Source organism: Paramormyrops kingsleyae, chromosome 8 (assembly GCF_048594095.1).
Source record: "Paramormyrops kingsleyae isolate MSU_618 chromosome 8, PKINGS_0.4, whole genome shotgun sequence".
Taxonomy (NCBI): domain Eukaryota; kingdom Metazoa; phylum Chordata; class Actinopteri; order Osteoglossiformes; family Mormyridae; genus Paramormyrops; species Paramormyrops kingsleyae.
The window spans coordinates 30,750,984-30,891,492 of NC_132804.1; the positions used below are offsets into that span (position 1 = coordinate 30,750,984).

General features: G+C 48.1%; 7 protein-coding genes across 16 annotated transcripts; 6 read left to right on the forward strand and 1 right to left on the reverse strand.

The window, feature by feature from the left end:
* The first annotated feature begins 1,446 nt into the window (after positions 1 to 1,446).
* On the forward strand, positions 1,447 to 18,598 carry ncoa6 (nuclear receptor coactivator 6). Of its 2 annotated transcripts, none has more exons than XM_023796731.2 (15): positions 1,447 to 1,729; positions 2,766 to 3,062; positions 3,298 to 3,453; positions 3,653 to 3,769; positions 7,547 to 7,675; positions 7,783 to 8,550; positions 8,856 to 9,002; positions 9,100 to 10,243; positions 10,518 to 10,642; positions 10,753 to 14,562; positions 15,960 to 16,013; positions 16,162 to 16,192; positions 17,365 to 17,403; positions 17,620 to 17,786; positions 18,207 to 18,598. In XM_023796731.2, exons 2-15 carry the CDS (start codon positions 2,816 to 2,818, stop codon positions 18,257 to 18,259), a joined length of 6,987 nt encoding a protein of 2,328 aa, XP_023652499.2. In that variant the 5' UTR covers positions 1,447 to 1,729; positions 2,766 to 2,815; the 3' UTR covers positions 18,260 to 18,598. The 2 variants fall into 2 exon arrangements, with proteins under 2 accessions (XP_023652499.2, XP_023652500.2); XM_023796732.2 differs by having other exon boundaries at positions 2,769 to 3,062.
* A 517-nt stretch (positions 18,599 to 19,115) lies between these two features.
* Positions 19,116 to 27,959, forward strand: cyld2 (cylindromatosis (turban tumor syndrome) 2). Of its 2 annotated transcripts, none has more exons than XM_023796594.2 (14): positions 19,116 to 19,219; positions 20,396 to 20,849; positions 22,087 to 22,216; positions 22,567 to 22,781; positions 22,881 to 23,040; positions 23,369 to 23,498; positions 23,816 to 23,923; positions 24,122 to 24,201; positions 24,279 to 24,345; positions 24,707 to 24,839; positions 24,933 to 25,041; positions 25,296 to 25,414; positions 25,489 to 25,693; positions 25,846 to 27,959. In XM_023796594.2, the coding sequence occupies exons 2-14, from the start codon at positions 20,412 to 20,414 to the stop codon at positions 26,019 to 26,021; spliced, it is 2,070 nt and encodes a 689-aa protein (XP_023652362.2). In that variant the 5' UTR covers positions 19,116 to 19,219; positions 20,396 to 20,411; the 3' UTR covers positions 26,022 to 27,959. The 2 variants fall into 2 exon arrangements, with proteins under 2 accessions (XP_023652362.2, XP_023652363.2); XM_023796595.2 differs by having other exon boundaries at positions 23,411 to 23,498.
* Positions 27,960 to 30,671: 2,712 nt separating this feature from the next.
* Positions 30,672 to 39,215, forward strand: LOC111835937 (DNA topoisomerase 1-like). Its single transcript, XM_072715662.1, has 21 exons — positions 30,672 to 30,846; positions 31,141 to 31,168; positions 31,794 to 31,884; positions 32,326 to 32,410; positions 32,588 to 32,637; positions 32,781 to 32,876; positions 33,691 to 33,766; positions 33,869 to 33,960; positions 34,136 to 34,251; positions 34,850 to 34,971; positions 35,090 to 35,212; positions 35,304 to 35,491; positions 35,616 to 35,760; positions 36,040 to 36,183; positions 36,274 to 36,459; positions 36,566 to 36,634; positions 36,742 to 36,856; positions 37,013 to 37,140; positions 37,385 to 37,479; positions 37,567 to 37,716; positions 38,020 to 39,215. Exons 1-21 carry the CDS (start codon positions 30,814 to 30,816, stop codon positions 38,120 to 38,122), a joined length of 2,235 nt encoding a protein of 744 aa, XP_072571763.1. The 5' UTR covers positions 30,672 to 30,813; the 3' UTR covers positions 38,123 to 39,215.
* Positions 39,216 to 42,074: 2,859 nt separating this feature from the next.
* LOC111835929 (1-phosphatidylinositol 4,5-bisphosphate phosphodiesterase gamma-1-like) lies at positions 42,075 to 74,331 on the forward strand. Of its 6 annotated transcripts, none has more exons than XM_023796733.2 (33): positions 42,076 to 42,227; positions 42,640 to 42,855; positions 52,479 to 52,616; positions 52,775 to 52,868; positions 53,516 to 53,563; positions 54,370 to 54,454; positions 54,606 to 54,689; positions 54,913 to 54,935; positions 55,111 to 55,183; positions 55,356 to 55,457; positions 56,268 to 56,386; positions 56,481 to 56,566; positions 56,983 to 57,103; positions 57,341 to 57,509; positions 57,869 to 57,991; positions 58,273 to 58,374; positions 60,435 to 60,622; positions 61,671 to 61,871; positions 62,385 to 62,504; positions 63,567 to 63,747; positions 63,967 to 64,044; positions 64,211 to 64,314; positions 65,026 to 65,119; positions 65,365 to 65,434; positions 65,691 to 65,854; positions 65,947 to 66,043; positions 66,437 to 66,661; positions 67,311 to 67,459; positions 67,579 to 67,693; positions 68,221 to 68,382; positions 68,618 to 68,706; positions 72,183 to 72,430; positions 73,255 to 74,331. In XM_023796733.2, the coding sequence occupies exons 2-32, from the start codon at positions 42,654 to 42,656 to the stop codon at positions 72,417 to 72,419; spliced, it is 3,843 nt and encodes a 1,280-aa protein (XP_023652501.2). In that variant the 5' UTR covers positions 42,076 to 42,227; positions 42,640 to 42,653; the 3' UTR covers positions 72,420 to 72,430; positions 73,255 to 74,331. The 6 variants fall into 6 exon arrangements, with proteins under 6 accessions (XP_023652504.2, XP_023652501.2, XP_072571766.1 ...); XM_072715664.1 differs by having other exon boundaries at positions 42,096 to 42,116; XM_023796734.2 differs by lacking the exon at positions 42,076 to 42,227 and adding an exon at positions 42,238 to 42,271.
* A 1,223-nt stretch (positions 74,332 to 75,554) lies between these two features.
* On the reverse strand, positions 75,555 to 86,782 carry LOC111835924 (zinc fingers and homeoboxes protein 3-like). Of its 2 annotated transcripts, XM_023796722.2 has the most exons (4): positions 85,117 to 86,305; positions 84,386 to 84,456; positions 77,383 to 80,603; positions 75,555 to 76,696 (listed from the first exon to the last, which is right to left on the reverse strand). In XM_023796722.2, exons 3-4 carry the CDS (start codon positions 80,417 to 80,419, stop codon positions 76,686 to 76,688), a joined length of 3,048 nt encoding a protein of 1,015 aa, XP_023652490.2. In that variant the 5' UTR covers positions 80,420 to 80,603; positions 84,386 to 84,456; positions 85,117 to 86,305; the 3' UTR covers positions 75,555 to 76,685. The 2 variants fall into 2 exon arrangements, with proteins under 2 accessions (XP_023652490.2, XP_023652487.2); XM_023796719.2 differs by lacking the exons at positions 84,386 to 84,456; positions 85,117 to 86,305 and adding an exon at positions 86,326 to 86,782.
* Positions 86,783 to 87,336: 554 nt separating this feature from the next.
* rab5if (RAB5 interacting factor) lies at positions 87,337 to 91,426 on the forward strand. Of its 2 annotated transcripts, none has more exons than XM_023796724.2 (4): positions 87,337 to 87,404; positions 88,798 to 88,901; positions 89,370 to 89,499; positions 90,869 to 91,426. In XM_023796724.2, the coding sequence occupies exons 1-4, from the start codon at positions 87,354 to 87,356 to the stop codon at positions 90,908 to 90,910; spliced, it is 327 nt and encodes a 108-aa protein (XP_023652492.1). In that variant the 5' UTR covers positions 87,337 to 87,353; the 3' UTR covers positions 90,911 to 91,426. The 2 variants fall into 2 exon arrangements, with proteins under 2 accessions (XP_023652492.1, XP_023652491.1); XM_023796723.2 differs by lacking the exon at positions 87,337 to 87,404 and adding an exon at positions 87,803 to 88,194.
* Positions 91,427 to 92,564: 1,138 nt separating this feature from the next.
* Positions 92,565 to 97,237, forward strand: fam83d (family with sequence similarity 83 member D). The gene is made up of 4 exons (XM_023796618.2): positions 92,565 to 93,204; positions 94,323 to 94,490; positions 94,697 to 94,821; positions 94,984 to 97,237. Exons 1-4 carry the CDS (start codon positions 92,731 to 92,733, stop codon positions 95,816 to 95,818), a joined length of 1,602 nt encoding a protein of 533 aa, XP_023652386.1. The 5' UTR covers positions 92,565 to 92,730; the 3' UTR covers positions 95,819 to 97,237.
* Positions 97,238 to 140,509: the final 43,272 nt, after the last annotated feature.

The following is a 140,509-nucleotide window of genomic DNA, read 5'->3' on the forward strand; positions in this document are numbered from 1 at the left end:
CTCTAATGTGAAAGGCTGTCTTCCTTTCACTTCTGACCATTTTAACTTTGTTTTCTTATGCCTACAAAATACATCCAACCAGGCTGGTTTTCATAACTTCATTTTAAAATATGCAAAATACAAAAAGACGAGGGCAAATAGGGATTCTCATTTTATTCTAGACACCAAACAATTCCTACATTCCTCAGTGGCTGTAATTTGTGGCATTAAATCGTGTCAATTTCTATGTAGCTTGAAAAATGGCAGCAAACTTCACTGCATTTAGCATCGCTTTGAGATTATAACAGCATACTGGGTTCGCCATGACAACCGCAGAGCACCTAGCAAGGGGAGAGCTGGGTTTCAATACTCACTAACCCAGCAGCACTGGCTGCAGTTGTCCTCTTGTTTTTGATTGTGCACCAGTGACTGACTGGGTGATCTGACCTCAATATCACATTCTAATTGACCTTTCATAGATTTTCCATTGTGAGGAAATGTAATGTGACTTGTTTCCAGTGTGCCCAAACATCCATTTCCAAAATGAAAAATGTCCTGCATTCATTGTAGTAATAAAAGTGGAGCAAAGATGCTTGAGTGTATTCATGTACATTGAATCTGAAAATTGTATGAAAAATGTATGTAATTTTAGATGTACTGTAATGCATTCTTAAGAGTTAAAGTATTAGCTACTTACTGTGTCATATTAATATTCTGCTTGAGAAAAACGTCAAAATATAATTTCAAAAATAATAAGAATTCAGTGTAGTTGTTTTATTTCCAACTGCCAATCCCTTTGTTTTTACCCTTTATCATAATTTTTTTTCACTGTATTCATAGCCACGTTTTCTTATTAATATTGTCGATGGAACAGTGGCTCAGGGGGTAGCGCTCTTGTCTGCCACCTCCAAGGGCTGGGAATTTAATACTGTGTTTGTTCTGCACGTATGTGGAGTTTGCGTGTCGTATGGGTTTCTTCTGGGTTCTCCAGTTTCCTTCGGCAGTCCAGAGTGTATGTGCAACCTATTGCAGACCGTCCAGGGTACGTCGAATGGAGACGTGAAGGGGTGGGGTCTTCTAGGTACCCAGAGGCCAGTAACTAGATTACCGGAACTGTAATCTTGTATCATTGTGTTAAATAATGGAAAACAAAAATAATAAAAATCATGTTTTAGGAAACTGACTAACCCATGACTAGGTGAATGTCATGTAACGACAAATGCTACATGAAAAATATTCTCCGCGTTATATTAATTTAAATATATTAATTAGAGTTACGATAAAACTGAGCGTAACATACAGTTTTATGAAAAGCAAGTTCAGGGGGAACAGAAAATTTGCAACCTTTTATGCGAACCCTATCTTGAAGGTTCTGCGCGGCTATTGGCTGAGATCTCCTCCAAACAAATCGGCTTTTACTGAATTAAACGAAAACCCGTAACCAATCAAATTCTTCGATGTTTCCGTTCTCACTTCGGTCATACAAAAATAAAGCCGCATTTTTGCGTAAAATACGGAAGATGACTATCGTGGCTTGTAGTTGATTTTAAAAGATTATTGTAAAATTAGGCGCTATTTGTGCTTTTATTTGTAAATCATGCGAATAAACGAAATACTTAGGTAGCCTATAGCACGATATAAGAAAGAGAAGCTCTTCTATCCATTCCCTGTGTTGTGACGGCCGCTCGTTCTGTCTTTCGTTACTGAATAGTGGGATTTGTATCCAGATGGACTGAGTGATCTAATAAAGGTTGGTTTTCAATCAGACTATATATTTTTTGCAATCGATAAAAATGCACAGATGATTAAACGAATCATATGGTTTGAAAAATTGCTTTCTAAACAAACACTTCGAAATGTTGCCATGTTTTTTTTCTTGGCCTGTAATTTTGATATCCAGATAGACAGCAAGTGAATTATTAGTTTGCTATTTCGTTTTCTCTGTGAAACAAGTGCTGCAGACATAGTTATTTATTCCTACGCAATAAAATAAATGATTGCTGCGAATATCGATATGGTGTATATACAGTAAACCGAACTATTTATTATGAAGTTGTAAACAAAACCAACGACATTTGCAACAGATAAACAATGTCAAAACCAAACGTCTAAACTGAAGCAGATGTGATTTTAGAAAATAATGTTTTTCGCGGTTTACGATTTCCTTGATTCGTTTAAGGTATTCGTATATGTCCTGCATTCATTGTAGTAAAGTGGAGCAAAGGCTATAACGCACAGATATATCGTGTCTCTAATTTTGCCTTGCCAACCAATGCAAGAGGTAGTTAAAACACCTAATGGGCGCCTGTTGATGAATTGATTTTTTAAATTAATTTATGTGGCGAGTTAATTGACCAAAATGAGCACCATTCTTTCACATGTTACGTATCTATCGAATCATTATAACCTATTGTACCTGTAATATAACGAATATGTTATGGGACGCTATGAACATCCATTCAGCCAATAAAACGCGCTGGGATTATTTTTTGGGGTAATTACTTGAATCAGGTGTGTTATCGGTATAATACATGGAGTTTTGAGAACCTTAAAAATACAAATTTATAAATATATAAATAAGCAGTATTTGAATTGCTGAAATTATAAATACTGAACTTTTTGGGGGCTGTGGGGGTCCTGATGATTATGTAGCCATTTTTGGTCTTAGAAAAGTGTAAAAACAGATGAAATTTCAGGCTGTCTTGCGCAAGTGTGACATAGCGATCCCGCAGTACAGGCTATGATGTGTTACACAGCTGTGTGGCACTGACTCCTAATGCTTCCAGTAGGACCAAAGTGTGTAAAGACGACGGCCACTTGCCTGCGAGACACTGCGATGGCACACAGGCCCAGTCGGCGACACACGCTGGAATTCAGTGGCCACCCAGACGCGGACCTGGACTCGGGAGTTGAGGAGGATGATGGTGACGAGGGTGGTGGTCACCATGAAACCCTACCCAAGGCTTGGAGTCAGAAGGAAGACTCCACCATCTTCATCGCCTTCAAGGGGAACATGGACGATGAGGACTTCCAGGAAAAACTGGATGGCATCCTACACAGCATGCCAGGCCTCCTGCAACTGGGTAAGCATAGCTGGAGGCCAACTCTGTGTTCTGTAAGCGGCTGAAGACGAGGCGTCACTTTCATCCCATGTTACTTTGAGTAGCTGACAGAGTGATTATTGAGTGTTATATCATTCTGTAAGGAAAGGAAAGTATTGTATGCACTGATTGTTGTGTATGATGACTGTATGATGTGTTGTGAAAATTCGAGATTGCTGTTACTATATTTTGTAAAAGTTTTCAATGTTTCCCCCAGGCCTGGAGAGACTGCAGCCTCGACACGTAGAGCCCTGGAACAGCGTCCGTATCACATTCAACATCCCGCGCGACGCCGCTGACCGCCTGCGCCTCCTGGCACAGAACAACCACCAACAGCTACGCGACCTGGGCATCCTGTCTGTGCAGATAGAGGGTAGGGGCTGGGTATGGAAATGGGGGTGGGCATGGAGCTGGGGATGGGTGTCAGCATGGGGGTCATACTGAAAAATTCATTGTTTTGTCACTTGACAATCCCATGAAAAGGCTGTGGTAGTTATTATTTACACTGCTCTCTATCAGCTGCTGTTTTAAACAATATAATTAACAAAGATTTTGTCACCCCTTCCACGTAGGGGAGGGCGCTATAAACGTTGCAGTGAACAGAGGTCAGGAGGTGCGGCCCAATGGCCCAGTTGGGGCTGGCGGTCAGATGCGAATGGAGGCTGGTTTTCCCATGCAACAGGGTCCTGGTAAGGGCTTGTATTATTACTCTATCGGTCTCTCTGTCTGTCTTTATTACATCTGAGATGTAATTGAATTATTGGTATTGTTTCATGGTCATGGTTATATATATGGTTTAATTTAAGGATTTTTGTTTTCCTGTTATATTTCATCTGGGAATGAATTATGGAAATTTACCGTGAAGTATATTTTTCTGAGGAAATTGTATGTGTGTGATTATATGCAGTGATTCACCTCCTGTGGACTTTTCCGCGTTTTGTAGTCTTTCAACTTTGAGTCGATTTAACTGGGATTTTTGAATTTTGCACTTTGAAGGTGCCAAACGTGACACAAAGGTTAAACAAAAAGGCAGACATTTGTTAGCCGCATAAGAATTTACCCCCCACACTACCTTTAGCTGCAGTTACAGCTTTTTTTTTTTTTTTACAGATTTTTTGGGGTTAGTCTTTTTTAGCTTTGAACATCTGGATCCTGCAATTTTTGATCATCGTATTAAAAAAACTATAGACTTGAATGGGGATCATTGGTGAACAATCATTTGGAAGTCTGTGCACAGATGCAGAGTCGGATTGGGATCTGGGCTATGACTGGGCCATTCATACCACTCCAGTGTAGCGCTGGCTGTGTGCTTAGGGTCGTGAACCTCTGCCCAAACCTTAGGTCTGTTGAGCTCAAGTCTGTTGAGTTGCCCTGTATTTGACTACATTCAGCTTGTCCTCAGTCCTGACCAGCTGAAAATCATTCCCATCACATGATTCTGCCACCACTATGCTTCATCATATTAATGGTGTTTACAGGATAATGAGCATTTTTGCCTTTTTCCACACATGTCGTTTTTCTCTGAACATTGTCATCTGGAGGGTTTTGGATTTTATATTCCTGCCTGGATAGCTGTTGCAGTCTATACAATTTTCTGTTCTGTCATTCTTGAGGTAGTTCTCCCATTGTGAGTGATGTCACGGTATCTGGTGCTGATTGGGTGAATCGGGTTGTTTGTCGGTCCTGCAGTGATTGACCTACCACAGCTCCCCGTAGACCCCATGTCTTTATGATTGCTTGTCTCTGTTGGACGGGCATTAGCTCGTGGGAGAGGTGCAGTACAGGGTGTACCTGGTCTCCGTGATGCTGGAGAGCTCCTAGATCCCGTTCTGGAGTGTCAGACTACAGATGGATGGTTGGGTTTGGAGCACTGGTTCACTCGCGGGCTGCGAACGAGATTTCCGCCACTTAATCCACTGCATCCTGTCGGGTGTCGCTTTTCAGGTCAGGCCTGAAAGAGTAGCCGTTAGGGAACAACCATGAGGCACAAAGCATTGATGATAGCTTGCCAGCCCCTGAAGGTTTGTGTCTGTTTCTTGGAAGTGTGTTGTGAGTAGTTTCAATGCAGGCTTGATATTATTTTCTCGGGGCCGCAGCAAAGGTGGCAGGTACCCAGTGATGATGAAGGGGGGCATCCAGTACTGCCTGTGTTCTCCATGGGCACTAAAGGCTGTTTTTTTTTTCTTTTGCTTCCTGGTTCATAAGCACTTGTCAGTAGCCTGTACGTTAGGTCCAGGGTTGAGCCTAATTGTGGTTTACCCAGACACTCAGCTAGCTGTCAAACTTAGGCACGTCATTCAGGCAAATTCTGAAGTGCCATCTGGCTTGGGGACCGTGATCATTTGCATGATGCCCAGCTGCAGCCTCTTTTGGATTCCCTCCTTTGCAACATGACAGTCAGGTTCAGGGACTGGCTAGGGATGTTGATGGACCACCACCCTAAGGAGGGCATGCAGGTCAAGCCTCCTTTAGGGCAGGTATATCTTGTATATTTATAACATTTTTAACAGTGAAGGGCTGATCATCAAATATGATAAACTGTCATTTTCTGAGTAATATCTTTTGATTTGCACTGTCTGCACTGAATTGAATTTTGTTTTGCAATCAAACACTTACATTACTGACATTATTCGGCAGTACTGCTGCCTTCTTTACTGGAACGGATTTGTTTTTCAGACACACAGAAACACTCTTCACTATCTCCCCTTATAGATAGTTAAATTTGCTGTGTTGAAATGATTAGCAGTAGATACTCCTTGTGAAATTTAAGTAGAGCAATGTTTGCAAAATGCCTTTCTAACGATATTAAACTAATTCCACACAGCTGACATTCTCCTAATTGTTTAGTATGCTGGTGTGCAAAGCCATATGGGTCACTATTTTAAAGGGAATTGTCGGTGGTAAATATTAGCTCTTTTTTTAACCACTGGCCTGTTGTTTCTGTATCAGCCGATGACTGATACAATCGGTGCATCTCTAGTTTATTGTTTTAATCTCTCATCCCTTACTCCTGTGGTTTGGTCTGGCAATACTGTTGTGTGGTTTTATCCCTTGTTGGTCTTTAATTTTCAAATAAAAATTAAAACATTGTACCATGCTTTGATAAAAAAATGTTCGCTTACTTACTTTCTCATGGCTGTGAGCGAACCATGGAAGCATTGATTTTTTTATTTACCTATTCAAGGGGAACCTCAGCTAAAGTTGGGCAGTGACAGTCATAGTGATGTTCACTGGCAGGTGAGGCATAGTTGATAGTAATTCTAGTCTTCGGCACTCAACCCAGGTCAGTACAGCTAGTCCCTCATCCAGGCCCTGGCGATTGATGTCCCAGGTGGCCAGTCATCTGGCGGGATCGGCTGCTGCTAGCCTTGGTCGTTCTAGCTCTGAATGGCAGCATTGCACAGAGCTTCCAACCTTAGCTAATCCTGTCCCAAGACAGTGGCTACTGGGAGGCCAGTGACCACCCCAAGCATGAGGAACCATACCCTTGGAGGCCCACCAACTTGAACAGTGGTGGCATGCTCAATGAGCATGTCCTCGTGTACACTGGCAGTGGGGAGGGTAGACGGACAGGGCCTGTACCAAACAACTCCAATCCTGCATAGTCATGGTGAGTGGCATCCTACTAACTAGGCTTTGAAGATCACCCAGAATCCTAGTCTGTGTCTCTGTCCTGATGCTCTTGTGGTCTTTGAACACCAGCCAAGGCAGGGATTGGTAGGCAGTTTGTGCCTCACCGGACTGCAAGGGGGCTAGTCTCCACGCTCACCAGTGAAGCCACCACTGCCTTCATATCATCTGAGGGCATCAGTTTAGTGAGAAGTTGGTGGGCACTGAACCTGGGCTCCCTGGTGCCACCACCTTCCGGGTATGGAGTTGGTGGCACTCGTAGCTGCTATGAAATGCCGCCCCCGGCCGGCCATGATTTCCTAGTCCCAGTGTAAGGTGACCTGAAGCATCTTGGGAGAAGGAGAACTGTAGTTTGCATCTATTTCATGTCCTGGCTGCATGTAGGGTGGGATGGAAGGATTGCACAGTTTACAGAAATAAAAGCAACACACACAGACACACAGCATAAGAAATGCCACAGCCGCTGGGCAACAAACAAAATGAAATTACCTAAGGCGAGCATTCTCCGAAAGTGTTCCCCCTGGAGTCCCGCTACATGGGGGGGGGGGGGGGTTTGTTTTCTGAAGAAAATACTAGCGAGACTAAGTGTTATACTTTGTAAACATCTCCAAAAATCTGGTATGACGGAGGGTCTCTGATGTCCTTCCTTGTCGATTGCCGGGGTCAGCCTGTGGTAGATGCACTTTTCCTGTGGAGCAGGTCTCCCACAACAGTGGTGCTGGTCAGGGGAAGTGGCTTTTTCACTGTACCAGTGGCAATCGACCCTCCACGATATATCTATATGTGTATTCACGATGTATTTACCACTACCACCCCCCCCCCCCCCGTTACCGCAGGAGGCATACGAATGAACAACCCCGCCATGATGATGGGTGCTTCTGGCCCAGGTATGCCTCCCCAAGGCATGGTACCTGGGGTTAGTGGTCAGATGCAGACCAGACCCCCTCGAGCCCCTTCCCACGCAGGTATGTGGCCCCTTTTTCAGGAGAATAATCCTCCGTAACCCCACATAGCCCCATGTCCTTAGCTGCTACACAGTACTCTGTATACTTTGCTTTTTCCCACTCTTCAGATTCCATGGACCCAATGCTGTCAGGTCTCCAGCAGCACCAGCAGCCTCCAGTGCCAACCCAGCAGACGGCCCACGGCCCGGTGGCCATGCCTCCCCAGGGCCACCCCATGCAGGCTGCCCGTCAGCTGAACCCCACGGCCCTGCAGCAGCAGCAGCACCACCAGGCCCAGCTGGCAGCTTCCCATGCTCCTTTTCATGCCTCCAGCCAAACTGCTGTTCCCACTGGCTGGAACCAGCTCCCATCAGGCATCCTGCAGGCTCCGCCCACCCAAGGACATGCCTGGCGTAAAGGCCCCATGGGAGGGGTGACGCGCCCGTCCTTGCCGCAGATGCCCAGCCACCCGCCACCACCATACCCCTTTGGGAGCCAGCAAGCCGTCCAGGCCTTTGGCCCACCAGGGCAGCAGCAGGCCCAGCCGCCGGGCCAGTTTGCAGCTCCCCAGCCTAAGCCCCCACCAGGAGGGACCCCGGGCATGGCTGTGCCAAGAGGCCCACCGCCGTCCCCTTTGCCGCCCTCCTCTGCCCCACAGGTCCACCTCGCAGGCCGGTCCCCGGGGTCCTCGCCCTCGCCATTCCAGCACGGCTCCCCTGGAACCCCTCCGACCCCGGGCCAGAACCAGGCCCAGATGGGCCCACGCCCACCCACCCCGCAGGGCGGCTTCCCTCAAGCGGTTGGCTCTCCTGGCAGAGCTGCACTGGGGCAGCAAGGCAAGATGCAGCCTGGTTTTATGGGCATGACTCAGCAGGGTGCCCAGCCCGGCATGGGAGGTAGGGGCCTTCTGCACTTCTCACTGGGCATTAATTTGATGAACACTTTCATTTCTTATTCCGGTGCTAAAATGTATCAGTAAGCTAGTTTGTCTGAACTGTCTGATTAAATAGCTGAAACCTCATTGCCATAAAGACTATAAAATGGTGAAACCCAAAAGCACATGTACACGGTCTCAGCATGAGTAGGACCTCCTGAGTTCTTATCCACGAGTCGTGTAGTGCACCTGTTTCCGTACTTGCCGGCTGTTTAATTGATGCACCAGCGATGGCCTGGCCTACTTCACAGTGATGTGTCATCCCAGGCATGCCGAAACGGATGCCAGGGAGCTTCCCAAATGCGCAAGGTGCTCAGAACTTCATCCAGGGACAGCCGACGGCTGGTGTGACAGGCACGCCTGTGCCCAGCAGCAGCCCGCAGGTGCAAGGGAGCCACAGCATGCCGCACGTGGGTACGTACTGCTCACCTGAGGCACGTCAGCGTGGAAGATCTCCGGAGGGGGCAATGGTCAGTGGTGATTTGATTGTGTTTCTGGACTTTGCCCCCAGGAACACAGATGACTTCGCCAGCTGTGAGCCACATGCAGGCAGGTCCCCAGGGCAATATGATGGCTCTCCAGCCCCCACAGGTCACCCAGGCTCAGGGCATGGGCATGCAACATCAGCCTATCTCCTCCACCTCCTCCTCTGCAGCCTCATCGCTGGGGCAGGTGGTTCAGGGCCAGACTGGAGGATCGGCAGTGACCCCCAGGCCCCAGCTTGGGGGCCAGGCACAGATGGTGCTGGGAGCTCAGTCCCCCGGCATGGGCCCACACAGGGGCATGACTCCCCCCAGGCAGGTGGCACCGCAGCAGGGCCAGGTGGTCAGTGGCCAGGTAATCCTGCTGCAGCAGAATGCGAATGCCATGATGGAGCAGATCGCATCTGGGCAGATGCAGGGAAACAAGCAAAGCTTCGGGGTGAAGGGGCAGCCGGGGGCCATGCAAGGTCAAATAATGCGCGGCCCAGCACCCAACATGCAGGCCAACCCAGCCATGTTCCAGGGACAGATTGTCCAGCAGCAGCCGCAGTCTCAGCAGGTCCCGTCCAATGGCGGGCCTGCCCAGACCATGGCCCTGCATGGGCCGCAGATGCGACTTCCAGGAGGCCACCATATGGTGCAGCAACAGCAGCAGCAGCTTCATCAGCTACAGCAGCTTCAACAGCTACAGCAGCAAAAACAGCAGCAGCCGCAGCTAATGACGCCGCAGCAGCCGCAGCACGGGGATGCCAGTGGCAGTGCAAGTGACATGCCTCTGCAGCAGATGGTGCCGGAGATGCAGGCCCAAGCGCAGCAACCTCCGCCTCCGCCGCCGCCTCCACAGCAGGCCGGCATAGCTGTGGGCATGCCCCCCGGCAGCGGCCACTTCCCCGCGACTCATGGGCTGCCCTTCAACCCCCAGTTTGCCGGCCAGATGGCGATGGGTGGCCAATGTGGGCAAGCTGGCGGCTTCCCTGGAAACAAAGATGTGACGCTCACCAGCCCCCTGCTGGTCAACCTGCTTCAGAGCGATATCTCTGCCAGTCAATTTGGGCCCGGTGGGAAGCAGGCTGGTGCCGCCCCAGCTAAACCCAAGAAGAAGAAACCCCCGCGTAAGAAGAAGGGCAGTACCGTTGGAGGAGCGGCAGGGCAGTCGGCCGAGGAAGCTCCTGGGTAAGGATGGCCTCAGCGGCCATGTGGACATGAGCGGGAAGGTTTAGCTTGAGTTTGTCTGCTTCCCTAGACTCATTGGGGTTTGTTTAGATTGTTTAAATTAAGGCAGGTAATCTCCCTGTGAAAGTTAGTGGGAGGTCTGCATCTTCTGAGTTGTTTTTATCTACATTAGGCAAGTGCCCAGAAGAGAGATGGCAACTCTATTGAGCTAAATGTGGAAATACTGAATCTACCCCCTGAATCTCTTCTTTCACTGTCTTGCTCTTGTGTAAAGGGGTATGCCTGAGATTCGGTCCCAGGGGATGGAGGAGCTTGAGGGCCAAAGTGGCGGCACTGAGCAGGGGCCCAATCTGGACCCCGCTGGCCCCAAACACATGGAATTTGGAGGCAGGTCTCAAGGTAACTCATACTTCATATAGATGGATGTTTATTGCAACCTGTTATTCTCAGGCATTTCTTATTAACGTTAACCAGTGCTATCATAATGCTTAATTTATTATCACTTGTAGGATTTCCCGCGCAACCAGGAGACCAAAGGGCAATACAGCAACTTCAGTTCATGCAGCAACAGCAACAGCAACAAATGCAGCAGCAGCAGCAACAAATGCAGAGACCAACCCCAGGCCAGGCAGGGATGATACCACAATCCCAGCAACAGCTACATCTTCACCAGCTTCAGCAGCAGCAGCAACACCACCACCAACAGCAACACCAGCAGCATCTGCAGCAACACCAACAACTACCGCAGCAGCAAATGCAACCACACCAACACCATCAACAACAGCCACCACAAAATCAGTTACAACAGCAACAACAGAACCAGCTGCAGCAGCAAAATCAGCTCCAACAACAGCAGCAGCAGAACCAGTTACAACAACTACAGCAGCAGAACCAGCTGCAGCAGAACCAATTACAACAGCTACAGCAGCAGAACCAACTACAGCAGCTACAGCAGCAGAACCAGCTGCAACAACAGAACCAACTACTACAGCAACAACAGCAGAACCAACTACAACAGCTACAACAGCAGCAGAACCAGATGCAACAGCAGCAACAAAACCCGATGCAACAGCTACAGCAACAACAGAATCAGCTGCAACAGAACCAGATGCAACAATTACAGCAGCAGAACCAACTGCAACAGCAACAGAACCAACTACAGCAACTACAGCAGCAGAACCAGCTGCAACAGCAACAGAACCAGCTACAGCAGTTACAGCAGCAACAGCAGAACCAGCTACAGCAGCAACAGCAGAACCAGCTACAGCAGCAACAGCAGAACCAGCTACAGCAGCAACAGAACCAACTGCAACAGTTACAGCAACAGAATCAGCTGCAACAATTACAGCAGCAACAACAGAATCAGCTGCAACAACAGCAGCAAATGCAGCAGCAGCATCACTCACAACAACAGCAGCAGCAGCTGCAGCAGCAACACCAGCTACACCAACAGCAGCACCACCACCAACAGCAGCCGCAACAGCAACAGCAGCAACAGATGATGATGATGCTCATGATGCAGCAGGAACAGGCTAAGATGAGGATGGCACATCCGCAGCAAGGAAGCCACACGCCCAGGGCTGTGCTTAATCCAGCTGAAGTGCAAAGGCCGCCCGTATCACAGCAGGGCAACATGCCTGCCATGATTAACCTGCAGGGCCATGCTGGAATCCCGCCATCCCCAGACAAGCCGCGGGCTGTCCCCATCATGATAAACCCCCAACTGGCCGGACCTGCAAGGAGGATGCCAGTGCCTGTGACTGAAGTTGGGCAAGGTGGCTTGCCACCAACCTCTGAGGAAATTCCTACAATACCTGCCACCCAGAATCCATCAGCCCATGAGTCTGTGCCACCGGCAAACATTGGGCAGGGTCCGATACTGAAGTCTGGACCATCGCCTGTTCCACAGCACCAAGGCTCAGTTCCACAGCAGCAGCAGCAGCAGCAGCAGCCCCAACAGACGGGCTCCATGCCAGGCTCACATGGCCTCCATTTCCCCAGTGCCCCTACTGCTACAACCCAGAGTTCCAGGCCCAAGACTCCAAACCGAGCTAGCCCTAGGCCCTACCACCACTCACTCACATCCTCAAATCGCCCTCCCAGCACAGAGCCCTCTGAGATTAACCTTTCACCAGAGCGGCTCAATGCTTCCATTGCTGGTCTTTTCCCTCCACAAATTAACATCCCGCTGCCTCCCAGACAGCCTAATATGACCCGTGTGTTTGATCAACAAGGCCTCAATCCCACTACCCTGAAAGCCATTGGACAGGCCCCTCCAAGCCTGACCTCGCCTTCTCCCACTAACAATGGCAACAATCAGCAGTCGTTCCTGGCCGGGAGTGCCACAGCTACACCTGGAAAGGCGGAAAGGCTGCCACCTACTGGTCCAGCAAAGAGAGCCAGTCCAAGCAACAGTCGCCGATCCAGCCCGGCTTCGAGCCGGAAGACGACCCCCAGCCCTGTGAGGCAGAGGGGAGCTAAAATCACCCCGGGCTGCCCCCCACATTCTCAGGCTGCCATCACTGTCCAGAGCGTAGGCCCTGCCCCCCATTCGGTGCTGCACAGCCCCATAGCGATGGCCCCAGCAGCTCTGGAGCCACAGAGCTCCTTCCACAATGTCCATGCCAAGCTTACAGATGTGAGCAAGGACATCCCAGTAACCTCCGCAGAGCAACAGCGAGCGGGAGCTCCGCTTCAGAAAGAGCCATCTGCTTTGGCAGCCAGGAGCCCCGCTGTAGTGGCGGAGCAGAGGGGAATCGCTACCGAGGAGATGGCCAGACAAGATGTCCCTATGGCTAACCGGACGCAGCCACATGTAGGTGTGCAGCAGGAGTTGAAGCCAAGCCCATCCCCTGCACTCCGGGAGGCTCCGACCTCACTGAGCCAGTTGCTGGACAACTCAGGAGTGCTCAACGTGTCCCAGGATACCAAGCAGGAGGGCCTATTGGAAGGCGGCCAGGGGTGGAAAGAAGCAGGGGCTCCCTCTGTAGATAAGGAGATTCAGAACCCGCCCAGTGGCCCTCAGGCCCCCGACACCAGTGGTCCAACTGTCACATCTGAAGGAGAGTCCAAACCCAACCCCTTCCCTGCTCCTTCTCCCATTCCCAGGCTCAACACCACTGTCAGTCCCAGTCCAAATCCAAGTCCCTGTACTGGTTCTAACCCAGACCCCATGCCGAACGTGTCTCTGGTGTTGCAGAAGCCACAGTCCTCTTTATCGACGGCATCATCATCGTCTGGTCCCACAAATATCACTGTCTACGTGACATCCAATGCCGTTAGCTCCCCTGCCAGCACAATGCCTCATGTCAGCCCGGCCCTCGTTTCCACCGTGGTCACCATGCCCAACAAGAACATTAAGCCTCTGGAAGCTCGTCTGACGACCACTGCTGCCATGGCCAATCCCCGTCCTGCATCCTTCATCACGACACCCATGTTAATCAACCCCGTTTTTCAAGTCCCTGCTTCTACTGGGGCTTCGACCACCAGCATCCGGCCTCAAGCTGTCACCATGGTGGGATCGATTCAGATGCCAGCCAGCATACAGCTCTCGCCGTCCCCTAATGTCAGGGCCGTGACCCTGCCGTCCTCTGCCGGGATAGCCAGTGGCCAGCCTGGTCGCCCAGCACCACCACAGATCCAGATGCCTTCTGGCCAAGCCACCAAACCCCCCCAGTCAACACGGCATCCACCCAGCACCCCAAAACAGGAAGGCAGCGCCCCTACTGAGATGTCTGGGGGGCAGCCTTCTCCGCGACCCGGTGCTGCCACCCTGTCCCCCTTCACTCAGCCCCTGGCGTCACCACCTCCTTGCTCGAGCCCGGCAGTTTCTCCGGTTTCTGCCACTACCTTTCGGAGGACCCCACTGTCACCACCACCGACTGTGTCCACGACCAAATCCAGCCAGTCACCCACAACCAAGGCTGGTGCGGCTTCCGCAGACGTCACTCAGAAAGCCGAGCCCCACAAGACTCTGGGCCCCAAAAGGGCCCCTGCGGCCCCTGGCTCCGTGCCTTCCCCAGCTCCCCCTGTAGCCAACACCGCCGGGGAAGCACACCAACCGGCCGCTAAACAGCCGAGCCCAGCCGCTCCTCTCCCCTCCCCCGTCCCTGCCCAGGCCTCTCCCTCTACTCCTTGTACTCCTGCTGCTGCACCTCCAGCTCCGACTCCCCCAACTCTGTCGGGTGGTGCTCCGGCCCCAGCCGTCACTCCCCCTGAGCTCCAGACTCCCCTTGTGGTGATGGAAGCTGGCCAGCCAGCCTCGGCTGCACAGGCGCCGGAAGCCACCCGCAACCCAGGAGAGCAGCCTGGGAGCCAAGGTAACGTGCCTGGCTGCAGAAGGGGAGTGGAGGGGGCGGGGGGAATGACAGTTCATGCCAATGCTATTTTATGCCCTCGCAGCCATTTTTGTGTAGCCTGTAAGGTACCTCATGCCTATTGGCCGTTTCTGCGCAGCCTGTAAGGTACCTCATGCCCTCGCAGCCATTTCTACGCAGTCCCTAGGGTACCTCATACTCCCAAGGCCGTTGCTGCGCAGCCTGTAAGGTACCTCATACTCCCAAGGCCGTTGCTGCGCAGCCTGTAAGGTACCTCATACTCCCAAGGCCGTTGCTGCGCAGCCTGTAAGGTACCTCATACTCCCAAGGCCGTTGCTGCGCAGCCTGTAAGGTACCTCATACTCCCAAGGCCGTTGCTGCGCAGCCTGTAAGGTACCTCATACTCCCAATGCCGTTGCTGCGCAGCCTGTAAGGTACCTCATACTCCCAAGGCCGTTGCTGCGCAGCCTGTAAGGTACCTCATACTCCCAAGGCCGTTGCTGCGCAGCCTGTAAGGTACCTCATACTCCCAAGGCCGTTGCTGCGCAGCCTGTAAGGTACCTCATACTCCCAAGGCCGTTGCTGCGCAGCCTGTAAGGTACCTCATACTCCCAAGGCCGTTGCTGCGCAGCCTGTAAGGTACCTCATGCCTCCAAGGCCGTTGCTGCGCAGCCTGTAAGGTACCTCATACTCCCAAGGCCGTTGCTGCGCAGCCTGTAAGGTACCTCATGCCTCCAAGGCCGTTGCTGCGCAGCCTGTAAGGTACCTCATGCCTCCAAGGCCGTTGCTGCGCAGCCTGTAAGGTACCTCATACTCCCAAGGCCATTGCTGCGCAGCCTGTAAGGTACCTCATACTCCCAAGGCCGTTGCTGCGCAGCCTGTAAGGTACCTCATGCCTCCAAGGCCGTTGCTGCGCAGCCTGTAAGGTACCTCATACTCCCAAGGCCGTTGCTGCGCAGCCTGTAAGGTACCTCATACTCCCAAGGCCGTTGCTGCGCAGCCTGTAAGGTACCTCATACTCCCAAGGCCGTCGCTGCGCAGCCCGTGAGGTACCTCATGCCGTTGTGGCTGTTTCTGTGCAGCCCCAGCATACATCATGCAGTGCCAGGTCAGCGTCACCACATTGGACCTGCAGCCTGATGACAGAGGTGACACATAATTACCCTGCATTTGCTACACAGGATTATTCCATTAGCTGCATCTCTCTAATAATATTATCCGAGTCACTGCAAGAAATTTAGGAAATTAAAAATGCAGAGGCAGTTAAAGACTGTAATTACCTTAATCTGAATGGCTATGGTCGCCATTTCCAGTTTCTGTGTCCTTGTGGATCTCATACACTGCTCCATTCTCCCGATTCCTCATCACATGCTCTCAATGTCCATGTTCATGCTTCACAGTACCGGCTCAACTGGACACACCTGTGACAGAGCAGCCTCCCATCGGTGCTGCAGGTATGTCATGCTGAAAGGCCCAGTTATATTCACATGTCATTGTAATAACTGTAATGCTAATAGCGGTGTGGTGGGTTCTTGCTAATGGAAGCAGTGAGCACTGTATAATGCAGCCATTTATTTTATCTTTCTCTCCCTCCCCAAACAGGAGATGAGACGGCGTCAGTGACTGAACAGGGGTGAGACTTCCAGACATAGATTAGTGGTTAGGGGAAATGAAACTCTGGTGTGTGTCTGTGTGTGTGTGTGTGTGTCTGTGTGTCTGTGGCATTGTGGGGATCAAACGTTCCTGCAATGTGATGAAAACTGGTGATTCTGATGTAGCGGGACATTTTTTGGTCCCCACAAAGGGAAAATCAATTTTATAAAAATCTGTGACTGCAATCAAAAACCTAAAAGTGCCAAAAATCTTGTATTTTGTTATGTTATTTATGGTTAAGGTTACGGCTGGGTAGGGGTTTAGGTTGTCATGTTAAAGGGGATTAAAGTTTTCCCCATAGAAATGAATGGAGAGTCCCCATAAAGATATGCATGAATACAAACACATGTGTGTGCATGTGAGCCCTGTGATGGTCTAGCATCCCATCCAGGGTGTCTCCCGCTTTGTGTCATGTGCTGACTGGGGTATACCGTATTTTCCGCACTATAAGGCGCACTAAAAAGCCTTTGATTTTCTTAAAAAATAACAGTGATTCTTTAAATCCAGTGCGCTTTAAACGTGGATTAATTTCTGTTGTGCATACTGAACTCGAAGCGATTTGAATGTTTTAGTATTGAAAAGTGAGTGTATTGTGTAGTGCTTCACGTGTTATAAATTAACAATTTCAAGAGTTATTATGAATACGCTGACTTTTGATTTAGTGGTATAGGACCATATTATAAGTGTTCAATTTTGAGTTATTGTTAATAGGCTGACTTTTGATTTAGCGGTATAAGACTCTTGTTTTTTTACGTGTTAAAGAGTAGTGAAGACGCTCGTAAACGTTTGAACAATGTTGACAGTAATTGTGAACACGTGATGTAAAATAAATTTTCGTTGACTGGCTTATCTGACTGTTTTGCTTAAAGCGCCTTAAAGTCCGGTGCGCCTTGTATGTGGAAAAAGTTTGAAAATAGACCACTGATTGACGGTGCGCCTTATAATGCAGTGCGCGTTATAGTGCGGGAAATACGGTAGATTTATTATTATTTTTTCAATTATTTCAGGTGAATAACTGGGTCAGCAGTTTACATTTAAAAAAAAAACTGAATTCTATGTGTAGCACATAATGAAATAGGACACTGGTCATGCTGTGGATAGTCTGACAATGTTTATAAGTGTTGATTCACCGTCGATTTTTCACTTCCACAGTGTGAAGAAGAGAGAGACGCCCTCCAGCTTTGTGCCAAGGTACTACAGCACATGTTTTCATTTTTGGGAAGCCAGTGGAAGTGATCTGCTATATTCTCGGGAGGAAACTAACTGGTAACATGGCTTAGCAACAGATAAGGGGGAAGATGTTTATAGAAGACAGAACAGATAGGATCATTCCAGACTGAGACAGGCGGGCACCGGTTACCCAGAATGCCCACTGTTATTAACCGCCCGACCCCTGACCCCTTTTAGGGATCCGAAGGCTGGCCCAGAGAAGCAGAAGGGACCCGGTCGGCGGAGCTCACGAGTGGAGAAGGAGCTGGAGGAGGGGCCCGCGGCCTCGCAGGAGGTCCCCGAGAACGGGCAGAGGAAGCGGGCAGCCAGGCCGGGCTCCGCCTCCAGCACGGCCGCTGCTAAAGGTACGAGGCGCCAAGGGTCCAAGATGGTGGATGGGTAGATACCCGCTGGGTACTTCCCTGGGGAGAGCCTGTGCTGGACTGGGTGGGCAGGGCATATGCAAAGCTCTTACGGAGGGAGGGTCTTTGGGTTTCTGTAGCAGTTTGCCATTTAATTTACATTTTTATTTATTTAGATGCTTTTATTCAAACTGACATACATTTTTGAGAAAGCAAGGTCAGCCAGTCCCTGGAGCAATTGAGGGTGAAGGGCTTTCCTCAGGCGCCCAGTGATGACATCACTTTACTGATCCTGGGATTTGAAGCAACAACCTTTTGCCCACAGAAACCACACTAGGCTGGATTCTTCACTGTGGCATTGCCTCTCTCCATCATTACTGTCCCTAATCTGATGCCCGTGTCCCCGCTGTCCGTTTCTCACAGATGCCAGTGCTGCCGCAGGTCCGGTGCAGGCCAAACGGCGGAAGTCAAAATGAACCTCTCTCACCACCCCCCCCCAAGCCCCCCCGGTGCTGGTGACCTGTAGCATGCAGCTGTCCTTGAATCTCTCGACTGCCACCCACCCCCTGGCCTGCTTCTTTTAAAGATGAAGGAACCTTGTACAGATATTTGTTTTAATAACAGTTAATATTGATGTCGTGTCTCTGTGGCAATGTGTTTTTAAATTAGAATGGTTAAAGTTGTACCTTTTATCTGTGTAGGCTATTTTCCACTCCAGGTGCTGGAATAATGATGTGTTTAGTGTCCTAATCATGAAAATACTACAGTTCCTGTATTTTGTTGCAAAATTAAATAAATTTTTTACCACCTCTCTGGCTTTGCCGTCACCATGGACTTTGATCTCGCCAAATGCGACTAATCCGCTGGATCAGAGTTTGACTTTGGTTCGAAGTGAGCGGTGTGGTGATTTGCACTGTAATGAAACGTAAATTACGACTTGCATTGTTGTCCAAAATTTTCAGGATCATAATCCTGAAAAGGAGTATGATCAGAAGTGAAAGTACGTTAGGGAATGTGAGTGCATGTGTTAGTATATATTTCTCTAACATACTTGCCTTCTTCCGGTTTTTGATTAAATGGCCTTCCAAAATATAAAAAATTACGCACAAACTAAACTGCAGGAAATACCGCTGGAAGTCTTGCATACTATAGATATCCTGTAGTTCCTTCGGTTATGGAGGAAATTGCATGTAATTATATCTTTCTTGGGCGTGCAAGGGGAATAAACGTTTGTTCAAACATAGTGCAGGTACATAAGAATGTGGTCATTTGAGCGAAGGCGACAGCAGCCCGCGGCACATGATTGGATGAGCGGAGACGGCGGCTGCGGACGCGCCCTCGGCCGGTCCCTGCGGGCTTCCTGGAAGCTTCGGGCGGCTTTTACAGCGCAGCGATGCCTGGCGCCGTGTAGCCGCGTATGTGCTCGTCTAGCCGCGGTAAGTCAGCCCGAATGTTTCATTTTCGCGATGGCTTTGGAAGTTTCATAATTAGTTATTAATCTATCTTATATTTGATATAATCCTGGCAAAAGTCTCAGACAAAAAGAAAAAGCAAATAACATCCCGGCCACTTAAACGTGCTTTTGTTCGATATGAATTTATGAAGTGTTCATATTGTTTACTAAGGGTGGTCTATGCAAAAGTATTTTAATATTTAAAAATAAAGTTATATTCTAAAACAAACACACGGAAACAGGCATTTTCCCTTATATGTTTGCTTTCCCTCTTTTTACTAAAGTTATTTTTTTAATTTATTGAGTGACAAACGTAATTATAAAAAACTGAATACTTATTTATTCAGTATTCTGTATGTTAAGTAATTTACATCGTTGTACATAGAATGCGAAAGAAATGAGAAAGAAATTGTCAGACAAGGGTATAAGTTTTATATGAAAGTGTAGTTTTTATTACTTTGATAAAACAGGTGCGTATTTTACTGGTTCAGATATCTCGCTGACTCGCTTTGTGCGACGCCATTGAATTTCTGCTAAACAAGACAAAGGTTAAGAGACTTCGTTAGGAATTAGTGTAAATCCCACATCCGCGCAAAAACAAATGCTTATAATTTTATTGTATTGTTTTATTGTAGTATGTCGAGTATGTAGGTCTGTTTTAAATTTCTCAGTCACAATATAACGAAATGAATATTTGCGTCATTGGCATATGATTTAACTAGTGAACAATTAAACTTTTGTCTCCATTTGGGGATGTAACAGTATCTCACTTTAGACCGAATACTTTCTTGCGAAAGTAATGATTTATGTCAAGGTTATGCTGAGTGTCTCAGCGCGTGCGAGCCTAGGGCGCAGTCTTCTGAGAGGGCGCCGATTTGGTGAAACTGGCCGGTTGAATTTAGCGGGGAGAGGGCTCGCCACATTTGCTTTGACCGGCACTGTCTGCAGGGTTGGAGGTTTGAATCTCGCATCTGCTCCATGTTTGGATTTTGCATGATCTCCCAGGGTAGTTAGGCTAAATGGCGCCTCTGAATTGCCCGTTGAATGTGTATGGGAGTGCTTGTGATTGTGGGCTGCCGAGGTCTATGTATGATGTTTGTATGGAAGTGGTACCGTCCCATGCTGATACCTTGCTGATATGGGCTCTGCTGTCCCACAGGCAGGCGTGGGCACCCATGGATCTGGCAGAGGACTGCAGTGATGGCTACTTCATCATCACTAGGGGGAAGGCACGCAACAGCCTGCGTGGCATCCAGAAGGGCAGTGTGGGGCGCGTGCAGGCCCGCACAGGGGGGGAGCTGTCTGTGTGGCTCCTTGGGGCCTCCTCGCACGCCTTCCCCAGGGGCGAGGTGCTGGTGCGGCGGGATGACGGCCTCTTCCTGTCCCGCCACCAGGCTCAGCTGCTGCTCTTTGTGACCCCAGCCGCTCGCCGGCTGGAGCTGGTGGCCAATCCGCAGCTCTTCCTGGCCATCTGCAGCCTGGCCTGCAACGACCCGGTGCTGGTGAAGCACGCCAAGGCCCACTGGCCGGGCCTGCTGAGGAAGGTGGTCCAGATCCAGAACAAGAGCAGCCTGGAGGATTTCCCCATGCTGGGCTTTGAGGTGGAACTGCTGGTGAGAAACCTGCCCGTCCTGTCTGATGGTGTTGGGGGGGGGAGGGGGGGGGGGCACGTGTGGCGGCTTCTCTGTAGGACAGTCTGAGCATTTTTATGTGTGTAAGCTGATGGCGGCTGATACCGTTTATTATGTGGTTTAGTGTTAGAGGAGCAGAGCTTGGATGTCACTACCAAGAATGCAAAGATCGCACTTGTGGTTTTGGCAAGACCGGTTTTACTAACTTACCTCCCAAGAACGAACTCGGGGAGCAGTGAATCATGGGACTGGGTATTTTTACCCTTGTCTATACTTCTGTATTGGAACTGGTCTTTGCCAGTGGAAGATGATGTAAAACGGGGACACGAGAACACAAGTACAGTGAGAAGCAGCCCTTGGGATACCAGAGCAGGACACTTTACTGACACGGTCTGTGGCTCAGTGGGTTTGGGCTCTGTGCTTGTGGTCTGCAGGTCGTTGCTTCAAATCCCCTGGCTGGCAAAGTGATTTGAACAATGGGCCCTTGAGCAGGGCCATAAAGCCCCAAGTGCTCCTCAGACCGCTTCCTTAATTATATATCACTTTGGATAAATCATTTGCTCAATAAATAAAATGTACATCCATCTTGAATAAGAAGAATTAACTACATAGGCTAATGTACGTACAGGTTTATATGTATGTAATCCCACAAAGCAAGATTACTTTATTTGTCACGTACATAGTAATACAGGTACAGCATGTCGTGAAACGTGTACCTGGTCAATCCGAAGACGGCGCATAAATAGGCATTGGCTTATGAGGCTTTTTATAAATTAGTTGAAGTAATAAGGTAGGAATAATGTTGAAGGCTATGTAATGTAATACGCTCCAAACTGTAAGCTGTGCCTTATCCAGAAGATGAGATTTGGATATAGGTTTTGGGTTTCAAACAGGCACCTCTGAGCATGAGGAAAGCGAGTCACTTTTCGTGTGTCTGTACCACCCATTAATTATCTGGTTTTCCGGGACAAAATTCCAGAAATTCTGGCCTGATTATCCAGCTGCTGCCTTAACTTAGCCATCCAAAGGGAAATTCAGATATTAGCCACTGTGGTGAGTAACTGCTTTCAGCATTGCAGGCTCTAATGAAAAACCACCCATTCACCCGACTGCCACACCACTGCAGGGCTTAGGGTTACATTCACAGCGTTAGGACTCAGTCTGCTTGGTGCACTGTGGCCTGCTTGTCTTCAGCTTTTCTCCCAAATCCTGCCCTCAGGACTCGGACCAGCACTGTCCCGGCCGGAAGTCCGGCCCGCTGCCTTTGTTCAGTGCCGGTGACATCGTTCAGGCCGGCTCGAGCTGCCCGGCTAATGCGCACTGGGCCTGGCCCAACAAGCCCTCAGAAGGTCAGTTGCCAGGGGAGGTGTGGCTGATATGTGGCAAAGGGGATCAGCAACCCTTAACCGTACCCCGAATGAACTGGGAAGACTGGTGAGAATTGATCTGTGTTCCTGGTCGGGGGGGAGGGCAGCAGGTTTGTGTCACGATGAAATGGAAGAGGAGATGGGGTGATTATTATTTTTTTTTGTTAGTTTTTTTGCTGTCGAACTGGAAAAGCAGGCCAAGGCGATTGGGAATGCGGAAGTGTGCCTGGAAGCACACCTACAGGGTGCGCGCTTTTTTCGGGGGGGGGGGGGGTGGTGGTGTGCTAATGGCAGCTCCTGACGGCAGCTCCTGACATCTGTATTGCTTACAGGGCTGGACCTGAAGATCACCTCCTGGTTTGGCTCGCTCCTCAGTTTAGGACCTCCTGAGGGGGGCGGGGATGGCCTTGGACCCCCCGAGGAGCCCCTGCTGGAGGTGGGCTCTATGGTGGAGCTGGTGACCGACAAAGGGGCCCCGGCATATGGGCTGCTGCGGTGGATGGGCACCCTTAAGGGGAAGAAGAAGACCTGGGCAGGCGTGGAGCTGGTGAGGCCCTGCTGGCAGCGCCGTCCTCGGGCCCCATTCTCTCCCTCCTGTCCTCCCCTGGTACCTCTGGTTCATTCATGCTGCCCCAATCCCCCCCAGGACCGCGAGACCACCAACGGCACGGATGGGATGTTCGGATCTCGCCGCTACTTCACATGCCAGAAGAAGCGTGCCGTGTTCGTGCCCCTGGGCTTCTGCCGACCGGACGCCCGCTTCCTGCCGATGCCGGCTCCTCCCCCTCAGCACGGCAAACCAGAGGGTCAGTGCGCCGTTTCAGTCCCGCAGAGGTGGCCATCTTTGTTTATTCATTATAGTTGCTGTTTGCACCGTAAACAGATTATTGTTGCTTAGAAGTGTCTGTCAGTCCCGCTCTGCCGGGCCGGTTTCATTCTGCCCTTTTCAGCCTGAATGAGTCACACAATCTGCTCCGGGACATATAGCCAAGCTCTTCCGTAAACTTTTGGTTTAATTTATTTTTGGCAAGAAATGCTTGTGCCAGGAAGATTTGAACCCGCAGCTAGTAGGTCAGCCTGGCCTTCCTTCCACCCAAGGCAACGTGGCACACTCTCTCGGTCTGTCTGCCTCAGAGTCGCACCTAGGCATCGACACAGATGTTCCTCCCGTCCCAGAGGCAGAGGCTTTGCAGCTGCTAGAGGGCAGGATGAAAGGGATCCAGGGCCACTACAACTCCTGCTATCTGGACTCTGCCCTCTTCAGGTAGGAGGCTGAATCTCTCGGTTGATATGCGGAAGCTTGCTACTCTCATTCAGAGCGTTCTGGTGTCACAGCCTGGCTTCGGACCCCCGGTGGTCTTGGTGGCAGCTGAAAACGTGCTGTTAATTGTGTATCTTATATTTTGTTTTCTTTGCATTTGTCATCAAGAAAATAATTGACAAGTTGAGTAATGAGTATGAGTAAGAATGCGATTAATCATATCAATCTTAAATTTTACCTGAAAGGTGTGAACACAGCCTGGCGTTGCTTCCATTTTTTGACAGCAGCACCTCCCTCACCTACCCGCTGTTTCTCCTCAGCTTGTTCAGCTCCTCCGCGGCCCTGGATGGGGCGTGTCAGGAGGCCGCCAGCACGGGCAGGGAGGCTCCCCGCATCCTCAAGCGGGACATCATCAACAAGCTGCGCAGGTAGGCCCTGCTGTCGTGCTTTCTGCTCGACACGCCCCAAGCTGACATCTCTGCTGTTTCTGCCGCTCTGGGAACCGGCCTGTTAAATATCCGGCTGCATAATCACGAGCGAGGAATGTGTATGTGAGGCACTTGGGAAACCCGCTTATTTTCCACGCGACCAAATGGAAATCGACTGGTTTGGTCTGATTTGTTCAGCCAGGGGTTTGTTCCAGCTGAGAGCGTGATGAACTTCCGGAAGCAGCTGGGCTGTGACTCTTTCCTGACGGAGGAGAAAGGTAGCCGCTTTCCTTAGAGCTAACCTCGTTCTTTCTGAATGTGGAACTGACGTCTGGTTTCTGCCCTACCCTTGCAGACCCTGAGGAGTTCGTCAGCGTCCTCCTTGAGCGAGTGCTTGGCATGAAGCCGTTGCTCAGGATCAGGTCTGAAAGCTCTGCTTTCCCGCTGATGTCTTCATGCCTCCCCCTCCCCTTAAACTCCAGCATATAATGATTTCTTTCACCAAGTGAGGGTGTCTGTTGATGTTAAATAGTAATAAATTCCTTTCCCAATTGATCCACTTATTAACTGCATATTGACAAATGTGACTGTAAAACCTGTAACGTGACACTTGAAAAATGATTCTACCTGAATAATGACTTAGGATCTGAAGTAAACATTAAACTGTTCTCTCTGTAAAGTTTCTTAGTTTGTGTGTCCAATTTCTTACCAGATGCGAGCTGCTTCTTGTATGATGATTACTGTTATGATAATTGTTTTATTCTGGTCTGTTTGGGCTTATAGGTCAGAGAATGGTATGACCCAAGATGCCTACACCTTCCAGATCATCCTGGATAAGGACCAAGTGGGAACAGCTCCCACAGTGCAGGAGCTGTTGGATGCCTCCTTCGTGTCGTGTGGCCTCCAGCTTGAGGAGGTGGGCAGTAGGGGGTACTCGCAGTCCCCGGATCAGCAGGCACTGGGATGCGACCACTAATCCCTCCAAAATGACTTTTTCTTCCCATCCCAGACCCCTTTGTGCTTCATGGTCCAGATGCCGAGGTTTGGGAAGACGTATAAAATGTTCTCCCAAATCATTCCCTCCACTGAGCTGGATGTCACTGACCTCCTACACAACTGTAAGTTTGAATCCGGATGGGGCAGCTTTTATGCTTCAGAGCCTTTTTAAGGGGATATTCTTAGTTTAACTATGGGGACTCTTGTGTGGGGGAGAGTGCAGTGTGATTTAGAACAAGGGGACTGTGAGTCCTGGGCAGTGAACCCTGCCCCCATCACAGAAACCCACCCCCTGGCCCCATTACTGACTCCCTGCCCCCTTTCACCCCACTCTTCCTTGACTCCCATAACCCCCCCCTCCCCATTATCACTGTAGCCCCCCGGGAATGCTTTGTGTGCGGCCGCCTGGCACAGCTGGAGTGTGCCACCTGCCTGAGGGACAGGAAGCTGCAGCCCGGCAGGATCAAGCAGTACTGTTGCCTGTGCAGTGCCCAGGTACTGTAGGGCTGCAGTGCACCGGCCCGTCTCCGTGGTTACGGATCTCATTGCTCTGACCTTCCCTCCCCCAGGTCCATGCTCACCCACTGCGGCAGGACCATACTCTCCGCGCGCTGACTGTGCCGGCAGAAGTGCCCGAGGGCGCCCCCTTGCCGCGGCACCGGCTGCAGCTATACGGCGTGCTGTGCATCCGGACCAGCCACTACGTGGCCTTCGTGAAGCACGGGCCGGGACCCCACTCCTGGCTCTTCTTCGACAGCATGGCCGACCGCTGTGGTGAGACCCTGGGGGGCGGGGCAGGACGGGACGGGGTGGGGGGACACGCCCATGGACTAGCGATGGCGGGGTGTGGAAGGTACTCCCTGCGCTGATAGGGCCTGCTGTCCTCCACCCTGACCATCCAGCTCAATCCTCCTGTCACTTCTCAGGTGATGACAGCAGAGGTTTCAATGTCCCCGAGGTGAGGGGCTGCCCGGAGGTGGGGGACTTCCTGACTCAGCCCGAGGAGACGCAGGCGAGGGCAGACCTGGAGCTGGTCAGTGAGCACGTCAGCAGGCTGCTGTGTGACTCCTACATGTGCTTGTATGAGCGGGCGCCCGTGTGACTGTCCTGACGGCACCACCCCGCACCCTCACATGCCTGCCAGGGCCCCAGCGTGTCCCGCATGGCTCACGCGTGTGCTAACGGGCCGTGCTCCAGCCAGTCAACGCGGGATTGACGTGCTGGGACCTTCCAACACATCGCTATGACACTTTTTGTTCTATCGTTTTGTTTAATCCTTTGATTTCCGGATCGATATTGAAAATATCACAAAAATGTTGATTTTGCTTTATAAACCGTTACTGTGGCCTGTGACATATATTGAAATATTTATACAGAATGACAATGGACGCTTTATATTTTTATATGTGAGTGTTATTATTCAGCTGTTGTTTTCTCTGTTTGGATGCATGATTAAGCAGAATGATTTATGTTCGGGGGAATTTGCGTTGGATTCGAATAATTTTATTTCAGAGTAATACAGGTCTAGGTGACTGTCGCACGTTTTGTATTTTGTTTATAGAGCAAATGCATCTATCCAAAGCGACTCATGTTGTTGAGAACGCAGGGGCAGCCAGTCCCTGGAGTAATTGGGATTAAGGGCTTTGTTCAGGGGCCCTTCGGTGACATCACTCCACTGACCGTGGTATTTGAACCAGCAACCTTCAGTAACGTAGGCACAGGTCCAAACGCACTAAGCCATACAGCGCCGCCCACTTGCCGTTATCTCGCTGTTTATACAATCACATTTTGGGACGGCAGGTCCGTAGCGCTGGTCTGTTTTCTCTTGTTTAGGAAAAGCTGAAAATGGCTGTCCTGCTCTCATTTTTATAGTCAGATCACCTGGAAGCATTCAGTATTGATAATTTTTTCCCACATCACCACCTGTTTTTATTAACAAACAACTTAGATCTCTTCCACTAGAGGGCACTGTGCGCATCTAAATTGTTAATGTACATCATGCTGTTTACTCAGCCTGTGATTTAGGGTTGAAGAATTTTGTCTGTAAACAGACATTTTTTCTGAAAGACATGAAATAGATCTGTTGGCATGTAACCTTGCTTTAGAGTCCACTTGTCACCTTTGCATAGTTTATGCTAGGCTTGCTTAAGCTGTATGTTCTACCATTGTCCTCACCATCTAGGTTTTTGATCTATGTGGTTTTTGCTAACATGATTTATGATCTTTTAGGGGATTTAAGACATGAGCCTTTTTTTTTTACTGATAGCCTTAGAGATCCACTTGATCCAGCTGTAGCCTGATCCCTGGACTTTACTTCCTCTTTATTCCTGTGGTGAGCAGTGGGGCTGATCGGTGGCTTTCACACGCGTCTCCCTGGAAGATGTCTGGTGTTCTGGTAGATGGAGGCAATGACAGCTGCTGATTGCCTTCTCATGTATCTACTTTGTCAGCCAAAACGTGGACTGACTGTGGGTCCTCAAGGACCAGATTCGGAAACGCTTTTAAGGAATGCAGTAGATTTAATGCTTGGCCTGTAATGACCCAAAGGTTTTTGTGCACACGGCCCCTTTGGTGTGTTCATACCTGGACATCGTGGTCAGCGACGCACATATTTCAGGGAGGACCTGTTCAGCTACTTGTGGCTATGACAAGAAAGCTAAATATTTGCAGGGAAGATGTGCTCATTGCTATAGGAGAACAAGTGTAATTTGCTCTGGATGAAAGTATTAGGTAAAATTACAAGTATGTACATGTGGCAGAGTCCTTCCACTGGTGTAGTACATGTTCAGAAACACAGATTCCTTCAGCATTGTCCAGCTCATACAGATCACGCTTGCTACTTTGCCTGTGACTCACTGGTAAAGTGTCAGACTCCTTACTGAGTCTCTGCTCTGTATCCATTCTGATGTTTTTCTTTGTTCTCTCTCTAAAATACAAGAAACATCACATGCTATTGATCTTCTATGCTATACACACAAACCACCTCAGTTTTACCGATTTTATATGCATAAAAAAATAAAGACTTTCCTTCCTTATTGAACACCTTTGAACTTTGGTGCTGGTGAAAACTAAAGAATGCAGTGGACCACAAGGAAAGCTAATTGATTCTTGAACACATCAAATCAGAACTTTCACTTGAAGCAGAAATAACCAGACTAAAATTATTTTGCTGCCTTGTGCCTTGGCAACAGGCTTTGGCCCCCCTGTGAAACCCTGAATGACAAGTGGGTATGGAAAATGAAAGAAAAATATTTTGGACAGTGTGAAAAGACCCCAGAGCATTGGAGAAGATCATAATACCTGTAGAAGGAAGAGGATGACAGCGTCCGTGTGACTGACAGGGCAAAGCAGCCCCTCTGGGTCATCACCAGGAACCAGAGGGCCTCCAGGCCACTGGAGTTGGACCACAGATCCTCAGAAATGGGAGATCCACTTCTTGTAGGAATCCACCGGGGAATTCTGCTTGTTAATGTATATTTGCTTTCATTCAGCCTCACCACTTACAGTATAAGACTGGTTTTGCTCAATGCTTGGCCTGTAATGACCCAAAGGTTTTTTTGCACACTGCCCCTTTGGTGTGTTCATACCCCTCACACTGTGCAGCCCTTAGGGCTCGCTGACCTTGGCCAGGTGATTGGTCTGCAGATCACTCAATCAATTATCTTTGGCCTTGGAAAATAGTTTTATTTTTAAGCCACCTATGTATACTCTTCGCAAAGTGCTCTGACACCCTGCGAGTGTAACCCTCACAAGCTCTGCAGAGCAGGAGCAGCGATTCTCAACCATGGGTCACAACCCAAATTTGGGTGGTGGCAAGTTCTAAAAGGAGTCAGAAATGTAAGCATTTTAAAACCAGCAAGCTCTTATGCTGATCCACAATCAGATTCCCCAACCCCAGTTCTAGAATTAACCTATATAAATGGGTCTTGGGTCTTGGGTCTGGAAAATGCTTCGCGCAAAATTAGTGAACACAACCAATCCATGAAGCCAAACCACAGATGCTTAATTTAAAATTGACTGGTTTATCCAGTGACATTTACACGATAGGCATTGATTGGCACTGTGTGCTTGTTCATGGTGTTAATTTAAAGCTATACTAGATATAGGGCCGCGACTGAGCCGGCATGGTAACATTTGGGTCGTGGTGCGAAAAAAGGTTGAGAACCACTGGCGTGGAGCACCACCTCATCTTAGCTATGATGAACGAAGAAGTTCTAGGTGAAAACTCACAAAAGTCTGAAGTGACAGCATTTCTGCTGAGCTACCCATTGTTGGGCTATGAAGATGGCACCTGTGACAGCGATTTGCATGTGTCTTCACAGTACACGGTTCGCTGGGACTCCAGCTTCCTCAAACGAAAGGCTGTGACTTTGCCCTTTCTGTCATTGTAAGGCTCCCTGGGGATGGCAGTGGTCACACACACAAGCGAGAGAGAGGCATTATGAAACATCTTACCACCTTGTACAACTAATATCCCATTCATTTCAGAAAGATACACACTACAGATCATACGTTCATCTTCTGAAACGGTAAAAATCACCAGCTACGCTGCTCCCTGGCTAATTTAGTCAGGACAGACAGGCAATCGTGCAGGTGTTGAAACGCAGCAGAAGTTTGCTCACACTTCACCTGCTAGGCACGTTGTCTGTCCGGCGCAATAGGCCGTGGGCTGTCAGCAGTGTCCATCCAGCTGTCCCACTGAGATACATTTTGGAGGAGCTGAGGTATAATACTGAATGTGCTGTTTCCAAAGACAGGTAGTTCTGTCACGTAATAGTACAGAAAATTCTGGTCTTCATGACTGTAATTATAAGCTATTTAATTCCCATGATACACTATTTATATGGCATCTGAAATTATGGAAGACTGAACTGATGGCATCCAAGGAAGCGTTTCCCCCATCTGCTACCTCACGCTTCCTGGGATAGAGCCTTGGCTCACTTCTGCCCTCTACTGGATAAGAGGATACCGAAGATGGATGAAAGAAGAATGGCTGGTGCGTGGCTCTTTTTGTTGGGATCGAGTGTAGATACAAGGTGCGTAGGAAACAGTTTGATATTCGGGGCAGGACGCAATTTAATTCTAATACAAAGGTCCGCTTATTGGGGGAGGGGGTTAAAGAAGCCCCCCAGTTCCTACGCCCCTGCACAGAACCTCCCACTGCTCCAATCATTATGACACCTATGGGACCCAACCCCGTCGTCAGAGAGTCAAACCCAGCACGACCGGTACGTACAGCAAGAGGACGCGTGTAGACAACAACCACTAACAATTTATAAATTGTACCATGACCAGCCAATGTACATGTGAGATAAAGTTAAAATGAAAAAATAAATGAATCTAGTATATACGAAATTAATATAACTGCACAATATAATTAACTGACGCATTTACTGTCAGTGCATGTAGCTTATTGGACAAGCAGCTGGAAGCAAATGGTATGACAGTGACGTATGTTTTTCTTTTAGTGCCATAACAGGATACGCAATCGGATATTTCTCAATAAATATATAGGACAAATATCAAACTGTAAATGATGTTTTGTTTTATTTAACACAGCAGTTAGAAACCTACGGAGCCCGGGAGGGGACATGGGAGAAAAAAAGAAGAAACCTGTAACAATCAAATGTTTAAAATTCCAGGTAAAGGGTGTGCGAGTCAGGGCCGATGTTCTTCGACCTCACGTGGCTGCAAGCAGTAAGTACCCAACTGTCGCTGGGGGGCGCCGGCTTGCTCCTTTTTAAAGAGCGCGCACATGCGCAGTATCCAAAAAGCGGGACTGGGTCTCCTGCTGTCCCGACGCTTCCTGGTCCGTTCGATCTGCCGGTAGAATCGGCTCGGCTGAGCTGTGTTCCGGTCCACGCTTCACTTTTAACGGATAAGCAGCCTGTGAAATGAGCGGTGATCACCTGCACAGCGATGCCCGGGTAAATGGCCCGGCATTCCGGCCGGCGTTTCGGAGCCCGGCGTGGCTTTTAAAAGTAACGTGTACAGTGTATGGAGACGGTTCGGATAGGTACCGCCTGCAGTGCCGCTCACTCCACGCGAATCGGTGACGGCACCACTCGCTTGCCTGCGGTTCCGTAGCAGAGATACGTGTAAAAATGCCTTTCTGTGTGTTACTGGGAAGCCGGGGGAAAAGTTTACTGCTCCAGGTAACGGGGTTCTGGGCTCTGTTCGGGTCCGACCCGCTAACCTCCGCCGTCTTTTATGTCTTCCAGGTGGAGTCCGGATCCTGGGCGAACGCTGGTGAGTGTGGCGAGTCTCCGGCCGCCGGTCTCGATGCCGGCCACATATATGGCGTCCCGAAGTCTAAGTCCCGTCTCGGCGGCCGCTATTGTTCGGATCGCGAACCTTTTAATCCGACCCGGGTCGCCTGTAGCTTCTCCTCGCGTATGGGTACCAGTTGGACCGCAAGCGTTTTCTCCCGGCGCGGCCTTCGACGGCCGCCGATCGGAGCCCCGGCCCGTATGTCGTTGCTCAAAGTCGCCTTTTGGGCGTCGGGACTTAGTCTCTGCGCCATTTTCTGCCGGCTTTGCTTCGCCGGCTCCGGTTCCAAGTGGTGATAAAATTTAATAATAAGAGTTGAAGTGTCTAAGGGGCTTAAAGAGATTCGGCCGTGTCTCTTCGAGCCCCTTAGACACTTTATTAAGGTTGTTGTTTTAAATTAATCACTAATAACATCTTCCGTTTGCCGTGAACGCCGCGTCCTTGTGTGGCTGGGAGCGGCGTAGTTAGACACGTTGCCATTTATTTCAGTTTTATGGGGTTTTAAAAATGGCCGAGCTGTATGGCTCGAAGTTGAGCCGATCGGGTACTGATGGACCGATGCGGAGCCAATTACCCGCTTCTTGACCTCACACTCTCTCCGTAGACTCCCACAGACTGAAACAGAAAGACAAGGAGCGCAGGCACAAGGACCACAAGAAAGACAAGGAGCGGCTGAAGTCCAAGCACGCCAACAGGTACTGTCTGAACAACGTCTTCTTTTCGTTTTTCTTTGATCTGCCTTTTTCTGCCCCCAGGAGCTCCGGGCTATTGGGACCATGTTATGTGGGGCTGTATAATGCAGCGCCCTGTCTGGAACTGGGAGGGATTTGATGTTGCTTCAGTGTTTAGTGCTCACCCCCTTTTTTATGCACTTGAGCCCAGACTGGGCCACATCTGCCAGTGTGTGAATGCAGTGGCTAGCATCTTTGAGTGTTGTCACACACCTATATACACACACACACACACACACTCTTACCTAGTGTTGCTGTGTCATCCTGGCCTGCGTGAGCGTGTACACGCTCCTGGACCTGCGTGTGTGGGGGGGGGTGGTGGCCCTGCTCTCAGGCCCATAGAACTTCCCTCTGGTGCCTCGATTTGGCTCCTTCCACAGCTAAAACCTGGCCTTTGCCTTCCAGTGAGCACAGGGAAGCGTCTGACAAGAAACACAGAGATAAAGACAGAGTAAAACACAAGGACAAAGAGAGGAGGAAGGAGGAGAAGGTGAGCTCCGTGGAGGAGGCACGCCCTGGGAGTTACCCTGGAGCGCGTGCTAATTAAAGTCTGGGTATGGGGGGCGGGGTGCCCGGAGTTATCCACCACGCTGGGGTGTGTCTGAGGCTTGGGGCCCTGAGTGTGGCCTCTGCTCACGTCGCTGTCGCTGTGCCCCTGTCTCTGCAGCTGAAGGCGTCTGACCTTGATGTGAAGCCCCAGAAGAACGGTTTTGCCAGGTGGGTGTTTGGCGTGGGTCTGACGTGCGGCCTGTTTGAGATGAGCCGTATCCGTGTGCTGTCTCCAGCGGTCTTTGTGGCTGCACCCCCCCCCCCCCCCCCCATCCTTGTGGTCATCATCACTGTCCTTTGACCCCTCCCAGCCCCCCTCATGTAAAAGAGGAGCTGGATGATGCCTGCTTCTACTCCTCACCCAAACGAGGGAAGCCTGCTGTGAAGCGGCAAAGGAGCGACAATGAGTGAGTACCTCTGCTTAGTGTAGCTCAGATTTCTATAGTTTATTTTTATTTGAAATACAGTTGCTTTAGTTTTCAGTGTTTTATTTTATTACGATGTATATAACTATATAGAAATACATTTTAGAAAAGTTGCAGTTGATTTGTAGAGAATCCTTTGAATTTACACTGCATGCTATGTATTAATATCCTCAAATGGGCAAAACAAGTTCCAAGTATTATTAATGGTAATTAAATGCACTATGCTTGATTGTTTCCTCGAACAATATCCGTTAAGGAGGAAAGAGAAACTAATGATTTCTTTAGCTAAATAGCATTTAAAAAGTGTAATGAATACTGTAACGTGTAAAGTATTTTGGGGTCCATTGCAGCTGGATTCTTGCCGTTTAAATCCCCTTATTGTTTAAATAACCCACTGGGCGCATCACTGCTGTCTTGCCAACAGCGTAGTGCTTCTCGTTAAGTGCATTTATTAATCGGATGGTGTTTCTCTATAACGACGCCTAGGCGTGTCTGGACTATGTGTCGAAAGTTTGATTTCTGCTCCCTGCTAATTAAAGTAGCTGAACTTCACGGTTTCATTTGAATGTTACGTTTTGTGAATGGTGTCTAGCTCTTGGGCGTAATGTGGTTTCTGGCATCACTTGCGGTATTTTCATAGCTTTTCTGCTAGTTCTCTACGGCCAGATGTTGGGCAGCCACTAGCAGACGGATGCTTTCATGTGGGGCGACTCTGTTGGACACGCACAGTGTAGACACACACACACGTGCCCGTGATTAACATGTGGACTGAAGTTGTTGGCTGTTCTCTTCACAGCTCGGAGTTCAAGCCCAAAAAGGTCAAAGTTGAAAATGACAAGAAGTTGAAGAGGAAGCGGGAGGAGGAGGAGGAGGTGAGCGTGAGTCTGTGTGAGGTGTCTTTTAGCTCTGTCTCTCTTGTGCAGACGACGCAAAGCCTGATCACACTGCATCCCTCTGTATCTTGGATTTTGTAGGATGTCAAACCCAAGAAGAAATCCAAAGATAAGAATGCAGTGGGTGATGGCAAGAAGAAGGCAAAGAAGGAGCCAGAGGAGAAATGGAAATGGTGCGACAGGAGGAGAGGCTGCCTGGCCTACCACCTAACCCTAACCCTACCACCTAACCCTAACCCTACCACCTAACCCTAACCTGCCATGTTCAGACTGTGCCATGGCGCACAGCTGCACGTGCAGCTTTCACACGCGTGATGACGTTCCCCTGACCTCCTCTTTCCTGGCCAGGTGGGAAGAGGAGAGGTACACAGACGGCGTGAAGTGGAAGTTTCTGGAACATAAGGGCCCCGTGTTTGCACCACTATACGAGCCCCTCCCTGACCATGTCAAGTTTTATTATGATGGTAGTGATCTTTCTTTCGCTTCCTGGGGGTTTGTTTGGGTGTGTGCTGTTACAATTTTAACATGACTTTAAAGGGCTTTAGTGCGATCTATCCACCTAGGTTGTTTAGCTGGGAGTTGCCTAGTTTTGGCGAGATCGGCTGTAGAATCTTCGGACTTCTCTTTAAATATTATAGGACTTAATGACATTCTGTCTCTGGTTATTAAAGTGCCAAAAATACATTACAAAAATCCAATAGCAGTGTCTTTTACCAGAAATCATTACCGGTTACTCAGGATAATCCACAGATTTTGTAGTGAGCAGTTCAATGTAGGAACGATTTTCTTCTACCGAACTCCACACTCCAGTCGTATCACTGCTCAGAAGATATTGCCGGGGTGCTTATATCTACTGAGCAGTGATACGGTTAGTTTGGCAATAAAAGGCCCTCTAAAATATCTTTTTCAGTTTTGGTGTGAACTGCCCCTTTAAGTGTTTGTCAGGGTAACGTAGTTTCTGTACGTGTGGGAATCCTTAGCAGGGTCGTCTGAGTGATAATTTGCCACGTAAATGCCTGAGACTCTGCTGACCTTTGACCCTCCCTTGGTTCCTTCTCCAAGGAAAACGTATGAAGCTGAGCCCCGATACTGAGGAGGTGGCCACGTTCTTTGCCAAGATGATGGATCATGAGTACACTACCAAAGAGGTCTTCCGGAAGAACTTCTTCAAGGACTGGAGGAAGGTGAGGAGGAATCTGTGCGTGAATGTTAGTCAGGCTATAGCCGTCGTCCCGTATGACGTGCAGAAAGGCGGAGGCTGGAAAGTGAGGCCCAGCATCCATGTTCTTTGACCGCATTTAGGAAATGACCTCAGAGGAGAAGTCGAAAATCATAGACCTGAAGAAGTGTGACTTCACGGAGATGAGCGAGTACTTCAAGGCTCAATCGGAGGCCAAGAAGCAGATGTCCAAAGAGGAGAAGCAGGTGGGCCTGAAGGAACAGGATCCCTACAAGGAAGGAGATGACTGCCCACCTATGGCCTCACTGATTTGGCCTCACTGACATTTTCCTGCAGAAAATCAAGGAGGAGAATGAGCGGGTCCTCCAAGAGTATGGCTTCTGCATGATGGACAAGCACAAAGAGCGCATCGCCAACTTCCGCATCGAGCCGCCCGGCCTGTTCCGCGGTCGCGGTGACCACCCCAAGATGGGCATGCTGAAGCGCCGGGTTCGGCCCGAGGATGTCATCATCAACTGTAGCAAGTGAGCAGCGTGGGGGGCATAGTTGTCATCCTTGATGTTTGGTGCTGGCCTCCTATTGTCTTAGGCCTCCTCAGGGGGTGTTACCCATCTGCGTCGGTGCCTTCACCATCCCCACCTCTCCCAGGGACTCCGCCATTCCCAAACCCCCCCCAGGAACAAAGTGGAAGGAGGTGCGTCACGACAACAAGGTGACGTGGCTGGTGTCATGGACGGAGAACATCCAGGGCTCCATCAAGTACATCATGCTGAACCCCAGCTCGCGCATCAAGGTTTGTGTGTATCTGTCTGTAGTTTCTGGGGACCCACTCAGTCATTTTGGGGCACCTGAAGATGATTCTAAAACTAAATGGCTAGTGAGTGGGCAGAGTCAGAAGGTCATAGCTAACTAGCCGGTTAGCAATGTTGCTTCAGCATCTCATAAGGAATGTGTTTTATTTTAATATTTAGTTTAGTGACTTTTAGTGGCCATTAGGGATTTCCCCAGACCTAAGGGGCCCTGTGCAGATGCATGCTTGCGGTGTTTGTAAACATCACCATTGCTTCCGCAGGGAGAGAAGGACTGGCAGAAGTACGAGATTGCACGGAGGCTCAAGTTGTGTGTGGAGCGCATCCGAAACCAGTACCGTGATGATTGGAAGTCCAAGGAGATGCGGATCCGGCAGCGCTCCGTGGCGCTGTACTTCATCGACAAGGTGAGTCCGGCCCCTGGAGATGAGCCCAGATGCTTCCTCAACCTCCAAGAACTCTGATTGGCTGATTTCTGCCTTTTTTTGCCCCCCTAGCTGGCCTTGAGGGCGGGGAATGAGAAGGAGGAAGGCGAGTCGGCTGACACAGTGGGCTGCTGCTCGCTGCGGGTGGAGCACATCAACCTGCACCCAGAGCTGGACGGCCAAGAGTACATGGTGGAGTTCGACTTCCTGGGAAAGGACTCTATCCGCTATTACAACCAGGTCCCCGTGGAGAAGAGGGTGAGGAGCGACCGGGGGTAGGATTTTGGGCGAAGGAGTGGCTCACCGTAGCATCAGCCAGAGTTCTGGTTTCTGATGGGAAGCCCCACTTTTGCTTATTCACCAGGTCTTCAAGAATCTTCAGCTGTTCAAGGAGAACAAGCAACCAGAAGATGACCTCTTTGACCGCCTCAATGTAAGCGGAGCCTCACACCTCCTGTGTATACGATTCCCAGAGGAAAGAATGGCATGAACTGTGAGTGAGATGACTGACTCGCCTTTTTGAATCTTCCTTTCTGCTAGACCGCCATCCTGAACAAGCACCTCCAGGAGTTGATGGACGGACTGACGGCCAAAGTCTTCCGTACCTACAACGCCTCCATCACCCTGCAGCAGCAGCTGGGGCAGCTCACCAGTCGTGAGTTTGCTTCGATTCTCGGAGGTGGGGGGGAGGGCAGAAATATTGATAGATCTTGATGGAGGGGCTTTACACTGGTGTGAACATCTGGTCCATCAAATCTTGCTAGTGCGAGTACACAATGTTGGGATTAACTGAATGAACTTTGACCTACAGCGGAGGAGAATGTTGCTGCCAAGATCTTGTCCTACAACCGGGCCAACCGGGCTGTAGCGATCCTGTGCAACCACCAGAGGGCGCCACCAAAGACCTTTGAGAAGTCCATGCAAAACCTGCAGACCAAGGTAAATTGAGTGTGAAGAGCGTAACAGTTGGTTGTGATGGCAGGTGGTGCCGTCAGTTAAAATCCCAATAAAAGCCCTGCTGTGAGCTGGAACTGGTTTAGTAATTAAGTGATGGATCTAGGAGAGTTCCAAGTGCTTTTGGATAAAGGTGTCTGCTGACAAACTGGACTCATTTGGAATGAAAAGTGATCAAACTGAGCCATCTTGAGGGTGAATCTGAGCTCTTGTCCATGACGGCCCACAGATCGATGCGAAGAAGCACCAGCTGTTAGATGCGAAGCGGGAGCTGAAGAGCGCCAAGGCGGATGCTAAGGTGCGGCAGGACGATAAGGCTAGGAAGTAAGTGTCTCTGTCGTAGCAGGGGGGGGGGGGGAGGTCACCACCTCTGATTCCACAGCTCTGACCTCCCCCCTCCTCCCTCATCAGAGCTGTTGAGTCCAAGAAGAAAGCTGTCCACAGGATAGAGGAACAGCTGATGAAACTGGAGGTCCAGGCAACGGACCGTGAGGAGAACAAGCAGATCGCTTTGGGCACCTCCAAGCTGAACTACCTAGACCCACGCATCTCAGTGGCATGGTAAGAGGGCTGCTGAGCGGCCCCGTATTGCTGCGTGCCTTCCTGTGGGGGGCGCTGTTCCCATCAGTGTGGGGCTCTGCTTATTAGCTGTCTGTGTAGTGCTTGCTGACACTCTGGCTGTGTTGATATCCTTGGGTGCTGACATGCTCTTCAGGCCACTGGTGTCACTGCAGCCTCCACTGCCATGTCAGCCTGAGACGTCCAATTGGCTGCTTTGTTCTCATGTGCTGTTGCCACTTGTGTTGGGTGGGGTCGGGTATGTAACCCCGCCTTGTTAGAGCTGCCGTGTTTGTCCTCCCCCAGGTGTAAGAAGTGGGGCGTGCCCATCGAGAAGATCTACAACAAGACCCAGCGGGAGAAGTTCGCCTGGGCCCTCGACATGGCCGACGAGGACTACGAGTTTTAGCTTGACTTTCGGATCTCCGTTTTAATGGAATTCAATTTGTTTGTGGCATCATGCAATCTCCCAGGTGACTGGCTGGGAGGCGACCTTAGGGATCATGCTGCGATAACGGGAAGCGTGTCCATTTGAAACTGGAGCCGGCTGCCAATCTTCTGGAGGGGGGAGCTCCCTGATGGCCACGTAAAGTGTCCAGTGTGAAACCGGGAGCAGATGTAAACTTTATTTGACCAAAACTGGCTCCGCCTCACTCCCTTCCTGGCAAGGACCTTCTGCTACCCTTGTGACCTTTGACCTCTGTAGTCGTCTACCTACTGTATTTCAAAAACCATGCTGTTTTTTTAACTCCTGCTTTTATCTTTTTTTGATTTATTGATCTATTTTATATTTTAATAGACAACAGTAAGCCTGAGGTAAGGAAGGGCTTATTTGCCAGTTGGGGGACATGACTGACCCCAGGCTGGGCACTCATCTGTGTGAGAGTGTGATGTTTTAACTTAACTGTATCGGGACAGTGTGAGAAGAAGCAGTTTGTGGCCAGGATGGAAGGAATGAGCAGTGTGAGCGTGATGTTTTATAAGCTTCTAGGAGACAATGTGAACTGCATTACATTTTTGGTCTTACAGTTACTATCAGGGACTCTGAGTGTAGGATTTGAATGGATGGATTTTATGTGCATTGCCTGTGTTATAGGATTGTCAGTCATTGCTATGGAGAAAGACCTTTCGGTTTTTAACTTTTAACGACTTTGGGGGGGATGAAATCCTATCGCTGTTACTTGAAATTATTTTTAATATGCTGTTCTGAAATCTTTCCTCAAAGGGTTTCTGTGGAAACCAGCATGAGGGATATGAACTTTGCCAAAAAATGAGAATCCTATGTTTAATGGTTGTACTTGCTTTTTATTTTGGAGTCAGGTACATCAATGTGAAATCTCCATGAGCTTCATTCTCTGGTTTTAAGATGTGGGGGGGGGGGCCTAGCTTGTTAATCCATCTCTGCAAGTTTTTACCAGCTTGTTCTGTAATGGCCTTCATTTTATATCATTTTCCTTTGCTTATTGTAGGTTATTTAAATAATTAAGCTAAAAACCCTGCAATTTCTCTGGTCCTTGTGTGGTTTATTATTAAGGTCCAAGCACCATAGGTGTGATGTACCTTGTGTAATCGTTAAAAATTCTGGGAGCGCCTAGAACTGTTTTAGTGGAACATTTATTATTATTTTTTTATTTAAACTTGGCACATTGATAGAGGACATCCCATTCAACTCACTCACTTGGTCCATCCATCATTATAGCGCTGTATTTCAAGGTACAGTTACAGTCCTACGGTAGATCTTTTCTTCAATCCTTGGGTCTTCCCAATTTTGAATGCACGCATTTGGTGTTTAAGTCTTCCATATTGGATATTCTGCCAGTTTTTCAAAATTTTGTGCAGTCGTTCTAGGCGTTCATTTTTTCGCCACCAAATTAGGCATGTATCATCTAGCAAGAGCTGGATTCAAAAGTTGTTCAGTTATGCTAAGTCAAATGATATGGCTGCTGTTGTCCAGTAAATTTGATGTGAAAGCCAACAAATGGGAGATGAGGTCATAACTTGGCAACACTTTCAAAATTCAAAACCAAGTTTGTGAGATGGGCTCAGGACCCAATCTTGAGGAAGCCCAACAAAAATGTCATCCCACCACTAGGTGGTGCTGCAATAAGCAAAAATCCATTTTACCTAATAACTGTTGAAGGGGTTGCTGTAGGGAGAGACAAGTGATTTATTTTTTATTTTTTTTGTGGCACACCGTTCAATGGTTATTAGCCAAAATGCGCTTTTGCGTATTGCAGCGCCCCCCAGTGATCAAATAACAAAATTAGGTGCACATATTCAGGACAGGCAATGGTTTTCAAATGACAAATGGCTTTTACAATCAAAAAATCCCTCTAGTGAGGCTAAGTACAATCATCTGTCAAATCTGAAGATTCAACAACATTTAGGGCCCGTGCAAAATTCTCAAATTTTAATTAAAATCTAATATGGTGGCTGCATCAATTAGGTGAACATGAAAATCCCAATGGATCCGACTGGGGGGCCTACAGTGGTGTTAAGGGACAAGTGATTTTTTTTATTTTATTTTTTCCCCCCTAAATCTGCCAGTCCCCTTATGACCCCGATTTGCCAGCAGCAGCCACTGCCCATCCTGCATGCTCCGAAACGGAACTGGCACAAAGCCACCTATAAGGATGCATGACTGTATCAACCATTGATGCAAAACAGTTCTTTGTCATTTTGATTCAAGGCCTCTTCCTGAAGATGAACCTCATTTTGTCATTTGAGCACTGGGGGGTGCTGTAATGAGCAAAGACCTGGTTTTCCTGATGTGTTTTGATAGATTGACCTTATAAAAGTGGTTAAATATACTTTGTTCCACTATTGTCAGAGACATACTCTCATCTTTAACTGGATGATGGACATGGTTTGATATAAAGATGTTTCTGCCGCTATAATAATCGTTGCGGCTTGCTGGTGTTTGGGGTCTTAGCACTGACACTATTAAAGCAGAGCAGCCTGGTTTTATTTCTGCACAACCGTCGCATCTCTCATGCTTCTAGGCACATCCTGCCACGCAAGTGTCAGATAGTATCTGGTGCTCCGTAACATAGTGTCGCACAGCGGAAATCAGTCAGTCGAATTTCTGCCTCTGCTTTGTTTGCTTTGGCTGGCTATGGTAACCTGGAATTTTTAAAACGTATTTAAAATACGTATATTTATACAGGTCATTAGTCAGAAACGATTGTTGGGATGCACTCTGTGAATAGGGAAGCATTTTCCTGTCTGCAGTCAAAGCTGTGAAATTAAACTCCTATTCAAAGTGTTCTTCCAGATTCTGAAGCGAGCGATTCGGATTAAACACTCAAATCACAGGTTTCCTTTTTTTTTTTTTTTTTTTTTTTTTTTTTTTGGAGAAAGGCTTCATTAACCAGTAAAAGTTTATTTCCCTGGGGGGAAGCATCAGTGGCTCGGTGGGTACCTTCAGGGGTGGGGATTCAATCCCACCCAATTCTCTGTGGAATTTGCATATCCCTCTGTTGGTTAGCATGTTGGTAGCAGTTAGTATGGCTGATATTTCTAAATTACCCAGAGTCAGTCAGTCAGTACATCTAATGTGTGCTACAATGGGCTGCCCTCAGATGCAGGGGGTACCCCAACCTTCTGCCCTGTAGTCCCTGGGATAGATTCCTGCTTCTCTATCACCTTGTTTATTACTAGCGGTTAGACTTAACCCTGGGGAACCCAGACCACCTTATTATAGGAAAAATATGTCCATTGGCTAAAATGATCATACATTCCCTCTGTTTTTGTCTGAGGCTGATGTTGAGCACTTAGAACATGATCATCACAGTTGCCAGAAAAGTTTCAAAACATCCAAAACCTAGTTGTACATGTTCTATAACATCTAAACATTATAACTGATGATGCAAAATTTCTGCCACTTACCTATTCACAGCTTGACAGGTGAATCTTTGCAGCATGTACAGCAACAACCTCAAAACGTGTTGGGGTATTTATTGTGAGGAAAAAATGTGGTTAATTCAGTCAGTAATTACTAAATTTCACTGTTAGTGGGTCGTATATGGTACAATGCGCTGTAAAGCAACAAAAAAAATCTTAACTTTGATGAGTGGGTTGAATGTAAGGCAGAAATAAAAGGAAGGGTCGGTATATGACCCAGTGGGTTCCCCAGGGTTAAACGCACGTTCCTATTGGCGAATCAATATGAAACTGACAGATGCGTTGGTGAACAACCGACGTTGTGGTTTTGCAAGTTTTATCGTGTATTTTATCAAGTGTATGTACAGGCAGGCAATCCTGTGTCTTTAATAGTATCTCACTCGGACTTGGGGGGGGGGGTCTGTCGCCACGACTCGTTTCTTGTTTGCGTGGCTTTGGATGTTGAAGTGTCTCAAAGGCAGTGAAAGCTCAGCCGCGCCGATTTATACTACGTCTACCCGGTAAGAGCGGTGACACGCACGGTTCTTCTCAGCCGCCCATTAAGCGGGTTCGCGGAGAGATGCGCGATCCCGCTGTTAGCGCGTCCCCATTTGACAGCCGCATGTGAGGAGGTAAGTGAAGGGAGAAATAAGTGCATATATATCTCGTTGTTCGGGTGAGGAATCCTGTTATTATCCATAGAGATTAATGTAGCTCTCATTTTTGCCGTTTATATTAACATCGATTATGTATTTTGTATGTTTGAAATAATTACAATGGGTTCATTTGTGTGTCTAACCAGTACGATTTCTGAAACATTTTCCGCGATAGGGTGAATATGCAATCAAAATTTTAACGAGTTTAATAAACGCAGATGCGTAAACACTTAGTGACCAATTATACCGTTGTGTCAGAAGACAAAAACTAGTTTATAGTTCCTAACATACGAGGAACCATGTACAAGAGTTAAGACACATGGACTGTATTTTAGATATTGTTAAAAATGTGAAGCCGGAGAGTAAGCGGCGTCTCTCCTCTCCTAAGACTTGCAGCGCACCATGGCGGGGACTGCCGGCTTTCTGCCCCGGGTCCAGAGCGACACCGAGATCAACAACATGTTGCGGGACCTGGAGGTCGGGACGGTCTTGACTTTGCTCAACCCCAAAAAGTCGCAGCGACCAGAGAGAAGGACATTTCAGGTCAAATTGGAGACCAGGCAGGTCATATGGAGTAGAGGCACGGATAAAATCGAGGGCGAAAGTAAGTAGTGAACTTATTTATTTTGTCACGTTTATTTGTCTTGAATTGTAAATTTAATAATAGTGAGTGCAAGTTAAGTATAGACGTATTTTGAACTTGGAAATATGCATTGACATTTTCATGTGTGACTGTCCCTGATCAGATTGGTGCTGCATCAAATTCCGTGGTCAGCCAAGTAATGTTACCATTTTGGGACCATGAGCAAGGCTCAAGCCTTTGTAAAGGGAGGGGGGGGGGGGGGCGTTAGGACAATTCCATTGGTCCTGAGTGACAGGCCCCCTAAAAAATTTGGAACATAATTGGAATTTTCTGGATTGGGAGGCCAAAATAATAAGCTTTTAAAGGGCCCGAAATCTCTAGCTGCACCCCTAATAATAATAATAATAATAATAATAATAAATTTTATTTGTATTGCACTTTATATTTTAGCAATCTCAAAGTGCTAACAGAGTGAAAATAAAGAAATAAAACGGGAGAATCTATAAAATATTTTAAGAAAATGTCTTTCTAAAAAGATGAGTTTTTAGGTTTTGTTTAAAAGCATCAGTCGACTGTGGGGCTCTCAGGTAGTCAGGGAGGGCGTTCCACAGCCTCGGCGCCACAGATGGAAAAAGCCCTATCACCCATGCTGCGGAGCTTGGTTCTGGGGACTTGGAGGATGTGAGTGTGTACAGAGCGGAGGGTGGGTGAGGAGGTATGGGGGATGAGGAGCTCTTGTAAGTAAAGGGGGGCATGTCAATAGATGCACTGATGGGTGAGGAGAGAGACTTTGTACTGTATCCTGAGTGGGACAGGGAGCCAGTGAAGGGTTTTCAGGATGGGGGTGATGTGGTCATGCTTTCGCACCCTCATCAGGATCCTGGCAGCGCTGTTCTGAATATACTGTAGTCTCTGGATATTCTTGCCAGGAATCCCAGTGAGGAGTGCATTACAGTAATCCAGCCTGGAGGAGACAAAGGCATGGACGAGCTTCGCTGCATCTGCCAGGCTGAGTGTTGGGCGGAGTTTGGCGATGTTCTTGAGGTGGTAGAATGATGACTTACGGAGGTGTTTGATGTGGGTGTCAAAGGTGAGTTGAGGGTCCATTTTAACACCCAAATTGGTGACAGATGTGGAAAGGGGGATGCTTTGGCCAGAGAAAGTGATACTGGTGATGGTAGAAGAGCGGAGATGGTTGTGGTGTGCCAACTAAGATGGCTTCTGTTTTGGGTCTGTTCAGATTAAGGAAGTTGAGCATCATCCACGCCTCTATCTCCTCCAGGCAGGTAGTCAGTGTGGATGTTAACAGAGGAGTGTAGAGGAGATGGGGGTAGTCCTGAGGTAAAGCTGAATGTCATCTGCATAACAATGAAAAGTTAAACCATGTCTGCTAATGACATTTCCAAGGGGGAGCATGTAGATGGTGAAAAGGATGGGGCCTAGCACAGAGCCCTGTCGGACACCACAGGTGACGTTGTGGGTGTGAGATTTTACACTGCCCAGGGCGACATGCTCAGTTCTGCCGGTCAGGTATGATGTGAACCAGTTGTGAACATTTCCTGAGAGTCCAATGGTGTACTGCAGGTGGTGAAGGAGGATGTTGTGGTCTATTGTGTCAAAAGCAGCTGTCAGGTCAAGGAGGATGAGTAGAGAAGGGGAACCAGTATCTGTTGTCATTAGAAGGTCATTGGTGACCCTGACCAGGGCTGTTTCAGTGCTATGGCCAGGGCGAAAACCAGACTGAAACTTTTCAAACAGGTTATTTAGTTTGAGGTGATCATGATGTTGTGCTGCAACAGTTTTTTTTCCAGAACTTTAGAGAGAAATGGAAGATTGGAGATGGGCCTATAGTTAGAGAGAACTTCAGGATCCAGGGTTGTTTTTTTCAGTAGAGGTCTGATGGCAGCAGTTTTTAATGCAGAAGGAATATGGCCATCCAGGAGGGAGTGGTTTATGATCCTGGTGATGAGTGGAGAGACAGCAGAGATGTTAGCCTTCAACAGGGCTGAGGGGAAAGGGTCCAGGGAACTGGTTGACGGTTTCATTTTCCTGATGACGTCCTCCACCTCTTCCCGTGTGGTAGCAGAGAAGGAGCAAAGGGGCTGGACAGTCTCAGACAGTGGGTCGATAGTTGGAGGAGGCAGGATATCCGTGGTGGAGAGGTATGAGCGGATGTTATCAACTTTTTGTTTGAAGAAATTGATGTACATGTTGCACCTCTCCTCAGTGGCCTTGGAGTGGGCAGGTGAAGGAGGTTTTAGAAGGTGATTTATAGTTGAAAAAAATTTTTTGGAGTTCCTGGAACTGTTGCTGCTGATGTTGGAATAGAACCTGGACCGTGCAACCTTCAGAGCTTCTTCATACGCCCTCTTGTGTTCCCTGTAAGCCTGTTTGTGGACAGTCAGCCCAGAAGCCTTGAGCCGCCTCTCAAGGACACACCCAGTCCTAGCAAGGTTCTTAATCCCCAATTGCTCCAGAATCTTTCTGAAACTGCTTTTGTGATTATATGTTGTTCTGGAGAAGTCTGCTGAATAAAAAAGGTCAATAGTGTATTTAAAGTATGAGACATCCAAGCTGTCTTTCAGCTGTCGAAGATCAGTGCAGGCATACAACTAGGGTAACTTTTGGGTAGTCCCAGAAGTACAGTACAGTATGTAGGCCTGTTTTTTTTTTTTTTTTTTTTGAATAAACATTCATCCACTTATTCATCCATTTTCTAAGTCTTCATCCTCGGTCAGGGTCACAGACATAAATACTCCATGATGAACTGTAATGCACTACGGTCAACTCCACACATCCAGAAATGTTGTTCCGCTATTCAGCGTTGGTAAAATAAGCCAGTGAGATGTCTAATCGCCGCCACCCAGCCCCACCTGGCCGGCAGATTCTACTGTCACCCTCTAGCCCCAGTCTGCAAATTTAATCGGCAGCACCCAACAGTTGACAAATCTACGGTCTTATCATAATACCACCCAAGCCAAGTCAGCGCCCCCCCACCCCCGGTTGTCCGAAATCAGTGTGCCAAAGGTGGGATGCTGGCAACACCATGGTGAATTCTGATGGACATTTTGATCAAATTGCAATTTTTACTACAGATAAGTTATTGAAAACGTTACCAATATAGTCCCCCCCCTTTTATCAGTCAAAACATTTTACCACAGACATAGACAAGTCTTGCAGTGGACACACTTGATGATTCCTGGTAATGCATTCATGGCCAAGTGTAACTTTCGCTTACAAAAGAACTAAAATGAAGGAGGACCCACAATGAAGTGCCTTTTCTGATCAGATTTGAAATGGTGCCGTTTCTGAGATGCTGCTTCCTGTCATTGGTCCCTTTGATGGTCCATTTAAGAGGCTGAGACGCTTTGCGTCTGTATGAACATCTTCTATTTGCAGCCACCTGTATATGTGTATTTATAAAGTAGCAGAGTCTGTAGCCATCCAGGCTATTGTGTAAATGTTCACTATGTTTTGTTTTTATTTTTTTTTCTTAACAAACGAGTTGTAATTCTGCAGCCCAAAGCGTGATATTAGATAAAATGCTGACTTAGATGTTAATTTGTCACATGATGCACAAGATAAACTCCCTAACCGGATTTGTTCAGTTCTCTCCCTTTTCTCCGAAAAGTGGCTCGTTTTAACATCAGAGTGAAACAGCAGTCGCTCCGTGTGCCGCTGCTCTCCGAGGGATGTAGGAGGCCTCTGACGTTTCCTTTCCGTGACGCGACCAGGGCCAGCGACTTGTATCCCTCACTGACTAAGTCAAGCCGTTTCACCCTACAATTTACCATGTCAGATTTAGCTATTCGGGGATTTTATCAGCTTATAACTTAATTTGGAGGTATCTGCGCTTTTTGAAAATGTTATAATTTCAGTTTATTAATTTGACTGGTTTTCATTCTAATCATCCATCCTTCTCCCATAATATCCATAATAGGTCAAAGAGTTTATCCTTTCTGGAGGGCAGAAGGCAGGGAATACCTGGGTGAAATTCCAGGCCATTTTCAAGCAAACTCGCTCGCATTGAGGGCAATTTTGAGACACTAAGCTGTATGGTGTTTTTTAGCGGTGAGAGGAACCCTGAGAAATCTTCCCAAACACAGGGAGCACTACAATCTTCACATAGAGTGCAGGTGGGGTTCACACCAACTGCTGGGTGATGCTATCGCACTGCCCCTAAACCACGGCCTGCTTAGCTGCTGCCGATGGAACATTGTGGAACGTCCAGCATTTCCATGCACCTATAACATCCAGCAGTATAGCTGACTTGCAGTTGATTTTGAGGTTAAACAGCAGCGAATCTAATACGAGTCATGGTCAAGGCGGTCGGATGGCTTCCTTCCGAGAGCTCGGTGTCTGGGACGCCTCTGCACTGGCTGTTTTCACAGGCAGTGAAGTGATTGGCTGATGCCTTGCAGGAAGTGGGATGACTGCATCTGCGTTTAGCTGCAGCCTTGGTTCTCACGCAGCACTGTCTTTGATCTCTTCAGGTCATGCTCTGATGCTCTTATGAAACATGGTTTTGTGGCTTTGGGTTTTGGGCTGAACTGGGCAGCAGACCAGTCACATGTCACAGCTGCTGTCACTCGGGCACTGCAGAATGGTTTACCTTAGAAGGGACCTGTAGCAGGGGTGTGAAAATGGCAAACAAAGGGAGCAGCCGGATGGCCTAGAACCCTCTGATGTTCTCCAGTCACTTGGGGCAGTGCTGCGGAGCTGCAGAGAGAACCACCAGATTGGGGCTATTGGCGTGAAGAAGAGGCTGTGCAGTGGTGCAGGGAGGTGGGTGGGACTTGGGGGTGCTTGCTGCAGTCAGTGGCACTGGTTTCTGCGGTGCAGTGAGAGCAAGCGGCCCAGCGCCGGAACAGCGTGGGCGTGCCACACATCCTGCCACAGGGATGTTTGCATGCGCGCACACACACACACACACACACACACACACACACACACACACACACACACACACACACACACACACACACACACGGGTGCAATTCCCAGTTCACTTATTGCTGCCATCTCCCTGCCTGCCCCTGTACAGGTGACCGAAGGGCATGGAGACGGAGAAACTCTGTCATGCTGTGCTCCGCTAGCAAGTTTAGGAACATCTTGGATTTTTCTTAATGAAACTGAAAATCTTACTGGGGAAAATTGCAGGGATGTCTACTATACGTAACACAACATAAACATGAAATTTGCAACCCCAATTCCAAAAAAGTTGGGACGTTGTGCAAATTGTAAATAAAAACAGAATGCAATGATGTGGAAATCTCATAAACTGATATTTTATTCAACATATAAAACATGTAAAATGTTTAAAGTGAGACATTTTGCTGTTTAGTGAAAAATATTGGCTCATTTTGAATTACATGACAAAAAGTTGGGACGGGGGCAATAGGAGGCTGGAATAGTTAGTGGTACAAAAACCCAACAGCTAGAGGAACAATTTGCAAATAATTAGGTCAATTGGCAACAGGTCAGTAACATGACTGGGTATAAAAAGAGCGTCTTACGCCTTGTCCACACGTACACGGGTATTTTTTAAAACGTACCTTTTTCTATACGTCTTGGGCTTTTGTCCACACATAAACGGCGTCTTAGGTCACTGAAAACGGAGCTTTTGGAAAACTCCATGCAGGGTGAAGATTTTAAGAAACTCCGTCTTCAGCGTCGACATGTAGACAGGGAAAACAGAGTTTTTGGCTTGAAACGTCAGATTGTGCGCTGTTGTCCACTTTGTTTAACGTCAGAGCGTGCGCTGTTTGCTGTATATATTAGTGGTGTGCGATACTACAAGATTTGGTATCGATCCGATACCAAGTAAATATAGGACAAGTATCACTGATACGATACCGATATCGATACTTTTTAATAATTAAGGTGGATGCATCATTAAATTGCTTAAGCTGAATTAATTTTCATTATCATTAAATGTTTTTGTGATTCTTTTTTGTTTATTAATTGGTTAAAACCCAGGGCAGAATTTGGGCAAAGTTTGAGTAAATAAATACTGTAGCGCGGAGGTACCGGCGGGCAGCGCCACATGTTGGACTGATGTCAGCTTGTGAATAGTTCTCAGTAATCGCTTATGTGATTATAAATGTGCTGTGTATAGCGGTTAATGTTTATTGTTGTACGTAGTGTATGTGCATGTATGCTTGCGCCCGCCGTGTGTATGAGGAGTAAACGGGGCAATGAGCACGGTGGCCAGTGCGAGTGTGTGTGATTGCAGTGGTACGGGTGTAATAAACGGCATATGGTGATTAAACCCCGAACTGTCTTTGCTGTTTAATTATTGCGAGCATGGCTCAGCAACCCACTATTACAATACTTTATTATAAATATTATATTGTGTGTGTGTGTGTGTGTGTGTGTGTGTGTGTGCGCGCGCGTGCAGGTGAGCTTGTCTGCTTGCCTGGCGCCGCTGAGTCACGTGACAGTCGGGAGCGGCAATAGAGCAGCGGCGCATCCAGGAGAGAAACTGAAACTGAAGTATCGATCTCATTAAACTGGTATTGATCAGTATCAATACCAACATTGTTATCGATATTTTCGATACTTGGATCGATCCGCTCACCACTAGTATACATTAGGCGAGTATGAGCAGCGGCGGACTTAGCCGAAATAGTGCTTGTGCTAACCTTGCTGACAGGACTTCTTACATGTGTACAGATAAATATTGAGTCACTTTCGCATTATATTGATCAACACAGGCGGCGGAATGTTCGCCATGGTTTTCCACTTAACAGGACTGGCAATTAGGCTTCTGATTGGCTAACATGGCAGTATGGTTAAAGTTATAATGCCGCATGTTGTTTTGGCATGCTTTTGACAGCTCATTTTAGCGGTTTCATGTGCACGGAAATATTTCAGAAGACAATGTTCGTGTGGACGGGGATTTTTTTTAGAACGGAGGAGGAAAACACTCTTTTAAAAAATACCCGTGTACGTGTGGACAAGGCATTAGAGTTGCAGTGTCTTTCAGAAGTAAAGATTGACAGAGGATCACCAATCCCCCTAATACTGCATCGACAAATAGTGGAGCAATTTCAGGAAAAAATATTGTTACAGTGAACACAATTCGCCATGTCATCCAGGGATGCCAGTTAAAACTCTATCATTCAAAGAAGAAGCTGTATTTGAACATGATCCAGAAGTGCTGATGTCTTCTCTGGGCCAAAGCTCATTTAAAATGGATTGTGGCTAAGTGGAAAACTCTTCTGTGGTCCGACGAAATCTGTGGTCTAAATTTGAAATTCTTTTTGGAAACCAGGGATGCCGTATCATCCAGACTAAAGAGAAGGACCACCCAGCGTGTTATCGGCGCTCAGTTCAAAACCCAGCATCTCTGATGTATGGGAATGCATTAGTACATATGGCATGGGCAGCTTGCATATGTGGAAAGGCACCATCTATGTTGAGAGGTGCTCACCTAAAGGATTATTAGGAACATCTGTTCAATCTCTCATTAATGCAATTATCTAATCAACCAATCACGTGGCAGTTGCTTCAATGCATTTAGGGGTGTGGTCCTGGTCAAGACAATCTCCTGAACTCCAAACTGAATGTCAGAATGGGAAAGAAAGGTGATTTAAGCAATTTTGAGCGTGGCATGGTTGTTGGTGCCAGACGGGCCGGTCTGAGTATTTCATAATCTGCTCAGTTACTGGGATTTTCACGCACAACCATTTCTAGGGTTTACAAAGAATGGTGTGCAAAGGGAAAAACATCCAGTATGCGGCAGTCCTGTGGGCGAAAATGCCTTGTTGATGCTAGAGGTCAGAGGAGAATGGGCTGACTGATTCAAGCTGATAGAAGAGCAACTTTGACTGAAATAACCACTCGTTACAACCGAGGTATGCAGCAAAGCATTTGTGAAGCCACAACAGGCACAACCTTGAGGCGGATGGGCTACAACAGCAGAAGACCCCACCGGGTACCACTCATCTCCACTACAAATAGGAAAAAGAGGCTACAATTTGCACGAGCTCACCAAAATTGGACAGTTGAAGACTGGAAAAATGTTGCCTGGTCTGATGAGTCTCGATTTCTGTTGAGACATTCAAATGGTAGAGTCAGAATTTGGCGTAAACAGAGTGAGAACATGGATCCATCATGCCTTGTTACCACTGTGCAGGCTGGTGGTGGTGGTGTAATGGTGTGGGGGATGTTTTCTTGGCACACTTTAGGCCCCTTAGTGCCAATTGGGCATCGTTTAAATGCCATGGCCTACCTGAGCATTGTTTCTGACCATGTCCATCCCTTTATGACCACCATGTACCCATCCTCTGATGGCTACTTCCAGCAGGATAATGCACCATGTCACAAAGCTTGAATCATTTCAAATTGGTTTCTTGACAATGACAATGAGTTCACTGTACTAAAATGGCCCCCACAGTCACCAGATCTCAACCCAATAGAGCATCTTTGGGATGTGGTGGAACGGGAGCTTCGTGCCCTGGATGTGCATCCCACAAATCTCCATCAACTGCAAGATGCTATCCTATCAATATGGGCCAACATTTCTAAAGAATGCTTTCAGCACCTTGTTGAATCAATGCCACGTAGAATTAAGGCAGTTCTGAAGGCGAAAGGGGGTCAAACGCCGTATTAGTATGGTGTTCCTAATAATCCTTTAGGTGAGTGTATATCCAGGTTCTAGAGAAACATATGCTGCCAACCAGATGACATCTCTTTCAGGGAAGACCTTCCATTTTCCAACATGACAATGCCAAACCACACACTGCATAAATTATTACATAATGGATTCGTAGAAGAAGGGTCCGGGTACTGAACTAGCCTGCCAGTGGTCCAGATCTTTCACTCATTGAGAACATTTGGCACATCATAAAACGAAAATTACGACACAGAAGACCTAGGACAGTTGAGCAACTAGAATCCTGTATCTGACAAGAATGGGACAAAACTCGAGCAACTGATCTTAGTCCCCAGACATTTACAGACTGGTGTTAAAAGAAGAGGGGATGCCACCCAGGGGTAAACACGGCCTTGTCCCAACTTTTTTGAGATGTGTTGTTGCCATGACATTCAAAATGACCTTATCTTTTCCTTAAAATTATACATTTTCTCAGATTAAACATTTGATGTGTTTTCTATGTTTTGTTATGAATAAAATATGGGTTTATGAGATTTCCATATAATTGCATTCTGTTTTTATTTACAATTTGCACAACGTCCCAACTTATTTGGAACTGGGGTTATAGGTTAAAACTATTTTAATTGAATATTAAGTGTGTTTCTTGCTAAAGTGTCCATGGAAATAAGTTTCCCTTTAACAGCACTTTCTTAAGATGGGGTATGTAAATGCTGACTGTTCAAACAGGCATGTAAATTACTGTAGTTCTACTTCTCTGGGGTGGCTCGCTGTGGTCAAGCACATCCCACAGCACACAGAGGGCTTGTGATTTGTGGGTTTCCTGCGGTCACACCATTAGCGTGGGTGTTTGTGGGCTTTTTGGGGGCCCGATGTTGCTGGTCTTCATGTGGTCTTCTGCCTGCACGAAGCAAGCCGTCCGAAGGTTGTGATAATTGTGGAGACGCAGCAGGACTGATCTGACCTGGTGACCCCGCCACTCGGGGAAAAGGCCCCCCACACTCCAACTGCTCTTCTCTACTCTTAGTCGACATCTGGGCAATCAAGGAGATCCGCCCTGGGCAGAGGTCCCGCGATTCGGAGCGCCACCTGGAGGACGAGCAGGTTCACTGCTTCACCATCCTCTATGGCAGAGAGTTTCGCCTGAAGAGCCTGAGCCTGGCAGGTACGCCTCTGAGTTCGCCACCTATGGGCCATGATGGACACACCCCCATGCCACGTGTCATGCACGAACCCCCAGGTCCAGAGCAGCTGAGTAACGTGAGCTAATGTGCTGTTGATCTTTGACCTTAGTAACTTGTGCACTTCCTCCCTGTTCCACAGCGATGTCTGACGAGGAGATGTCCATGTGGGTACAGGGACTGACCTGGCTTGTGGGCCACACCCTGAATTCACCGACGCCTTTACAGATTGAACGGTCAGGTTCCGCTTTCTCTGTTATCCCTTTGCTCATTGGTAGCGATGTGGCAGGTTCCTGATTCCTGAACCAGTACAGTTGTCTTGCATATCCCGAGAGGAACATGTTTAATTAGGCATTCATTCATTTATTTAGCTGAGACTTTTTCTCCAAAGTGATATGAGCTGAGGAGCAGAGAACAGGTCAGCAGTCAAACCCATGACCTTCTGGACACAGGCACAGATCCCAAACTGACACACACGGGCTGACAGGATAGCAGATAAGCCACGTGGGAAATAGACGTCCCCTGTACAGCACATTGCTGGCTGGACCGCTTTAGTGACCGTGACCATAATGTCAGTTAGACATGCTGCTTCTGTCAGTAGGAGAGCAGCAATCATTCCCACAGCTGCCTCGATTTGACCGATTTAATCTTTTTCTAATTGTCTAATTAGATGTAAATGCTCTGCAATTATAGGATCCAGTTACGTAGATCATAGAAAATAAACCTGAGCATTGCTGTCATTTAGCAGAGAGTATCTGCTCATTATTTCTACACACATTTCTGCACTTCTTGTCTTGCTGGTTCCTTTTTGATTGTTTGATAGTTTTTTATGACGGATGGATTTACTGAAGGGTCTGTAAGCCCAGCTTTTTGCTCATCTTAGGTGGCTGCGAAAGCAGTTTTATGCCATCAGCTGCAACCAAGAAGAGAAGTAAGTTACTGCTGTCTGTCTCTGGGGGCTGCTGTCTGTCTGTCCGTCCGTCTCTGGGGGCCGCTGTCTGTCTGTCCGTCCGTCTGTCTCTGGGGGCCGCTGTCTGTCTCTGTCTGTCTGTCTGTCTGTCCGTCCGTCCGTCCGTCTCTGGGGGCCGCTGTCTGTCTGTCCGTCCGTCTGTCTCTGGGGGCCGCTGTCTGTCTGTCTGTCCGTCCGTCTGTCTCTGGGGGCCGCTGTCTGTCTGTCTGTCCGTCCGTCCGTCTCTGGGGGCCGCTGTCTGTCTGTCCGTCCGTCTGTCTCTGGGGGCCGCTGTCTGTCTCTGTCTGTCTGTCTGTCTGTCCGTCCGTCCGTCCGTCTCTGGGGGCCGCTGTCTGTCTGTCCGTCCGTCTGTCTCTGGGGGCCGCTGTCTGTCTGTCTGTCCGTCCGTCTGTCTCTGGGGGCCGCTGTCTGTCTGTCCGTCCGTCCGTCTCTGGGGGCCGCTGTCTGTCTGTCCGTCCGTCTGTCTCTGGGGGCCGCTGTCTGTCTGTCTGTCTGTCTGTCTGTCTGTCCGTCCGTCCGTCCGTCTCTGGGGGCCGCTGTCTGTCTGTCCGTCCGTCCGTCTGTCTCTGGGGGCCGCTGTCCGTTGTGAGTATCACAACGTAACGCATCTTCTTGCTAGTTAAATTCCTGCCTCATTAACAGACAATATTTAAGTTACAGTATACAGATGTCAGTGTATACAGATGTAGGCCGTGTGTGTGTGTGTCCCTTGGGGCCCTTAAGTGTCCTGCATTCACCTGCCGAGTCCCTTATGTTTGCATCCTCAGGATCTCCTGCAAAGACCTCAAGAACATGCTGTCTCAGGTCAACTTCAAAGTGCCCAACATGCGGTTCCTGCGAGAGAAGTTTCCGGTACCATTTTTTTTCACTGAATTAATCCTCGATGTGCCTTACGGTCAGGAAGGCAGGCCTGATTGGCCGGCTGTGCTGGCGGTCCGCCTGTGCCGTTTCGTTGCTACCTGATGGATGCTCATTAGCCGCTTGTTTTGTTTGCTGTTCTCAGGACCTGGAACTTGGCAACGGGGGTGTGACCTACTGCCAGTTTGAGCAGCTGTATCGCAGAGTGATATTTGATGGACAGAAGTCTGTGAGTGCCAGGGGGGAGCCTGGGCCTGGGGGGGGGGGTCACGGGCAGAGGGACTTAGGGCTCAAAATGGGCAGGTCCAGCTTTTCATCAAAAGCAGGACAAATTAGTGACTGAAGTGTTATGGAGGCCCAAGGTGAAACGTAGCGGGGGCATTTCTCTCTCTCTCGTGTGGCCGCCTGGTTCTGTCAGGGGGGTCACATGCCTTCACACTCTCTCTTTACAGATGGAGGTTCCTCTCTTGCAGAAGTACGTGCTGGAGTTCCTCTGCAGAGCGGGTGTACACCCTGCCAGTGCCTGCACTGCTGCACCACGTTTCTCGCCGCACGCATCTTATGTGATAAAACCACAGACAAGCAAACCTCTGAGGGTGATGCTCACTTCTGAAGGTCCCATCCTTGTATCTGCTTGTTTCCTTCTGCAGAGATGCAGCCCGGCCGGACCAGGTGAAAATCACCCTGGAGCAGTTCCGATGCTTCCTGCAGCAGTTCCAGAAGGTACATAAGCCATCCTGGGAGCGTAGGGGGGGTATAGGGTGGTTAAAGCTGGAGCATTCTGATGTAACGCACACCTCCGCTGTGTAATCCATACAATAATTCTCCCGAGGTGGAATAGGGACATGCAGGTGCCCACCCTCTCAGCCCTCTGAACTCTGCCTGTGCCCCACAGGAGCACTGGGCCAACGACCCCCTACAGGTGCTGGAGTATATGCTCAGCTACCTTCGGGATCCGCTCAGGGAGGTGGAGCAGCCCTTCTTCTACCAGGATGAGGTGACTCAGCGGTAACTCCTGTGCACACTGCAGACATTCACTGATGAGGCAGTGAGCAGTAGCCTGTATCGGCAGCTTAACCCCCATTGTCCTGACGGCAGCAGGTCTTTCTCAGATTGATGCTCTCCTAAGTCATATGTCTGCAGTGTCTAGTGACTGTAGTAACTGTAGTCTCTGTATCTGCCATGTCTGCAGTGTCTAGTGTCTGCGATGTCTGTATCTTCAGTATCTAGTTACTGCAGTGTCTGTTGCATCTGCAGTGTCTAGTGTCTGTAGTAACTGTAATGTCTGCAGTGTCTGTAGTCCTCCTCTGTTCGTGTTCAGCATTTCGAGTTAGGCATCACAGTAACATGGGGCTGATTTTGGTCGATTATGTTCTGTTGCCATGGTGTTTAATTGCCATTGCCTGTACCTGCAGGTAACCCAGTTACCAAAACCCCGCTTTCCTTCAGTGCAGTGGGTTTAGTCATTTCTGCCCAAATGTGTGGTAATTTTTAGGAGAATGATGTTTGTGGAGATCTTCTCCAAATTGTGGTGTTCTGTTGGGACTGTAATCACATATTTTTGTTTTATTTCAATGTTAATTTGTGTCCCAAAAAAGATTATTAAATAAAGCTAAAGGTCAAATTGAAACAGTGAAAGAACAGGAATTTTCGCATTTGAGGTTAATGATGTTTTCTGATCCAGTGTTTGGAATATGGTAAATGCCCAATGGGACATCCAGGCTTCTCTGTTTCTCCTGACTTGTGTCTTGTGGGGTCTCTCTCATCTTCCATCTGTCCGTCTCTCTCTTTCCCCCTTTTCCTGTAGTTCTTGACCTTCTTGTTCTCCAAGGAGAACACCATCTGGGACTCTAGGCTGGATGAGGCTCGTCCTGATGACATGAATGAGCCCTTGTCCCACTACTGGATCTCGTCCTCCCACAACACGTGAGTGATTCTCACCACCGAATCGGGTCGCTTTTTTAAGCGCTTCCTGTCTTTAGCCGCCATCAAAGTGAAATCCGCTCCCATCTCCCTGCAGCTACCTGACAGGTGACCAGTTCTCCAGCGAGTCGTCCTTGGAAGCCTACGCCCGCTGCCTGCGCATGGGCTGCCGCTGCATTGAGCGTGAGTCTGTCTCCTTGCCTAGGGGTGCCGCTATGGCATCACCAGGCCTGGACTACGGTGCTGAATACAAACGTGGAGACAGACAGGTAGACAGGGAGTTGCATTAGATTTACTGACGCTAACAGCAGGAGCCAAGAGGCTTCAAGGAAGTAAAGTAAACACCCAAGCAGCCAGCAGGGCTAGAACATGAAACACTGGGTTTAAATAGGCAGGAGTGATTGGTCCATATGTCCATAGGTGTCCCACCAGAAACTCATCCAGCTTCTTTGGGGATATGCTCGGCTCTGCCCTCTGCTGGCCGACTGGCCGGAGGCATGACAGGCGTCCCTGTTAGTGTCTGTGTCTGTGTATCTGCACCTGACTTTTTTTATTTGTGCTGCATCTGCTTTCTTGGTGGCCTTGTGTGTGTGACCCAGTGGACTGCTGGGATGGGCCAGATGGAATGCCTGTCATCTACCACGGACACACCCTCACCACCAAGATCAAGTTCTGTGAAGTTCTCCACACCATCAAAGAGCATGCATTCATCACATCTGAGTGAGTACCAGGCTAGCCCGTTAACCTGTAGTCCATAACCATAGTCTCTCCTGGCATCAATAAAGTACATGTCTGTCTGTCTCCATCCATCAATCCATCCATCCATCTATCAATCCATCCATCTATCCATCCATCCAAATTGCCTGCCTGCTCTTACCTTGCTTGGTTCACTTCCCTACGTCTCCTAAACCTCTCCTTCCTCCCCCTCCTCGTTAATTCTTCTGCTCTCCCCTTCAGATATCCCATCATCCTCTCTATTGAGGACCACTGCAGTATTGTCCAGCAGAAGAACATGGCCACCCAATTCAAACAGGTCTTTGGTGACATGCTACTGACCAAGCCAATCGATGTCTCTGCCGATGGGCTTCCATCACCCAACCAGCTGAAACGGAAGATCCTCATCAAGGTGAGAAACCCCGCCCCCCCGGTGGATCGCTGCCTGAGGACAGACCACAGAGTTCCCTCGTCTCGTGTGAATCATGTCGTTTATCATTACTTTTATTCTGTTGCTTTATTGTATATTTATGGGCAGTAAGTGCTAAGCAGGTCATTGGACCCAGCCATCATGTCAGACGCCAGGTCTGGGGGTTGTTTGAGGCTGGGGAACGAAACAGCAGCTGAAACCAGATGTGCCTCCTGCAGGTCCCTCTGCTCACTGGTGGGGGGTTGTTTCCTGAGAGTGTTGCAGTGTTCACCTGAAGCCTGGCAGGGGTATCATGTGTCAGGACCCCAACTGACCTTGTCTCGTGTGCTTTGCGCCTGCAGCATAAGAAGCTGGCAGATGGCAGCTTGTACGAAGAAGTGTCTACCATGGCGGTGTACTCCGAGAGCGACATCTGCAACTCCGTCAAGAACGGCATCCTCTACCTGGAGGACCCCATTGACCACGTAGGACACCCTCAGACCTTGGAAGTTCTACAGCCTACCCCTTTGTCACCGACTGCAAACCCCAATAACAGACCCACCTGCCCACAGCTCACTCTGAATCATACACACTCCATAATGTAAAAATACCTTATCCAAAATGCTTTTCAAGCTCTGTCCACCAAACCATCCCCCCCTTACCCCTAACCCTAACCTCACAGCGGGCATGGTGACCTGCCGATTGGCTGCCTGTTTCCGCTTGAACAGGGAAATGCTGTCAGACGCCCGCTCTCTCCTTTCTGCAGGAGTGGTACCCGCACTTCTTTGTGCTGACGAACAGCAGGATCTACTACACCGAGGAGACCTCCAGTAGACAGGCCAGTGAGGATGAGGATGATCGCCGTGAGGTGAGGAAGCAGTGTGTGGCTCAGTGGGCTAAGCCGTGTGCCTGTAATCACAAGGTCGCCGGTTCAAGCCCAGCCTCAGCACGTCTGTGGGTCCTTGAGCAAGACCCTCAACCCCCAGCTCCCTGGGCGCCGCTACGGGTGGTTGCCCTTCGCTGACAGCTTACTCTACAAAGAGCAAGTTGAGGGAGGCGTAAAAAAGAATTTCCCCACGGGGATTAATAAAGTGTAAATTATTATTATTATTAAATTATTATTACTATATTAAGGCCCACTCGTATGCATTTTTCATCTCTATGTCAATACAAAGGTGCACATTAACACGGCCGACAGATTGTGAACAGTCAGTAATAACATCTTGCAGAAAACAAAAATCCTTTGTATAACTGTCCATTCAAGGGCTTGCTGGTAATGCTGGGTAATCCTACTCTCTGATTGGGCCTTGATAGCAGAAGTGCATCTAAGGCATGGGTGGCCAATCTTATCCGCAAAGGGCCATTGTGTATGCGGGTTTTCGCCGCAACTCGCTAATTAGATTACTAATTAGAGGACTGATTAGCTGAAGAGTCCTCACACCTGGGTTTGAACAGCTGACCTACAGGTTATCCCAAAAACTTGCATACACACCGGCCCTTTGTGGATAAGATTGGCCACCCCTGATCTAAGGTGTAGCCATGGCACCCCCCCAGTAAATACGTGGCCATTACAGCCACCACCCCTCATCAAAAAAAATAGGGAGCATTTAATTCTGTAAACCAGAGCTGTTCAATCCGTTGATCGCCATGTGTCGGTAAGTTGATTGCAAGATTGCATTAGTGCATGATGCTCCCCTTCCCTCCACCGCCCCTGATGGCCCCTCCAGTTGAAATTTTCTGTAGCCGCCACTGCTTGTTAGCAATGCACTTCGACCATGTTCAAGTTTTATTGTTCCATGTATTCTGAGGAAGACAATGACATTCTTATGCCACAGCAGGGGAGGGCATTGGGGATAGGAAAAAAGCATTGCGATAATGGACAAGACAGTACAGGATAGACAGCAGTGGGATACAGGAAAGATGGTACAGGATAGACAGCAGTGGGATACAGGAAAGACGGTACAGGACAGACAGCAGTGGGACACAGGACAGACGGTACAGGACAGACAGCAGTGGGACACAGGACAGACGGTACAGGACAGACAGCAGTGGGACACAGGACAGACGGTACAGGACAGACAGCAGTGGGACACAGGACAGACGGTACAGGACAGACAGCAGTGGGACACAGGACAGACGGTACAGGACAGACAGCAGTGGGACACAGGACAGACAGCAGTGGGACACAGGACAGACAGCAGTGGGACACAGGACAGACGGTGCAGGACAGACAGCAGTGGGACGCAGGACAGACGGTACAGGACAGACAGCAGTGGGACACAGGACAGACGGTACAGGACAGACAGCAGTGGGACACAGGACAGACGGTACAGGACAGACAGCAGTGGGACACAGGACAGACGGTACAGGACAGACAGCAGTGGGACACAGGACAGACGGTACAGGACAGACAGCAGTGGGACACAGGACAGACGGTACAGGACAGACAGCAGTGGGACACAGGACAGACAGCAGTGGGACACAGGACAGACAGCAGTGGGACACAGGACAGACGGTGCAGGACAGACAGCAGTGGGACGCAGGACAGACGGTGCAGCACAGACAGCAGTGGGACGCAGGACAGACGGTACAGGACAGACAGCAGTGGGACACAGGACAGACGGTACAGGACAGACAGCAGTGGGACACAGGACAGACGGTACAGGACAGACAGCAGTGGGACACAGGACAGACGGTACAGGACAGACAGCAGTGGGACACAGGACAGACAGCAGTGGGACACAGGACAGACAGCAGTGGGACACAGGACAGACGGTGCAGGACAGACAGCAGTGGGACGCAGGACAGACGGTGCAGCACAGACAGCAGTGGGACGCAGGACAGACGGTACAGGACAGACAGCAGTGCGACAGGACAGGACAGGATGGTGCAGGTCTAGTATGAGACTGTGTAAAGGTCTGCTGACAGGTGACCAGTGACAGAGAGTGCCACCTGAGTGAGAGATGGTTCCACGGGAGGCTGGGCTCGGGCCGAGATGGCCGGATTATCGCCCGGCGCCTCGTGTCGGAGTACTGCCTGGACACTGGCGCGCCCGACGGCTCGTTCCTGGTGCGCGAGAGCGATACATCCTTCGGAAACTACAGCCTGTCATTCTGGTAACATCCTCTTTACTGCCCGTGACCATCCCTCAGTCCAGCAGAAATGCTTTCTTCTTAAATTTGCAGATCTTCTTTCTTCTCCTCCACCATCTTGTGGATTCTTCCTCAAAGATTTGTTCTACTGTTCACCATGCACTACTCTTCTCTCCCTTTAAGTTGGCCCTATAATTCTATATGATATATGTCTAGACAAAATGTTCTTGCTGACGTATTCAATTTCAATCTGTCACATACTTAAAACGATGCCACCACTCTATTCAAGGCACAACCTTAGAGGGCACAGAATGTGTTTGATGCAGCAGCCCCACATACAGAGCACAAATGAACGCATTGTGGCGAGTGTGTGAGTCTTTGTTATAAAGGAGATAATAGCTCTTTTAAAATGATAGTTGGTCTCTTTAATTACAGCTGCTATTGGTTGAGTACTGGCAGGAAAGTACAATTTACATGGCACTCATAGTAACACACTAACGAGAAACACGCATTCCATGGCTAACTTTACACGGTCATGACATCTATTAACATAAATGCACAAAGACACATTCATTTACACAATTTACAGATATGCACCGGTCGATAAAAAGCAAAGCATGCTGGTAACTGCGTAATTAGTCCTGCTGACCAACTCCGTGGTGTCACATTAATGTCAGCCAATCATGGACAGTGGGTGGTTTCAAAGTCTACCTTGGGGACCGTACACGGGCGGTGCGTCAAAATACTGATCACCATGGCATTTATGGCTCATACAATGTTGATTTTGAATTATTTTCCCCCCCCCCCCATTTGAATAAGCAGCCTTAAAGGCGTAATGTGATCCCTGTTCAATTTTTTTTTGAGAGGGCTCTATCTACAGTAAAAACAAGTTGCAGTGAACAGTGAAGGTCATGTGACTAAGGCCGGTGTGTCCGGCTCTCGGCTATTAACCTGTAAGCATTCGGGTCTAATCCCTCAGCCTGCACCCCGTTCTCCTGTGGCTGCATGCTGCCAGTCTAGTTGGAGGCTTGACATGCTGATCCGGGGCTGCGATGCTCCTCCCGTCCACTAGGCGATCCAGCGAGGTCCAGCACTGCCGTATCCATTCACAACAGGAGGGAAGCAGCCTCAAGTTCTACCTGACGGACATGGTGACATTCCCGAGCCTCTTTGCTCTCATCACCCACTACCAGAAGGTGGCGCTGCGCAGCAATGAGTTTGAAATCAAGCTGACCGAACCCATCCCCCAGACCAACTCCCACGAGGGCAAGGAGTGAGTGCCTTTGTCTGCGAGCCCCCATCTCCCCCCACCCCCCTCCCCCGACAGCTTCTTTCTCCGTTTGGGACAGACTTGTGCAGTCCCACACTTCACCTTGTCATCACGTAGCTTATCATTACCGGATTTCTAAGCAGATGCTTTTATGTAAAGCAGCTTAATATTTCACACTTATTTTCACTCTCGCGTCTGTGATATTTAACGAGATGACTCAGGTTTCAGTATGGGTACACCGTCTTGCCGATCACACCACTGGCATTCCTTAGTGATCGACGAGTATCGTGCTAGCCCCTCCCACTTCAGAAACTCCCAGAACATCTGAGTAAAGCTGTGACCTCCTGCAGAGAATTCTTACGATGCCTGTGACTGTGTGTGGGGGACGCTGGACCATAAGGATCAGGGAGTCCTCTGTACTGATTAGACTCCCAGTGACTTGGTGCAGGTCATGCATGAGTGACTCCAGGAAGGGGTGCTCCACCTGAGGCTGCTGTGTGTGTCTCCCTGTGTCAGATGGTACCACGCCAGCCTGTCCAGGGAGCACGCGGAAGACATGCTGATGAGGGTGCCTCGTGACGGCGCCTTCCTCGTGAGGAAGAGGACAGAGCAGTACTCCTTCGCCATCTCCTTCAGGTGTACCCCCCACTCCATACTACATCGCCGTGCCATCTGTGCTGCTTCCCTCATGTGACTGAAACCTCGGGGACAAGTGGGATATGACTGGCTCCTCAGCTGACCTGTGACAGCCACAGTTGTGGCACATTTTGCTTGTCCTGGCTAGCAGCCTGCTGAGACATACTGGGGAAGAAACACCACTTGATTTATGTTAAATAAACGTGGTGAGGGAATGCTGGGTAATCCTGCACTGTCAGCGCTGTGGAGGGTGTTCTGGGTAATCCTGCAATCTCAGCGCTGTGGAGGGTGTGCTGGGTAATCCTGCACTGTCAGCGCTGTGGAGGGTGTTCTGGGTAATCCTGCACTGTCAGCGCTGTGGAGGGTGTTCTGGGTAATCCTGCACTGTCAGCGCTGTGGAGGGTGTGCTGGGTAATCCTGCACTGTCAGCGCTGTGGAGGGTGTTCTGGGTAATCCTGCACTGTCAGCGCTGTGGAGGGTGTTCTGGGTAATCCTGCACTGTCAGCGCTGTGGAGGGTGTTCTGGGTAATCCTGCACTGTCAGCGCTGTGGAGGGTGTGCTGGGTAATCCTGCACTGTCAGCGCTGTGGAGGGTGTTCTGGGTAATCCTGCACTGTCAGCGCTGTGGAGGGTGTTCTGGGTAATCCTGCACTGTCAGCGCTGTGGAGGGTGTGCTGGGTAATCCTGCACTGTCAGCGCTGTGGAGGGTGTGCTGGGTAATCCTGCACTGTCAGCGCTGTGGAGGGTGTTCTGGGTAATCCTGCACTGTCAGCGCTGTGGAGGGTGTTCTGGGTAATCCTGCACTGTCAGCGCTGTGGAGGGTGTTCTGGGTAATCCTGCACTGTCAGCGCTGTGGAGGGTGTTCTGGGTAATCCTGCACTGTCAGCGCTGTGGAGGGTGTTCTGGGTAATCCTGCACTGTCAGCGCTGTGGAGGGTGTGCTGGGTAATCCTGCACTGTCAGTGCTGTGGAGTTGAATGCTGGGTAATCCTGCTCTGTTAGAACTTAGAACTGCACAGGGAATGCTGGGTAACAGCACTTTGTATGCATGCTCTCCCTCGAAGGGCGGAGGGTAAGATCAAACACTGCCGGGTGCAGCAGAAGGGCCAGCTGATCATGCTGGGCACATCTGAGTTTGACAGCCTGGTGGACATGGTTAGCTACTACAAGAAGCACCCCCTCTACAGGAAGATGGTGCTGCGCTACCCGATCAACCAGGAGACCCTTGAGAAGATCGGCACTGCTGTGAGTAGCCCCGCCCGTCAGCTCACCCCCCTCCCCTTCCCCCCAGCCACGTGCAGGCAGATCTTTCAGTCTGTCTAGTCCATGATAGGCTAGCAACCCATTTCAGGTCCAGTAAAAATCCAGCAGAGGCTTTGTTGCTGTTTATCTGTTAGCAGGGAGAAATGGGTCAGTGCATCCCTCATCCCTCAGCTGTTTGGTGTTCTGTTCTTCTCAATACAGAAACCTGACTACAGCTCTTTGTATGAAGGACGCAACCCGGGATTCTATGTAGAAGCAAACCAGATGCCTGCATTTAAGGTTTGTACATCTGAGGCTACCAAGAACATGCCTGAATATATGGGAAAATAGGCCGGCTTTGTGCTCATGTCTGGTGACTGTTCTTGCCATGACAAAGCCCTTTCTGAGTGTCACATGGTTATTGTCTTAGCATCTCTGTGCTGACCTCTGACCCCCGTGTACACAGTGCACTGTGAGGGCCCTGTACGACTACACGGCCAATCAACTCGATGAGCTCTCCTTCACCAAGAACACCATCATCTACAACGTGGAGAAGCCAGAAGCCTTGTGGTAAGTTGTACCTCTTCAGGTTGGAAGCTGTCTGATGTAGGTGTTTGAATGATGGTGTGTGTGTGTGATTATGGGCAGCCAGAGTACGGGCCTTTAGCGCCTGGGCCCGTGGAGTACGGGCCTTTAGCGCGTGGAGTACGGTCCTTTAGTGCGTGGAGTACGGGCCTTTAGCGCCTGGAGTACGGGCCTTTAACGCGTGGGCCCGTGGAGTACGGGCCTTTAGCGCGTGGGCCCGTGGAATACGGGCCTTTAGCACGTGGGCCCGTGGAATACGGGCCTTTAGCGCGTGGGCCCGTGGAATACGGGCCTTTAGCGCGTGGAGTATGGGCCTTTAGCGCCTGGGCCCGTGGAGTATGGGCCTTTAGCGCATGGGCCCGTGGAATACGGGCCTTTAGCGCGTGGGCCCGTGGAATACGGGCCTTTAGCGCGTGGGCCCGTGGAATACGGGCCTTTAGCGTGTGGAGTATGGGCCTTTAGCGCCTGGGCCCGTGGAGTATGGGCCTTTAGCGCGTGGGCCCGTGGAATACGGGCCTTTAGCGCGTGGAGTACGGGCCTTTAGCGCCTGGGCCCGTGGAGTATGGGCCTTTAGCGCATGGGCCCTTAGCGCGTGGGCCCGTGGAGTATGTGCTTTCAGAGTGTAGGGCTATAGAATGTGTGTATAATGTAGGCCTGTGGAGTATGAGCTGACTTGCGTTATAACCACTCTCACAGGTGGAAGGGGGACTGCAAGGGGAAGAAGCAGCTCTGGTTCCCAGCCAATTACGTAGAGGAGATCAGGTCCCTGTCTGCAGAGATGGAGATGTCTGTAAGCCACCCGAACTACCGCTCCACCTCTCACAGTAACCATGGCATCACTCCGCTTAGCATTATTACTTAAATGGAGCTCTATCAATGAAAGTTGTTAAGCTCCGGTAGCTCTGTGGCCATTCCTCTTCCTGCACCTTGATTTTTAGGTTGCCGAATGGTATGGTGACATTCAGGTGGTATAAGTGTCTGATTATGTAGCAGTCGAGAATGCCACATGTGAAAAGTGCCCCATCCACCCAACAGCCTCTGCCAGATAACAGCCCTCTGGGAAATCTGCTGAGAGGAAGTGTTGACGTGTCTTCCTGTCGGATCTGTGAGTGTCCCAGGCTATCACAGCCTGGGCTGCTTTTCTCCTCGCTAAATTTCAGTGATATGTGTGCTTAATTTTTATTCATAAATATGCTGTTTTTGTTATTACTATAAGCCAGCAGAGCAGCTGCGTTTAGCCATTTTAAATCTTAAGGGCACCAGACCGTGTTCCCTTCTGGGATTTTCACACATCAGGCCAAGATGAGCTGGCATTCAGCCAAAACATCATGCATCTTTTTTTTGAACACCCACGCCCCTAGTGGCCAGGCCTGAGGGGAAGGGCAAACAGCCTTACGTATTCTCCCTGGTCACCATGGAGATGCCGCAGCCTAGCACAACCCTGGACATCGCGGGAAATAGCCAGGAAGAGATTGATGATTGGATTCAGAAGATCAACGAGGTTGCCATGACATCAGAGGCGAAGGTGCCAGACTTTTCAGCATGGATGTCTACACTGAGGGGTGGATCAGGAATTGGGCATTAAAAGCATGTATTTTGACCACCTTTTCCTTCAAGCTTGAAGAAGGGAAGATGATGGAGAGGAGGAAGAAGATTGCACTGGAGCTGTCAGACCTTGTTGTCTACTGCCGGCCGGTGCCTTTTGATGAAGACAGTAAGATCCCTTCTTGGATTCTGCCACTGGAGCCACACTGTGATTGGTCCTTGGGCCTTGGAGCTGTCCTGCAGGATTGGCTGCTCTTGGTGTGTCACAGTCATTGGCTTGCAGTCCCCCAAAATCCTACATTTAGTCCAGCTGCATTCTGGCCTGTTCCAGTACTAGAGAGTTTCTCTTTCAGCCACTAACAGCCTCGGTATTGAGAAAAAAAGATGAACTGGTTGAATTTGGAAAGACAAACGGTTCATTTTGGATATTGAGTTGGATTAGCATCCGGCTGAATGTGAGCTGTCCGAGATCAGGCTTGCACACCATGAGCTTACTGATTACACCACGATGGCCGTTCTTCCTAACACTAACCTTTCTCGCCCCTACCCTCCTCACCCTCAGAGATCGGCACCGAGCGCACCTCCTACCGTGATATGTCCTCCTTTCCTGAGACCAAGGCAGAGAAGTATGTTAGCAGGGCCAAGGGCAGGAAGTTCCTGCAGTACAACCGACGGCAGCTGTCGCGCATCTACCCCAAGGGGCAGCGGCTGGACTCGTCGAACTACGACCCCCTGCCCATGTGGCTGTGCGGGAGCCAGCTGGTGGCGCTCAACTTCCAGACCGCGGGTAGGAACAGGAGACACACCGCGGCTCATTAGCGCTGCTGCTGTGTCAGTAACGACGTTTCGTTTTTTTTCTCCTTGAGCTTGATGGACCGTGACAGATTCTGGGAGGTCCAGCAAGACAGACTGCAGAACTTACTGTTATCAAATCAGTGTAACTAAATATTTTCTGAACAAGTCTGGAAGCTCAAAGAAAATTCTTAGCTCAGCAGAAATTACTTTCATGGGATGTGAGAAAGTCTAGTTCTTTATGGACTCAGGACAACATTCTCCTCTAGTGGGATTTTGCTGCGACATGGTTTACATGTTCCCAGTCAACACAAAATATTCTGTTGGCTTGGAGAAACCTTGCTATTACTTCTAGATGCCATATAATTCATACTGACTGCTGGCAAGTTTAGACAGCATTTCTCCAAAATGTTCTATCTTCTGTGTTGACTTTCAGGTGTCCAAATAGCAGGTTCATTATTGTGATTAATGGGTCCATCCACTTTGTTGCTGGTCTTTTTAACCTGATTCACCTGCCTACTACAGTGTTCTTAGAAGTCTTCTGCAGCACCACAATTCAAAGTCACCATCAGCATCAAGCTTAGTTGCCCATCCAGTGGTTATAACCTTTCTTATGTTCACTTCTTGCTTCTCTTTGTTGGCAGATAAGCCCATGCAGATGAACCAGGCCCTGTTCATGCTGAATGGACGGTGTGGCTACATGTTGCAGCCATCCGTCATGAGGGAAGAGGCCTATGACCCCTTCGACCGCTACTCCCTCCGCGGCATGCAACCAATTACTCTGCATATTGAGGTGTGGCCCAAGTCCGCACGGCAACGCCAACCGGGATGATCATTCATGTCTACAAGAGGTATAACAGTCTTCTCGCGATGTTCAATGTGACAGGCCACCTTTGCCCCCCCACACTCCAGGTACTGGGAGCAAGGCATCTACCCAAACATGGCCGGGGCATTGTGTGTCCGCTGGTCGAGGTTGAGGTATGCGGGGCCGAGTATGACTGCAGCAAGCAGAAGTCGGACTCTGCAGGTGAGACGCCCCCAACCTCCCCCCCGGATCCAGAAGGACAACAACAGTGCCGTGTTTACGAAGCTTGAACGTGTTGAAGTCTCGCTCTGCAATTAATATTCATGCGTGTTCCTGAATATTCACCGTTGGCTATGAATATTCAGATAAGCATGAAAATTCATGGAGTGCGCTCTCTGTGTGCAGCTGGCCCGTGACTGGGGAGGCCACGCCGATTTGCCTTTTAAGAATCTTCTCCGGCAGGCTTAAAAAGTACTTTATTACAATGAAACACTAATAACAGTTAATAGCCGATCACAGGTATACAGCAGCTTTTACTTCTAATTGAATGATTGTTAGTTCTAACCTGCATATTAATTGGATTTAACCAGTAGGAATGTCATCAAATCAAACCCCTTCTGCTGTAAATGGAGGGCAGAAGAGGAGTTCTTGGTTTGCCTGCACCCTGACCTCCATCTTCTGTTTCTTTGTCTTTGTATCTCTTTGTATCTTTGTATCTTTCCACATTCCACCCCCCCCCCCCCATGTAGAAGATAACGGCCTGAACCCCACCTGGCCCAGCAGGCTGTTTCGTTTCACCATCCACAACACAGCATTCGCCTTCCTGCGCTTCGTTGTCTACGAGATTGACCTGTTCAACGACCAGAACTTCCTGGCCCACGCCACCTTCCCAGTCACCGGGCTCAGAACTGGTGGGCTCAGAACTTCCTCTGACTGTCTTCCCATCTGGACCAGAACCATCACTGTTTACAGCTAAATACTCAGCAGTTGGGATTTTTTGAGACTCTACACTGAACCCTTTTCTCTGTGACTGTAGCACAAATGATGCTTAATAATTATGCCTGTTGTGAGGTGGTGGTGCTGTGAGCGTGTTTGGTGCAGGACTGACTCTAACTACAATGTCTGTGTGTGTCTGCATGCATACAGGCTACAGGTCTGTGCCCCTGAAGAACAGCTACAGTGAGGACCTGGAGCTGGCAGCCCTGCTTGTTCACATAAACATCCTGAGCGGGAGAGTAAGAACGAGTATTACCCTAAACCCTATACCCTAAATGGGGGGCGATGCCCCCCTAGAGGGGCGCAGAGGTATTGTGGAGCGGCGCACCAATGGGATAGCCTCAGGGGCAAAATAATCTCTTCACAGACTTTTACAGTAAATAACAATATATAAACCACTAACTTACGTGTACTATTAGAGCATTTATGTATTTTATTTAAACTTTATTTTACCAGGTAAATTAACTGAAAACCAGTTCTCACTGCTTATGTGATATTCGGGAGAAATAGCAGATAACACATCAGAACTTCCTGGGATACGAATGTTACGTTCTTCAGCCAATAAGGGCAAAGTTGTGTCGTCACGGAGGCTGTTCCAGTTTGTTCAGCTGGCTGAGAGGTGCTGTACGATCTGTCTTAAGTCATTTTTGTACCCTGTGACATGGTGACGCGTGATGACGTTTTGCAGTACTGGACAGAAAAATCTAACCATATCATGAAAAACGAGGTTTAAAATTGTCTACATGAAGTGCAGGGAGACTATGCAGTTAATGGGTGTGATTTAGTGTTGTTTTGTGCTATAGTACAGGCTGAAACCTGCGGTTATCATTAAAAACAAAATGCGGTAATCGTAAGACAAACTTTAATTTGTGTACGCTAATGAATATTAACAGGAATGTTTTATTTGCATAATTTCAAACTTATGCTGGACTTTTATTTTTAATTGATTGCTCTTTTTTTCTCACAGTAGTGAAATAGCTCCATTTGTATTTTGTAATTGCATTTGTTTCGCTCAATTAGAAAAGGGAGTTGTATTTCAAATAAAGTTTGAATCTGAACCTGTGTAGTTTGAATGGGGGGGCTCAATAATGTTCCTATCTAGAAAAGGGGGGCCCTGCAGAGAGAGTTTGGGAACCACTGCTGTAGCCTAAGCTGTAAATCCTAACCTTATACCCTAAACACCCGGAAACTGGTACCAATAGCGATCTATCCATCCTTCATAACTGCCTATCCAGTATGGGGGCATGGTGAGCGTTCTGAAGGCCCAGGGGAAAAGGCAGGGGGATCCTCATATATGCTGGGTAGAGATCCTTGCCTACATGTGTTTGGACTGCATGGGGAAACATGGGAAGAACATGCAAATTCCACACATAGCGGCTATAATCGACCCCATGACCCCGGGCAGGGTTCCCGCGGGGTCTTAAGTCTAAAATTCAGAAAGTTAAATTTAAGGCCTTAAAATGTCTTAAAAATGCCCAGATTTTCATCCTAGGTCTTAAATTTAATTTACCCAAGTCTTAAAATTCTTACCTCCGTTCATTCCCAAAAAGCGTTGTCCGCAGAAAATAAAATAGTAAAAACGCTGTAAAATGATGGTTGTGTTTTCTGGTCTGCACCAGTGTCTGCGTGGTAAAAAAAAAACTAAAAATCCCATCGCGTGATCACTGCAGCCAGGCAAACAGTTTGAGAAGGGTCTGGCTGCAGAACGTGCACTTTCAGCCACTGACGTCACGTGCACGCCCAGCCGCAACAGGAAGTGCAGGGGAATCAAAAAAAAAAAAAAGTGCAGGGGAATCAACGGCTAACTTAGTTCTTGAGGCCAATGTGAACGGTATGTTGTTTTATTATTTGTATTACAGAATGATATAGTTACAAGATTATTTCATGCCATACATTATTGCAATGTAAATGTTTTGATGTAGTGCGTTAGTAATTTTTTTATCTGACTGGGGTGATTTTTTTCAGTTAAAAGGCAACTACTAGCCAGTTGGCTCATGTTATCTTATCATAAAATAAACACATTTCTACTTTTACAAAGCTTTTCATGGAGTTACCTTGTGAATGTCTTAGTTTCCAGCATATAGTTTTTACTTGTTCGTGTGGTCTTGAGGAGAACGTTTCTCTGTCTCCTTATGGAACGGCAAGGCAAGTTTTTATTATCATACACGGGTATGATTAATGTGCTTTATAAAAACAAGATATTAAAAAGTTAAACCAAGACAAAAAAAGCAAAATAGAGATGGGGAAAAAAACTTATTTGATTTAAAAATTGCTTAGAAAATCTAAATAATATGATTAGAAGTGCAGTATATCCTTCCCCGCTTGTCCGCTCCTCCCGTGTGCCACGCCCCCTTGTTAACCCCGTGTGGATTCCCCGTGTTTATCAGCTGTTTCCAGTTGTTTTCATTATCGCTGATGGGTCTGGAACGTAACTTCCGCCATAGGCGGGGAATCACTATATATTTTAAGGCTTAAACTATAAAAAAAAAAAAAAAAGTTTATGCATATGGTCTTTCTATATCGCGGATTTTCACCTATGGCTGATGGGTCTGGATCCCCCGCCTATGGCGGAAGTTACGTTCCAGACCCATCAGCGATAGGTGAAAATTCGCGATATAGAAAGACCATATACGTAAACTTTTTTTATAGATTAAGCCTTAAAATACCACTCCCACATGCTTTAAACACATGTGAACTTATTAAAACGCACTTTGTAAACACAATATGATATGTGGATGTTGGGCTAAGGATATGAGTGACATAAAATATGAGAATTTCTGGTATCATTCGAATGTTTCTAGTAATGCACAGTGTTGGTCTTAAATTTTACTCATAATGGTCTTAAAAGGTCTTAAATTTAACTTACTGAAACCTGCAAGAACCTTGTCGGGGGTTCTGCCCATCAATGCTGCCACTGCCGTCCCTCACACATCATCTCTGTATGATGCCCTCGCTCTGGTCGTTACACTATATGAATAATGCAAGATAATCTGCTCAGGAGAAAGAAGAAGAATTTTATTCCTGGCTGGCAGTTCCCCCATCAGCCCTTCCTGCAACAAGGTTACATGCACTCAGGACTTCCTCTTAACTGCATGTTAACCTGCACAGGAGTGCAGATCTCTGGTCTCAGTGTGCTGAAACGGGTCTGTAAGCTGGGCATCCCGTCCAGGTGGACTCAGACGTTCCCATGGGGCTCCAGCTACTGAAGATAGATAGATGGATGGATGTTCCAGGGCGGGAAATGATGCACGCTTTGCTGACCTAGTGGTCAGGAAGCGAGCTGGCCGTAGGACATACCGTGTTGTTGACAGAAGCACTGGCAGCGCCCCCAAGAGGCTTGTGTGCGCATGGCGGACAGCTGGGAGATTAGGCAGCACTGTGTCGCTTATTTACATACATCGGAAACCCGGGGACTCAAACAGATGGCAGGCGCCATCCAAACATACGGCTGGCGGCGAGCGGGGAAGGGGGTGCGGGAAGAGGGTGTAGCACACAGGGGGCGCTGGAGAGCCACGGTGTGGGGAGGAGAGAGGAGGCATGGGGGGGCCTTAACATTGAACCCTCAACACTAACCCTTTTAACACTAACCCCCAAGATTAACACTAAACCTTAAGCCACACAGGTACAAATTTAATGATACCGGTAAAGATGTTTCTTAAATGCACATGAACCTACACGCATGGTGTGGTATGAGACACTCCTTCCTCCTTTGCAGAACGATAATGGTGATGTGACCGGCTCCTACCTGGGGCCTCCTGCTCCCAGTGCCGGCATCGCCTCTCTCCCACCACTGCCCGGCCTGGTGGCCCAGGCCTCGCGGTACCACGGCCGGGAGAGCTCCATGGAACTGCGCTACCAGGGCTCTGCCACCTCTGACTTCCGTGCGGCGCGGGAGGTGCCGCAGGACTACATGGAGGCCTCCAGCAGGAGGCGACCTCGCGTGCGTCATTGAGAGAGGGGGAGGTAGGAAGAGTCCAGCTGGCTGAGGGGGCCGTGTCCAGGGGGGGGTGCTCTGTGTGTGTCTGTGTAAATGTGCCTGAGACTCTGTCTGTGTGGGTCTAGAACACAAAACAGGATGATCACTTCTGACGCACTGATTTGCATAAAAATCTGAGGTAAAGATTGTGACCCTCAGGAGCTGCAGATCAAATTAAACCTGTTAGAGAGAATAATAACACCAGTTTTATTACATCTTTCTCTGTGGAACTGTTGTTCCTTTTTCAATAAAATCGGCTTGATATTACCTTCAGTGCGCATGACGATGAATGAAAAGTCACTGGGTCAGTAACATCTGTTCACATATAACCATAAGGTCAACTGTGCTTTTCAAACGCTAATCTGGAGTGTGCAGATTCGCATGCCTGACCTGTGCTGCATAAACTCTCACCAGGATGTGTCTGTAGGCTGTTTGATGCCACGTTCACACTACAGTGAAATTCAGCGTGTTTCCTCTGTGTTAATGTATGAGGGCTTAGCGACAGGCTGTGTGAAGACGGAGAACATGGTGTTTTTAAAAACCGACCTGCTACTGTCAGAGATGGAGGCGTGGCCTGGATGGGATGGCAGTCTTACCAGCTCAGAGCTATTCATGCTTTAGAGGGATGGAGAATTTGATTTGTGCCAGAAAATATGAATGGGGTCACGTTAAATTAGCAGCGCAAACCTGGCCTAATTGAATAAAGTGTAAATTAGAATAATCAGCCACACAAGATCAGGGGGTCATTTCTGCGAGAGGCAGCGTGTCCTGCTGGAGACGAGGACGACGATGTGTGTCACCCCCCCCCCAGGCGGCGGCGGAGAGCAGAGCCCCCGATGCTGTCGCCGTCCTCTGCTGCGAGTGCCCGTTTCTACGGAAACGCCCGAGCCCACCTTCTGGGCAGCTGTGTCTTCCCGTCTCCTCGGAAACGGAGCTCGAGCGATTGCTGTGGGTGCGACATGTCAAGATCTGGAAGCCGAAAGAGGCGCGAGTGAAATCGGGAGACGCCGGAATGTTCCATGGGGGACGGCTGAGTCGTCCTCGGATGAGAAGCACGCCGACCCGAACGCAGGCCGTCACAGCATGTGTGCTGAAGCGTTTGCAGATGGGCTGTTATTCTGCTTTGTTTATCCTCTCTTTTGTTTTGTATCATTCGTGTGGCACCAGCGCACACAGATGTCTTCACTGGCCCGTCTGTTTTTATCTGATTATAAGATCTGATTTTCTATGATTTACTTTAGAAATACTGTCTCTTTAAAGTTATAATTTCTAGTTTTCCACAGGAGGGGTGTAAGGTCCAGGTGGCTGGTCCACTTCAGTATCATTATGGGGTAGAAGCTCTAGAAAGTGGGAGAGGGACCAAAACTAAACCTGGCTGGTTGTCAGCTTTGGGGCAGCCCCAGTACGTCTGAATTGATGCCCCCCCACCCCCACTTCACGAGCGGCCTCCGGCCCTCAGACGGCTGGGTGGCGTGATGGGCTGCCACGTCATGCAGATGCTGGTTCTACACGTAGGGATGCCCCCCCCCCCCAAGTGGCCCCTGCTCCCACCAGCAGGTGTCGTAGTAAAACCAGTTTTTTTTTTTTTTTAAAAAGAGAAAAAAAAGAAAAGAAATAAAAGCAGGTCTGGTGCCAGACGCCGTAAAAAGCTCAGACTGTGTTCATGCTACACGGCAGTGACTCACTGTGGGGGGGTTGAATCAGCCACTTCTATGAAAATTATATTTTTAAAATGAAACTATGAAAATTACGTGTTAACATGTTTTTGTAGAAACGCCCCCCCGTTGGCTGGGAGCACACCAAGCGCTTCCATGTGTTTGTACTTTGCCAGACGATGGTTTGTTCTGAATGCTGCCTTGTGTATTAAAATGCTTTTCAGCCATTTTCAGATGTCCTGTTGGCTCCCGTTGTTTGATCTGCTTTCACACTGATGCTGGAAAAGCAGGAGTCCTGTGCCGCTGATGCTAATATCATGCTAATTGCCAGCATGTCGGCAAGCCGCCGCCTCTGGCCATTTGTTCAGAGTTACTCACCTCAGGCGTGAGTCCTTAATGCTGAGCGGGAGGCCCTGTTCCAGTCCACTTCCACCGTCATATAGGTGCTGTTTGGGAACACCAGCACCACGAGTCCCTGCCTCACGCCATTTTCCCGTGTGCCGCCCTGAATCCCAGCAAACCAGGATAATCCTCACCGTGCCTTACCGGCCCCGGTAGTTGCATGTTACCATCCAGACGTGTGTCGCTTGCAAGACCAGCCAGCCAACACCTACACCCGCATGGCGAGAGCACAGAACGTGGGAGAATGTTCCGGGCCAGAGAGAGGGTGGGCGTGCCATGCGTTTCTGTGCTGCGGCACGTAGCCACGGACATTGGGCCGTGGGGCCTGGGGCGGGGCGGTGAAGAGTTGTCAACTTTGGTCAGCTGGCTGGAGTGAGACTTTCAATTTGCGACAAGTCTGCGCACACATCGATGTGTATGTGCACATTTCATTACCTTGTAAGTAGGGTTACAATGCTATTGATATAGCAAATTTTAGGTTTATATTGGAATATTATAGATTTGCTGTAAGATTTCTTGTGTGGATGTGAGTCACACGAGAACCATGAGAATTGGCAACCCAGGACGTGTGTCTGTGCTGTGGCACGTAGCCGAGGGCAGGACTTCTGCATGAACAGGGGTGGGGGGCTGCTGTGGCCCACATGGGGAGCTAGCAGGGGTCGCGGACATATCACCACCCAAACGGACGCATAAAACATTCTTCTTTAAAATGAGATTTCACAAACAGCTTTTCCATTTGTTGCATTTTTATCTATCCTTATGCCACAAACGTCAGACTCAATTAACGACTAGCCGAGCATGGCTGGGACGTCCTCCTTAACGAACCCCACTAATCACTCAATGCTTGACATTCTTAAAGAAATTTCGTCTGAAGACAGGGGCTGTTCTGTCACGCTGTCAGGATATTTTAAGGGGTAGGGGAAGGGGTTCCTTAACATCCAGAACACCAGCAAGTAAGGCTGACGTCCCAAAGTGACACGGACCGGACTGACAGAATATATGGGATGGGAACCCGGATCGTTTGGAGCCGTGACAAAAAAAAAAAAGAAAAAGCTTGTTAGTCATAATCCATTTATTCTGCAAATACTCAGAATGATAAAATCGGTGACAGCGTCAGACACAGCAAACCTGCATTCTGCTGAAAGGGTTTAGGTTTGCTTTTCACAGTTCTAATAACCAAAGTACCGTAAATCCAGGAATACTCGCGCAAATAAAATCATCGCAAAGGTTTCTTGTGCTAAGTGGTTAATGCTTCATTAATGTATACTTATGCAACCTTTATCAGAGAGCACCTTAATTCCCTTAAAAAAATGCAGCTTAAAAGGAATGCAGATCTGATAGAATACGGCATGATGACAGGTAAACATGATCACAATGAACAGGGCGGTACAGTTACTCACACTTGTGGCTGGTCATCGGCTGCATTGCTGGTGGTCTTGCTGGGCGTCCAAATTCTTTGCTCCGCCCCCTTTACATTTTGTAAATAAATGTGGCTTGTTGGATAGACTGCTTCTTTTACAGTCATTTTTGATCAACTGAGCTCAGTGTACACTGGTTGAAACATGCAAGCCAGCATTAGACTTCAGCGGGCAGAGTGTGTGTTTCTCAGATCATCCCAGGCCTCCTGGACTCAAGCACTGAAGTTTGCAGAAAGCACAGCGTGGATGGATCCGTCGACCCATTAGTGACAAGGCAATAACAGCTGGGCTCACAGTATAAAAAACAGACGAAACTGGAGTAAAATTCAAGGCTGTGCTAAAAGTACTAGTTGCTTAAAACAAATATAAAAACAAAACAACAAACACATTGACATTTTTGTCATCAGTCAGGATTTAAATGCCCCTTTCCAGTTTCTTAGTGTCTGCAGCCACCACGGGCTGTTGACCTGTCCCACCTCAGTGCCCCCCTCCCCCCCGTACCACTAACACGACTGGCCCCAGGAGGTCGAGAAATGGCCCCATTAGACAGCTGGCAAGCTTCAACGCTTGCAAACCAGTTTGTTCTAAACCTCTCCTTTTCTCCCTCGATTTTAAGACAGCAGGCGGTGGGGTTGGGTATAAAGTCTCAGATCTTATAAAATGTTTTTAAAAAGCACGCTTTTTTTTTTTTTGACTGATGCATTCGGCCCCCGACTGCTGGCGAAGGAGCCGCTTCGGTGCTGCCTGGAACCGCCACAGCTGCCGCTTCACTCTCCTCCTGAAACACAGACACACAGCACTGCAGGCCACTCGCTCTTTGATTCTGTCCCAGACATTCATTATAGTTCTTTTGGACATTATGCACAGAAGTTTCCTTTTATGTTGCTACAAACATGCGATCATTACAGCACTAATTCGGTTTAAAATTCTAACAAATTATCTATCCCTCTCCCATAACCGAGTCCAAAAGTGTGGCAAGCCTGGGGGCCTCAATCAGGAAAGCCAGGCAGGCGACACCCTGGACAGGATGCCACCGTGGGGGGACACTCGCAACTAACTGCATGCTTTAGGACCGCACGGGGAAACCATGCAAATGAGTGTGGCTCACCATTTCAGCAGCGCACAATTCAATACATAATTTAATCGATATGCAAATCTAGACACACTGGACTAATGAACACTAGGTGAAATTCCACAATCCATTTCTAAAAGCTGATTTTGGATTGGTCGGCGTCAACAGAGGGCTCATAAACGTTCAAACTATCTGCCCTTCCTCAAGTGGCTTTATTTCCGGTTCCTCCAGGGTCCTAATAAGTCTGTATTGTATCCCACTTAGCAGAAATTTCTATATGAAAATTAAAGCACAGATAACAGGTTGTCCTTCCTATATGTCTATTGCTTTAATTAAAACCTATTTATTTTAACTGGTCAAGGCAACAGCACCAGCATAGTGTGAAGACCTACCCGAAAGACCTTTGCAGGACTTCAGCTGGGCTTCAGCTACAACAGACATGTCCTCTTTAGTAGCCAAGCCACCTGGATACAGTACAGCTGTCATCTCCCTCGCCGTCCCATACACCTTTTTGGTCTCCTTATTCCCTGTCCGCTCAGCCCCCTTCACTGGCTCAGTGCGCAGAGCTGTAGACACACTGGCTCCTTGGTGACAGGGATCCTCCCTGATCCTCTGAGATCTGTCCCCCTCTGTCGTCCCCTGGGTGTCTGAGTGGTCCCCCGGTGCCTCATTTCTCCTCCGGCTTTCCTCTTCCTCTGCAAAAACCTCCTCCTCCTCCAGCATGGCACGCTGGTAGGCTTCAAGCCATTTTAGCTGGCCGTTCTTGTATACATAGCGGCTATCCCCGAACCAGCGGACCACCTCTGGTCTCGGGAGCCCTGTCAGCGCCACCAGATGGTCGTACTGCTCACTGCCGGGCCACTGGGTGCGGGCAAACACTTGCTTGAGCATGTGCATCTGCTGCGGGGTCTTCTTGCCACGAGTGGGCGTGATGGCAGAGACACATGGGAAATGAGAAGACACCTTAAGACTCTGGGACTCCAAAATACCATCTTCCAGGTCCTTCTGGCCACTGGCTTCTGTCACTTTCAGCATCTTCAGGTTTATTTTGATGGGGTCAACCTTAGGTTTCGCACCAGGCCCACTACTCATGAAGTCTTCCATTTCCGCGTGGCCTGGCGCTCCTGGTATGAGGGCCGGTGCTTTGCAAGTTTCTGCCTTCTTGGTCACAGTGTCCTCTCGGTCATTCTCCATGTCTTTGTCCGTGCTTGCCTCTTCTTTTTTCTTTTCAGGTGCGGGTTTCTTGTGCAGCTCTGATGACCACTCATCAATTGCTTGCCCACTTTTCTTAGCCTTAGGCTGCAACTGGTCCAGGTCCTCAACAGAGGGGTGGGGGTCCAGTGCCACGCTAGCCTCTAGGACACACATCTGTCGAACTTCCTGCTCTTTGCGATGTGTGGAATGATCCAGGTTTGGAGATGGCAATTCCGGCTGCAGGATCGGTGGGCTCACTGAGGACCGGTGGGCCTTCGGGTTCTCAGTAGATGTGAGGCTGTCGGCAAAGTCCGGGACAGACCCCTTTCCAAGTAGACCCATGTCGCCAGAGCGTAGGCCTTTCAGGTTACGGTTGTGGTAGCGGCGGTCGCTGAACCACTTGCGGACCTCGCGGACTGTCAGACCTGTGATCCGGGTTAGCCGCTCCACCTCTTCCTGCTCTGGGAATTGGCTTCGGATAAAACTCTGCTTGAGGGTACCCAGCTGCTCTTGCGACTTCTTGCTCTTATAGAAGCTGGGGTCTAGGAAGCTGCTGGGAAGCATGCGAGAACTGTGGCCACTACCAGGAACTAGTGGTGATAGGTCAATCACTCTCCCATCAGTGCTGCTATTCAATCTGCTGGTAGAGCTGGTGCTGGAGTTCATTTTGCTGGTATCATTGATACTGTTAATATTAGTGGTGGTGCTAATGTTACTAGCGCTAATGCCACTATTGCTAGTGCTCATAATGCTGCTGATGATGCTGCTGGTGCGGGTGCTGCTACCAACGATGCAGCTCCCACTGCTGCTGCTGCTGCTCCCAACCACGTTGACGACAACTCCCACCCCCTTGTCTGCGACCAGTGCAGCAGCTGGCTTGGCTTGCATCTGTGGTCCAGACCCTATATTTGGTTTGGGTGTGACTGCCAGGGTAACTGGACCACCCCCAACCTGGATCCCATTCGACACAACTGGCTGAGAAACAATCACTCCACTCTTGCCCTGCAAGACATGGGACACACTGCCGGGGGCTGACGTAGTCGGCATGACCGTGACTGTTGTCTGGGTCTGTCGTTGGGTGTTGTGAGAGGGGCGAAGCTGTGCCTGGGATGATTGGCGAGTGGTGGCACTGGAAGTGAGCTGGGGGGACGGTGGTTTGATGATGGTGCTGAACATCTTTCTCCGTGAGTCCTCAATCTCTTCCGGTGACCAGCTGATGCCTTGCTTTAGCCGCTGCGCCGTGAACCAAATCTTAATCTGCTCCTCAGGGTAGTTGGTGACCACTGTGAGATAACAGAGCTCAGCCTTGGTGGGATAGGGGAACTTGCTGAAGGAGGTCTTCAGGAAGCTACTGGTGTCCATAGCAGCATCGTAAGTCGGGATGCTGCACAGTGGGATCATCACTTTGGGAAGGTTCTTGGAGCTACTATCTGAGGAGGAGGAAGAGGGTGAGGAGGAAACCGCAGGTGAGGATTTCTGCAGATGTGCCCAGTTGTGGACCACCTGACCAACAGGGACTTTCAGCACTGGCACCATTGATGACCCATTGACGACCGGCACAGTGGCTGTAAGGGCACTTCTTTGGGTGGCCTTGTTATTCCCGGTGGGGGCCACCTGTGCTGCCGCTGAGTGCTCCTGCACTTCCGCCTCATTTGCCTCATCTGGAACGTGTGACACCACGATCTTCTTGTGCTCGCCCTTGCCCTTCATCATCCTCATGATGGGAGTCTTCGTGATAGAGATCTCAGACTCTGTGGGGCCCCCACCAGAGACCAGGCTCTGCTCCACGATCATCCTCCAGTCTCTCTTGCGCACCTGCAGCGTGGTGGTGGCAGTGCTGGGGTGGGCGCGGGCGTTGTGCAGGGCCAAGCCCTCAAACTTCCTGGTGGTGACTCCGCAGTCCAGACAGTGAAAGCTGGGCTCAGCCCGGAAGTCTGGGTGGCTGCTGTAGACATGGTCCAGGAATAGGTTGAGATCTCGGGATTCGAACTGGCATGGCTGGCAGCCATAACTGTCTGCCTCATGCCGCAGGGCACCCCTTTCGGGGCTGGAGGAGCTGCCATCCTCCTTCAAGTCCCATGTTGTTGTGGTGACCTTCTCCGTGGGGAGGCTAAAACCAATGCTCTTGGCTGTCAGACGGAAACAGCCTGGTGGGCTGTGGCCCTGCCTGTCAGACATGCTCGCAGCTTTCGCTGGGATCATGCAGGGAATGGTTGACTTCCTTTTGCTGGCCATAGCTACAGGAGGGCCCAGTGGGGGGAACCGGCAAAACTCTGGAACCGTTACTCCCACGAGGACCAAGTCTGAGCCACTCACTGCCAGTCGCCGTCTCCGTAGGAGAGACCGTGGCGCCTCATAGTCTTGTGTGGATTTTGAGACGTCTTCCGAGACACATGTGCTTTTAGCAGCAAACAGAATCCTGTGTTTTAAGGGAAGAGAAAAAAAAGAGAAGGAGAAATACCAAATGGCAATTAAGTCATTACTCTTGTTGAAAGAATTAGGCCCAATTTGAAACAAAATCATAATTTAACGTAAGATTCTTCTGGACTATCAGGCTCATAAACAGACAGCACAACGCGAAGGCAACAGGTAGCGTGTTGGCCGAGGACGCGAGCATCATGCTTCGACATGCCGCACACATAAACAGGCCGTGTCTCCAGTGCATCTGTCTAGTGGGCAGACCATGGGAAGCCTATTTTCTCTTTCCAGCTCTCTCTCTCTCTCTCTCTCTCTCTCGCTCACAGACGGACACATACACAGTGTTGTACCACCTGTTAACAAATTTAGCTCAGTGCACTTAATTGGCTAATACTATTTATCTACATATTTAATTATTTACTTTCATGCAGACAAGCGTGGACAGAGGCACCATCTCAAATACTCCTGAGCAGCACACACGGATGACCACCCTCCACATTTCACACAGGCAAGTGATCGGACAGACCACCCCTGCCCGCTTGAGGTCCTTTCAGGACAAGGTTCATCTCTGGTTCAAGTTTTTCCGCTTGTTTTACTTAGCAACTATGTAAACCCTCCCTCTTGTGGTGATTGTTACTCTGGGCACTCTACCACATGTAGCACAGATGTAAGGAGTACACTTTAAAGCGATGACCCCCCCTTTTTCCAAACCGCTGAATTTCCACATAACAGCATGTGCCCAAAGGCGGAAGAATGTCAAAGTCACCTCCTCCCCTCCCCCTGACTGCAGTGCTCCTGCCCCCACCCCACATTATTTCATTACGAGCTGATTAACAAATGCCCTTATCCATAGCAACTCGCATATCTTACAATTTGTACAGTTTAGACAAGAGGAGGTTTTATTACAGCAATTCATATTAAGTAACATGCTCAAGGTTACAACATCAGTCTGCACTACCGAGCACTGAACCTGCAACCCATTAGTGACAAATCTGGTACCTTTAGAACTGGAAAACTACCCCTGCCCCCCTGTCTCCCTTCCCCACAACCCCCCAGCTTCATACAATCCAGAGGCCAAACTGGAGGATTCTACAAGGAGTCATGATACCAGATTGTGGTGTGTCAGTGTTTGGCTTGCCGCATGTCTCCGTGGGGCAGTGGGCTCAGGGACCAGAGTGCCTACTCCAGGTCTCAGCTTCCGCGTAAATGTTCCCACCATAGCCCCCCCCCCCCCCCGGCCATGAATAAAAAATTAAGCTGCCCCAAAAATAACACAACCCGGCAGGGCTACGGTGCCGTCCCAAACCGCCTCGCAGCTGATGGGGAATCTAGGTCAGCGTGAAGTCTCGCTCTAATCCGTCTCACGCCGCCACCGCATCCAGATGCAGGCCTTCTGGTGGCAGATCATCCTGCAGAGGGCGGGGGCATGTGGGAAGCAGAGTACAGGGTGTTCCCGAACGCAGCCTGGGTGTGTGGGATGGATGTGCGTGTAAGTGCGTCACCTGGAATTCCATCACTCAGGATAAGAGGCCCCTTAACACATCTTTTATCTTTTTGGTATTTTCTTTTGGAGTTGTTTTTTTGGGGTGGGTGGCACAACACCTCTTCACTAAGGCCCTTCTGCTTCTGATTGCTAGACCCCACCCCAGGACCACCATAATGGTGTGACATGTGCAGGTAAACATGCCACTCGCCTGTGGCACGTCGCATTCAAGGACTATCGTCAGGGAAAGGGTGCATACCTGGGCAGGCCGGCCCGGAGCGGCCGGCGCCGGGTCGGCCCGGCTTTGAGGCCTCTCCAGTGCAGACAATGGCTGCCCTGGGAGGCCCTCCTGCCTGAAGGTCCCGTTTTGCATGACAAGCACCGAAGCCACCGGTGGGGGGTTGGGGAGCGAAACGAGGTCACGTATCAAGAAGACCCTTTATTTGCAAGAGGGAGCTGCGGGGTGCGGCAGGCAAGTGAGCACTGGCAGCGGCACCGGAAGTTTCCACGCACTGAGAGGGAGTTCCCAACATCCTGGGCTTTTCTGATAGACACGTCGGAAAAAGATGAGCACATTGGAAATGACATACTGTCGGGGTCTTTATCATGCTGTCTGGAGAGCTTCCCAAAAACAGTCTCAGCTTCCCCCCCCCCAAGAAACATCTGAAAGATGGAGATGGACGAAAGTACAGAGTTCTGCCTGTGATGGGCCAACAGCTGAGCATGGAAGAGAAGACGGGGTCACTGCGTTCCCGTTTCAGAGGGAACACGGTGTTACGCAACATGGCAGAGAAGCTGCCCTACTGGGAAGCCGTACTGCCCCCCCCCCCCCCACTCCGCGAGAGACACAAAAGGCAGCAGCAGGACTTTTGGGGGGTCAGCCGCGCGTCACGCCGGCACCGAGGGCTGTGGGGGTGGGGAGAGGAAGTGTGTGGGGGTTGGGAGTGAGATTCGACGGGGGGTGGGGGGGTGGGGCGACAGGGAGCGAGGAGGTGTGAAGAGCCGCCAGGGAGCCTGCGAGGAGCCCCGGGCCTCCCTGTCCTTTCATTCACACACGCACGAACGCACACGGTGCCTCGCTCCCCCCCTCCTCCGCCCCGGATAACGCCGAAGTCTCCGGAATGTTCCGCCAAGATCTGAGCGACCGCTGAACCAGGGGCAGCCTCTGAAATTAAACTACAATCACAAGGGATTCCCAAAATGAAATAAACCCCGTTGCTCCAGGAAAAGGTCCCTTTCACGCAATACATGGCACCGTGCGGCACGCCGCACTCTCCTCAGCTCCGCTCAGTGAGCCCTCGAGGGTCGGGGGTGCCTGACCATACACTAAACCCCATGCAGCTTCGATGCGACACCGGCTGGCTCAGACAGTGAGCCGTCACCGTTTCACGGTGTATCAGGGACATGGGACAAAGGGAGATTCAAGCATGGTGTCAGTGAACATGGCGATGCTGACCACGCCCATGGCATGATATTCCTGCTGGCGTCTCAAAATTGGCATTTTTTTTTTAAAGGCAAAATGTCAGACTGGTATTTACCAAGTAGTCAGCCTGCCTCTGGGCAAGACGACCTGGCGTGAGAAATGCCAGTGGGCAGGTCCATGTCCTGCAGGACCCCCAACCCCACATATCCCAGACAACAGCTATGGAAACACCAGATGTGTGAGGACCATCCAGCTGCAAGTGTCCAAGGAGGCAAGAGATGTGGTGAAACACCGGCACGAGTCACGAATAACCCAGGAGATTCACCCACAAGCCTGGCTGGAAACTGCAGGGGGGCTTAGTGTATGGGTGCTAAGAAGCAGCCCTTTTATCCCCTGCGGGGGGGACAGAAAGAGAGATTGCCCTGTGAAGTAATTTTTTATAAACTTGCCCTTGTTCCTTTGGGTTTCAGCACACACAAACACGCTTTGTTATGGTCATAAACCAAACTGCGCCTTGTTCCAAATGGCAGTGAATCCAAATGAAAGCCAATAGGTTTGGCCTCATTGCTACAGCTTTGGGAAAAAAATCTGAGGGCAGGAGCATTCTTTGAGGCTCACAATGGGAACCAGTGCTCCCTGGTGCAGATCCAGCAGCAGCCTGGTCCCCTTGAACCCACTCAGGCCAGGCAACACTGCGCATCCAGCATGATTCTTTATTTGCTGGATATTTTTATTCTATATAGGTACTGAGACTGCTCTGTTCGCTGCCTGAACAGCGTATCCGGTTAAATCCCAAGGACTTTTCCCCCCCTTCCAGACTGCAGCTGTAAAGCACATGAGTGTTATATATACATAAAAATAAAACATCCATATTCACCTGTCGCTGTTTGATAAAGGTCACTACAGATGAGATCTTTCCTCGGAGTGGCTGGTTCGGAAGCAGCTGAACTGTTAACAGGTTGTGCAGACAGTGGCAAAGTGAGAAGCACACCACCGTGTTTTCACTGCTGTTTCTTGTTTTACATCAAGGTGCTAACATATGGTTTGCACCCCTGTCTTCCCTAAGCCAGTCCCTGCATTTCCACCTACTTGATATATATATCCTGGATAAAAACAGGCTTGGCAAGCTGCTTAATAAAAAAGAGGAGGTCACACTGGTCACTATAATTAGCATGCGAGCAAAAGTACTGGTTAAGAACAGGGACAGGCAACCTGAAGGCTGTGGGGTCGCATCCCAACAGGAGTCCTGGTGTGGCACCATTCAGCAAGGCACCGAACCTGATACTTTCCCAAAAATTCTAGATGTATAGGTGCATAATCATTGTAATCGATAAAAAGCGTCGGTTAAGCAACAAAATGTAAATGTAGCACAAGTAAACAGAGCGATAATCACACTGGAAGGTGAAGCTCTCACGTGCTGCCGTCTTTTAAAAATAAATTTGCCTTGAATATCGATAAATCTAGATATGCCAATAAAAACAGGACTTTTTATTTTGCGCCTTTAACAATCCAGCACATTAAAAAGACAACCGTTTGTTGAGTCCCTCTCAGCTAATCGTTATTCCCAGCCGCATAATCTGACCATTGTGAAGCCTGGCTTGGCGTTACCTGATCTGACTGCTTCACCATGGGCTACCATTTTGTGCGGTGGGCTCCGAGTTCACGGCGGCACAGTGATCGGCGAAGAAAGCTGGCGCCGCGATGCCACACCGGGGCAATGCCGCTTACTAATGTCGGTGATTTAGCGTTTCTTGTGAAAGCCCCTCAGTCCGTAGGTGACCGATCACGGCAAACAGAGGATGCAGCACCGGCATGTTGTCTTTGGAGCTGCCGCAAGTTTTTAGGCAAAAGGAACAATAAGGTATAATGGGAAATTCGGGAGGTGAACTTTACCCGTAATAAGACGTTACATATATCAACCGAAAGACCTCGATATTTATAGAGCTAAACAGGTGCTCCAGTACACATTATCTTCAGTAATGATACATCCAAAAACTACCTAATTGTATAAAAGCACGCAATTGCGTATCGGTCTGGGATCTCTTCCGACTTGTTGGGCTTCTACAAGCTAACGCAGAGGCAGATGTTTAACGCGATCCCCCCAAATCCCCATCCAGCGCCCCACATGATCCCCCGGGAAAGCGCACATGCAGCGTTACAGCGTCCGACAGAGTTCTCTCGTCAAGTACGATTAAAATATGAAAGTTTGGGGCCGCGCTGCTAAAAAAAAAACAAAAAACACTAAAATGGAGAGCTGGCTGCGTGTTGCGCGTTTAATGATCCCAGTCCCGGCATAGCTGAGATTTTGTTTCACATGCTACTTTCGCGGGGAGCTTTTTTAAGGTGGATCGCACAGACTGCATGACGAATAAGAAGAAAAATGAGAAGAAGGAGAAAGGAGAGGGCTGATGCCAGCGGAGCGCCGACGGGCCGCCGTGATGTAGTATGAGTAAGCAAATGTAACACTGAGCAAATCCCGAAAACTGTAACAAAGTGGCGCGTTAACCCTTTCACCACAGTCCGTAACAGTAACTAGCTGGCGTGCAGTACGGATCGCTGCCCGCCTAGGGATCGCGGCGCAAAGTGACCATAATACGGCGGAAAAAATGGATCTGCGAGGGGGCAAGGCGCTCCTTCCCAAAAACCGTAATTGGGTGCCCTTCAACTGTCGCCATTTTATATATTGGCGACTTCATGTAAACTGGCCGGTGGAAGCGCCGCATAGGTAAATAGTCTAGGATAGTAAAGCAAGTTTAAGAGCGGCTCCAACTCCCCGGCTACGGCTGCCCGCAAATAACAGGGTAACTGTGCGCTTACCTTATAGCTGATCTCAGTCAAAACAGAAATCTTCAGCAAATAGTAAATAAAGAGTATTAGATTTGTGCTCCAGTTGGTGCCTATTGCATTGAGGGGGTGGGACCTATCTGCTCCGTTGCACCGGGTGTATGGCTACAGCTCCGGCACTGACCACGAAACGGTACATTTCAATGGCTCGTTTACTCCTGTTCATTTTGGAGAAACATTAGCGGTACCCCGATGGGGGACGAGGGGGGGTGTAGAAATTTACGGCGTCTGTGCCCGAGAAACACGTGACCGGAGTCGTCAGGCACCATAAAGCTGCCTCATGTGAGCCGATCTGGGACACGTATCCCCGAATCCAGTGCATCCCTGTCCTGGGAAGTTAGCCGGTCTCGCGGCTCGGTCCCAGGGATCGGTGCTGTAATGGTGGACTCTGTCTTGTCCTGACTTAACCGGTTAAGCCAAGACAATTAAAGAAAACGGCGTTTTCCTTTTTGTAAATCGACTTTAGTTTGTAAACAGCCCTCGTAGTAATGATGATACCCCTAGACGTATCCCTAACGAGAGAATACGGCTGCTTTTATGTTTGCAATTTTATCACTTACGTATGTATGTTGCTTATCAGAATAACTTAGGACAGGTGCCATTTGGAAAACTGTATTTGCAATATCGTAGTTATTTTATTCATAAACATGATAAGCAGGTTAATTAATTAACGTGTTAAATATAACACAATGAATTCAGCTCCTCGGGTCCAAATCTGTGAATCCGATTAACGAGTTTTATTTATTTATAGGTGAATCCTGTATTTTATTGCATTTTGTTTGTTTAGTTTTAAATAATATTTGTAGTAGGCTGCGTAATATTTTTACGAGACTTTGTACAGACGAGCCGCGCACGTTCGCCTGCTCATACAGGAGACTAGTCGCGCCACCACTCGTTATGCGTGACGGCAGCCGGGGACTAGTCTTATAGTGCCACCTAAAGACATGGGTGGGGACTGCCTTTTAGGGTGAATGGATTTTCCATTTTAACGTGGTTTTCAAATGCGCATGTGTCGTATTTCAGCAATAAATGAATCGCAATCGTGCGGCTCAGTAAGTAGCACGGGGTATGTTGGATTTGTCTTCTAATGCATTGTTATACATTTAGATTAAAAAAAAAATATATATATATATATTTTTTTTTTCGGGAATTGTGCGTTATAAAAAACAATGTCTTAAACCACATCAGGTTAAAAGTTATCTCCAAGATTTTTCCATTAACATATCGCCAATCATTTCGCCCCAGTGTCTTGTCTAAGACTGAGTGTGTTTAATATCCTTGGAGATTGAAAGCCACGCTATTTCGAAAGACGAAAACGAGAGGTTTAACGTTCTTCCAGTCGGGGGCACTGTTTTTATTTCTTGGGCCTTTCCGATTAAAACTAAGAGGAGTGACAATATGGTCAACGAGCCTCGGAGCCGCACTTTCAATTGGTTGAGCGCTGAAACGTCGTGCTTTCTGATTGGCTGCGAGATACGAGGTCAATCTCCACGGTACATGCGCCGAAAGCTGGCGTGTGGCATATGTGGAGTCAGCAGTGTTCGCCAGAATTAGCGAAAGGCTGCGATACGTTCAGGGTATCCGGTGTGTGTGAGAGTCAGCGAAGGGCAAGAGGCACCGAGGCCGAGCGGTTTGCAGCTTTCCCGCACAAACGTCGTTTAACCACTTGAAAAGAGTAAGAAGAAGGAGGAGCGCATTAGTCCAGAACCTCGGACTCGAGAGTCGTCGCGGAGAATGAAGAGCAGTTCAAAGAGGAAAGAAGAAGTGAATCTCGCAAACGGCGGCGTGAAGCAGTCGACATGGAGCAAAGCGTTAAGCAGCAACGCCGTATGGGAAGAGAAGGTGCGGCGGCAGACAGTTGTCCGGGCTGCTCCTCCCGTCATTGGCGGCGCGGTCACGTGGTGTCCCCGGATGTGTCTTTGGGCCGCGGGCAGCCGCGCATGTCATCCACATGCAGCACGTTTAAAAGCTCTGCAGTGCTTTTAGATTTATTAACATGGAAACCAAAGAGGTCCCTGGCCAGTCGTTTAACCTGCTTTACTTTAGTAATCGCTGTGAATTGTGAAGTAGCTCAGTGGGAAGCACTGTTTTGAATACAGAGTATATAATTATTCAGATTTGCTCCATTGCAGCTAAGAAGTTAGTCCTAAGTTTTCATGCTGGAGTGTAAAATTTTAGAAACGTTTCCAAACGTTTGTTTTTAATTTAATCTTATTAAGCACCAGGCAACTTATTCCGTCCAACTGCGTTTATAAACGTTTGCTTTTCTGAATCCTACAATTTTAAAATGTTATCAACTAAGTCGTATGCAAAATGAATTTCGGTAAGCATAATTTAGGTTTGTGAGTTTTGAAAGATTTTCCTAGGTTTTTTTTGTTAAATATTTGTTTTGCAAAATAAAACGATAATATCCTTTGTTTAAAAGAGATTCTCACTTTTTTACAGGATGAATTTTTAGACGTGATCTACTGGTTTCGGCAAATCATCGCTGTTATTTTAGGCGTAATCTGGGGAATTGTGCCTCTCAAAGGATTTCTAGGGATTGCCATGTAAGCATCTCATTCACACGCAAACAATTTTAAGTTTAAATTTTGTGTGTGTGTGTGTGCCTGTGTGTACACAGAACAAGCTTGAGTGTGTCTGTGGGATGGATGGATTGCAGTTAAGTAAACTACTTCAGTACCTGAGTGTGTGAGGCTTCAGCTTTATTGAAAACAAATTCACTGCCTTATTTATTTCTGCAATAGAAAAAAGTCCTGTGCTGTCTCTTGTTTTTCAATTATGCATTTTTCCTATCTACTAACTTAGTGTTATTTTTTTCCTAAAAAAATCATTAATATTCTGTTTGTGTTTTAAAATTTGTTTGCACCATTTTTACTTGTCTGCACTGACTCGTCTAATCTAATGAGTAACTTAGTAATTGTATGTCATTTATAATGTGAAACGTCCCTTTATTGGTATGTCCTTAGTTTTGTTCTTTTGTGACCCCTTTTGATGAGTCTCGTCTCCTCTCTCAGATTCTGCATCATCAACGCTGGCCTCCTCTACATCTACTTCAGCAGCTTCCAGCAGGTGGACGAGGAGGAGTATGGGGGCACCTGGGAGCTCACTAAGGAGGGCTTCATGACTTCCTTTGCCCTTTTCCTGGTTCGAACATCCCTATTGCTCTTTTTGCTGTGCTTTCTGTTTGATTATATTCTCCGGAAGGTCCTGTGTACGTCAGGCTGTTTTTTCAGCCTTCTGTCTGGCTTGTCTGACAGGGAGGTCCACAGAATAGCGAACACTTGTTGTCTCTGCCTCAGATGCGTGTTTTTTCACTATTGTTAGTAAGAGTATTTCACCTGTAAAGACCCCATGCTACAAAAGTCATCAGTGTAAATAATTGCTGAAAGTTGTATGTATTTGCTTCTGTTCATTTCTCAGATTGCTGTTTTGAAATTAGTAGTTTTATCCCAAACTTCAGTTGAATTAGTTCTATATTTGGGAGCATCTGCAGGGGTTGATTCACTTACTGGGGGCTCTAGTCTGACATCAGCATGGGTACTCAGGTTTTGCCCCCTTAACTAACATTGCATTTTTTGTGTTAGCTTTGTATTTTTTTGCCAGTATATGTACATTGATGCCCAGTTCAGCGAAAAGCAATGAGGCTTTCTGATACTGTCGTTTTTCCATGGACAATTTAAATTCCCTGTGTATAAATGCTCCACAGAGTTTCCTTGTTGGTCCATTTTGTGCACTTTTCAGTCTGGTTGATCCTTTTTTTTTTTTTCCCTCTCTACTACTCATTTTCCCACACTAATGCATTAGTTGTGGTAAACCACTCAGACCAGCAAAGTTTATTTCTATGAACCCCACCCTAGGAATTTCTGGTTGAATGAAAAGTACCTACCTCAGAATAAGGTGTAAAGAAGTTCAGGAACTGCTTTGGAGGAACTACAGCCGGGCCGAGTTCCTGCAGCAGGAACATGACAGAAGTTACTGATTTCCTAAAGTTCCTGCGGTGGGAAAGTTCCTATTTATCCACCCCTGAGTGGAACTAATCTTAAATGAGCTGTCTTACCCGATCTTGACACTGATCAATTACCTGACGGCTTGACAAGCTTCCCCTGCCTCTGTCGGCAGTGACGGTCCTGTTATGAGGGCAAACGGCAGGCTAAGTGTTGACAGGAGCTATAGATTCTAGCAAAATGTCACCTTGCTCCCCACAAAATGGTTAAACGATGCTTACTTACGTGATTCTGTAACTTTACCTGTTAAAGGGCCCCTGTAACGTGCTGGGTGCCTATAATCTGCCAGGGTATCCATGCCCCTACTGTGGCTTTGGTCTCCTCTCTTCTGCTGCCACTTGTTGCTGTGCCTAATATCAGGTGGCTGCGAGCCTTGTTGTGCTCATGTTGTGTATTTTTAAATGACTTGGAGCTGTAAGTACTGCAGTACATATTTAATGTGTTGGTTTGCCTTCTGAACTGTGACATGTCTCCATGGATGTATCACCTGCCTGTGTCCTGTGTTTCAGGTCGTTTGGATCATATTTTACACGGCACTGCACTACGACTGAAGACGCGTATTGGAGGCAGGGCGGGACATCCTTATTGGTCTGAGATGCCAGGATTATGATGTCGAAGTACAAAGTCTTTCCCTGCTTCTTTCTTATTGTTACCAACCAAACAGTCTGGAAGGGAGAGCATTATGGGTACTTGACGATAAGTAACCTCAGGCAGAGGTTGTCCTGTAGATCGTCGGAACTAAAACTACACCCTCTGATCCTTCCCAGGTGGGCATGGGTTTTGACTTTTTGTCTTTTAGATTGCATTAAAACAGGAACACGTTTTAATTACATGTTTTTTGATGATGGGAGGTTAGAGACACTTAGCTTGGAGATGCCTGCACAGATTAATTTAAGTGAGTGTATAAATTAGCTGTACAACTTTGAATTTTTATCAAATCCAGAATGTATTACACAGCTGTTTCCTGTTCTCATTTGACCAAGTATATTTTTCAGTATTTTATGTTTGACTAATTGTCTTCATAAACCATTTGGAGAGTTGTAATATAATAAACTGACCTGAAAATATTCTGCAGCAGACTGCAGTGAATTATTTAATGTCTGATGTTTTGTGCAATGTGGTTTTGATAACCCTGTTTTTCAATTCATTATATTGCATTTTAGGTAATGATCATTTGTTTTATTTTTGAAATTGATGATTCAGTCCACCTGCTTTTTAATTCCTTTTCCTCATATTTGCACTGGTAGGATCTCGTTAAACGGTACTTCATAATTGATACTTTATTGATCCTGTGGGGAAATTCTGTTTACGCCCCTGCCAGTTTACCCTATGTAGGTGAGAGTAAGCTGGCTGTGAAGGGCAGCCACCTGTTGAAGCATCCAAGGAGCTGCGGGGTTAAGGGCCTTGCTGAAGGACCTGTTGATGTGCTGAGGCCAGACTTAAATCAGTGACCTTCTGATCACAGGCACCAAGGCTTAGTCCACCAAGTTACACATTGCTGCCGCCCCCCAAAAAATCAGGGGAGAGCACAAACAGTCACCCACTACCAAAACTTAGTCGAGATTCCCACTTTTGGGGAATGTGCAGTGGTCAGCACAATCGGAGTGCAATGACAGCCATGCCTGTGGTGAACTACCATCTTTATCACTGTATTTCCCCTGCCAGGATAGTATGACGTGGATTCCTAATATTCATATTAAGCTTTCTTCTTTACTGAACTCTGTATGCTGTGTTTTTTATGAATCCCACAACTAGAATGAATACCCTGAAACACAGGCAGGATTCTATTATTAAAACTTTATTTACATGAATGCAATCACATTTAAGTAACGGAGGGGTGTTGAAATTCAAAGTAGTAAGACGCTACTAATTACAGGTCCATCAATTAACCGATGTCTATATTCATTAATGATTAACAGGGGCATGCTTTGTTGACGGGAGACCTTAAGCCTATAACCCCATTTCTTGTAAAGTGCGCAGCACACGTGCAGGCAATAAATTTGTTTTCGTTCAATTCAAACTGAGCCAATCAGCGAACGCGCTGTGTTGGGGGTGGGGTCAGGCTGGTGTCTCCGGTTTGACAGTGCGGAATCAGCCAATGGCGGATGACGGCGGGGATGCAGCGTTACAGCTCCGGGGTACATGTGTGGGTAATAGGTTTGTTTTCATTCAATTCAATTTGAACCAATCAGCAGGCGTATTGTGAAGGGGGTGGGGTCATGGGCGGGACCAGGCCAGAGGCTCCGCTTAGACAGCTGAAGCTCAGCCAATGGCGACAGGGCGGTAGAGTTTAGACTTCGGGGTAGATGTGCAGTCAGTTCTGAAACCATACCGATTCGGGGAAACTGGGCAGTGTGTTACGATTGTAGGAATGGCTCTGTCACAGTGTCTAGACGATTCCCCGGGACCCAGGATATTTCGGCGGGGCGGCGATCTGCACGTCCAGCAGCTGTACGATGAGAGGCACCGGCTTGCTCTGGAGGTGTTGATCGCTGACGGCTTGCAGCCCTTTTTGTCTTTTCTGGAGAAAGAGAAAATGCCCAACTTTCTCTCCGACGCCGAGATCCGGTACATTAGCAGCGCGGCCGTGGTCCCTCGCTGCGCGTCCCTGGAGGACTTGGGTCCGGAGCATTCCGTCAGCGGCTCCATGGACTGCTCCTCTGTCACCTACTTCCCTGACGTGTCGGATGTGGAACCCCCGCTGCTGGAGCTGGGCTGGCCGGGCTTCACCACCGGCTCCTTCCGAGGGGTCACCCGGGCGGTTGCCCATTTCCAGCCTAGCTACGGAGAATGTATCTACAGCTGCAAGGAAGCTGCCAGGAAGATGATCAAAAGCGCCAAGGAGGTACTGTTAATAAAGTAAACATTGTACATGTCAGCCACGTGTGCACTAAAAGGGTTCATTCTTGTGAAAACTGGATATTAATTGTTATGAATAAAATAAGTTTAAAGTAAAAAAAAAAAAAATACAAAAATCCCATGATATTCATTCCTAACACTATTTAAGCTCAAAATTGCAGTATTTCAAATTGTAAGGTATCAGGTCCCCAGGCACGCATGGTGAAAAATGTGACGTGCCCCTCCCCAGTATTTCCTTAAAAAGTGTGGTCTCTGAACGGTACTGCACACTATACAAATACTGCCACTTCTCCGTTAAAACAAAGGCCACCAGAAGACAATGCCGTGTCTCAAAGATTTAAATGCATCGAAAAGAAGCACTAGGATTTCAAACTCGTGATAAACGCACACACGCCTGCACTGCGCTCACAGGGGGGTCCCGTTTTCGATCACACCCTAAATTAATGGGGGCCCCACCCGACACACTCGGCATGTAAATATTTTTTCATGGTTTGCATAGCATTTTTTTAAGGCTTTACTATGGGCAACACGATAGCTTGAGTTTGCCATCCGATTTCCCGAAATGTGCTACAAATAGAAATTTCATTCCCAGACAAAAAGCTGTAACTGATTTTTCGTTTCCTTGTATCAAGTAATAATTTTTGGCAGTTAAGTGCGTTAAACGCCTAAAGCGGCTTCCAGGAACGTTAAAAATGCTGGAAACTGCCCCCCTTGGGGAACAGGCGCTGTGCTGGTGTGTGTACCAACATGCCGGGGTCTCTGCCCCTCCAAGCCCTGCCCTAGTAAATCCAGTTTAGCTGCTTCCACGAAATATTCAGCTGATCACCAGGATCTATATGTAACAACATCCACAAACAATACCAGTCAATAGTCAGGACACACCTACAGAAAATCATTTATTTTTATAGCTATATATAACTTGCAAACAAATCTTTCCTTGTTCATGAGATCTACATCACTTCCAGGTGGGCTTATGGTCGTTATTGCAAACAAATCTTTAATTTGCATTAAGTGTTGCAAGAAGTGTAAAAAGCCCCCAGAGCCAGCCTCAAAGAGAACCTTCACTTTCAGGCACCTCTCCAAAACTCACCCTGTGTGTTGCAGGTTATCGCTGTGGTAACCGACTCCCTGACGGATGCGGACATCTTCCGGGACCTGCAGGAGGCCTGCACGCAGCGGCGGGTCCCTGTGTACATACTGCTGGACCGGGCCTGTGTGCCGGCATTCCTGCAGATGTGCGGCAACCTGGACATCTGCCTGGATGACCTGCAGGTACTTGTCTGACCCCCGCTGTGTTGTTATCGTCATTATGAGGCTCAGTATTTTGCCTGAAGCATCCCATAGATTCACATTTAGAGCCGAATTTCCCTAAAGCAATCAGACCGGAACATCCTGGAATCATGCAGACTTTTTTGTTGCTTGTTGCTATGCCAATGGCAGTTGCCCTAATGACCTAAATGTTGATGTCTTCCCCAAAGCTCATGCGCGTGCGGACTATAACCGGGGCAACCTACTTCCTGCGGTCTGGAGCCAAGCTCACGGGGCAAGTGCACGAGCGCTTCATGCTGATCGATGGGAATCGAGTGGCCACCGGCTCCTACAGGTACGGGGTAGGCTGCCACCAGAGCTTTTCTGATGACCAGCATGTTAGCGGTCCAGCTCTGGTGCAGCAGCACCCCCTGATGGCAGGGTGAAATGACGCACAGGTGATCTGCTGGTTAGCACAGGTTACTAGTTTGTTTACTGGATCTTCCTATGTGCTTAGGTTCACTTGGACCGATGGGAAGCTGAACAGCAGCAACCTCATCGAGCTGTCGGGCCAGATATCGGAGAAATTCGATGAGGAGTTTCGGATCCTCTATGCACAGTCCCTGCCCCTGGCCTCGTACCCGCACACGCTCCCCGACACCAAGAACCGCATCAAGTCCGACTCCCTCATCCAGAAAAAAGTGCCCCCGCCTTCCCCGTTGATGCCAGCACTACAGCTGGCAAGGGCTGCCAGCACTCCCAGCCGAGCGCCACCTGCCGGAGCAGCACCCCCCAGCAGCCCAGGGAGCGGCCAGGAGAGCCCGGCATCCGACATCTCCACCATCGGGGAGGACTGGATGGAGCAGGCACATATGCGGGACGTGCTGGGTGGTGCTGGGCTGGCTGCGGGAGTAGAGCTTGCCTTTGCTGCCCCCACCTGCCATGTCGCCACCCAGACCGACTTCTCCACTGAGGAACGGTGCTCACAAACGGCTCAGGAGGCTCAGCCAGACCCGGCTGCCCCAGAACCCACCTCACTCCCCTTGACCCATCCAGGCTCACCCCCCCACAGGCTCACTATATGCCCCCCCATTCCCCGGTGCTCCCCCCCTGGTGGCCACCTCAGGGACTGCTTTCTCAAGCTCACAAAGGAGCGGCAGTACCATTACTCAGCCATCCGCTCCAAGCTCGACCACATGGTGGCACTCTTGGCCCAGAGGCGTGAGCTGGGTGACCTCACCAACCTGAATGTGGGTCCCGGCCTGCTGAGGGTGTGCAAAGAGCCAGTTCGAGGTCCAGTGGCAGACGGTCTGCTCATGTCCCCCTGGCCCAAGGCCCGATGCCTCCATTAGGGGGGTAACAGTACCCTGGCCGCCGTATATGGGGGCCTGAGCTCACATCGATCTGGGTTTATAAGCACTGAACTACTGTCTTCCCACTATTAAGCTGTACGGTACGGAGTAGCGTGGGTATTGCTGGCCTGCATGGCATCTGACATGTCCTGCTGACAAACGGTGTGACTGCTAGGGAATGTTTCTCCTGCTGGCTGAATCCTGTCCCCTAAACCCTACATCCCTGTCCCCTAAACCCTACATCCCTGTCCCCTAAACCCTACATCCCTGTCCCCTAAACCTTCACCCAGCATGCTGCACTTTCACTGTCTTCTAACCAGAATTGATTCTGAATGCAAGAACAAAGAATGTATGCCTGTTATGCAGCTGATAACTTTAAGGTGCAATAATACTAATGGGTGCTTTACTTTAGGGATTTTTTTTTAAATGATGTCATATTAGGGTTGTTAACGGTTGTGAAAACTTGCAAAGTGAATTTAATGAGTGAAAGAGCATTCACTGTAAAGTAAAAATGTGATTCTGTAAGAAGTACAGTCATGCGTCGTTAACGACAGGGATATGTTTTGAGAAATGTGTCATTGGGTGATTTTGTTGTTGTGCAAACCTCATAGAGTACTTACACAAACCTAGGTGGTATAGCCCAGTGGTTCTCAACCTTTTTTGTACCGCGACCCAGTTTTCACCATGCCAGCTCAGTCGCGACCCTATATCATGTATAGATTTAAATTAACGCTATGATGTGCCAGTGAATTTTAAATTAAATGTCTATGGTTTGGCTTCTTGGATTGGTTGAGTGCTCACTAGCTTTGCGCTAAGCGTTTGCAGACCCAAGACCCATTTGCAATTTGAGGGTTGGGGCTGGGAAATCTAATCGTGGATCAGCATAGGAGCTTGTTGGTTTTAAAATGCTTACATTTCCAACTCTGCCTTATCAAGTATTATGTACTGTACATAATTGTATGTACTATACTTGTATACAACTGGCAGTGCAGTAGGTTTGTTTACACGAGCATTACTGCACACAGGAGTAATACATTAAACTAGGACGTTACGATGGGCACGACACCACTAGGCGATTGGAATAATTCAGGTCCATTATACTGCAATCTTATGGGCCCACCGTCACATATGCGGTCCGTTGTTGACCGAAACATCGTTATCTGGTGCATGACTGTACAATAAAAAAAACCGTTTGACACTGTTTCCTCTGCAGCACTCTCGATGCACTCGACTGGCCCTGTTTGCCTGCTGTAAGGGACTGAGAGTAGGGTAACTAATCTCTCTTTCCTCATTGTTCACTACTGCTTTCTGTTGTAATAAAACACCAGAACGGGCTCAGACTGGCATTTTCCTTTTTCTCCTCAGGAGAGGGGATTCTCCCATTGATCAATTAAGCTAATAAATGCGCTTAAAAAGTAATGCGTATTTGAGTTGTGTATTCTCCTCTCATCAGTGTGGACGCGCCCACCACACTTAACCTGAAAAAGAAGGTGCGGTAAGAAGTGTAATTACTTCATCGAGCAAATTGTGGAACATGGAGTATTTCACCAGGGGTGAATCTCAGTATGTGTACTTGATGGCACTTGTGTTCTTGTGTACCTGTTTTATGTCATCTTCCATTGCCGAAGACCAGCTCCAATACTAAGTACATGAGTATGGTAGAAATCCCCGGATGTTAGTTTTGCTCCCCCCAAATATCAAGGTATGTTCTTTGAAGGCAAGCTCGCAAGACCGGCCGTGCAGAGACCACAAGTACGGTATTTGCGTTCTTAGTATTTACCCATCGTGAACTGAACTGAAATCCATAGAAACCATTTTATTTTGGAAATGGAAGCATAGCAGTAGTCTACTACGCTTGTACAGGCGCTCCTCTACTTCCAAATGAGATACGTTCCGAATGGCCGTTCGTAACTAGAAATGAAGTAATTTCTAGACAACTAGAAAGACATTGTTCAACATCATTTTAAGGGTATACGCAAGTACAAAGAACTAGGATGCTGGGAGTTCACACGCTACGCTACGCTCCTGTGCGGCGGGAGTAGTCGCCAGAAGTCATACTAGGCGGAATTGGCGCGCAGAAAAAAAAATGATGTGGACAGGAAATGAGAGCCCAATGAACACAATTTGGACTGCAGTCCTCTTCGTTCGTATGTCTGAAAGTTCGTAAGTTGAAAGTTCATACGTAGAGGAGCGTCTATTTGGTCATTCTCACAAACGTGAATTCTTCAAGAAAACTACATCTTAAAGTGAAATGCAGTGTTTGAATTTTCTGCAGAGCAACTGAAATTACCTTATTAGATATATAAAAAAGTTATGCAATTTATAGTTCTGATTTAATGATCGCTTGCCATTTTTTTCAAATAGGCACTACTGTTTCAGTTTTAAAATCAGTTAATAGAAAACTAGATATGTTTTTTAATCTTTTACCTTTACTGTAAGTAACCCACAATAGACAATCAATTAGTATAGATGTACATTCCTCTCATCTTTTGTTTTAAATTTTTAAACCAATTAACTACAACAAAATTGACATTTTGGGCAGTAATATAACGTGAGTCTGTTGTCAAACTAATGTTAAAAATTAGAGAAAATTGAAATGTTATGGTAATGAGTTCCTGAGAATGACCCATATTACATTTTAGAACTAATCCATTGCCGTTGTTAGGTCCCATCTCCCGGGGATATAGCCCCAAGTATTTGTGGACTGAAAAACGGCCTGTCTGCGGATGGAAAAAGGTGTTATAGCAAATCAACACAAAGACTGTGTAACTGTGCGCAACTTCACTTGCAACTGCCGAAGGAAGGGGGAGTAATGAAGCGCTACTGAATGCGCACAAAAGTTGGGCGTGGCGCACGCTTTAAAAACCTATGAAGCCTCCTTGGCAATTTTAAGATGAAAACACAAGGTAAATCATTGAATGTGGGTATTCAGTTAATTTCAAATAGGCTTGCTGTATTACGCACTTTCTCATCAAAGCTCCGGTGTTCTGTCAGATTTTCGTACCTTGTCAGAATTTCCTATCACAGCATATATTTATAGCTGCATCTGTTGGTTTTTGCTGCTCTATCAAACAGTCCTACCAGGGGTGTAGCCTAATTCCTACTAATTGGCTTACTTAGCAGAATGTCACGCAATAGTTCACTTTACAATTGTGATGTGCAAATGATGCTCCGTAGTTCTTAAACCATAGGAATAATATCAATATAGGTATTTAACCTTTTTAGATATCAATTATAACTCTTTACTGGCCATAAAACACAGGTAGCATATTCTGATATCCTGAATTCACCCATCAGAACATAGTACCATCAGTAATTAATCTGTTTAGATATTAATTATGACACTATTATTATTGTTATTATTATTATCCCTTTGCTTTTTCAATGGGTCAATTATCGCATGCCACAGGACAGGCTAGGTTTCCATTCCCGTGTAAATCGTTTTGGAAAAAACATCTGCCAAATGTATAAATAATGAGCTCATCCCAAATCCATCACAATATTTTAGTGTAAATATATAATGACTGAAATATGAGTAAAGAAAGAAACATGATTTTGTTGGTTTATATTTAACATAACACAGTCATCCCATGTTGTTATACCAGCCAGATTAATCATTCAAAGCAAACACACATAGACCTTATTCTCAGATTGTTCAAAGTGTTTCCAAAACTCACTATGGGTCTCTTTATGTTTGATTAAAAAAGGTTCCTAGCCTTGGAGCATGTTTCGACACATTATGGCGAATGCTTTGAAAGCCCAGGAACTTTCATCAGCCCATGACTACCAGATCCACTGAGAGGCACATTCACTGACAGACATGAAGTCCACCGAGGGCCCGAAAATGACGTGAGATCCACTATAGGGCCCGGAAATTATGTCACTCCAGATCCACTATATGACGGATTTTTCATCTGCTACGTTTTAATTAATAATGTGCACTATTTAAAAAGTAATTTTTACATTTCTTGTTTGTGATGTTGTATGTATGGGAGCAGTACACCCAGACACAGGGGGAACAACAACCGGAGAAATGAAGGGACCAGGAGTGAACAAAGGTGACACTGAGGGATGGGGAGCAAACACAGGGGGCACAAAACTAGGGGGCAAGGAGGTGAAGTGCTGGGGGAACTGAGGAGCCGAAGGGAACCCCGGCGGACTGAAGGCGGGAGCCGCAGAGGCAATGGGTGACTGCGAGGCCGGAGCAGGAGGGACCCGCGGCAACCGCGAGGCATGAGCCGGAGGGAACGCCGAAGGAGGTGAGGAGGAAGGTGGAGGGACAGTTGGAGGAGGAGAGGAGGGAGGCTAGGGGACACTGGCGGAGGGGAGGAATGAACAGAAGCCGTGACAGGCGAAGGCAACGCAACAGCTGGCAAAGGCACAGGTGATCAATGAGTTGGACCTGGGGGACCTGCAGGCAACCAACGATGCATCGGAGGTGGGACTGCAGCCGGCCAACAAGGTACTGCAAATGGGACCACAGGCGATCGCTGAGCCAGAGCCAGGGGGACCGCAGGCAACCACCGAGCCGGAGCCAGAGGACCCGCAGGCAATCCAGGGGACAAGGTGGGCGGGACCTGATCCTGGCGCAGGTGTCCTCTCCCTTTCCAGGACACCAAGAGGCGAGGTCCCGGCCGGGATCTGCCTCAGAGTGGCAGGGGAGGCATTACTCCAGAAGGAGTCACAGGGGAAATCAGGGTGATCCCACTAAGGGAGGAGGAGCGATGGTCCGACAGTCGGGGACCTCTTTGGGGATAGGGGCCGGTGGCATGGGAGCAGGAACCAGGGAAATAGGGATCTCCTCGGGGATTGGAACCTGGGGCACGGGACCAGGGTCCGGGGGATCAGGGACCTCCTCGGGGATGGGGGCACGGGAGCAGGGTGCAGGGAATCTGGGGCAGGAACCATGGGGGGCGGAGCAGGAACCACAGGGGGCAGAGCTGGGGTTTGCACCTCGGCAACGTGCACGGCCTTTTTAGGGAACTTGGGGGACCACGGAATGGCATCTCCAAGCGCCCTGGCATCCCCAAGCGCCCTGGCATCCCCAAGCGCCCTGGCATCCCCAAGCGCCCTGGCACCCTTCCATGCCAAGCACTTACCCTGGAAAGCGGCGGCAGCTTTGGGTGCATGCTTGTGCGAAGCGGCAGCAGATTGAGTGACAGCCAGATTGAGGATTGGGAGGGGCTCCTCCCGACACGCAGCAGGGCAGGCAGCAAAGACCGAAACGGCTCCCAGGAGGACCTCTTTGACTTTTCTGTTTCTTCTTGCCTACCTTTTCTGGAAGAGCTTGGGGTACCTCTGGCAATCCCGCAAGAGGACCGTAAGGCAAGCCATGGTCTGTGGCTATACCTGCTTCATATTTGCTTCCACCACCCCACGTCTCAGCCACTGCAGGTTTACTCTCACCTCTTCAGCGAGGTGAGAGTCTTCAGACAGGGACATCTGTTCGAGGATATCCCTCATCCAGAAGGCGTCGTTCCTGACCCCAGGCTGATTGAGCCAGTAGATTGTCTCATTAGCCAGACCGAGGTATTGTTCCTCGGTCAGGGCAGGCGTCGTATAGAAGACTATCCAACATTCTACAGCACTGCAAAGAATATCTTCTTAGTGAAGTACTTACAGCAGTAAAGTGGAATGACTCTCCCAAGTCCTTGTAGAGTGTATACTTTTAAAAGGGAGGGGGGCAAAAACTTCAATACTTTCCGCATGTGTTACATCGAATAATTCAAGGTTCTTACCATCAACATGAACACACCACAGTCCACAGAACCAATCTGTTGAGGAACATCCTGCAAAATACAACATGATACTAATGAAGACAATTCCAATATAAATGTAACAACAGAAAATGCTGAAATCCACTTTACCGTGCTTTTCAGTATTTTCCAGTGTGCTAGGCTTTTTCGGGTTGCCAGCTTGCTGGAATTGTCATGGGCATTATAACTACAGTTTCTCATGTAAATAGGATTAACTCTTTATGTATGAATTAATGGATACACAGAACACCTTTTGTCACATTTGCAAATGTTTCACTGTTGCATCTCAGAATAATTGTCTGGGACAGTGGAAATGACCAGCATGCCTGCAGTGAAGGCTGCACCTATATATTATGAATTCTGTTGAGGAAATTTGATATTTGAATCCGTCTTCAATGTATAAGCATTTATATTAATTCATTAATTTGAGACACAAAAAGCATAGAATTGCTCTTAATCAAGAGATCAAAACATACAGACAACACATAACATGGTACAACAAATAAACACTGTTAACGTGGAATGGAGTTTAATTTTTTTGCTTGTAAATCTACATGTCTCTGGGCTCATAGTAACATTGCTGTTGATGCTTAAACATCGTTACTGGGCATAACAGGCAATGGAAATGATTGCAACAGGTAGCAAGCACATCGTTATAACTGAAGTATAGTATTCTTTTTCCAAATTGATCTGTGCATCAGCTGGTCAAAATCAAATACAAAACATAAAAACAATTGTTTATACATTTACGGTCTTTTGAATGAAGGAGATTAATTGAATTCAGCAAAACAGTCTGCGATTTGAGTCAGGCTGACTTACACTTGCATAGATGCATGTGTGAGTGATATGACAACACTATTCAATAGACCACAGCAATTCACACATAATAGTGAATTAAACTATTAACTGAAAGAACATATGTTCTTATGTTCTTATGTAAAGGAGTAACAGCCTAAGCAGGAATTGTGTTTTGTAGCAGCCAAACAGCAGTGGCCCAAAACCATTCATATACTTCTAAACATAGCGAACAAAAACCATTCCACTTCTAAACATAACAAACAAGAAGGTTCCCATACTTCTTAAAGAACTATTACACTTCTTGAAGAACTATTGACACAATTAACACCAAATTGTATGTACTATTCCACTTTCCTTCTCCATTGTCTTGCCCTACATCACAGAAATTGCAATTAAACAATGGATCTGTGCCACTACCACTTGTAAGTATATTATTGTTTTGGAGTCCACCAGTGGATTTTCACTGTGGATCTAGAGTGACGTCATTTCTGGGCCCAAAGTGGACTTCCAGTCTGTTAGTGGATGTGCCTTACAGTAGATATCTGCAGCCAGACCCATCTCAACCCACCAGCAAGCTATTGCAGTAAGCGCCTCCGCAGTAGTTCATGGGCCAACGAAAAGTACATAGTGTGGAGTAGGTTACTGCAGTGTGAACATGACAGAAGTTACTTGTTCAGGAAAAAAAGTTCTGGTTCCTGAAATAAGTTCAACTGACAGTCCATTGACATGACAATAAGAAACAATATTGCCAAAGCACTGAAGATAATCTGATGATTATACTAGTGATATTTAATAGTCAATAGCTAAATGCCTGAGTTTCCCTCAACATTAAATCTGTATTGATGATAACCTGTCTTAAAAAAAGACAAGCAACAGCAACACTTGACTTTGCCCATGATCTTTTCAATAGATAGAAACGCCCCTGAACTAATCTGTATATTTTGGCTTTTTTGCCCTCTTCATTCAGAACAATTCTGCAAACAAGTAAATATGCCTGACTAACAGATGTATGATTCCAAACCCATTGCTACTCACTGCCACTAAAAACCCACCCAACTACCCCATAAAGCCTAGAATGGTTACCGATTAGGTGAGTGCTCTGGTCAGGTAGTTTTGTTGGGGACCCCTGATCTAGTGTATGTCATGGATGTGAATGTATGTGCACGAAAATATGACATGAATCAGAATTCAAAGCAAAGTGTTTCATGATTCACCCGGAAACATGCCATGCATTCAGTGTTCATCACCTGGGACATCTCTGTCAGCAGCGCAAGTGCATGCAGTACAGCTTGGGATTGCAAGGACGAAATACTTCTTTTGATTCGGCTTGTTGTTTAGTCTCATTGATTCCCCTGCTAGGTGTGATGTTACTTGAATCCTATGTAATGGTAATATATAGTGCCTTGCAAAAGTATTCCCCATGGTGTTTGTCCTGTTTTGTCACATTACAAGCTGGAATTAAAACCCAACCCTGATCTGTACTTTTGTACAACTTTGTCTTTTGTGCCTGTTTGAAGTGCTCCTTGGTCTTCATGTTTCTTGCTTAGTAGTAGATTAGCACCAGAGCAGAGGCTGCGTTTGCAGTGGTGCTATAACCCAGAGACATGGACTGATGGCGAGTGGCGTTGTACCACGCTCAGCGATGAATCTCGGTTCTGCATTACTACAGATGACTGTCGTATGTGCGTATGGTGGCGCCGAGGGGAAAGGACCAATCCTGCCAATGTTGTGGAGAGACACAACGGCATGGTGTTGAAATGCCATAGGGTATGACTTCAGGTCATCTCTGGTAGTGATTTGGGGGACCCTGACAGCACAGCGCTACGTCAGTAGCGTCCTGCATCCGCATGTCTTACCCCTCTGGAGACAGCACCCTTTCAACAGTCTTTCAAAAAGACAACGCCTGTCCACGCACAGCACGTGTGTCTATGGACTGCCTGTGTCATGTTGAGGTCCTCCACTGGCCAACCAGGGCCCCTGATCTTTCCACAATTGAACATGCGTGGAATCATCTCAGATATCAACTCAGACCCAGTGCCAAGCTGCAGGATCTTGAGGACCAGTTACCAGGGTTGGGGCCATTTCAGATCGCATTCATCAATTGCAATGAGGATTCCGTCCTGGCTGTGTGGATGGATGGATGGATGTAGGGCTAACATGATTAGTCAACGACATCGATGCTGAAAATCACATCAGTATTTTAAATCGCTGCATCGTTTTTCTTATTTTAATTAAATTACCTTTATGATTTTGAAACATTTCAATCCATTATAACAATTGTTCTCCTTTAATATCATTATGTAATCATGGGAGTAGTTCAGATTATCACTAAACAGAAAGTTGGTTTGTACACTGCAAAGTTTCGATAGCGAACCACGGCGGCACTACTGCTATGCAGGAGCACCAGAAGGGAAAACACACAGGAGCTATTCTGGGTGATGGACGGCCAGAATAGGCAAAACCCACCCTAATTGTTGTCTATTGTTTATTAAATTACCATCAATACAGAGAACTTCTTAGTATGTTTTGTCCTTGCAGTTGCTAAATACTCTCATTACTAAAGCCATGAAGTTGTCAGCTTCCTGCCTTAGAATCTCCATTAAATAAATGTTTAAGAAAATGTTTAGGCTAAAATTTGGGCTTATTCTTCTTTGACTGACATGTGTGTGTTTGTGCGCGCTGGGTTTGTTGGGACCAGTTGAGCAACTTGCATTTTGACTAGTTAAAATTGAATGATTTAGATGGTTTGTATATTGTATTAAAATTTAAGACAGGAAATGACCAAGCAATTTGAATTGACAGTACAGTACCGTTTGCTTAGAAATGGGCAATAAATAGAATATTTATGTTTACGCCAGGGGTCTTTATTTATGGGTTAATATTATTATTTGTCGTTTACATATTTCTCGCTATATGTGAATGAGACAGTCTGTCGCACGTTTCTGTTGCGTCTTAACTGCATAATTTACATCTTCCTCAAAGTCATTTGCTAAAACGAGATTAACACTCTGTTTAAGTGGTATGCTTTCCGAAGTAATCAGTGTTGTACTGTTAGTCATCTTTGCGCTGTTACGCGTCTGAGTGATTTAAACCTGAGATCCCCCCCCCCCCAAAATAGTTTTTCTGTAATTGTTTTTGTAAGTACTTGAACTTTTATTTTTGTGTTAAATGCATATATACACATATCACAATAAAAATTCGTATCTCAATCCCCCTTCTGTACTCATTGTGGCTCTTTGTAAATCTTGGGTCAGACATTTTGGAGAAAATGGCTCTTTGCTTTAAAAAGGTTGCCGACCTCTGGTTTAGGCTAACAGACTGTTATGGGTTGAAGTCGGCCAAGTATTATTTGCAGATAATCCTTGTGAACATGAAGGGTTTACAGAACTTCTGAATAATCATGTAATAATTGTTATGAATAATTATTAAGTACAATTTCACAATAATTAATAGAATTAAAATAACTTTGTGATCATTAATAATTAGGCCTATTAATAAATAAGTATTTTAAAAGAATTATTACTAAACGAGTAACACCATCCCATGCTTCTTTCTTGGGTTATTTTATATCCCTTACTGACGTTGCTAAATATGACAGTTCACTTGCTCTCCACTTCCTGAAGTTTTTGTTACTCTTGGAGTCTGGTTCTCCACCGTCTTTAGATTTTCTTTTGGGCATTCATGACTTCTCTCAACTTTCCTTCTTCGGTTTCTGTGTCAGCACACGGCCCTGCAGTCTCATGCCCTTTTATGGGGATTGGCAGGGAGTTTACCTATGCCAATTAAGAACAACTGGCACACGCTTTCAATTTACAGCTACAATGGGATTCATCAATATAAGAACACATTTGCTAACAATTCTGCTTTTTCTTAGGACCTTTCTCAAGAACAAATTTAAGACAAACCTTAGGGTGATATTGATGAATGAGGCCCAGTATTCTCTCCATGTTTACCTGGGTCCTCTGCTTCCCTGCCACAGTCCAATGAAGTGCCGTTAGGTGAATTTGTGCCCTGCGATGGGCCGGCACCCTGTCTAGAGTGTCCCCTGCATTGTGATGGATTGGCATTCCATCCTGGGTGTCCCCTGGCCTTACACCCCCAGGCACAGGTTTCTGCCCCCCCGCCCCGTTACCTTGTGGTTGAGAAGCAGGAATGGATCAGGGATGAATAAGCAGCCCAAACAGGACTGAGTTCTGCACAGTTTCGTTTTCCAGTGTTTTTAAAGGAATCAACATGCCAAAAATCACTATTATTAGCACAATAGTATTAGCTAAACTGCCTATGATATATCTAGGGTAGGGTAGTAGTTTTGTCTGATTAATTTTCTTTAAGCAAGTTGATTATATGTGCTGACAGTGATGTTTAGCTAGTCAATGGAAATATTCTAATGATAAAATTAATTTTAAATGAGTTATTTCATTTAACATGTAGTTAACGTGACCTTTACAGACATTCCTGGTTGGCTGATGACCATTCACAGACTGCAAGTATCTCATACTGGAGTGTGTGGAGGATACACCCTCAGCATGGTGTGCGGTGGATGTGTGTGGGTGATAGATGTTAAACACAGAAGTAATGATCATAGAACACATGATCACGTAATTATACTGATTTGGAGCATTGAATTAAATGGGGGAGAAAACACTGTTGTCCTAAGTAATATGTCGGTTTTGCCTAAACTCTGCCAGAAGGTGGCAGCAGCAACCTTTTATTTTGGCCAGTGGGAGTAGATGGTAACTGTGGTAATCGCTAGTAATGACTTGCATTCACCCGCAGGGGTGTAAATCTCTGTTGTGTCAATACAGTCAATTCCAGCTGAAATCACCCTTTGCTTTCTGAGATAAACACCCTCATGGTTTATCCCGCTTGTTCAAATACTGTGAGCCTTAGTTCATTCACTGCTTCTGACACTCATTCTGCTGCATTGAAAGTCCAGTTTTAGGCAGTGGAAACCTATCAATGAGCTAAACTTTAAAGATGTGGGAGGAGGTTGTCAAAGTGTATAAAGTAGTGTTCCCCAATCTGGTCCACTGGTCCTCCGTCCCAGCTCCCTATGAGACCCGTTCTGGACTGTCTGGGGGTTCCCGAGGACTGCAGTGCGGAACACTGATGCCTTAAGATTGTGCTCTTTTGATTCCAGTTCATTAGACCAGCGATTCTCAAGCCATGGGTCACAACCAAAATTTGGATCGTGGCAAGATCTGAAAGGGTCATGAGTCGGAAATGTAAGCATTTTAAAAGTAGCAAGCGTTTATGCTGATCCATGATCAGATTTTCCAGTCCCAGTCCTAGAATTAGCCTATATAAACAGGTCTTTCGGTCTGCAACTGCTTAGCGCAAGACTAGTGAACAGTCAACCAATCCAAGAAGCCAAACCACACTTAATTTAAAATTCACTGGCACATCCAATCAGATTTATGTGATAGGCATTGATTGGCATAAATTGCAGAGTGCACTGCGTGCTTGATTATAGCATTAATTTAAACCTATATTTGAGATAGGGACAGGTAGTGAGCAATAAAAATTGAGTCACAGTCAAAAAGGTTGAGACCCACCGCATTGGACTATAGATGTAGATTATGTCCTAGTTAAGGGCCATCTGCCAACTGCACTATTATGGATAATGGCAATTTGCAGAACTTCCAAACATTGAAAGGTAATTTTGAATTGGAACAAAAGGATTTTAATGGATGGAACTGTTTCGATCTGGGCATAAAGGGGAGGAGCCCAGCAGGCAGTGTCCCGCCCATCTGATCGAGTCACACTCCACCCGCAGAGTTGCCCTGTAGTTTGTCAAATTTGGAAACAAGCACATGAGGCATTTGAGGAAATTCTAGATCTACAAACTCCATATGCATTTGGCGTTCTCTACTTGGGAAATAAGTCTAAAAATGCAGTTAGAAGAAAAGATAAGTACTTTCTAAAAGCAAGTTTAGCGGCAAGTAAAAAAGCTGGCACAAGAAGGTGGCTGCAGTCTTTCGCCTACCTTGAAAGATTTCTGAGTAGTATGATAAACATGACGGGGGGGGGGGGTGTTGTTTAGCCTACTGGAGCCCATGTATTGATCAGAAGATGGTCAAGGCTTCTGTAAATACCTGTTGTGTCCACACTGACTTCTCTTAGGTATCAAGAGCAAAACTGAGCATAGATTCTAGTCTATTGATTAAAGGCTGGGATCCTGCTTTCATGATTATGTGTTTGATTGACTTCAGGGACCTGATCGCCACCGACCTGCTATGGAATCTGGATGCAGGGGTGGCAGGTAACATACTGGACACAGAGGTGGACGTGTCCTGAAAGTGGCTGGGGCTGTTTGGTGGTGGTGGGGGCTCTGGAGCTCAGTCTGGCAGGCAGGACTGGCTCCCATTTCACCTTCAGGAGGCCAGAAGCAGAACTCCTGTTACCCCCTGGCTGACCTCATGTGCTCAGCAGCAGGGCTCAGAGCACCATGGCGGCTGCTGAGCTGTCCAGGGCAGGACCTTCGCAGACAAACAGCAAATAGACCCACGTGGGGCCATCTGGAAAGAGCAGCTGAGGGAGGACGGCATTTACCGGAACCCAGGGTGGGGTTAGCGCGGAAAGGAAAGAGAAACGTGAAGGTGCTGTTTCAGGGAACTGGGGTATGGCGGCTCCGTGGGGAATCTGCTGAATGACGTGGGATAAACCGGCATGAGAAGTCCGGCCTGAGCTGGCGGCGACCAGCACCTACTCCCATGTGAGGATCTACCCCGCTCAGATGGGGTGCGGGGTGGGGGGGACGGACGATATCACATCCAACCAGCTGCTAGGGATTTCCCACCAGGGGGCACTGGCTTCAAGAATTTAAACAGACCAGAGGAAGAATTTGGAATTTGCTGTCAGATATGAAGAGCGGCCTGCCCCAGCAGCCCGAGAGCTGGGCACATGTCCTGAATACACTCATTACAAACAGCAGGAGGATTAAAGCTCAAGACGATGCCTTAATAAAGAATAAAAAACATGCCATTTATAAGAAGAAATGTGTGATGTCAGTTACAGGTGCTGCCTGTCATGAATTAGGAGCCTGTGAATCAGCATCTGAGTCATGGGTAAAAATCCCACATCAGCCACCAGGCCGAGGGCGGCCGATTCCTCACGCCGGCGGAGCCATATCCCGACGGACGAGGAAGAGCACAGGCTGAGGGCGGCCCCCAGGATGAAAGGCAGAAGCCAGCCGATTCTTCACGCTGGTAGAGCCGCATTCTGTGCAAAAAACAGACCAGAGGGGAAACTTGAATTAACTTTTTTTCTCCATCCATCCATCCTCTAACCGGTTATCATGGTCAGGGTCACGGAGGGCCTGCAGCCTATCCCAGGCTGGGGACATCCTCCATGGGATGCCAGTCCATCACAAGGCAGACACACACAAACAAAGCGTCTTATACTTCCAGCAATTCTGAGACACAAATGAGCTCATATGCATATCTTGGCACTTAAGGCAGAAAGTAAGAGTGCCCATGGGACACCTACACGACGGCGGCAGAACATGCAAGGACATGCAATCTCCATTCAGCCCGGGTGGTGTGCGCTAACGGCGCTACCTGCTAAGCCACAGCGCCCCCCCCCCCCCCCCCCCCGCTGTGCCATGGAGGCCATCCAGTCCTCTGAGCCTGAAGCATAGCAGCTACGCTGAGTCACCTCCAAACAGGCTGTCTGCTCTCCATGGCTCTGACTGCCCACACACACCCACACACACAGTCTCAGCCTTTTTACTGGACCGTCGCTTCTGACCAGCATCTTTATACACCCAAGCCCTAACCCCCACCCCCCCCAAGTTAGAACTAATTATTCATCATGCCTCCAGGACGACCCAGCTATCAATGCAGGTACCACGGTGTCCATTGGTGAGTCTTTTAGTCTTAAAAAGAAATGTAAGGGCACCTCTGCCCCTTCACAACGCACACTGTCATGTCTGTCACACTGCACACTGTCACACTGCACACTGTCACGTCTGTCACACTGCACATTCACAACGCACACTGTCACGTCTGTCACACTGCACACTGTCACATCTGTCACACTGCACACTCACAACGCACACTGTCACGTCTGTCACACTGTCACATCTGTCACACTGCACACTCACAACGCACACTGTCACGTCTGTCACACTGCACACTCACAACGCACACTGTCACGTCTGTCACACTGCACACTCACAACGCACACTGTCACACTGTCAGGGGTGTCTCTGGTGCTGCTTTACATCCATCAGGTGAGGCCATCTGAGGACTCTGTCTACATGATCAGTCCACCCATTCTTTTCATAAGCACACTGATAAGATTTATGAAGAGAAATCACCATGCATTCAGCAATAATTAAATCTGAAACACTGCATACAATTTCCTATTTGACTGCAAAATTTGATTGATTGATCGATTCATTAATTTGCCAAATAGAAAGGTCTTAATATAGTCAGATATAAACAGATACCACGGTGAAAAAGATTGCATGCTTTTACCATTTATTAAATGAAATTCACTGGTAATCACTCACTATTTTTATAAATTATAACAAACGTTACCAAAATAAGAAACTCCAATGAGCATCACCAATACCATATGAGTACTGAATGAGTAGTCTGAGTACTGACTGATAATTGCCAGGCAGCAAAGTATTCCTCAGGATAAACCAGCCATTTCGTTTCTTCACTATAAACCATATCATGGTATGAAGATATGAAGTCCTGCTCTGAATGAATGTGTTTCCACTAATTCAAATGCTGGATAAGTAGCTTTTGATCGCGTCCCCTATGAGTGTGACAGGGCGAGATCTTTACACAAGCAGCTGCTTGACAGTTTCACTTTGCTGCCATTAAAAATGGAAAGAGAGGCGTGACCTGGAGGTTCTGCAGGCAAAGCCCCCGCTTGAACCATGGGGTGGGGGGGCAGTTCATATTAATATCTGGCACGAACGCTTGTGGTCCCATGCAGGAAATGGAAACTGCCCTTTAAGAAATTCCAGAATGAGGCCAACCTCCTCCCCCCCCCCCAACCTCCTCCCCCTGACATGGCAGGCTCAAAGGGGGGGGGGAGGGGGTGTCCAACAGAAGCAGTCTCCTGGGCAAAGAAGCACTGTCTCATCTGAAATTGGCTACGGAAACAGGAGGCAAGGCTGGCTAAGATCCTCCCAAACGTGTCCCAGTCAGCAGATATGTGGCAGGTGCTGACCTTCTCCTCCTTTTCATCATATTCCTTCTTTAACAGATTTTTATTTCAGAAATATTATTGTGCTTCTGATCTCGCCGCATGGAAAATGCACATATAGGACTGGCATAACATACACACTTTGCTGAACATACATATGAATGAAATATGAAACCCGCAAGAAAGCAGCTGGGGTATGAATGTGTCTCTTTGGAGTTCATCTCCCTCTGTTTTATATTGGGGAGGGGGCCCCAATCAAACAAACCAGCTAAGATAAAACAGAGGGAGATGAACTCTAAAGAGACAGGGCTGAGAGGCTTGAGGGACTCAATCGCTCGTGGCCTTTTTTGTAGTTGTCTTGGGGAGCGAGTCCTTCAGAAGGTGCATGTGTACCGTGACTGACCGTGGGGTGAGAGCCAGCTGTGGCCCGTTCAGCCTGTGTTTGACAGACATGTTGTGGGTGCGGCATTTACGCTGCTTTGGCAGTGTATGTTGGGGGTGTCCTCTGTAACGTGGCGATTTGTGTACCAACATCCACAGCTGGTGCGTAATTAATTGTGCCGCATCATTCTGAACTGTAAAGAGGCTCATTACTGCCAGTCGAGCCCTGGCCAGAGGGCATGCAGCGCCCCCCTCCATATCAGCGGCGCCAGCGTGGGCTTCGTTTAGGGCTCAGCACTGTTAGGGGGGCAGTAAAGCTGCTTTTTGGGGCTGGAGAGTCAGGCTTTACTGGCAAGATACACGACGAGTCTCACACAGGCGGGCATTTGGCAGCCGGCCCACAGGCCGCACCTCGTAAATATGCCAGCAGGTCGGTGATAGAGAGTGGAGGGGGAGGGGATGGGGGTGTGTGTCTGGCTTTTCCTAGCCTGGTGTCAGCATGCACTTCAGTAGCTGGAGAAGAGGACCCTTCCTTGGTCATCAGTGTCAGTAGGAGGGCTGCAGAGGTGAAGCCTCAGGACTCCTCCACCCTGCACATTCTGCAGCTGCTGGGGGATGAACACAGAAACAGGGCAGACGTGACAGTGCCCCCTGCTGGAGAGTGCCTGATGTTTCACTGCCCTGACAGCCTCGCTCGTTTCCATGTCCGCTTCCACCTCTTTTCCCCGCCATCCATATTCTGTTCGCACACCTTGGCAAAATCAGTTGAGCACGTCCTCCCTGTCGAGTCAGGACTGATTGGCCAATCGGAGGCAGCGGCAGGCTGGTGGGCGGAGCCTGAAGTATACGGAGGGCCTCCCACACAGCGTGAGTGTGTTCGGCCCTGAACACCCCATAGAGATATGGCACCCATCCACCACCTGCCTTCCCACTCTCTCACATGATGGGTTAGTCTGGCCGCGACCTGTCACCCTCACATGCCCCCACCCACAATGCGATAAAAAGCTCTTAATTTGACATTGTGGGGACCACTTTTTCAATCCCCATAAGGGGACACTCAAGTTTATAAAAGTCTGTGAATGCAATCAAAAAACTAAAAATGCCAGAAATCTTGTATTTCGTTTGGTTGCTTATGGTTAAGGTTAGGGCAATTGGTATTAGGGTTTTTCTCATAGACATTAATGGAAAATCCCCCAAAGATATGAGTACAAATGTGTGTGTGTGTGTGTGTTTCTGTGGGTCTGTATGTGTGCAGCCTGCTCCCCTGCCCTGTGCTCCCCCAGACACTTCCCAGGATTCCTACTGCCCTGCTCTGAACAGGCAGCTATGGCAAATGGATCCGTCTGCGAGCATCACCCTTAAAAAGAGGCAAGGGGGTGTTTTACAGTTTTTTCCAATCATTTTAACGCGTGTCTCAATACCATGTCCACTTTTTCACACCACTTAACACATGCACCATACCATTGGACCATGTGAGCTAAACTATGTATACTTTTGCATTGCTTTGACACAATATGCATTCAATCACCACTTCCCCAAAATTTCATGAATACTTCTCTCAGTCAGTGTTCGCCACCAGCAAAACTTTGTACAACCACAGCCGATTTCTCAGATGTTTATTTTTATAATTATGCTTTTAGCAGAAATTTCATAATTTTGTTTTTGTTTGCTGCTTCGATACCAACTACACCATCTATACAAATGAGGCCATGGAGTGTCCATTTACTTTTTTCAAGGCAAGACGATGTAATCTGTGCAAAAACAGTGAGTATGGCAACACATATATTGCAGTAAAACATTTACATTTACTCATTTAGCAGATACTTTTATCCAAAGCTACTCACAGTGAAGTACTGCATCTACAGGGATAGTCCCTCTGGAGCAAGTTGGGGTCAAGGGCCTTGCTCAGGGGCACAATGGTGGCACCTCCTGGGATTGAACTCCCGCCAGTGTGGAAGAAATGTGACAGGAAGAAGAGCCACCATTGATGCTCCAGGCCAGAGGGGCACTAACATCACCATGTGTGCAGCAGTATCTGCAGACGGGCTGCACCTGCACAGGGCTGTAACTGGCCCATAATGTACAACACAGCCCTCCTGGTTACTTTTCTTGATGAACTGTGGGAAAAACTTACTGCCCCAAGAGATCAAGAAAGGCAAAATTTACCAACCTATGTGATTGTATGGGACAGTGTGGCCTTTCACCACTCTCGACAGGTCACTGCATGGTTTACAGACCATCCCAGGATGATGCCATTATTCCTGCCACCCTACTCACCTTTCCTCAACCCAATTTAGGATTTTTTTTCTGCACGGAGATGGAAAGTGTATGACCACCGCCCACATGACCATATGTCATTACTAGAGGCAATGGTGGCTGGGTGTATGGACATAACTGCAGAGGGCATCCAGGGCTGGATAAGACACTCTAAGAGGTTCTTTCCTAGGTGTATGGCAGAGGACAACATCTGATGTAATGTTGACGAAAATCTATGGCCAAATGCTGAGGACAGAATGGATTAGACCAGTCCAACAGTTCTACGTTCTGATCCTTTGTGTCCTGCCCCGATCGTCCGCTCCTCTCGTGTGCCACGCCCCCTCGTTAACCTCATGTGGTTTCTCCGTGTTTATCAGCTGTTTCCGGTTCCTGTCATTAGTGCAATGTATTTAGTCTGCGTTTCCGTTTGTTTCCCAGTCCGGTCATTGTAATGTCAGTCTGCTTTGTTGCCTGTTCCTTTGTGTTCGTTCCCATTAAACCCCGCATTTTCCCTGATTCTACGTCTCCTCGCCTCTGCTTCCCTGGTAAGCTCGTGACACTTTGATAGACAGGACTTGTATTTTTTGTTGGTGTAATTGATTGTATTTTTATTTATAATTTTTTTTGGGGGGGGGAGGGGTAATACAGTAGATATTGCACTGTGTGGACAAAAAAAGTCCACTGAATTACACTGTTGCATTTGTGATTCATTTATTTATCATGTAAATAACATTACAGTAAAACATGGCTCCTTGGTTTCTATTACAGTAAAACACTCAGTATAGTTTTACTGTAGATTTACTGTACTCAACTGTAACAAACTTTCTCAGTCTGCTTGGCATGAAATATTTACATACTGCAAAAAAGAAATGGCAACATCTACATGATTTCTAATGAAATATATTGCAGCATTTCAGAATTGGTTGGTATTACAATTTTTACACATAAAAGTAGTTCTTGTTTATTTTATTTTTACAGTGCAACATGACAGTAATTCGTGCCAAACTGGAGGATACAGCCACACTTTATATATGCAATTTGCAATGCTGAAAGTCGTTAGTGTTTTTTAACCCATTGAACATTGAGTGCCCCAGTAGTGTTGTTGGCTGACAGCATTTGTCATGGTTATCACAATTGGGTGAATTGAGAAACGTTTTGGTGGTTGTAGGGCATTTTGCACCATAGGTCAAGTGATGTGCTGAGGTGTGTATTGGTACAGCCCACTGTGTGAAGTGTTGTGAAAAAGTGGACATGGTATTGAGACAAGTGTGAAAATGATCGGAAAAAACTGTAAGAGGATGCCCAGTGCTGAAGCCCCCCCAGAGGCGCAGTGCCCCCCACTATCGTGGCTGAGTGACTGGAGCAATGGCCGACGCAGACCTCACCTGCCCCCCCCCCCCACTCAGCACGTCTCCTGGGTTTCGCCGTGGCTGACACAACCTGGATTTTCCTCCGGACTTAACAGGAATGACAGGAAACGGCCCAGCTCACTCACTGCCGCCCCCTGAGCTTTGGGGAGAGCAAACATTTTGTCTGTGTTTGTGTGTGTGTGCCTGTATCTGTGTGTTTGTGTCTGTACCTATGTTTGTGCCTTTGTATTTTGTGTGTGTGTGTTTGTGTGGTCCAGATATACCCTACCTTGTGGGGATCAAATGTCCCCACAAATTGATGAGCATGTTTTTTTGACATTGATCCACATACGGGAAAACAATTTTCTAAAAATCCTGTATTTTGTTTGGTTACTTATGGTTATGGTTAGGACTGGGTAGTGGTTAAGGTCGTCGTAGATAGCATTAGCATTTTTCCCATAGAAATTAATGAGCACAAGGATATGATTACAGGTCTGTGTGTATGTCTGTGTGTGTGTGTGTGTGTGTGTGTATATGTCTGTATGTGTGTGTCTGTGTGTGTGTATTGGGTTGTCCTTTCACAATTGGAGATAATGTACTTATAAGGCTCTGTTGGCATTTGACCTCTAAATCATGCAAAATATTTAAAGTTATACACAAATATGAGGCCAAATTACAAAGTGAAAGAATAAAGCGTAGAAATGTGGATCTGTCAGAAAGAAATGCTAGTTTTTAAACAGAATGGTATCAAGCTGGTGATTAGTGTGTGAGTGCATGTCTGCAAATGCTTGTGTGAAGCAGTAGCTGGTCTATGGAAAGGCCACACTCCCCATCGCTGAACATCGGTCCCACCATCTCCACCTATGTGTGCTGTGCACCGTTCATGAACTGGACCCGTTGATTGGTTAATGCCTCCAACATGCTGATTGGTTAATGCTTACCACATAGTGATTGAATAATGTCTCACATGTAGCAAGCCTGCATCTGTGGGTATACTTACCATAAATGAGCTAATTAGAAAAAACATGCACATAATAATATATAGAACAAAAACTGCTGCTTTTCTGTATTGCTAATTGCTATATAAACATCTAACTATACAGCCTTATTTAGAAGCCTTCAGGAAGCTGAAGGGTGAAGCATGTACACATGTGGACCAGCTGGAGATGGCCAACTGACAATGAGAGTGGGCACCAGCAAGGGCACCCTGGGTGTGGGCATGTGAGGGTGCCAGCGAGGGCAGCCTGGGTGTGGGCATGTGAGGGCATCAGCGAGGGCACCTTGAGTGTGGGCATGTGAGGGCGTCGGCGAGGGCACCCTGAGTGTGGGCATTTGAGGGCATCAGTGAGGGCAGTTTGGGCATGGGCATGTGAGGGCGCTGTTGAGGGCACCCTGGATGTGGGCATGTGACGGCCTCAGCGAGGGCATCCTGGATGTGGGCATGTGACGGCCTCAGCGAGGGCATCCTGGGTGAATATGGCTGCATGATATCACATCACGATTATATGGTGCATGTGCAATAATCACAGGGCTTTAGATGACAGCCGTAAACATTTGTCCAGACAGGATGAAGGGCGTGATTATGGAATGTGAGGGTAACAGGATAGGGGGCAGGATTATGGAATGGGGTAACAGGATAGCGGGCAGGGTTATGGAATGGGGGTAACAGGATAGGGGGCAGTATTATGGAATGGGAGTAACAGGATAGGGGGCAGGATTATGGAATGGGGGTAACAGGATAGGGGGCAGGATTATGGAATGTGAGGGTAACTGGATAGGGGGCAGGATTATGGAATGGGGGTAACAAGATAGGGGGCAGGATTATGGAATGTGAGGGTAACAGGATAGGGGGCAGGATTATGGAATGGGGGTAACAGGATAGCGGGCAGGGTTATGGAATGGGGGTAACAGGATAGGGGGCAGTATTATGGAATGGGAGTAACAGGATAGGGGGCAGGATTATGGAATGGGGGTAACAGGATAGGGGGCAGGATTATGGAATGTGAGGGTAACAGGATAGGGGGCAGGATTATGGAATGTGAGGGTAACAATATTTCAATACTTCACTACCAGTCAATAGTTTCTGAACACCACAGGTTTCTACCACTTTTCCATTATTTCATAGACTACAGATTTTTTATTCTTGTTAAACATCGGAAAGTTGAGTGAACAACTATAACTGAAAATAATTCAAATAAAGCAAGTCTCCTTTATAACATGGAAAGAGTATGTAATGGTGCCTGTCTGACACTCTATTAACTGCTTGTGTGGTGATGGCAAAGTCAATTCCTAGGCTGCCCTTTAACTTTAAATGCACCACTTAACTGATTCATCCCAAGAATCAGAGCAGACACATACACACTCCCAGACGTCCATCGGGGAAGCTGGGGGATGTTTGCTCTCCCCAAAGCTCAGGGGGCGGCAGTGAGTGAGCTGGGCCGTTTCCTGTCATTCCTGTTAAGTCCGGAGGAAAATCCAGGTTGTGTCAGCCACGGCGAAACCCAGGAGACGTGCTGAGTGGGGGGGGGGGGGGGCAGGTGGGGTCCGCACAGGAACGAAGTGCCGTCACGTCGGTCATTGCTCCAGTCACTCAGCCTCGATAGTGGGGGGCACTGTGCCTCTGGGGGGGCTTCAGCACTGGGCATCCTCTTAAAACACTCTTTACAATGTCCACCCTCTCTGTCCCTTGTAGAAAGACTGCCTTGAATTTTCTCTACAGTTAAAACTGCTAGAGGAGGTTACTTTGATGAATCAAAGATATGACATTTTCCTTCTAATATAGGTACTCAAGTGGTGAACATACTGTAAATTCATTTGTTAGCAAAGAATATTTAGGGTATGTTTCGTAAATGTTGAGTAAAAAGTGAGTAGCATGCCAATGTAGAAAATCTCAGTGTGTGCAAAAACTTTTGACTGGTAGTTTATACAGATGTTTACTTACACCCACAGTTTGGTAAGCAGATGAGTAGTATACCTAAAATATTAATTAGTTGTGTATTGTGACGCCCAAAAGTTAGTAATCTGTATAAATTCTGCGTATCCTTATGTTTATTAAACGCATGAGACTTTAAACTGCAAAAAGTGCCACCACACCACCGACGTCTTTTTACTTTGTTTATCCGCAAGATCTCCTCTTTGAGAAGATGTTGTGGCTGCTGAGCTGTCCCTCTGTGTACCGTGATGTCAGTGCCTATCACTTCCATAGTATACCAAAACCAGTACCATGTGGTGTGTGTCCCTGACTGAATTTAATAAGTATAAGAACAGCACTGAAAAGCCGGCGTCTGGACAAATGTTTGCGCCCATCATCTGATCACATCCCAGGACCAGCATTACAGGTCATGTCCTCCTGTGCACAGACAGGGGCCTCCGCATTGTAGTCACAGCAGCTGGAATGTCCATCTGGGCTTCTGTCTTTGTCCTCAAGGCATCTACTGTGTGTGACAATAGGGGGCAGCACTGAGGAGCCTCTGACCCACCAGCAATGCGTGAGACTTGGACATGCGGCCAATGTTGCTGATTCAAGTCCTAGTATGTGCTGACGGTAAACGCCACCAACACATGGTCACATGAGCAGAGACACACATGTAATGGCAAGCACACATGCTCCTGGTGTCATAATGGGTGTATCATGTGATCGACCTTCAGCTGGCTGTGCGTGGGGAGTGACGGCGGAGTGGGATCGATTAGCAGTCCACAGGAGACAGTCAACAAGGCGCGTGATTCACTGTCCCTCAGGGGTGTGAGTGCAGCCGCGACGGGTCGGCCTTTTGCAGCATAAGCCACTTCTTTGCTTACAGACGTGAGCCAGTGCCCCCTAGTGGCATGGGAGCTGGTGGGGCTTGTCATGTGACTCCCTCTGTCAGGAGGGTGAGGAGGAGTAGGAGGATTAGGAGAAGCCGCCGGTGGAGGGGTGTTGGCGCTGAGTCAGCAGGAGTCGGGTGACGTTTAACCTGATATCCAGATTGTGGGTCACATTTCCATAAGTTGCGCTAGACATGAACATCTAAGGATCTCAAAGCACACTCACTTCAGAGTGCATGACTGTTTGCTCCACACCAGCGCTGGGTTTCTGTATTAGTATATAAGTATAGTTAGTATATAGTTACAGTAACAAGCCCGGAAAGTCACACAAGACTGTGTTTGAGCCCCCACATAAGGTGGAATTTTTCTAAATTGCTGGCGCTCCTGTCATAATCCAGGACCAGGACCTGAACCTGGTCACTGCTTGAGATCTTCAGCCACCAGGGTCACGTCCTACTCATTCCGCTCTTCCACTGACTCGGACAAGGCTCCGATTGGGCGTTTTGTCTGACAGTAATGCTAGGAGTACACTAACTGTACTGCCTCTGTGATGGAGGGGGGGGTACTGGCAGGGGGGCTCTGTATGTGTGTTTCGACGACACTGTCTCTTGTCAGCCATGACAGTAAAGAGCGAGTACTATTGGTTTGATTTGTTTCTGCCGGACATGCTGATGCTGCAGTGATGTTGGTGACCACACAGTCAGTGGGGATAAAAACCTCAAAGAGCAGCGTGCATAAGCTGGGGTTTCGGGGGAAACGTCAGCTGGAGGATTAGGAATCAAGTTATTTAGCTTTAGGTGATAATGGCTGGAAGTTCGTCAAAGACTTATAACTGAAGCCCGTCTCTCCGAACAGGAGTCCTTCATAGGGCTTCTGTGACCGGTGACCTTGAACATGCATGCATGTGTGTAACACTGTTCCTTGAACTCGCTAGAGTTGCGTCGATGTGGTGTGGACACTGTGTAATTTGCTCTTTGGTCTACCGCCCCCTGGCTTCTGAGGAGTGTTACTACAGGTTGAAGTGCATCAATGTTTGAGCAGATACATAATTACTTCAATTATCTGATTGAAGTGTTCATTTGAATAGCACATCATGTCACTGTAAAATGTGCTGCTTAATATCTTCAAGAGTGCAAAGATGTATAACTTCTTAGTACGACAACAATCACACCAGCTGTGGCCACCTCGTCACCTGAAGCTGGATACCAGTGTGCCACCATCATGGTTTTTCACAGTGTCTTTCATCTCGCAGAGATTCCTGTCAGTGCTGTCGGGTAAACAAAGGAGCCTGCATGTTTGCATTCTGCTTTCCATTCTGCGGATGGCTGACGTGAGCGATCGTTATGCCTGTGGTCAGGAAGTGAGGGCGCTGCTGGTATTACGTGTGGAGTAAGATGCACGTTTCATTGGAGGAAATCATAGAGCCTTATCTCTGAAGGAGGGAGCATGATCTGGGTTTCAACGATAGGCTACTTAGATGGTTTTGTGACAAAACAGTGACCTAAATCTTCTGCAACCCCCTAACCCCCTAACTCAAACCATGGTTGACCAAAAGAAGAACACAAATGCTGAGAGCTACATTCCATAACCCTACCCTCCTTCCTGTTACCCCCCACATTCCGTATTCCTACCCTCCATCCTGTTACCGCTCACATTCCATAATCCAGGCTCCTTCCCGTTACCCCCACATCCCATAATCCTGCCCTCCATGCTGTTACCCCCATTCCATAATCCTGCCCCCTATCCTGTTACCCTCACGTTCCATAATTGCGTCCTCCATCCTGTTACTCCTACATTCCATAATCCTGCCCACCATCCTGTTGCCCCCATTTCATAATCCTGCCCACCATCCTGTTCCATAATCCCTATTCCATAATCCTGCCCTCCATGCTGTTACCCCCATTCCATAATCCTGCCCACCATCCTGTTGCCCCCATTTCATAATCCTGCCCACCATCCTGTTGCCCCCATTTCATAATCCTGCCCACCATCCTGTTCCATAATCCCTATTCCATAATCCTCCATGCTGTTACTCCCATTCCATGTTCTTTCCATCTGTAGCTGGAACACTGTCCCGGACAGTGAAATCACTTTGTTCTTGGTGTCTGAAGGACTGAAGAGCTTTTTTTCTCACTCGTTATTCATCATGGCTGACAGGCCACAAATATTTCTGATATGAGCAAAGCTTCAGCAGAGGATGGTCAGGGTTGCTGTCCCCATTGGGGTTAATCTGTCAAAGGTAAAATGGTGACTGTTACCGCTTGGTCAGGACTTTGGGGTCATGGTCCCTCACTGTCCCCATCAGGGTGACTGTCCATGTCAGGATGTAGATGAACTTCTTAGTCTGTATCCCAGTATGCATAAGCAGCCATGTAGATGCATACAATAAATACAACAGATACAATAGATATGTACAATACATACAATAGATATGTAGGTACAATATAAACACAGTCTGGATATTCACTGCGATCATGTGGGTCCTTGTTCTATGATTGTGTGATTACGTGGCGTGTGTGGCACAGTGTGTGTGTGTGTGTGTGTGTGTGTGTGTGTGTGTTGTGGGCTTTTGGGTTCGTATTCCTGCACATGTCTCTGATTAGGGGGGAAAGCTTTAAACACGCTGGTGTGCGCAGGGAGGGCACGTGTGCTGGTCCATGTGCGTTGCACGTGTCCCGCCCCCCCGCCGCCCCCTCCCCACCCCCGCTTCCTTACCACGCTCTGCCAAATCTCGCTGGGTTCAGACACTAAATTTGTCACAGATGTTGAGTTCTGGAGTTAAAAACAAGCAGCTTGCTCTCCTGCTGGGAGCTACACTCAGGCCTACACCCCAGGAGGAGGGGGGGGGGGTTCATATTTTCCTCCAGTATTTACAGTACTTACTGAAATGCATTAAATCATGAATTGAAATAGGAGGCGTCTCTGGAAATTAGCTGAAGATATATGTGTAGATGTATTCATCTAGCAGAAGATTATCGGGAGGTAACCAGTGGCTGGAGAACTGCTGCTTACAGTAGTTATAGCCTAACTTAGTATTGTCCTAACCGGGTCAATGGCCTAGTAAGACAGCTACTAAGAACGTTAGGGAGTATGTAAATATGGCGGCTCCATGCTGAATTGCTGTTTCACTGGGCAGGATCTCATTCTTTTCTTGAATAATTACAAAAGCTCCGTTTTCCATGATCCATCATCTGAGTGGGGCTGGAGCCAATCGCAGGCAGGCTCTGGGCAGCAGCTGGCCCCTCCCACCAACAGAGGGCACTGTGCAGACACCGAACCACCAAGTCCGTGACACGGAAGGGTTGTGGGAGGAGAGCGGAGCAGTTGGAGAGACTTGCCGCTTCTTTTAACTGCTTACACACCCGGCAACACGTCACTTCCTCACAACCGGCCCTGGCGATGGCCAGGATAGCGATGGTGTAATAAAAAAACATGCTTGTGGCCCCCAAAACCAGCAAAAGTGCAGGACAAGCTGCTGTGGCTTCCAGCACCTGGATGGCTCCAGTAAAATACACCAAGAAGGAGGTTAAGCTGAACGAGAGCAGCACACGCAGTACTGTACCGCTGATGAGATATACATGTGTGCGGCCACGGGGGTGGGAGGGGGGGCATCACGCAGGAGTCGGGAATTAGGGCTGAGAAGATGACGGGCGTGTCATGCGAGGGAGCTGAGTTTGCAGGGGCAGGGGTGGGGACAGCACCCCCCATCCATCCCATCTTCACTGGCAAGGAAGCCGATGAGAGACGTGAATCATTAACGGCGATGAGCAGTGATAGGGGCTTCCAGGAAGCTCTCGAACTGGCATGGCATTTTAGAACATGCTAGAACAGCAGGACAGTCACCCCGTAATGCAGAGCAGATGAGTGGCACTGGTAACAAGACATCCTGACTGGTAATGAGACTCTGTGGCCTCTTTCCAACTACAGGCTGAAAAACAGCCGACTTGGGTAAAATGAAGGTTTAGCGTCAGGGTTGCGGTTATGGTCAGAGTTACAGTCAGGGGTCTGGGATAGATCGCACACATTCAGGCAAATATTAACCTCCACATCTCTACATGTCAATAGAGCAGAAGTGAAGTACAGAGAAATGGTAAATGTCATTATTTGAATTTTTATTATTTTTAGCAGTAGTAAAATAGTATAATTTTTTCCCTCCATTTATTAGTAAGCTTCTAATTAATAGAATATGAACATATATACATCATTAAAGCATTAATCAGTGGCTGATTGTGCAGTCCGGTAGAATCACACAAGGTTGCGATGGACTGTCCCCAGCCTGCTTCTGGGTAACAGCACTGTACCGGGTACAGTACAGAACAGAACTGCTGACACCCTCCCAGTGGGCTCTGTTGGTGGGGCTGGGGGGAAGGGGGTGGAAAGGCTGGAAAGTCCCGTGCCGGAGCCAAGGTAGCCAGGTATGCTTGGTAGGAAGTGGAGAGACCCAGGAGAGATCCAGTCAGGGCCAGGGGCACCGGCAGGAAGGGGCATCAGCCAGAAGAGGCATTGACAGGAAGGGGCACCCGAAGGAAGGGGCATCAGCCAGAAGAGGCATTGACAGGAAGGGGCACCGGCAGGAAGGGGCATCAGCCAGAAGAGGCATTGACAGGAAGGGGCACCGGCAGGAAGGGGCATCAGCCAGAAGAGGCATTGACAGGAAGGGGCATCGGCAGGAAGGGGCATCAGTCAGAAGGGGGATTTGCAGGAAAGGGTATCAGCAGGAAGGGGACTTTGACTAGACATGGCATCAGTTGGAAGGGGCACCGGTCAGAAGGGGAATTGACAGGAAGGGATATGAGCAGGAAAGGGATTTCGACAAGAACGGACAGCAGTAGGGAGGGGCATCGGCAGGAAGAAGAGGGATTGGCAGGAAAAGGTATCAACAGGAAGAGGTTTCAGCCAGAAGGGGCATCGGCAGGAATGGGCATCAGTCGCACTGTTAATCTATTTAGTGAAATACCTGTATAACAATCACTCTTGGGTTTTTATAAACCAACCCTAGGGGGAATGTGTTTGCTACAGCGCAGTGCTGCCTGGGACAGGCTTCAGGCCCCCCGTGACCCATGCATGGATGAGAGCATGTAGCATGAATGAATGGATGGATGGGTGAATTAACGGGTGAAGTACACTTCCATGCTGGGGGTATGTATGTTCTTTCCTGTCCCTCGGGATATGAAACGCATGTCTCCCTGTCAGCATGATGAAAGGTGCCTTGACTTACAGAGTTATGCAGGCCTCACAGAAATCATTATTCTCCTATTTCAGATGCACAATTTACCACATATTTCAGTATCATTATCATCCTTAGCAGACTGGCTTCATGACTGGTCCACCACGTTGTTGTCTTTGCTGCCTTGCTAACACTGATGTTTCGCATGGAAATCCATGATCAGGGTGACAGCCTATCACAGGACGCCATTAGCGGGGTAGCAGCCTATCATGGGACACAATGAGCAGGGTGATAGCCTATCACGGGATGCCATGACTTGGGAAACAACCTATCACAGGGTAACAGCCTACCAGAGGACACTCTGAGCAGGGTGACAGCCTACCACAGGACACCAGGAGCAGAGTGACAGCCTATCACTGGATGCCATGAGCAGGGTGACAGTCTATCACAGGATACCATGAGCAGGGTGACAGCCTATCACAGGACGCCATGAGCAGGGTGACAGCCTATCACAGGACACCAGGAGCAGAGTGACAGCCTATCACTGGATGCCATGAGCAAGGTGACAGCCTATCACAGGACGCCATGAGCAGGGTGACAGCCTATCTCAGGACGCCATGAGCAGGGTGACAGCCTATCACAAGACACCTGGAGAAGAGTAACAGCCTTTCACAGGATGCCATAAGCGGGGTGACAACCTATCACAGGACGCCATAAGCGGGGTGACAACCAATCACAGGATGCCATAAGCGGGGTGACAGCCTATCACAGGACACCCTGACTGGGGTGACAGCCTATCGTAGGACTCATTCTCACACACTATAACTGTTTGGATTGTGGAGACCCACAACAACATGGGAAGGACAGGCACAGTCTGGTGTGAGGCCACAGTGCTGCTCGCAGTTAGAACACTACCTCCGTACAGCCTGTTCACTGTGTGCAGTTCATAAGAGCTGCATGTGTATGTGTGTGTGTGTGGGTGTCACACAGGGGAAACTCAATTTTATAAAAATCTGTTACTGCAATCAAAAAACTGAAAATGCCAGAATGGTTAAGGTTAGGGCTGGGTAGGGGTTAAGGTTGTCATAGATGGGATTAGGGTTTTTCCCATAGAAATGAATGGATGGTCCCCACAAAGATATGGATATAAACCTGGGTGTGTGTGCCTGTGTTTCTGTCCTTACAGTAATCTTATGTTATGTAAGTATACAGTTTGGGGAAAATCCCCTTTCTCTGTGGGATCCTGGGGGTGTCATGGGCGCTGACTCCCTTCCCGTATGAGTTGGCAGGGAGTGAGTAATCCTACTCCATGCGCAATAAATCTGCTTCCAATCCACACGCTGTTTTAATGTTTGGCTGATGTTTAGTGCAGTAACTGGTGACTAAAAACAGCAGAGAGGTGACTGCATGCTGCCCAGCTCCTCCGAGTGCTCCAAGCGCCAGGCTCACGCCCCCTCACATGACGCCACGTGATTCGCTGCGGAGCCGCAATAGCCGTGTGATAAATTACTAGCGTGTGGCTGGAATGTTGATGTGATCTGCGCTGGCCTCAAATGAAGCCGACATTATTATAGGACAGGATTTAGTGGATGTTGACGCCTTAGCCTAGATGCAGAACGTCGAGGGAAACCAGGCAAAGATAGCACGTTAAAACGTTAAAGCTTTTCTCGGCTTCATTGTGATGTCACTTCCTGCCCGCGAGGCACGGACGACCCCTCTGCCCCCAAACATTTACCCGTGCAGCAGCTCCAACGGTTAGACCATAAGATCTGATTAAGGAGGGTTAGGGGCGGGGGAGGGAGGGGGGGGGGGGCGTGGCCATGGAAACGCTGAGGTCAGCTTCTCCGCTGCGTTGCGTAACGAAGTGAAGGTGCCCCTTTAGCATCTGCGACCCTGCGGCCATCACTGTGTCCTTATCCTCGGCGTGCCGGTGGGTCGGGGAGATCCCACAGCCCCTGCTGGCATCGCTCATGCTCACATGCGGGCTGTTCCGTCAGAGGTGCTGACCAGGATAAATAACAGCAGCCTGCAGAATCTCCAGTGATAAACAGGAAAGCCCCTGAGAGGACAGTATATGACACCCTCCGCCCTGCGTGTGAGGAGACGCTCCACAAGGGCGTAGCTCTGCATGTCTTTTATCTTTTGCTCAGCCTGGCCCTGTGCCTGGGGTCAGGGGTACGAGTGCAAGGCGGAAGCAGGCCACTAAACATCTGATTGCTTATCAGCAGGAGCAGGTCTGACGTGTAGCTGGGCTTGGGTTTGCCACATGCTCATGCGACACCTTCACCCTGACACTGCATTTGTGGTGAGCTAAGCACCTGTGCATGTTCCAGGCTCACGGTAGGCAACACGCCACTGACAAAGGGCTCTTCACTCTTCAGCACATTCTGTGAAGTTCAGCCATAATGTCAGTGTGGCAGGAGATGTGGCTGCTGCTGATAACGACCATTATTAAACCATTCCAAGAAAATGTCTGACTTATTTACGGCTACACCTTAATAGGTCACTGGGATGCAGTGATGGAGAGAGGGATCACTGGGAAACAGTGAAGAAGAGAAAGAGGGATCACTGGGAAATAGTGAAGGAGAGAGGGATCACTGGGATACAGTGAAGAAGTGAAGGAGAGATCTGTAAGATATAGTGAATGACTGATGGAGAGATGGATCAATGGGAAATAGTGAAGGTGTGAAGGAGAGAGGTATCACTGGGAAACAGTGATGGAGAGAGGAGTCATTGTAAAAAGGAAAGAGAAATCACTGGGTTACCGCGCAGGAGAGAGGGATCACTGGGGTACAGTGAAGGAGAGAGGAATCACTGGGGTACAGTGAAAGAGGGAGGAGACTGACAGAAACAGCAGAATAACGTGACAGGAATGCCACAGGATCAGCTTGAAATGATGAATCCGTGGTTTTAAGCACAGAGAACATGTGACAGGTACTGCTGCATGAGGGTGCTCTCAGGTTGGGCCTTTGACGTCCTGCTCTGGCCCGTACACCTCAGTCACCGACTGTCCCATCAGCTGGGAGTTTAGGGCCTGTGGAACACTGTAAACCATCTGCAGAGGGTCGACTCAGCGTCTAGTCAACCACACAGGGCCACAGTGATTCAGAGGAGGTACTGACCATCTCAGAAGACGCACACATGCTTAAATCACATGTCCTACTCATCTCTGATTACAGGCTTTTCGTGTTTTTTTGTGTATTATTGAGTTGGGGGCACCATGGTGCCCCTGTGGGCTGCACTGCATACCTTCAGGGTTTTGTCACACAGTCCAAACACAAGCAGTTATGATAATTAGTGTCTCTGTAGTGTGTGATTGTGCCTATATGTGCCCTGCTTGTCACGGACCACTCCATACCCCTTCTATGTCTCAACTTCTCACTGGCACTGACTTTATTCCTCTGTGTGTTCCTGTCCTCCTGTGTACAGGTCTCCACTTCATTCCTATATTCCCAGCCTTGCCTTGCCCATATTCTGCTGTTGACAATCGCCCGACCTTCGCCTGGATTACTGAACCAACTACTATCTCAGCCCTCCAACATCCAGGGTGTTACCCCAGTGGCATCCTGTCCATGGTGTCTCCCGGTGCCCCGTAATAGACTGGCATCCTGTCCATGGTGTCTCCCGGTGCCCTGTAATAGACTGGCATCCTGTCCATGGTGTCTCCCGGTGCCCTGTAATAGACTGGCATCCTGTCCAGGGTGTCTCCCGGTGCCCTGTAATAGACTGGCATCCTGTCCATGGTGTCTCCCGGTGCCCTGTAATAGACTGGCATCCTGTCCATGGTGTCTCCCGGTGCCCTGTAATAGACTGGCATCCTGTCCATGGTGTCTCCCGGTGCCCTGTAATAGACTGGCATCCTGTCCAGGGTGTCTCCCGGTGCCCTGTAATAGACTGGCATCCTGTCCATGGTGTCTCCCGGTGCCCTGTAATAGACTGGCATCCTGTCCATGGTGTCTCCCGGTGCCCTGTAATAGACTGGCATCCTGTCCATGGTGTCTCCCGGTGCCCTGTAATAGACTGGCATCCTGTCCATGGTGTCTCCCGGTGCCCTGTAATAGACTGGCATCCTGTCCATGGTGTCTCCCGGTGCCCTGTAATAGACTGGCATCCTGTCCATGGTGTCTCCCGGTGCCCTGTAATAGACTGGCATCCTGTCCATGGTGTCTCCCGGTGCCCTGTAATAGACTGGCATCCTGTCCAGGGTGTCTCCCGGTGCCCTGTGATAGACTGGCATCCTGTCCAGGGTGTCTCCCGGTGCCCTGTGATAGACTGGCATCCTGTCCATGGTGTCTCCCGGTGCCCCGTGATAGACTGGCATCCTGTCCAGGGTGTCTCCTGGTGTCCTGTAATAGACTGGCATCCTGTCCATGGTGTCTCCCGGTGCCCTGTAATAGACTGGCATCCTGTCCAGGGTGTCTCCCGGTGCCCTGTAATAGACTGGCATCCTGTCCAGGGTGTCTCCCGGTGCCCCGTGATAGACTGGCATCCTGTCCATGGTGTCTCCCGGTGCCCTGTAATAGACTGGCATCCTGTCCAGGGTGTCTCCCGGTGCCCTGTAATAGACTGGCATCCTGTCCATGGTGTCTCCCGGTGCCCTGTAATAGACTGGCATCCTGTCCATGGTGTCTCCCGGTGCCCTGTAATAGACTGGCATCCTGTCCAGGGTGTCTCCCGGTGCCCTGTAATAGACTGGCATCCTGTCCATGGTGTCTCCCGGTGCCCTGTAATAGACTGGCATCCTGTCCATGGTGTCTCCCGGTGCCCTGTGATAGACTGGCATCCTGTCCATGGTGTCTCCCGGTGCCCTGTAATAGACTGGCATCCTGTCCATGGTGTCTCCCGGTGCCCTGTAATAGACTGGCATCCTGTCCAGGGTGTCTTCTGGTGCCCTGTAATAGACTGGCATCCTGTCCATGGTGTCTCCCGGTGCCCTGTAATAGACTGGCATCCTGTCCATGGTGTCTCCTGGTGCCCTGTAATAGACTGGCATCCTGTCCATGGTGTCTCCCGGTGCCCTGTAATAGACTGGCATCACATCCAGGGTGTCCTCTGGTGCCTTGTGATAGACTGGTATCCTTGATGTAATTCAAAATGTACCTATTATTCTAACGTAGGTCCCCTGACCCCCCAGTAAACCCATGGATGTTGGCCCAGGTCCACCTCATCCTCCCCCCAAAGACCATGTGAGTAACGGCCCTGGGCCGTTTTCGGTCAGCCGAATTAGAGCTGCTGGTGACTTTGCCCTCAAGGGCCATCGGATCAGAAGATCCCAGGATGATCTTTGATGGTTAATAAACATCCACCCACATCGGCAGGTGAAACAGTCTGGATGCTGGCAGTTTCTGATAAGGGGAAGGTAAAAATAGATGCTGTGAGGTTTCTGTATCATCTGCAGCTTCCTCAGCTCTGCTTGGTCTCCTGTGTTCCCAGGGCTCCATGACATGTACAAGTACCACTCGCACATGAAGATATCATCATTTCATTGACTCAAAGTTTATTAACTAAGATTTTTCATCTGGAAAAAAGCAGAAAGAGAAGGTTCAGCAGAATCGGGCCGGTGTTTCTGGTTCTGATGCGGGGCACTTCATGGAAACTTGCTGAAGCAGCTGTTTGATGTGTTGACTCAGTCAAAAAGTCCCTGGGAGAGTGTAGATCTTTCCATTGTTCCTTTCTGGGTCCATTTCCACTGGACAGGTTTGACAAGGTGATTTTGTTGCGCTTTGTTGATAGTTATATATGTATCTGTGTGCCTGTGTTTCTGCATGTTATAATACATGCATGTGTGCATGTAACGGGGGCGGTATTGGTAAATGTTTCTAAAATGAAAAATTGTTAGCTGGGTGTAAACCAGAATGGTTTCCAGATGCCAATGTGTCGTGAAGCCAGTGGAGCTTAAGTGAAGTCCCCAGGGTCTGTGTGCGGCAGCGCAGCGGGCAAACCGCTGCTGTCGGGCTCTGAGTTGCCCGAAAGCTGCCCTAAAGCTGCCAGCAGAGCCTGCATGTCTGCTTTTTGCTTTGTAGCTGGTTTTATTTGGGCCAGTGAGAGCTGTGACTTCATAGCTCATGGAGGATGATGATGATGATAAGTAGGCAGGAGGAGTTTATCCTGATAAGCCACCATCTCCGTGTTTATCACCCCAGCAGGGAGTTAGCGGCTCCTCAGCCTGACGCTCCCGACGATCCCCACTCACGACGCGGCACTTTCCCATTTCGAGACCCCCACTTCCGTCACTGCGATCCAGTGCTTCAGAGACATCGGCAGCCTGTTTGGGCAAGGTGAGCCGGACACATATCACGGCTAATTACATGTGAATGCACACTTATTCGGTTGTTTCACGTTACATTTAGTCATAGGTCTGGGGCAGATTACTGCACAGGCTATCCTAGGCTAACATCAGGGCCTCACCTTGGCAAATACAGAACAGCTAGTTAAGTCTGCAGCTCCATGTCCATGCTGATGTCAGCCTAGAGCCCTCATGTAGGTGAATGTGCCAGTTATAGGGGCACGCTTGAGAGCTGGGGTACTGATTGGGGCACTTTCTCTCTCTCTCTACATGCCGATGTAGCGCCTCTTGTGTTTGCACTCATAATAAAGTGAGGCAGCGAGTCTGGACTGCTGACTCAGCCTAACCCAAACCCCATGTCGGTACTGGCCGGTATTCCGCCAGACCGAGGAATGCTGGGGGTTTGGGGGAGAGTTGGTTAATTTCCAGAACTTTCAAGCCAAGCTTTGTTATGAGACCCCTGATGTTCACACCTTCTGGCCACATGGAAACAATCGATCCGTCACCCCCCCCTCCCCAATCCCATACCAATTGACAAATTTTACAGTCTGTGAAATTCTTATGCAATGTTTGGACTGTGGCCTGTGGACATCAGGGGAGGGCCCTACTGCGGACGGCTAGTGAAGCGAAACCCCCCCCCCCCACACACACACATAGTGTTTACATGCAAGACTCTCTCTCAGCGGTCGCAATGGGTTAGGAGCCAGACGGACGGATGACAGAAAGGTCACAGAAAGGTCACACTTGTGTCTGATTTGTAAACACCAATGTTGCAACCTGTGTGCTAAACAGCGATGGATGATGGATGAGAACAAATTAAAGCCGGTCATGTTCTGCACCACCCAAAGACTCCGGGATAATAAAAGTATTCTGACTCTGAATATGACTGTAATCCGGCTCAGCACCGGCCCTTTCGAATGGTTTTGTTAGCCTTTGCAGACCAAGCGGCACCAGCAGGTGTCTTTCCAGAGGGAGCGATGAGCTTCTCCAGCGTGAGAACCTCATTTTGGCAGCACTGGGCTCGGGTCTTTCCCAGTCCGTTGCAGAGTCTAGCGTGTGTCGCTACTATGCTGAGAGAGAGCTGCTCAAATTCGACATGAAACGTGCAAAATGTGTAACGCTCAGCCAAGGTGGATCAGTTCCTAGAGCACAAGATAATGCGAGTCAATGGGAATTGATTAAAGAATGAGGTCAACGCATCCATGTCTGAGGAATCCAGACAGTTTGAACGCAAACACCTCTGGAAACAGCACACAGCTCTTGGGAAGCCTTATCAAACACAGAGAAATGGAAGGAGGGATGTAGCTGCTCGCACGGTGTTCTGGTTCCTGGGTTTTCAGTACCCTGCCACAAACATGGTGATCTTTGGCTGAACACACACCTAGAAAACATGCAGCTTCAGTCATGACAGTGCATACCTGCAAGTCCCAGAGCTCCGTGAGCCATCTTCAGGTCAAAGGTCACTGGAGAGGCTTCAGGGAATCAAAGAGCCCAATAGTACGTCCACCAATCAGGGCGAGGGGGCGGGGGTCACTCCTGGCCACATGGTGACCGTGCGAGGAATTCATGTGATGACCATGTGAAGAGCCTGTTATCGCCGTGTGATAAACGTGTGATAAGCGTGTCACCAGAGAGCAGGGACTCCGTGATTTATGCAGGAAGGATGTATAAATGCAGCCAGGGATCCTGGTTTGCTCCGCTTGCCTCACCATTAGGGTATGATGTTTTTCTGCAACACCTTCCAAGCACAAAGCTCACCGAGGTGACCTGGCCAGGGAATGTGTTTATGTCAATGTTAATAATTAATCTCTCTGTCTTTTTGGGACAATGCATACAATCTAATATGGTTTGACTGTTAAAAGGATCCAGACCACAAATGCGACCAAGTTATCTGATAGATGCACCGATCTGACAGGAAAAAACAATTCCTGCATTTTTCTTGGAATCTCTTCCCTTATCAATGTGTAATAAGAAAATTTCCCATGACCCTTACACAGGTGATCAGCACGAGCACTGGAAATGCAGTGATTGGTGACCAGTGAAATGCCCTGCAGAAACAGATGCAGTGATCATGGGTCATTATTCCCAGGATTTTTGTGTCTCTCCCCTGCTGCCGCCCGCCAATCATCCAGTCCCATCGTATGCCAAGTCCCTGATATGTCACAAGCTCAACCTGCTTTCGGTTAAAGCCCAACGTTCATTTATACCTTAGTGATTGATTACCCTGGGGAAGAATGCTCCTGTATGAGGAACTCTGTGACTTGCCACTGGATGTTGAGTGAGGGCACCAGTGCCCCATAACCCAGTGTCCCACCCCAGCCCACCATCTCCTGCTCTTCTTCCTCCCTCCATCACCTGATTTCCAGCTTTCACTCATTGCTAACTGCATCTGTACCCCCTTCTGCCTCATGGGGGCAGTAGTGAGATGTCAGTAACACTAGCAGTGAGGAGTTACACATTTGTGAAGGGGTGTTCCTCCAAGCAGCTGGCGTCCCGGGAGGCAGAGGCTGGAGTAGAGGGAGAGTTCCGGGTGGCCAGGCCTTCTCCTGGCTGGTTCCCCACTGTCACGCCATATGATGGGGATTTCGCTCAGCTTAAATCGTCCCCATTAAAGCACCCACTGCACCCCCCACTCACCCCCCCCCAAAATTGTACATAAAATCCAATGTGCCCGCGACCAGCCACTATGCGCCTGTGGAATTTAAACGAGCACATATTTAATTAAGAAATTGCTGGCATCACTGAACGCGAGAGAGCAAGCTGCAGTGTTTACGTGGCCAAGGGTTAGTTAGACGTGAACTTATGGGGGTCTAAGCCCCCTAGACGGGTCATTACAGCGGGATGGGCTGCTGTGCGTGCAGTTTCCTGCGGCGGTGCTTTCCCGCGTGCCTATGCGTGTGCTTGTTGTGGGGGGTGGGGTGCAGGCAGGAAGACGCTGATCCCCAGGGAGCTGTGTAACGACGCGCTGTTAAATACGGCCTAGTAATTACCGGTCTGCCCCAGAACCTGCCGCAGACTCCTTCCCGTTCTCCTGAAGCGCTGGGCGGCCTTATTCATACTCATCCGGGCTTTAACTGCGCATTTAACACTTTTCTTACTCTCAAAATGAAAACAGCACCTTTCCTCGCCATGACCAGGAGATCCACGTTCCCCTCCATGCGATGAATCCTGAGGAATATGATGCTCCTCCACACCACATCATTTGCTGCCCCTGGACGCGGTGACACTACCGCTCGATGACCGCCAAGAAGGCCTGACGGTGTCACGGGCAGCCCCTGGACAGTATCTGCCCGTTTCCTTTCACACTCCTTGTGCGACTCAGAGAGCTGGCAGCTTCTCACAGTGCAACCCTTTGGTCCACGAGATTCATGGGGGCTATTTTTGCCTCACTTTCTGCCATTCAAAGCTATTTTAAATGTTCCCCACTAGTATCCATGCCTTTTGTATCAGAGAATCATCTGAAGTTGAAATTTCCCAGCATCTCTCCCAGAACAGCTTCAAACGATTCATGTCACTTTGAAACCTTTTATTTTAGACATAACAAAACACTTATTTAGCCTCTATGGTTGGATTCTTCCTGTGCGGCACTGTCAGTGGTCTGTTGTTACCCTCCCTTCAGGATGGTGGGGGCCCCACGCTCTGCTTGCTGTGACATTAATTGCATTTCCCAGAGCTCCACTGCTCTCGGGTTGTTGCATTGACGTTTCAATTTATACAGCGCTATCAATGGCCACAGCTGCCCCAATCAATACCAATTGATTAATTTAGTCTTATATTGACCGACATATCGGTGCTATCTGTGTTCCTATTTTTGTTTTTCATGGGTCACTCAGGATTCATATTGACTATGGGGAGGGGGTACCTACTGTGAGCCCCTCTCAGGCATTTGAGCAGCCAGAGCGTTTAGGAGGAAGGTGCCTGGACGGCTCGAAGAGGTGGAGGAAGTGTGATGGACCTACATCTTCTCGCTTTCACTGTAGGTCTCCTGACCTGGTCTCTCAGAAGCAAAAGGAGCACTGATATTGAACATAAAAGGCCTTCTGGTCACCACAAGACAGAGCACTTCTGTGATGTTCTTATGCTCTTCTGACCATGTTCTATTGGTCCTATGTCACACACTGCATGGCAAACGCACATGAACATGCCGTCCATAGACTGGAGGTACTATCTGTGGATCGTGTGGATATGTCTGCCCTGAAATCAGAAAACTAAATGCAGTGTTAAGTTTCACTGTTGACATCATGGAACATGTAAGTCCCCCACAGGCCTGTAGGAGGCATTCATGCGCTGATTAGTCAGGACCGGTCAGCTACATGACAGAAACATTACCCTGCTAGGCAGTGTTTCCTCAGCTGAGGTATTACTAGCTGATTGATAGTATATCTCACACTCTTGCTCTCGAACCTTAACTACAGAAGCCGGTTTCCTTGGCTTCTGCAGTGCCACCTTTTTATTTGCATCACATGGTCCCTTTGATGAATCCCATTGGCTGAAAATGAGGGGGAGGGTTCAGGAGGGATGATGTGTGTACGCTGGGCTGACCGTGATGTCAGGGCCAGCAGAGGAACAAGGTCAGCTTTGTCTGCTGGAGCTCCGGCCTGCTTACCGCTGTCTGGACACCTTCACTCCAGATGCTGCCGTGAAGCTGGGGCACGTGGGAGATCTGCCAGGCACAGAAAGGCCGTGTGAGGTGTGGAGGCTCAAGCTGAAAGGGAGGGAAAGAGGCAAAAACACAACCAGCCTCTGTTATACCCACTGTCTCAGGGACAAAATCGTGAATCAGTGTATGATGGGTCACAGTCTGGGATGAAATAGGAGTGAAGCGAAAACAGTCTGTGGATCGGGCGGCCGGCAGTGGCATTAGATCCAAGGGATCAAGGCGACTGGCAGCAGAATTAGATCCAGGGATCGAGGAAGATGATATGAAAGGACATTTTGGTCAAGAAATTTCACTGAGAGCAACAGACTAAGCCAAAAAAACACAGCTCTTTTATAATATGTAGTATATCAATGCCCAGGGTAGTCAGGTTGTTTCTTTAAATAGCAGCTAATGACTATTGTCCTGTATTGCTGTTTACTGATGTCATAAAAAGTCACACATTCCATAGGTTGCTTTTATGGTAATTGGCATAGATAGCTTTGACTTTCACCCAGCTGGGCAATTACAGGAGCCGTGCAGGTGAAATGCTCGTCTGGGCCGACAGCCTGCGGTTCCTGTGCTCGTTTAAACCTCTCTACTCTCATTTTAGCCATGTTTCTCAGCTAAATGTCTTCCGGTTAGACCTGTACTCACGTCGTCTTGCACCTATTTAACACCAGAGGTCCGTTTATGGCATTCGATTCTGCAGCATTTTAGTGACTTCTGATCGGGTAATACAAACATCCCAACCTGCCTGCATACAAACCAGGGGTGTTTACACAAACCCAGGAAATGGTTGTGCATGGGGGGACCCCGACAGAGACGCTTCATCCAGAAGTGCCTGTCAGGTTTTGGTGAGACCTTGCTTCTGTGCCCCCTTGCAAACACGGCCAAACGCTTCCGTTGGGCTAACGTAAGCAAATGCTGCAGGAGATAGCGATCTGTTCAGGCCTACGCCCGGGGCCTGCAGGCCCTGCACTAATTAACCACTGATGGCACCGAACGATAAAGCCCAGAGCTGATCAGGGCCCAGCGCTGGGACCACTGGTGTCGCTCTGGTCCTGTGGGAAGAATCCACCCAGTGAGGATAGCCTGGAGCTAGCTCCCAGAACACTGTTAGTGCGGCATGCGAAGGCCTCGTGTGCAGCAGGAACTCCGTCAGAACTGAGCGATCAACCACGTGTGGGGCTTCATGACATAAAGACCCCAAATCAACCCGTCTAAATACAGATTCAGCCATCACTGGCTTTAGCTACACTGCTACCCAATAGCATAATATGGCATTAAGGTATGAGGACGGCCTATACAGAAAAGGGCTTCAATGTGGGATAATATTCACAAATGTGGGGGAAATGGGGGGAAATTCCCACAAATCACCAAGGAGCCCCACAGCTTCCAGAGGAAAACACAAACATGCTTTGTGTACAACAGATTATGCTACTAAAACTAGACATATGAAAACCACAGATTGTAAACAACTAATAATCAGGCTGACTTCACTTACCCATATGTCTACAGGAAGCAGCATCCAGATAACAACATTACAAACAATTATGTGACCGACTGATGACGAAAATGACCTCACCGCTAGCATAAATTATCAATTAAAAAAGCAGGATTTTCTGTAAGGTCTTAAAAAGAGCAGAATACCTCATCGGAAATGGCCCCTCCCATGTGTCAATGCCCTGGGGAAATTACACATAAAATGAAGAAATTAAGCTTTTAAATAACTTGTTACTTAAAAGCAAACAGAGTTCACCACAATCCCCGAGAAATGAATATACGCAAAAAAACGTGTGAACAGGCATATGGTATAGAAATAGTAGTTAGGGTTATGCAAATAGTATAGATATAGCAGCGTTAGGGTCAGGAATATAGCATAGATATAGAAGGGTTTGGGTCAGACATTAGTATACAGTCCTGGTCAGGATTATTGGCACCTCTCAATTGTAAGTACAGAATATAGAATATCTCCAGGAATAAATGCAAATGAATCAATTTTGTACAATCATAATATTTAATAAAATGTCCAAAGATATTGAGTAATAACTACAAAACAAAAAAGCTTTCATATAGTGAATAAAAAATATAGACATAAAATATATGCTGGACACAATTATTGGCACCAGTTTTATGATTTGAAATCATCTACTCAAATTACACACACACACATATGTATGTATATATGCTTCCAGTTTCTTTTTCACAATAGCAAAGACTAGAGAGCTGCCTGAGAGCATCAGCTAACTGCTATTATCAAAAAGCATAACAATTCCAAAGGTTACAAGGCAATCGCCGAACAACTTGAAATCCCTGTTTCAACAGTTTGCAACGTTATCAAGAAGTTTCACAGTCATAAAAGTGCTAAAACGTTTTCAGGAGGAGGCGCTAAGAAATCTCAGTGAGAGAAAGCTGCGAAGGCTGGTGCGGATTGTGGAAGAAACACCATGCAAGACATCTAAAGAGCTTCAGGGTCACCTGGAGAAATCTGTGGCCTGTACTACGAAGCGGGGTTACTGGCTTATCGGGGTAACTTGTCGGATTTAAGGTACCACAGTTTAAATGGACTTCATATTCGTTCACTTACATTTTGCCCAGACTACCTTAAATCTGACAAGTTTCCCTGATAAGCCAGTAACCCCACTTCGTAGTACAGGCCACTGCAGTGGTGGGTTCTGCTCGTACCACATGTCACACACTAAACCAAGTAGGACTCTGCGGACGAAGGCCAAGGATGATACCGCTATTGAAAAAGCACAAAAAGGCAACACTGTTGCTTGCAAAAACTTTCTTAGATAAGCCACAGTCTTTCTAGTATAATGTTCTATGGACAGATGAAACCAAAGCAGAGCTCTTTGGGAAGATAGTGCAGCAACAGAAGGAAAAGAACACCGTACATACAGTAAAACACAGTGGTGGTTGTATCATGCTGTGGGGCTGCTTTGCTGCCTCTGGTACTGGAGGCAATTCAGCGCGAAAAGTATTATCCAGTGTCCAAAACCTTGGTTTGAGGCGAAAGTCTTTGGTTTTTCAGCAGGAAAATGACCCAAAGCACGCATACGACAGTACAAGAGAATGGCGGCAAAGGAAAAGATGGACTGTTTTAAATTGGCTAGTAATGAGTCGTGGCCTAAATCCCATTGAAAACCTCTACAGAGAGCTGAAATCTGCAAACAGGACTCCTGCAAACTTAAAAGAGCTTGAATGCACAGCAATGGAAGAGTAGCAGACACTACCAGCAGATGGATGCAAGAAGCTTATACTGTAGATAGCTTAGAAGATGTCACTGTTGCCAAAGGTTCTGCAACCTAATATTAGTGAAGGGTGCTAATAATTGCGTCCAGTGTACATTTTACGTCTTTTATTTTTTATTTCACTATATGACAGATTTTTATTGCTGTTGTTCAATAAGTTGGCACATTTTATCAAATATTCTGATTATATAAAATTGGTTCATTTGCATTTATTCCTGAATTTAATTTACATTCTGTATTTACAATCGAATGGTGCCAATAATCCTGACCAGGAGTGTAGATATAGTAGGGTTATGGTAAGCATATAGTATAGATGTAATAGGGTCAGTGTTAGGCATATACAGTAGTGTAGATGTAGTAGGATTAAGGTCAGGGATCAGGCATATAGTGTGGATGTATTAACTGATTGCTTCCATGGATGATGGCCTGATTACTCGGGTACCTGATAGCAGTTATTAAGTGTTTGAAGCAGTGCCTGCAAGGTGGCCTCTGTTGACATTCTTATTGGTAATTATCAAATGGGGTGGCCTTATGGCCCAGGACAGGCGGTGTGATGGATGCTGGAAACCTATACATACCTGATCAAAGTCCTCCTTAGACCCAGGCAATTGCAGATCAATGGAGAGGATGGTCCTGAGGGATCACATGAATAAATACATTGTGGCAAAAAGCCCATTTAAGGATTAGGAGATGTGAAGCAATTCACATTTAATTCCCAGTTAAACAGACCCATGGAACCTGTGTGCAATATGTCACAATGGAGAAGAGGAAAGACTCATTATTGAGTTTGAGTCTACCCCTTTAATTTGTTTTATTTTCATTGGTTGAAAATTCTGATGATTGATGGACCTTTGAGGAGGGACATGTTGGGGGAGTTGGGGGAACTTGCCACACCCACGCCTACATTCCATGTCTGTCAACCTCCCCAGAGAGCAGACACTCTATAACATGTGTTCTATAAGATGTTGCAAGAGGAACACCTCAGAAGAAAATGTGCTATTACTTAAGCCTCTATACTGTGGGGTCCATTTGGCCCCCATTGGCACTTTTGGGTGTGGTGTTTCTGTGGTTACTGCATGTGACAAAGACAATGCTGACTTCTCCAATTGTTTTGATACCTTACAGTATTTTTTGGCCTTTCTGTTACAAATAATATGGATTCCTACAATAAGGACACTGTAAATGATGGTCATGGTTTTGACTGAATCGTTTCTGTTGAGCTGTTGATATCTTCCAGGGCTCTTACAGAAGATGCAGAGGCTAATGGTATCCATGAAATGACGGAGCATTGAGTTGTCCCCATAATGCACTTTTAGCAGCAATGCACCCTTACTGCAGGTTCATGACCTGCACTTAGCTGGAATGAGTGTGGGAAGGCGGCTGATGTTGTAGGACTCCGGCGATACAGGAGTAGCCACAGTCAGTGAGCTCATTCACATAGACAGCTCTACGAGGCTCACTGCTAGGGGAAATCATGATCATCACTGACATTCTCTACTTTCTGTTATGCAAAGCCTAATGCCTTGCATATCCCCAGAAACTGTAGCTCAACTTAACTTCACACAAGACAATATACGGAATTAAAAGGGCAACACTGCAGTGCAATATGCAGAATACGAAGCACTAAGGCACCAAAGCTGACAGCTCACATTCGAGCCAATGTACCCTATCCTGGGTACCTCTCTTAAGGTCGGGTCCATTGTTAATCTTCCTGGTTGCTCCCTGAATGTCAAATCCATTGCTGCTCGTTCAGATACCTCCCTGAAGGTTGTGTCCACTACTTTTCTTCTGGGTACATCCAGATGATCAGGTCCACGGCTGCTCTTTCAGGTACTA

Bases quoted from the DNA above. Each gene is read 5' to 3' on its own strand.
- cyld2 (XM_023796594.2), top strand. From the start codon at position 20,412: ATGGATCTGGCAGAGGACTGCAGTGATGGCTACTTCATCATCACTAGG. The intron at 22,782-22,880 runs GTGAGGCCCTGC...AATCCCCCCCAG, and splicing joins CCTGGGCAGGCGTGGAGCTG to GACCGCGAGACCACCAACGG. The intron at 25,694-25,845 runs GTGAGACCCTGG...GTCACTTCTCAG, and splicing joins CAGCATGGCCGACCGCTGTG to GTGATGACAGCAGAGGTTTC.
- LOC111835924 (XM_023796719.2), bottom strand. From the start codon at position 80,419: ATGGCCAGCAAAAGGAAGTCAACCATTCCCTGCATGATCCCAGCGAAA.
- LOC111835937 (XM_072715662.1), top strand. From the start codon at position 30,814: ATGAGCGGTGATCACCTGCACAGCGATGCCCGG. The intron at 31,169-31,793 runs GTGAGTGTGGCG...CTCTCTCCGTAG, and splicing joins CGGATCCTGGGCGAACGCTG to ACTCCCACAGACTGAAACAG. The intron at 37,717-38,019 runs GTAAGAGGGCTG...GTCCTCCCCCAG, and splicing joins CCACGCATCTCAGTGGCATG to GTGTAAGAAGTGGGGCGTGC.
- fam83d (XM_023796618.2), top strand. From the start codon at position 92,731: ATGGCTCTGTCACAGTGTCTAGACGATTCCCCGGGACCCAGGATATTT. The intron at 93,205-94,322 runs GTACTGTTAATA...TGTGTGTTGCAG, and splicing joins TGATCAAAAGCGCCAAGGAG to GTTATCGCTGTGGTAACCGA. The intron at 94,491-94,696 runs GTACTTGTCTGA...TCTTCCCCAAAG, and splicing joins TCTGCCTGGATGACCTGCAG to CTCATGCGCGTGCGGACTAT.
- rab5if (XM_023796723.2), top strand. From the start codon at position 88,087: ATGAAGAGCAGTTCAAAGAGGAAAGAAGAAGTGAATCTCGCAAACGGC. The intron at 88,902-89,369 runs GTAAGCATCTCA...CTCCTCTCTCAG, and splicing joins GGATTTCTAGGGATTGCCAT to ATTCTGCATCATCAACGCTG. The intron at 89,500-90,868 runs GTTCGAACATCC...CCTGTGTTTCAG, and splicing joins CTTCCTTTGCCCTTTTCCTG to GTCGTTTGGATCATATTTTA.
- LOC111835929 (XM_023796733.2), top strand. From the start codon at position 42,654: ATGGCGGGGACTGCCGGCTTTCTGCCCCGGGTCCAGAGCGACACCGAG. The intron at 56,387-56,480 runs GTGAGTGATTCT...ATCTCCCTGCAG, and splicing joins ATCTCGTCCTCCCACAACAC to CTACCTGACAGGTGACCAGT. The intron at 64,315-65,025 runs GTAAGTTGTACC...CCACTCTCACAG, and splicing joins GAGAAGCCAGAAGCCTTGTG to GTGGAAGGGGGACTGCAAGG.
- ncoa6 (XM_023796731.2), top strand. From the start codon at position 2,816: ATGGCACACAGGCCCAGTCGGCGACACACGCTGGAATTCAGTGGCCAC. The intron at 3,063-3,297 runs GTAAGCATAGCT...TGTTTCCCCCAG, and splicing joins GCCAGGCCTCCTGCAACTGG to GCCTGGAGAGACTGCAGCCT. The intron at 3,770-7,546 runs GTAAGGGCTTGT...CCGTTACCGCAG, and splicing joins TCCCATGCAACAGGGTCCTG to GAGGCATACGAATGAACAAC.